The sequence below is a fragment of the Scophthalmus maximus genome, chromosome 17 (genome assembly GCF_022379125.1).
Source record: "Scophthalmus maximus strain ysfricsl-2021 chromosome 17, ASM2237912v1, whole genome shotgun sequence".
Classification (NCBI taxonomy): Eukaryota; Metazoa; Chordata; class Actinopteri; order Pleuronectiformes; family Scophthalmidae; genus Scophthalmus; species Scophthalmus maximus.
In genome coordinates, this window is record NC_061531.1 from 9,654,026 (window position 1) to 9,775,921 (window position 121,896).

The 121,896-nt window shown below is 43.0% G+C and overlaps 6 protein-coding genes and 1 long non-coding RNA gene across 16 annotated transcripts; 5 read left to right on the forward strand and 2 right to left on the reverse strand.

The window, feature by feature from the left end:
• Window positions 1-34,533: 34,533 nt before the first annotated feature.
• spag9a (sperm associated antigen 9a) lies at window positions 34,534-59,354 on the reverse strand. 10 transcript variants are annotated; one of them, XM_035614295.2, is made up of 32 exons: window positions 58,866-59,354; window positions 55,327-55,447; window positions 52,895-52,965; window positions 52,694-52,782; window positions 52,371-52,521; window positions 49,660-49,746; window positions 48,428-48,563; window positions 48,128-48,221; window positions 47,916-48,037; window positions 47,387-47,398; window positions 46,850-46,864; window positions 46,559-46,616; window positions 46,297-46,449; window positions 46,159-46,210; window positions 45,919-46,049; window positions 45,725-45,781; window positions 44,029-44,193; window positions 43,253-43,382; window positions 42,193-42,282; window positions 41,932-42,045; window positions 41,635-41,821; window positions 41,272-41,487; window positions 40,919-41,129; window positions 40,362-40,478; window positions 39,982-40,062; window positions 39,820-39,887; window positions 39,427-39,575; window positions 38,622-38,793; window positions 38,399-38,512; window positions 37,783-37,959; window positions 37,029-37,166; window positions 34,534-36,542 (listed from the first exon to the last, which is right to left on the reverse strand). In XM_035614295.2, the coding sequence occupies exons 1-32, from the start codon at window positions 59,163-59,165 to the stop codon at window positions 36,424-36,426; spliced, it is 3,897 nt and encodes a 1,298-aa protein (XP_035470188.1). In that variant the 5' UTR covers window positions 59,166-59,354; the 3' UTR covers window positions 34,534-36,423. The 10 variants fall into 10 exon arrangements, with proteins under 10 accessions (XP_035470188.1, XP_035470191.1, XP_035470189.1 ...); XM_035614298.2 differs by having other exon boundaries at window positions 41,635-41,815; window positions 41,938-42,045; window positions 49,660-49,749; XM_035614296.2 differs by having other exon boundaries at window positions 41,938-42,045; window positions 49,660-49,749.
• Window positions 59,355-60,667: 1,313 nt separating this feature from the next.
• LOC118288325 lies at window positions 60,668-71,470 on the reverse strand. Its single transcript, XM_035614307.2, has 9 exons — window positions 71,195-71,470; window positions 69,809-69,959; window positions 68,458-68,602; window positions 68,189-68,267; window positions 64,295-64,429; window positions 62,514-62,670; window positions 62,348-62,362; window positions 61,413-61,557; window positions 60,668-61,206 (listed from the first exon to the last, which is right to left on the reverse strand). The coding sequence occupies exons 2-9, from the start codon at window positions 69,942-69,944 to the stop codon at window positions 61,101-61,103; spliced, it is 918 nt and encodes a 305-aa protein (XP_035470200.2). The 5' UTR covers window positions 69,945-69,959; window positions 71,195-71,470; the 3' UTR covers window positions 60,668-61,100.
• Window positions 71,471-74,456: 2,986 nt separating this feature from the next.
• On the forward strand, window positions 74,457-76,508 carry LOC118289221 (myeloid-associated differentiation marker homolog). Its single transcript, XM_035616030.2, has 2 exons — window positions 74,457-74,913; window positions 75,603-76,508. The coding sequence occupies exons 1-2, from the start codon at window positions 74,656-74,658 to the stop codon at window positions 76,185-76,187; spliced, it is 843 nt and encodes a 280-aa protein (XP_035471923.2). The 5' UTR covers window positions 74,457-74,655; the 3' UTR covers window positions 76,188-76,508.
• A 1,397-nt stretch (window positions 76,509-77,905) lies between these two features.
• Window positions 77,906-81,230, forward strand: LOC118289220 (myeloid-associated differentiation marker homolog). Its single transcript, XM_035616029.2, has one exon. The coding sequence runs from the start codon at window positions 78,113-78,115 to the stop codon at window positions 78,965-78,967; it is 855 nt and encodes a 284-aa protein (XP_035471922.2). The 5' UTR covers window positions 77,906-78,112; the 3' UTR covers window positions 78,968-81,230.
• Window positions 81,231-84,142: 2,912 nt separating this feature from the next.
• LOC118289356 (somatostatin receptor type 5) lies at window positions 84,143-89,884 on the forward strand. Its single transcript, XM_035616308.2, has 4 exons — window positions 84,143-84,511; window positions 86,029-86,761; window positions 86,872-87,216; window positions 87,792-89,884. Exons 2-4 carry the CDS (start codon window positions 86,081-86,083, stop codon window positions 87,864-87,866), a joined length of 1,101 nt encoding a protein of 366 aa, XP_035472201.1. The 5' UTR covers window positions 84,143-84,511; window positions 86,029-86,080; the 3' UTR covers window positions 87,867-89,884.
• A 5,766-nt stretch (window positions 89,885-95,650) lies between these two features.
• Window positions 95,651-121,469, forward strand: LOC118288481 (Na(+)/H(+) exchange regulatory cofactor NHE-RF2). The gene is made up of 6 exons (XM_035614630.2): window positions 95,651-96,314; window positions 97,001-97,288; window positions 113,091-113,318; window positions 118,389-118,542; window positions 118,795-118,913; window positions 119,018-121,469. The coding sequence occupies exons 1-6, from the start codon at window positions 96,108-96,110 to the stop codon at window positions 119,180-119,182; spliced, it is 1,161 nt and encodes a 386-aa protein (XP_035470523.1). The 5' UTR covers window positions 95,651-96,107; the 3' UTR covers window positions 119,183-121,469.
• Window positions 103,325-109,625, forward strand: LOC124849446. Its single transcript, XR_007029880.1, has 2 exons — window positions 103,325-103,996; window positions 108,591-109,625. It is a non-coding gene; the product is annotated as an uncharacterized LOC124849446 (long non-coding RNA).
• Window positions 121,470-121,896: the final 427 nt, after the last annotated feature.

Consider the following 121,896-nt stretch of genomic DNA (forward strand, 5'->3'; position numbering starts at 1 on the left):
CTGAATGAACAACGCTGCTGACAAATCTCGCTGGTGTCACCCCAAGAGTCCCCTGGAAGCCCTATTACACAATTGTCATCTCACATCAACATCCCAGCTCAGGACACATAAAAGCAACTCCAAACTACATCTGCCAGGTAATTGGGCCCCCAGTGAAGAGAAAAATGGCTGCAATTACTGCCTGCGGGAAAAAAGGGGCCAAAATGAATAGAATCAAGGAGGTAAATCATCACAGGTATTGAGTGAGGAAGTCTATTGTGTGTTTTTCTTTTTTTGATTTTATGATTTGCTCGTGTGCAGGTATATATGCATGTGTCTGTTGCTTCGCCTGCTTCTGCCCGAACCTTTACGGGGTATTTTGCTAGCTCAAAAATTACAGTCAACAGCAGATGTGAAAAACGCTCTGACAAAAGCCGAGTGACTGTTGTTTCCTGTCGAATTTTTATCAATCCAACTTCAGGCTTGCTTTGATTTCAATGACACATGTTCACTCTTTCCACCTGTATCCATAGTTACCGCTTTATTAGGTTCACACAGGCCCCGTTTCAGACCTGGTATTGACATCTGTCTCAGGTGATCCGGTCACAAGCGGACAGCTCTGAGTACAGGTGTGAACGCGCCAAAGAAATTGTCAACCCGGAATCGTCACATGTCTTGGCCCCTATTTTAGTTTATGACAATGTCATTGCTTTTGACATGTACTTTTTATTTTCCATAAATCAAGTTATTCATTGCTTTTAATGAGTGCTCTTTTTTTGCCATTGTATGTTTGCTTCAGTCTGTTTGCTGTATTTTAGTGTTTTTTTTGTTACTGCATCTTTTCTTGTTTGTTTTTGTATGTTGAATTTTTTTTTATTGCATTGGTGCCAGATTTGAATGGATTAAGCTGACATGGATGTTAATACCAGGTCTGAACAGGCCCTATAGCTGAAACTCACCTTACCATTTTACCATCCTGGCCATTTTAGTTTGTGGTTTGTTGAATTATATCATATTACAATGAGATGTAATTCCACTATTTTCCCCACTTTCTGTTATATAAATCGAGTGGCTAGAATCACAGAACTGCCCATGTAATGCAATACAATAATGCCAGCAGTGCTCTCCTGTCTGCGTCCCTCAAAGTAATAACTCAATTAAAAATGACCGAGCTGACTGGAACATGCAGTTCACCTCCACACGGCCACACTGTGTTATAAGCCTGTTGACGTAACTGATCTGTCGGAGCAGCCACCCACGACAGCGAGATGCAGAGGGGAAGGGAGGGACAGGAGCGGAGGAGAGAGAGAGAAATAAAGAAGGCCCCATTTTCCTGATTGTCCTCAGTATGCAGGAACTCTGAGAGAGCCCCATCTCTGTCACTTACATTTCACAAAGTGCCTCCTTCTGTCGTCTGGAGAACATTGTTTACCTTCACCTCCACACAAACAAAACTCCCATTGAGGCAGAGCGCGCAAGCCTGCGGTGATGTCACCGTCGCCATGGTAACTATTCTCACGGTCCCCCCTCCGCCCCTCCCCTTTCCTTTCACCCTCTTTGATCCTTTAAATCTCCTCTGAGTGAGAGTGCCATTCCATCTGTCCGTCGTGCTGATGCGCTCCCCTGCAAACATACAGGCTTGCATTGTGTCGCCAGAGTCAAAGCGGCAACATTTCTAGGACACGGAAAAGGCAGCGAGCTCTGGGGTCATTGCGATGTTTCCCCTCCTCTCCTGCCTTTACATCAAGGACAAACGGCTCACACAGCTGGGGGTCACTCTACATACATACTTACATCTCTTGAAGAGGAATTCATTAAAAGGCTTACACGAGGGAGGAGGTTCAGATAAAGAGAAGTGGCTGCTGTTTGATACGCGTTTGTCTGTTGATTTATGAGGGAGCGATGTGGAAGGGGACACTGGACTCAGAGATGGATGAGATAGATGGGTGGTGGTGATTGATGAGGGACTCAACAGTGATGAACACCGCACAAAGGCAATGACAGAGAGAGAAAGAAGGGAGGGGGCTTATGCACAGACATAAAATCCAAACTCATAATTTTTTCCCCCTCACGTTTAGCATCTGAAACTCCCAGTCCACATCACCATCACCCATCCCCTCCGGCCTGCTGTGGAGGACAGTGACAGTGCAATCTGAGGGTGTAAAAAACCAGAAGAAACTGGAGGAAAGGTAGAAATATTTCATGGTCTATTACTCACCATTCTCCCCTGCTACCTTATATGAATAATGCATGATAACTTTAAAAGTTTTCACTTCATACAAATCATAAAGCTCGACTGCGATGTAGTATTTTTCTGCATAACAGGAACTTCAGTACACTCAGAAGCACAATTTATTCCCTTTAAAAGAAAAGTTCAACATGCAGGAAAAGATACCTAGTCGCGTTCTGGCCAGTCAAGTCGAGTTTATTTATATGGCACATTTCATATGACAAGCATAGACTTAATGTGCTCAAACAGTAAAGTAAACAGCATTTATTATCTAAAAAGTCAGCCTGGGCTCTGAGGCTTCCTGTGCGTGTCACGTCCCACCGTGGCTGATAGTAGTGTGGACCTGCTGGCACTGACCACTCTTTCTCTCACAGAGATCTGGTAGTTATGTAAAGACGCTGATTTATTTTTAGAGAGCGCTATCAGGGGAAACGCCCACTCCCTCCCACCCCAGCCTCGGGCCCAGTTGTGCTGGTTCCACCATGAGAACATATGGATTGCATGTTGTCTTGGATTATGCACTTTGAATTGCGGGGCAGTGAGGACACATGTTACCATGTTTGGTTGCCATGTTATCGTGTGTATATGTGTATTGCCTTGATTGTACAGCACTTTGGCTAAACTCCTGTTTTTGTGCTATATAAATAAATTGGACTTGACTACATTCTGGCGCAGGTCCGGACAAAAGGGGCGGATCCAGGATTTGTTTTTTTGTATCTCTTTCTGTAAAACCGTTATTTTTTTTTGCACTATTTACCAATTTTCTTTTTGGTTAAAAGAAATCAAGCTTAATCAGGGGACTGGTATCTGAGTGTGTCCAATTTGGTGCGGCCTGTTGGTATTTGAGGAGACTGTTGGGCCTTGGATGTATGTGCCATTGTAGGGTTTGTTTTTTTCTCGTGTGTGTGTGTGTGTGTGTGTTTTTTTATTTTGCTTTAATCGAAGCCTGGGTCGTGACGACTGCAGAGCGGTCATTCAGAGGCCAGGTCTCAGTCGCTGCGGTCAAATCCTGCTCACTTTGTTATGTAACAGGGATATACACTGACCTGGTAAACGCTGTTGTGCTACAGCAACAACAATTTTCTCGACTGCGTGTGTACTGTCCATGAGGCATGTAAATTAAAACGGCTACGGGCAGATCAGAAGATATGAAATGATGATTACTTTTAAGGGACAAAGTGATCGCATGACAGACAATAGGGGAGGCACAGAACAGATGGCAAAATGCAGCATGAAGAGACAAAGCAGTGAAAAAGAGGGCACACGGGAGAAATAAAGCATGACGTAAACAGAATGAGTGGGAGGGGATCTGAGCACACACAGGCAGAAAATTGGGGTGGAGGTCAGCAAAGGTTCATGTGAACAGACTTTAGAATCTATGTATTTGCATAGAATATAAACGTTAATTCTTCACTAGTATTTGATAACTAATGGCTTTGAACCTGTCAAGGTATGATGCCTTTGGATTAAGGGACAGAGCTCAGAATTAAGTAGTATGTTGAAGGAACTGCTGCACTGCAGCCATTATACACCCATTATACAATTATGACCACATTAGAAAACTAGTGATGAGAACAAACTCCTGATAGTACACATGCCCATTTGAGTTCCACCATCAGCCCATTCAGCAGCCAGTGTTTCAGAAAAAAAGTCTCACGGGCTTTGATGAGTCCAATGTCAAATGTGAGACCTGATGCCAGGGCGGCCAAGCCGCCCCTCCTCTCGCCACACTGCTCAATGGTCTCCTTGTTCGGAGCCAGTGCCCTAGAAGTGAGGCTTCATGGAGGCAGCAGTTAAATTTGTTCCTTTGTGCAGAAGAAAAAAACATGGCTGGATGGGTGTAGAGGGGCGAGGGGGTGATGAAAGGTAGCGAGAAAGCAAACCAATCGAGGAGAGGCCACTGGTGTGTGTAGGTCCTCGTGAATAAACGGCGTGCATACAAACACTGTGGAGCCCGAGCGGCCGCCACCGGAGATGGGACGAGGAAGAGGAGAAGGGGGGAGCAAGTGGAAAAATCATTATCTGAGCACTGAGGGCTGTTTCAGGTCAGATTGTTACTGGCAGGGACAAGTGAAAATTGCAGCATGGGAAAAGAAGAAAAGTGGAATCGTGCAGAAGTAAAGGTTGACCTTATTAGTGCTAAATATTTTGTATTCATTTTTAGTATTATTTATTGTGAAATACAGCCGTCAACAACAACAACAACAACAACAACGATAAAGTAAAAAGTAAAACGAGGGAATAGATAAAACAAATACAATAATAAAGGAAGTAAGGTCAGTGATTGGTTTAGATTCGTTTGTCGTAATACGTTTGTATGTGTGTGTGTGTGTGTGTGTGTGTGTTGTGTTGTGTGTGTGTGTGTGTGAGTGTTGTGTGTGATTGATTGTGTGTGTATGCGGATGAGCGCGTCGGTTTCCTGTCTAGGAGACGTAGAGGGAAGAATGTTTGTTTAACAGGGTTTCAGTGGAACGGGGGAATAGTCAAGGTTTCAGGCCGTGGCGGCCTAGAACATGAGGAGCATACAATGACAGAGCAACCCTCAAGGACGATGGGGAACATGTGGCGTACCTCCAAGTTGCCCACGCGAAAGACGGAGAGCAGATACAATCAATATAAAATGGAACTTGGAGCTCAAAATATGTGCAGCCAAGCAGCTGCGCGGTGAAATATGAGCGTTGGATATTAGAAAAGGGACAACAATGAAGGTTGCATTTAGTGATCAGACAGCACAATCTCACATTACTGATGAACTGGGGGCTCGATTTACATCTTGACATGCAGTGCATGAAAGCGCCTGATGCACCATTGAAATAAGTATTCCTGGTGATGTCAGATGAACTGGTGTATGGACTGATGCCATCATCAGTCTGCTGTCAATTGCCAGGTTTCAGGTAGACTTTGAAATGTGTCTCTATTTCTGAAACAAACATGCAGAGAGCAAAAGAGCCACGACTCTAAAAGAAAATGAAAACCTACCTATTTTAATGTAGTAAAAATAGCTCTTCCAAGATTTAATAAAAAATCTTCCTTGTTAATGTGGCACCACCTCTTGTATTTAATATGGTCTCTAATGTCATGTTTATTGCTGGAATTCTCTCACTGCTGAGAGAAAACGGTATGATATTGGAGCATGCAGATTCAATTTTAATATCTTATTAAGCCTTCACAAACAGATAGAATAATAACAGCAGCTGATGTATATTGGACCAAAATCTTTGTTCTACAGCTCTATTTGTCATCGTATCAATATTGGATTGACAATAAGCAGGAAAGGGGTTTTTTTCTACACATAATTTCCATGTAAATGACACATGCATCAATCAAAAGATAGTTGTCACTGACAGTATTTGCAATCTGTCTATGGTGAATAAACATCTGCTCTAGTTCCATAAATAAACAAACTGAGAGACATTGTATCGCTACAGGACATTTGAGTTAATCCTCCAATCCTGCAAGTTTGAACTTAACTTTACGCAGTACTCAAAACCCAACTCTGTTTTCCATCAGCGACTCTGCTCTCTGCCTTGTCCCACTTCTTTTATTTCCCTGGCATCTCCGGAGTATTTCCTCCAGCCCCCACAGCTCAGCCAGGATGCTGCATCCAGCATGACCCTCAAGTGTGCAGGATGGAAGTGGGACCCCCTGGACTTCATCCCCTGGCTGCTCTGTGGGGGCTGAATGCTGGTGCACACAGCTCTCAAGTGAGTTTTTATATGTTCCTCTGCAACACAGTCCAACCTTTCAACCCCAGTACTTGATCTCAGGCATTTATTTCATCCTCCCTGGTGCTGACCCCGTGAACTCTAACTCCACATACATTTAACAATCCTCTAAATTTGTGTTTTTTTTCTTTCTGCAAAAAAAACCTATTAACCTGATTCGTAAAATAAACTTGAAATTGAAAAAAAAACCTTAAAGTCTGCTCAAAAAAAGCCTTGGCTTTATTTTGAAAGGGAAATTAGGGAGCTTTTCATCCATCATTATATCATCAATACATTGATAACTTGTGTGCACCTCTGGAGGCGGTTTTCTGTTGCACAACACAATCATGAACCACATAAGCAGCACTATCATATATTATATCATACAATTAACCATAGAAAGATGATTTACCTCTTCATTTGTAAAAAAAAAAATGCTCTTCTCTGGGTGACATTATTTTTTTATGGTCACACCTATTCTGAAAAACACCACACTGTGATGAAGGATACACTTGTTCACTCTGGTGAAAGGAGGAGAGTGATAACAACAACACATGAGGTAGCCTTGGTTACAGTGACAGGTCTTATGTTACCTTAAGAAGAGTCAAATCAAACATACGTCGTCGTTTTTTTTTCACAGGGCTTACATACTCAACAGCGAATGGTTCGGATGAACGTCACAGATGTCGAACTGAAAAGACATATTCTCTCAGCAACAGGCTCAAGGAGAAATAATTCATGCAGAAAGAAAAAAAAAGTGGTCCTGTCAAATCCATTCATTCTTTCCACTTCTGCAGCGTGTCTTCATGTTTTTTCTCACGGGGAGAGAAAATCTACATATGAATATATTTCACGCTGATGATTTCAGGGGTGTAAAACAACAGATAACATGGTGCTGTCTCCGAGGAACAGCATCCAACCAGAGTTATTTTGTTTTAAAAAAAACCTTAACCTACACACCTTTCCAACATGTGCATTGAGCCAATTTAATGCATCTCTTTACACAAACACACACTCAGTAGCTCACGCTAAATAACACAAGTCTGAGCTGGTGAAAGCCATGTTTGATGATATTACCAACATCCCACTGTCCTGGCAGGGAGGATACTTGAAGTCCAAGCAATCTGCTCTGCTTTGTAGCATCATGGGTCCTCTATTTCATTCATTCTGGAGACAATTTCATTTATCGCCCCAGCCCAGATACATCACCTATTACATCACAGTCCACCTCGTCTCCAAGGACACACTAACGACCCCATTAAATAAGGATGAGGAAGCCTGCAGTGTGTCGCTGCTGCCTCCCAAGTGTGCTTCATTACCCCGTGTGCGCGTGTGCCCCTGCATCTGTGTTTGCACGTGGCACAAGATGGCTCCCACAGCAGCGCTTAAATCTTTGCCGACATAATTACACTTTTTTTTGTCATCCCTTCTTGACACAAGGTGCCTTCTATTTACTTTGTCCCCACAGTGAACGGCAGCGCATTCAACAGCCCGCGCACAGTGCGACGACGCTCCCCTGCTGTGTGCGGTGACGAGGCCTGCGTCATCGAGACAGCAAATTGGGGAAAAAAAGAAAGCCCCGGTAAGTGTATGAAAAGCAAAGAGGAAAGCATCTCAAGATTTGATACAGAATAATTATTGACTATCACGCGCACACAGGGATGATAGAGCTAGAGATGGAGCATGGCCAGCGGATGTGCGGGAAAAACGCTGAGTCATTTGCTGTCCTCCAGAACATTCTGAACATATAATCAATTCCTCGGGGCATCAGACAGCACACTGCAATTGGAGGCCATTTTCTTGCTCTGTGAAAGTGCCAACAAGGCACCTGAGGAGCGGCCCCAATTCTGACACCACCGTGCCAGGGCTTCTCAAGCAGCCACTGCAAAACACTTCTTCTTCTGGCCGGTGTGAAAGAGGAAAGGGAGGGCTCTGTTTACCAGGACGTAAACTCATTAGCATTGTGGCGCCATTGCAGTTATCCAGCTCTATCCAGCTATTCTGACAAATTCACACATTACATTCGACCGGCATGCTGCCATTTGTGGCACATAACAGAAGATTTCATCAACACGTCGGGTAACGTCAGAGACGTACTGAATAGTACATGAGGCTGTGCGGGCATAAATAGCCAAAACTCCTCTCTTCGTTCCCTGCAACAAAGACGGGCATTCACCGTCTTTGGTGACACTGGTTCTTTCAGACCGGTTCACGGTCATGTTGCCATTCTTCTACTGAAAGAAAAATGCATTGTAAAATAAAAAGAAGACTCAAATGAGCCGAGACTGTGCAAGCTGTGTTCTCCACTGTGGGGAAATGTTCCCGGCACAGCGGAAGCAGTAGCAACAGATGTCTCAAACCAAATAGATACACGACGTACAAATACAGTTCTTTATTGAGCTTAAACCCTGAGGTGTCATTACTGCATTAACTTACTTGCACAATGAAGCATCTTGCGCCACAGCTTATTTTATTTCTCCTCCTGCAGACATGCTGCAGCTACAGCAGGATTCTTCATTGTCCTTCAATCATTTCTGGCGTACACTGTCAGCTGTATACACTCTTGCCATGGGGCAACGCAAAGTACTGGCCTCACTACATACTATGCTGATAACACATCAGTGAGCATGCCCAGACTTTGCCTTGCCTCTTTTGGGCGTTGGCCAGCAGAGAACTGCGCTTTCAATAATGGAGTCTTTCTGGTGAGTCTGATATTCTCCCGTTGTAATCTACAAATGCTCAGCATTGACAGATTATAAAGAAGATGAGACATGTTGAAGGAAGCCCCAAATACATTAGACCTCATTTTTCATAGCATCATATTCCTCTGCGGTCTTCTCCTTACATTTTTGTAACTGACCTGACGCAGGCTCAAATCAAGGACACATCTGCGTCTGTACTTGGAGGCATTTTAGGAAGTGACCCTCTACCACACATCCTGTCTACAGAAATATTCTCCGTGCGGAGGATTGGGCTCAAGCTCGGGCCTATGCTGTGTTTGGATAAGGAGGAAAAAGCCTCTGGCCTCGCCATTCACACAATAGAGTCTTTGAAATCATGCAACACCTTAGACGGGGCGGGGCCTGTTTTTTTTAATTCCCCACGTCCTGATTAAAATAAACTCCGCAACTGTTTATATCTGAGAGTCAAACTGACTTCTTTGTCCAAAATAAATAATTGGATGGCACAAATGTTCTCATTTCCATAAATTAAGGCACAAAGCCTTGCAAGTTTGGCAAAGACTCCCCACCACTCAGGCAGCGTTTGTGCATTTGAAGCAATGTTGTGATCCAATTAATTTTGGGCTGCACATAGTGCTGCTACTGGAAACTCTGAGCCCTGAGGTGGCAATTTGTCTGATATCTTCTTCTATTTCTCACACACAGTCCGTCTGTCTGAGTTTCTTTTTGAGCATCCAGACTACCGCCTGCAGCTGCTCTGCTCTTCTATATTTTCCAGTTGACGACTCCTTGTAATGCTCGTATCTGGACAATTGACGGATTAATCAAAGGCTACAGCACTGTGTCTGAGAGTGTTGGTGAGGATGGGGTTCCTCTGTGGAGGGGGCCGCGTGTTATTCTAGAACAACGTCATCTGCATAGAGAAGAGGTCGCTGTGAGTGGATTGTTCAGCAAAACTTTGGTGCCGTTTGTTTCTCATTTCCATCCAATTAGCGGTGTCTGTTTTCTTAAACACCAAGGTCATTCCCGAACCTTGACCACAATGTTTCCCCAAATCTAACCACATGGTTTTTTGGGCCTAAACCAAACCGGAGCTTAACCATAGGATTGACAAAGCAGTTGACTGCTCCCTCGGATCCTTGTATTGTTTGTAGCTACTCCAGCAGTGTGTGTCTAAATACCACTGACTTTTTTAATAGTTACTAACTGTGTGAGGGTACTGACATTTTGCTGAGACAACAAAGTGGAAAGTAATAACCTTGTGAAAACATCAAAAGAAATCTGAGCACTGCCTTGACGGAAAAAAAAGCAGTTTCTATTCAGACTAATGCAACTCCTTTGAAAAAAATCCAGTTGCCGATGAAAGTGTGATTGCCTTGCTTAGCATTGTGGAATAGCATGAAAAGTAGGGGGGGGGGAAACATTTGCAAAAAAAGTACAGTGTGTAGAGTGAATATTCTTAGTGTGTGTGCTCAGCAATCTCCGTAATTGCATGATTGGTAATGTCACCGCTGTCCCCCGCGCTCGGTGATTTACGGTTTCAGCATTAAGAAAAGTGTCAACACCAAAAACAAATGGTCCAGAAGTTAATACGCTGTCGTGCACAACGTACAGGCCTTAAATTCGAGAACAAAGTGTCCGGCATGAATTAAAACTCTCATTAATTTGAGAGTATCTCTCCGAAAGGGAGCCCGGTGGAAAAGTTCAGCATTCTAATCGAAACCCTGAAACAATGATAAGATTATACCAATGGGTGAATTGGGCTGCTCCAAGCCCGAGAGTGGATGTGCGGGAGGACAGGGTGAACTGGCGGTGGGTGAAAGCAAATAGGAAGACAGTAATTTCTAGATTTCAGCACTTTCATTTGTGCATACATGGGCAGTAGTTGGGCAGCCAGGGACACACACGAACACACACCCACATTGTACTTGAGACTACGAAGCGCTCTTCTTGTCTTGGCTCCAGCTGTAGTTCGTTTGGCAGTAACAAAGGTTGAGGAGTGTTAATGTTTCACTCACTCTGCCAGTCTATCTGCCAAGATCCTAAAAATGCACTGTAGGGCCTCCTGGAGAGAGAGAGAGAGAGAGAGAGAGAGGGGAAAAAACTGCTTGTGCAAACACAACCCCCCTGTCCCTCCTTTCACTCTTTCCTTCCTGACATTTTGGATATCTGTCCGTCATGCACAGCGATATGCACTTTTGCTGCCTCACTTTCTCCTCTCCCTCTTTGCTGTGTCAACACGGCAAACACAAAACACACACTGGCTTGAATGAAACGGTTGAAGCCGAATTCAGCGACTACTTCCATTCACTGCTGCTGCTCCAAAGCCTGAAAGATTTTTTTTTTTGAAGAGATTCAGTGGAGTGATTTTCTAAATGAGCCGAGTTGTTTTTTTATGCCACATGTCTAACGTCAGAGTATTCAACATGTTCAATGACTGATGTGGTCGCACGGGGCCAAACGGAGTTCTTCTCGGGCCCAAGGCTGTTCTGTCAGCCCACCTGAGTCCAACTGAGCAATGGGAGACCCTCTGGGTCTGTTGCCGGGTAGAAGCACATCTCCACCCCTCGCTGTGATTGGGTGATTCAGTCTTGACGGCCCAACCTCTTGGATCGCTGGTGTCTTCTCTGAGCACAGCCGGCTGTCACAAACAGGCAGTGGAAAAACAACCCTAACAACTGCTCTGGGGCCAGGTATTTGTGATCGGTTGGCTGCTAAAGATAGAGGACGGTGGGTTAGGGTAATCCGATCCAACATCTGTCAGTAGACTGACTAAGTTTCAAACTCTAACCCAACTTTACTTTTGCCAAACTAAAAAGTTCCCCCCTTCTTATCTCTGTACAAGTTCACATATCATTTAGATAGTTTCTCCCGTGAAGACAAACACATGACAGACTCACACTTGACCGCTGTTAGATGCTTTAATTATCCATGGCCTTTTTTATATCTATATAATATACTTTATTGCTGTGGTGATATGTCAAGAGTGACAAAATGTGGGAGACAAACAGTTAACAGGAGTGGCACAATCATGTATGATATATTGTTTGCAGTGTGTTCGTGTGTGCATGGTATGATGTTGTAATAGGAATTTGTGGTGTATTATTACTATAATGTTGACTTATTATTATTATTGTTATAATAACTGTCTTTCAGTATGTTTGTTTTTCTCTCTCTAAGAATGACAAAGTTAAAATGGATAAAGGTTGCAGTGACTCACACACACTCGTTTCACAATGAATGTGAAACTCGGAGATGGTATTGTGTGGGCAGCAGTACATTTTGTCACACATGTTACAGGGTGGCTTAGCTATTGAGGAGTCAACGACAGTGGTCACAAACTTGGATAATGTTTATATAACATATTCTGGTATTCTATTTTCTCAAATGTAGTGATTTAAGAAATATTCACAAGTAAAAGTAGGAATACCATATTAATTATTAATTAATGTATTCATTTATTATTAATTTACACTCCTTTCAGAATGTATGATAAAACGTAAATTAATAAGTATTATTATTAATTTCATGTAAATTGTCCGTGTGCAATGAATGCTTGGTACTTTGTTGGTTAGTTTAAAAAAATAAAGCACTGCATTATATTCTATAGACACAAGATGTTTTGCATGTAAACGATAAATCTGAAAATTAACTAAAGCTCACAGTCAGTCACAGCTGGAAAGGTGTAACCAATAACATCAGTGGTGGCTTTCATCCGTTCAGGTGTGTCATTGAGTTCGCCCATTACCCAGCATGCACGGCAGGGCTCCGTCTCTGGCGCCGCTAATTGGAATGCAGTCATCATTCATGCTATTAGCTACAGCGTGTTTTTGACTGATCAAGAATATGTTTTACTTGACAAAAAAGTGAGAAGTGGGTGTCTGACACCGGGCCACCCAACTGCTCCGACGCTCCCCACCAGCAGCGTGTGATTACATAACGTAATCCTCCGTCACACTGCGGCTACTCCTGGACTTCCAGGACTTCCAGAGAGACTTGTTTTCTGTGAAAGAGATGTTCCCGATGCAAATCGCGTACTCTCCGCAGCTCATGCCATCTGCAGCACCGTCACGATATGCAGCCTCCCGTTTTTGCCTCAAATACTCTTTCCCTTGGTCCTAATCCCTCGTGTTCTCATTCGCAAATTAGTTGGCATGGGTATCCCAACAATCTGTGTTGTGTCGCAGATGGACATGGAGGCTGTGTGTTGACGTGCTGTATTCTAATCTCTCAAAATCGTGATTCAAAGGACTGATAATCATGTTACATCATGCAGTAAATGGGTGGAACTCTTTTTTTTCCCCCATTCCACATACATCTTCTTTGCACAAACAGAAATTTCATTTTGGGAACAAATCTGCTTTTTCACATTTATTTTCTCTGTCGGCATTTCCCTCCAGGATGCAAAATGTTTTGTTGCTTGGTTGTTTAATTTGTTTAGTTCGGAGCATGCAGGCTCAGGTGGGCACATGGATTTGTCTACAAGTAATAGAGGAAACCTTAAATTTAGTAACTTGTGTTTGTGTCCTCAAGGAGTTTCTGTATCAGGAGACAGAGACACCGGCACAGGCCCTACGCACTCCCAATGGGAACCTCGTCATTTGCAACAAGTATATTCTGATGCAGTTCTTTGGCTCATTCCTCAAACAAACAGTTACAAAGTCCCGAAAAAAAACCCAACCTGTGCCATTGTACATGTAAACTTAAACAACCATAACAGTGCAGCAGCTCCGCAAATACTGAATCTGAAAATCTGAGAGACATTAGTAATGCTGGGAGTAATGGCTGATCTGCGAAACACACAGTGAGGCTGTTTCGAACAAATGTCACAAAGCATAAATTAGAAGAAGAATTAGAAAAGTCATTCCTCATATTTTGCACAGTGCCATGTTCACTTGTTGCGGAGTCTTGCCCGGAGGACAACGATTCTACCCCCTAAACAATTGATTGTGTGAGGCCGTATCACTTTCCAACAGTTAACATATGCCAAACCCATAACAATGTTCATACGGATCAGTATGCTCATCCTCAGGTAAATAACAGAAGAACAGTTGGCAAAACCGGTCCATGCTGTTCCCATGCTGATCCACCCCCCCCCCCCAATCCAATGGGCCTGTTTCCAAAGGACGCTGCATCGCTCAGCCTGCCACTGGCATGGTCTTCCCCCTAAACTAACATACACACCCACACAGAAATGGTTACGCTTGCACACGCTCACACACAGAACGAGGCCGCAGGAGCCTCGAGCGAGTGTTGAAGGTACGAAAGAGGGGAGGAGCTGCATGGCCAGGTTGTGGACCGCCTCTGGCTCCAAGTTATCCGCCTGACTCCCTCACCTCCCTGCACGAGAACAGGGTAAACCAACTGCCCAGGGAGATTACTCCTCATTTACACGTTAAGTTAAGTAAAGCAGCCACTGTAACCTGAAGGAGAGCCCGGGCGAGAAAGGTCTAATAATGCGAATGGGAGTGCCAGTTTCGACAGATATTGTGTGTTTGTGTTTGTGTGCTCAGGCTGTCTGCTTGGCTATCTGATGTCCTTCCAGATACATCAGTTGATCCCAGAAAAAGAAAAAAAAAGCAGAGGAAAAGGGCAGGGGGAGGAGCAGGCAGAGGAGGTGGGCAGTGGAAAATTTCCCCTCTAACATTGTCAGTAAAGACAAAACACCGTCATGTTTAATGTAAAGCCGATGCTTTAAGCCGAGCAGTGTAATGCAGAGTAAAGCGTTTGATCTTTGCTTCACAGGGAGATAAAGCCAGCAGTCAGAATTAGCTATGAAATTGCGCTCATGTTTTATTCATCACGGTGTGTTGCTTTATAAAGATGAGACAAGGGAGGCTGTTGTAAAATAAACTCTTTCATTTTAGCACTCGCTATGAGAAGCAGCTGCCCTTTCTTTTAATTGGTAGCCCTGTGAGATTAGGAAAACCTCAAATCTAAGAGTCTAATGAGAAAAGGAGCACAGGCGAAGAAAAACATCAGGTGATTTCTCAGCCGTCCACTGCGAGCAAGGTCAAAGATCTGGAAAAATCCACATCATTTTTCCAGGGGCAGCTCAGGGGAAGGGTCACCGCTGTCTTATCGCAGGTCGGAGCGGACTGCGCCGCTGTGCCGTGACCGCAGGAGTATACTTTGGCTTTCTCCTCTTTCACTGGACCCACCATTCATCCCCACTTGTTCCCATACTTTGTCCATCGCTTGACGACCTGGCGTCAGGCAGCATCTGCCCCTGTTCTCAAGCTGAGGACACGCCGAGGGACAGATGGGTGGATGGAGGGGTCGGAAAAACATGGGGAAGGAAAAGTAAACAGCCACGTCAGCCTGGAAAGCAGCTGATTGCCTTTTTATCAACTTTAGATTAACAGAAAGCCGGAGTACTATGTGAAAGCACATGTGATAAAAATCTACAATTATTAACTAATGTGTTATGAGTGGGGGGGGGGGGTCATCTAAGGTCCTGTTTGAGAGGGAAGCCTGACATTTGTTCATCAACAGCAATGCTCTTTATGTCCAAATGAAAGTGGAGTGAAAACCTTTTAATCATTATTTTTAGAGACGTCCTATTTGTGCTGCACGGAAATGTCAGGAGAACATGTTGACGTGGTTTGATACCAACATGGCGATCGACCGTGGCTTGTCTTATTGATTCGGATCAAAGCACCTTTCGTATTGGACGTACATCTGTCATTTATTTTTTACGACTCAATTTAAGAAAGTGGCTTTTCATTTTAAAAATGTCGAGGTCTGGAACCAGCGTGTCTGCGCCGTGTGGGCCTAATGAAGTGGCCCTGACGGAGCCTGTTGATGGGGCTGCACCGCTGTTATTGGACATTACATAGAAATTGAACATAAGGCGTGCGATCAATGTGTGTTTGTGTGTTTGCTGTTATGTTGTCAGACATATGGCGCTTAATTGATGTGTGCATGATGAATGGGCAACGGATGGTGGAGTACATGGGGCTTATGTAACGACGTGTTCCAAGGGCACAGCGTGTACTGACAATTGTTTACCATAATCATTCAGTTTGTGTGTGTGTGTGTGTGTGTGTGTGTGTGTGTCCATGTCTGTGTGTCAGGGTTGCGGCCCGTCTCTGATGTCAGAGACACAACCTGGCAGTTTAATGTTTCAATTAAAATGTGCAGCATAAGTGATCTGTGCAGGAGTACTGTGCCACGGCGTTTCGTTGCCCCCTTCACTTTCACACTCCCCAGCAGCCATAGAAATGCAAATCAGTGTGAACACATACGCAGGCCCCTACATCAAGGGATTTCAAAACTCACATCTTTGAATGGAGCGTCAGAGGTTCAATTTGCCACTCTGTGCGACGATCAAAAGATAACAAGATCCGTGGAGGGGTAAAAGGAGGCTTTCAAACTTTGTTTTTTTTGCATAGTGAATTAATTTAGTGCCGCGTGTTGTGGCAGCATAACACTGTAAGTGAGTGCAGAGGGCAGAAGGCCAGGTCAGGCCATCTAAGGTCAAACATAATTTCCTCACGGAGGACACACAAACATGCGGTTACGATGCAGATGAGGCTCGTGTCTTTCCCTCAAAGTCTCAAAATCTCCATGCCACAGTCTCTTCAATAATCCCAAGGCTTAATCATGCAAATGTTTGAAATGTGATGTTGGAATAACTCCGCCCATCACAGTTAAGAGCTTCTGTTAAGAATAATTCAAATGTGATATATACTGTATTTCAATGCTCTCACCCAAATTGAGGCTGAAACCTCACTAAGTTGTTGTATATACAGTACAGTATACAAACTTAAAGCATGTACCTAATGTCTTTTTTCCTTCATTTTAAAGTTGAAGAGACTGAGACAAATGTGATGTTTTAATGTGTGCCAAATCCATGTGTGCGTGTGTATGTGTACGTGTGTGTGCCAGTGTGTGTGTTTGTGTGTGTGTGCCAATGTTTGTGTGTGTGTGTGTGTGTGTGCCATTGTGTGTGTGCGTGTGTGTGCCAGTGTGTGTGTGTGTGTGTGTGTGTGTGAGTGTGTGCTGGTTCTGTTTTGTTTTATTGCTCTGTTTGTTGTAGTTTTGTGAAATCGTTGGTTGATATGCGATCACTGGGCAGCATTTCCCGGTGATCACTTGGCAACAGTGTTACCACCAGTGTTGCCGTGATTCACTGGGCTGTCTGCAGCTCCCCGAAACCCCAAACAAACACACAGCAGGCACTTACTGAGACTGGTAAGGCCACGATAAATAATGGAACACCAAAGCACTGCAAAATAAAGTAACGCCTACACCGTACAAATATATATCCTGCCTAGCAACATTATTACTACCTATCTGTTAAAGTTAGTGGCCGACAACAAATCCTACATCAACTGATAACGGCATTATACTGGCATTCTGCAATGATTTCCATTACTGGAATGTGCGGCCAAGGGTATATGGAAGTTCATAACATAAACTGTCCACCACTAAGAGTAAGGACCGGGTGAGAGACACCGATCAGCCACAACGTTAAAAACCACCTGCCGAAAACTGTATTCAAACTGTATTCTGGAGCTTTGGGCCCTTTGTCGTGTTGTCGTCGCGGCATATTGTCCTGCTTGGTGAGGCTGCTGCCGACAGGGAGCGCCACAAATGGGGTCCTTATGGGCGTCTCGGCTGCAACAATGTTTAAGTGGGGAGTTTATTTCAAAGACTTCACACTGAGTGGGAGGCCACCCAAGGATTCCCCGCAGAACAACGCATTGTCACGAAAATGATCGGTGTTAACCTCTTCACCTGTAAGTGGTTTTAATGTGGGTCCCATTTGTGGGTGATTGGTGCAATTAGCTTGTAGCAAAAATGTAATTGTTAGTGAAATATACTGGATAGCAGTGTGCACGAATAAAGGTGACAAAGGTAATGCTTGCAGTAATGGAGATATGACAGTTGCTAAATAAGAAGTTGAAAATTTAAATGTAAGTACGTAAGCTATGGTCGAAACATCCAGCTCCTGCCACTGTACGGATACAAATTGAAAATCAACCAACAACGACATTTTAATTAAATTTTAAAAATATATAATATAAATAATTGATATAATTATTAGTGTTGAATAAAACCCTGTTTTTAGTCCCTTCATCAAAGCATAGTTGGAACATAAAACAAGGGATTACCAGAGGTAATTTAGTTGAACTGCGCTGGTTCTTCAGATAGCAAAGGTTGGGAACCACTGGCATGCAGCCGCCTTGCTCTGATCCAGAGTAGGAATGAGAATGAATAACTATTACTCAAGTAGACTCACTGTTTGATTTAACTGGAGCAAACTATCTCAGAGTATGCTCCCTTCGGAGCAACACCGTGGATCACAGTGGGATTTTCACCATCAATCGAATCTAACATCCACATGAGCCTGTGTTGGGTGGTTTCCCCCCGCAGTTAGATCCAGACAGCCATGTCTGATTGTGTGCTGGATCAGTATTGGACTGTTTCCACCCTTTCCTGAATAGCCCTCGACACGATTGATCCGGGTGTTGACTCACGACCGGCGGACACCGGAGATGCGGCGGCTCCTCGGCACAGAGCACAGAGACCAAAGCTGGCAGAGCATTTACATAGAGGTGATCAGAACGGCTGGATCAGAGGCAAGATAGTCATATGAGTTTACTGTGACCTTTAGCATTGAAGTCACTGTGACATAGCACAATATGACCATCTACTTAAACATAGAGACTCATGTACGGTAAGAAAGATGCATCACATATTGTAAAAGAAACATTTGTTTTTATAAAAACATTTTCTTTTGAAGTTTTCAAGATTAAAATCTGAGCACAAAATAAATACGACATGGAAAACTAATTGGCTTTGCAAGATGCGTGATGTAAACACATTACAGTAACACGCCCTTTAGATCAAATTAAACGTGTTATTTGCTGCATTCCTAAAAAATGTCACGGAAAGATATAGGGAACATAAAATGACATGGCATACGTGAGGACTCTAAAATTCAACATATGTTCATGAGTGTAAAAACAATTCAAATTGGAAATTATGCATTGGGCTATATCAATTGAATAAAGATTTTTACTTCATACATCCCTGTAGTGAATTAAAATTCTCTGAGGTATGACATTATATGTTGAGCCCTTGCATTTTTTTTACCATCCATAACACGCTGAACTCCAACAGAAGGGGCAGAGTGATGGGCTTGCTAGAGGTGAAGCGGGACACATTACACATTGGCGCTCTCTGCACTCCGGCTCTGATTGATATTAGTTCCATAAAGCACAGGGCGAGGGCACTTTTTGACAGGTGTGGCATGAATCCCACAGTATTGAGCTGATGGAAAAAGAAGAAGAAGAAAAAGACACCATCCACTTCTCAACACTGACAACAGGCTCTTTCCTGTTGTGGTTGTTTGTATTCTCTTGAGCTACTGCACGGCTACAGGCAATTGATTCTGAGTTTTGTTTTTGTATGTTCTCCTCTTTTACAGTAGATGTAGAGCACTGTATATATATCGAGGTAGATCCGGATGGCCGTTTCACAGCGACACAGCGAGGCAACGCGGTGACCTTCAAGGTATTAGGGCGTGTCCGTCCAATGTTTCTCCGTCTCTCCTGAAAAGTCATAAAGCGCTGCTCTGACGCCTCAGGGTGAAATGTGTAGGGGCGGGAGTTATTGTGCTGTAAAAAATCTAAACATGACTGACTGTGCCATGAGCACAGTGTGTATGTTTATGTTCTGTTTCATGCAGGCTTCACGCTCGATGCTCCGCAGTCGTCCGATACAAACGTCATCGCATCTGCGTGCACAGAAGAATTGCAATCAATCTGAACCCATACGTCGCAGTATATCGCTGTGAGGCATTCGATATTGGATTCGAAAATAACAGACTCAGACCCTTCGCGTCTCCCTCTCTCCTTATTATTATTGAATCCTAGCTCCCCCTCCACGTTCATTGTTGCATGAGAGTGTACTCTGTTGAACGCGGGTCCTTCAAGTGAGACAGGTGCCGGTGTATCTCCTGCTTTGGCCAGCAATAACGATAAAACAAGCCATTTCTGTGGTCAAACATGTTGATTGAAGGCGTGCAAGATGGGAGCTGCTTCCTCCGTCAAGATGTCTCACAATGTTTACCCAGTGAAGTCAGTCAAATTCTAATCCATTTTGCCAATGTTTGGACTGCGGTGCGCCTCATTCTGAATACATGAAACGATCTGCGTTCATATTCGGAGAGAAGTGGTGAAACCTGCTATTGAATATGCTCTTTGAAAAAAAAAAAAAAAAGAAATCACCGGACATGTCTGGGCTAAAGCTTCTACTGTGTGTCAGAAATATGAACACACAAAAAGCTGGGACTGGCTGAATATCAATAATGCACATAGTGGGCCCAAGCTACGAACCCTTATTTCCAAAAGACATGATTTTTTTCTAAAAATCCTAATGTTTTTCAGCTTAATTAACATGGTTGTATTCTGGATGTGGATTTACTCATGAGCAGGATGGTTCAGCCTTATTTTCTATCAGCGCTGGGTTTCGGAGCAGACACAACCGCAGCTAATACGGACAGAATCAAGAGTGCAACCTGGTCACGACGTTTTCTGATGTGGCGGCCGGCCTCCCTCTCATGTTTACCTTGTCAACACGGCACGCGACTGCGGACTGTCTGCAGGAGCGTAAAAATACCGTTAAGTACACAGTGCTCCAGAAGGAAATGTTCTTGATGGTGATTAATCAAAAGTCATGTCACTGAAAATACTGTTCAGACGCACGGTGGTGATTTTGATGCATTTTGTATTTCCTGTTTGTACAGTGTTTTACAAATGTGTCCATTGCTGATAAAATGACCCTCACAGTCCAATTTATTCGCAGACCTGCTGCCTGTGGAAAGTGAATGATGTGCATCCAGTAAGCATAGCTGTGATGAAGAGGAAAAGAGAGAATGAGAGAAAGAGAGAGGGAGAGAGTGTTTCTCAGTCAAAGTGTGTCCCATTCTCCTCTGCATTCCTCGGGTTCACTTCGCCGGGGTGAATATTTGCCTTTTTGGGGAGGCAGGGCAGCCTGCAGCTCGCTCCTAAAAGGTTCACAGTGTCCGAGAAGGAAATGAGAAGAGTATGGAGAGAGACGGAGGGAGGGGGGGAAGGAAAACAGTAACAGAGATTTATTTAAACAGTTTTTTTTTTTTGGAGTAAAGAGAAATAGAGAAGGAATTCAGAAAGGTAGAATGCTTGAGAGAGAGAGAGAGAGAGAGAGAGAGAGAGAGGAAACGATAATGGGAATTGAGAGAGGAAGAAGCCAAGAGGAGAAAGAGAAAGAAAAAGGAATGAATGTGATGCAGCTGTCGGAGAGAGAGCCACCACTCTCCCTGCTGTTGATGATTTGTCAAGCAGCCTGGCATTCTGCTAAACCGATGGCGGATGGAGCTTAGTTAGACGTTAATAGCTCTGCTGACGCCGTCGAGTGTGCAGTGACCTGGCACATTCACAGGTCAAACTGGCGCAGTCCAGAGCAGCATCGCTATCCTTATTGAACGTGTGTGCGTCCAAGTCTTCCACAGCAGAGCAAAGAAGTCATTTGTATTGCCTTTTTGCTATTTTTCATTTGTTTGCTCACGCTGCATTGCTTGAATATAAATCATAGAAAGTGAATGAATTAGAGGCAGTGCAGAGTGAAACTGGCAGAAGAGCCAACAAGTTTCCACTGTTAACTTGGCTCCTTTTTCTCTCCTTCTGTTTTTTTTTGCTCCTCCACTTTCTGTCATTTCAATTCAGGTCAGTTCTCAGATCCATGCACAGCCTGGGAAGAAGAGGCGGCCGGAATTCTTTTTTCTCTTTTTTTTTTGGGCAAACATTAATACTTCACCAACATTTCGTGCTTTGCCAAATTTACTGGACATGCAGGTGAGGTGAAATAAGCTTGAGGTGCCGAATATTGTGGGGCTGGGTCGATATGCGCGGAAGAAGCCCACCTCTGATGTCAGGTCATTTCAGGCTTGCGAGGCCGGTGCTCATTTCGGGTGCTCTATGACCTACACACCCGTATCCTTCATGAATTTTAACAGCCCCCTTTATCTATCAGAAATATTGACAGGGCGAGTCAATACAGAATGAAATATTCATGGACAGTGGGTAGATGGGTTGAGATGCAGTGCCCTCGTATCGGGTGCAGACTGACAGGATTCAATTAGAGCCAACATGTTTCTCCAGTTGGGAGGTGATCATTGAAGGTCACATGCTGTTAGGATTCCTTCGATCCTGAAGGAACCGAGCACCGCTGGGTAATGATTTCCTTACTGCGGCTATTGATATTTAGTGCAGGTTCATCACGAGAGGGACTAATCACTTTGTGGGCCTTCGAGGATCGTGTTTTCTATCTGGGGTTTGGCCTGAAACGAAAGCTGCACGTTGACACAAGAGCCAACCAGTCTCATGACAGGATGCTCTCGGTGAAGCCGGGTTTAAATCTTTGAACTGTGAACCATTGGGCATAAACGATCGGGAATCTAACCTGCCACAATAACCTTTGGAAATGAAAGGCGATATGACTTCACAGGATACTGTCATTCATTTGAACGAGCATGTTCTAAACACAACGCAGCATTATTAATAAATATAGCACTGCTGTGTGTCTCTGAATGCGGAGGCACAGGAAACAATTACAGCACGGTAGTGTCGTACTAATACTAATCCAGGCAATGCTACACATGGTTCCTTGTCTCCGGCCTTTTGACTGTTCAGGCAGTTTGACCATTATACAAAGTTACACTTTCTGCAAGCTCACAAAAGGATATGCCTGTCACTGAAACAGCTTCCAATGCTCCTTATTCCCCTTGTATAAGCTTGAGGTGGCTTTGGTGGCACAAAGTGTCAAGCTGACCTCAATCCCCTCCCACTGTGGGTCACCGTCTTGCCTGGCAGAGCGGCTCACTGGCTGTCACAGGGCAGCAGCAATCCGGCATATTCTTAGCTCTGCAGCTAGCTGGTTCCCATGGCCTGGGGCGATTAGCCTTGCAATACATGCCCCCGGCCAAAGCTGCTCTGCAAAGCTCTCAGCCTCCCTCCGCGGCTCTCCTCGACGATGTGACTGGACAAATATTTAGGACTGCAAATGGAGCTAAGCAGCTGATTAGTACGCGTCTGTCAGAGGGGGAGTATGTATGTTAGTATATTAGCTTCCCATGAACCCTGTGATGTCACCCATTGGTTTTGTGAACTCCCCTTTTTTATACCTCGGGCATTTTGACCATCGCCATCTTGGTTTTATGGAACCAGATGGTGTGGGTGTGACTAAGATCTGCACTGCGCGCCCACCTTCACCTGGAACCATGCACCGATTGGACGGTATTTTGCCCCAGGCCATGATTTGTCAATTTAACTCTAAATGAGAGCCCAATTCTATCCTCTCATTGTTTTAGTTTTAAATATTTCACGAAAACAAATACTTCAGATGTTTGAAAAATCAACTGAAATTCGATTTTTTTCTTTTTTCCAAATTCTCCATTATTCATCTAATTACTTTTTAGATGTAGTTAGGGCCTAATCCCTGGGTTGGGAACCACTGCACTGCACCGGACTGTATCTTAAATAGATGAGCTGCTCCACCTCAACATTAAAATGTTGCTTACTTACACACTGTTGCATCATTATTACAATCTCATGGATTAGTGTAATTAGTACACTAATACTTATTTGCTTTTACTTAAGTAGAATTCCGAATACAGAGCCCTTACTTATAGTAGTAGTATTATTCACATTGTTGTTTGGGAGCTGTATAAGTTAAGCCTATATCCACCACCGTTATGGACATTTTTGGTTGTGCGGATTGAGAAAAGCATCGTCCGCCATTTGGATCAGGCCTTAAAATTCTAAATAGCTGGAGAGAAAAAGAATAATCACAGGAGAGCTTTGCTACATGTCAAAACAAGTTTACACAACCAGATACTGATAAGGCTTACAGCTGTGGGAGGACAGGCATAATGACACAACAAGCCTGCGGCGAAACAGATCTTAGCACACACAAACATACACACAGGTTTCAACACAGAGGCCACGCCTATTCTTTTGATTGATAAGGTGACATTGGTATATATTTGGTCGAAGTGGCATCTTTGAGAGAGATCAGGATACTGTTGCACAAACTGTCTGGAACCACCCAGACACAGGTTAATTAGAGTGTCAGTGCCCTATGGATTGGAAGTGTTTCCTACACCTCAATACACAAAAACTAGCATTTTCACACCAAAAGAGCTCTCCTTCTCTGAAAGAGCATTTTGCAATATGCCAACAGGGCCCAGGATATATCATATAATTTGACTGCCTATCTTCAACCAATTATTCCGTTTTTCAAAATGACACCACACGAAATGGACACCAGACCAATTATCAGCCCCAAACAGCCTAACACCAGATCTGACACCTTGGCGTATTGATTTCCAATCTATCATCAGTCTGTTCCTATATGACATAAAAAAAGGAATGCTTGTGCCCTGAGAAATTCAATCCTCCCCTTTCAGCTAAGATGTACTAGTTCTCCACCTCCTCTTGTCATGAAAGAGATCAATGCTCCTGCGAGGTATCCCAGAGGTCAGGCAGCCATGTTCCAACCACTGCATCCCAACCTTGGCAGATAAATTAGTAAATTTAATTCCCCTCCGCCCTGCTGTATGTCTTTTAGTCGTGCAGTGTGTGCGTGCGTGCGTGTGTGTGTGTGTGTGTGTGTGTGTGTGCGTGTGTGTGGTTGCGTGTGTGTCCAGTAAAAACTAAAAAGCGATTATTCTTCCTGCTGTATTTCTTGTGTCGGAGAGAGGCAGACACAGAAGAGGAACGAGCGAGCAGAGATTAATTTAGTATGACATGTATGATATAGAGGTTCACATCCCTGAAGGGAAGGTTTATAAATTGTTTGAGTTTTGGCAAGATTGTATCTCAAAATCGCAACTATGAAGATGTGCCTGGTCTCGCAAGAGCTGCGTGTCGAAGAAGGAGAAGAAAAAATTCACCTTGAAAGAAAACGTTCAAGGTGTTTTTGAGGGATGAATGTCAATGAATATCAACAACAGATATCGGAAGAGATTTTGTGCCTCAATGTTACTGAGATATGCGGACTGATATTGAAAGCAACCCGCACAGTGAAGAAGAACATGACAATGAAAAGATAGGTACTGTAGATCGGTGGGAGGTGGAGGAGTGAGTGAGTACCTCCAGAGACATGTCACAACAGGATCCATTTCACAAGAAGACTCATTGTCACTGACTAACTATGACTCAAGATAATGATGTCATTGAAGCAAAAAGACATGTCAGTTTTTTGCACCATTGTTTGTTTAAAATGCAAATCATATTTACAATAATGAACTCTCATAATGGTTTCAAAGAGGAAATTCTTGTAGCATAGCAACACTTACAGGTACAGGTCCTTGAAATAAGTTGGGCGGGGTTCATTTGGAGGGGCGGTGTTGACGGGGAAATCTGGTACTTGTGCTGCAATGCATATGAACACGGAAAATACCCATGAAGACACATCATTATGTGTTTGCATGCATTCACTTCTGTTGGATAACTGCCATAAACCTCTACAGTGGCCAAATCAGCTGTCACCTCTTACCCACACGAGGTCTTCACATTTACGTCCGACTTTCAAATGAAATTGCTTCCACCCACGTCGACTATGTTACTCTCTTTCTATCTCTCTCTTTCACACAAACACACACCCTTGGACATTCCCTGACACTTCAAGCAGTTAATGCCGGAGGGAGGTTGTCATGGGAACACATCTTTGACAGTTTTCTCAGGTCACCCGCAGCAAAGACACAGAAGTTCACTCAGGAGGCCGAGAAGGTGCAGGCATCGGAAAGAGGGGCGGGGTGGTGGTGGTGGTGGTGGGGGGGAGCAGAATAGGGCTGAGTGTGACGCTGCAATGAGGATCGCCGGGAGCCAGAGCAGAACAGATGTAATCCTCTGTGGCTGAGTGGTTTACCTATAAGTTTTGGACTGTTATTAGTTAATACTAGTTTGGATTTAGCTGACTTCACAGGTCCTAGATTTAGCATTTTGACCAGCGCCATCTTGTTGTTTGGGGGGAACCGGATGTGGGGGTGGGGGTGGGGGGATCGAGAGCTCATCCACTGATTGGATGGTACTAACTGTCAACCACACTGTATCTCAATGCTCCAACACATACAGTGCTTTATCGTCTAAATGAGACCGTAATTGACAACGTGGACATCGTGCTGTATTGCAGAAGACTTGAAACTGAAACCGGACATATACTTATATTGTAAAGAACATTAGTGTTTAAACAAAAAATAAGATAGACACTCTTACAGTAAACGTACTGCAGGTTCACTCTCCCTGCTCCCATCTGTTTGGATGTCTATCTGTCTGTCGCCCTCTCAGAGATTTATGTCTCTGTCTCACCACACGCCGGCTGCTGCAACCCAAAGACGCTCAGTAATCACATCAGGGTGCAAGACAGCCAAACATTTTCTTATGCATGCGCGCGTCAGAGCAATGTGTACATTTCCCTCCACATCCCACAGATGCAAGAGGATACATGTTATTAATGAAATCCATAACGGAGCTACCTGTGGGAAGATTTTTATTTTTCTGGTCTTGCTTCATCTCTCACAGCATGTTGAATTATTTTTTCGATGAAATATGATACCATCTTCATTTCTTTCTCTAAAGCATCTAGTCAGCAATATGGGTTATAGGCCGGCAGTTAGTATAGAAATAAAATATAGAAATGCAATATAGCAAACAATTTTTTTTTTACACTATCTCAACATTATTTTTGTCTCCTTTTTTATTCCATTTGGTCCCGAGGCGTCTGAGGCACAAACCTCCGTAATCTAGATTTCACAGCCGTCCCCGAGTTCATGCAGACCAGCATCGGCGGAGCAGAGTATCTGTGCCTGTGGCCTTCAGGTAAAGACAAACCATAATACAAAGGCGGTTGCTATAAATAAGTTAAGAGGGAGATAGTGGGAGACAGCTTTGTATTACTGTGTGTGATACTACAGAGAGCTGAGACCGGCTGGAGGAAGGCGAATGCAGAGATATGTTTGAGTTTGACACAATATGCTTCTAAACGACACATTCAAAGGAATCACATCTTTCAGCGACCATGCACACCGTGAGCGTGCTTTACCGTAGGTCCATTACACAGAACGAGAGAACCTAGAGGAGATTCCAGAAAGATGCTGGTCCCAGCCAACAAATAGTCCGCAAAAATGTCGGGCACACAACCTCCTGTAAAATGGCAAATAGTTTTTTCTCACGTTGGTTTTCAGTGCAGATTAAACATGGATTAAACAAGATCGTTGCTAGGCTGATGTCAAAAAACTAAACACATCAGGTCCACTTTGTGTGCCCACGAAGGGAGCTGCACAAGACGACACCTGGAAACTAAGTCCACAATGACAATAATGATACCAATGCATTTTTTTACTGTGGAAACAGATGCTATGAAACATATCGGGCACCGTGACAAGTGCTCACTCATCTTTGTATGCCTTTACGTTACCTTGACATTATAATTACAACTAACCCTGCAACATCGGTCCTCAGGTTCGCTTATCTCTGTGGTCTGGCAAGGACACGGGGGCATATTCCGGGGGCACACGGGATTTACAAAGGGTTGAACACAAGATGATGGACTGTTCTCTTCGTCGCTCAGACATCAACGTGACCCCTCTTGATTGAACAAGACGGTTGAACAGAAAGACAGTTCTGTAAATCTGTGAGTCTTTATTGCTATTATTACTAAAGGTGCAGAGCGTGACACGCAGCGGCTCAATGTTTTGCTCATGCACACGTTTGCATTGGAAAAAAAAAACGAAACGGCAGCCACAAAAAGCTACCGACGTGAAAGTATCCACGGCAGAAGTCACAGTCAAGGACGGACATCATATTAGTTGTTCTTATAAATGAACACATTTGCATTTTAATGAGCCATCCCATAACTGTAACTCATGAAATTGATCTCGTGGAAGAATATAGACCATCCATCACATTTCATTTCTCGTGTGGCCCGCAAAAAAGACATGTGGGCCATGTTATGCATTTGTGAGTGGTGTAATTGTAAAAGATTGTTCAATGGGCAGCGCTTGATAATATTCGGTAAACAGAGTGCCATCTTTAATCTGTTAATGTTCACTGCGGACCTATCGATCTGGGCCTTCATCTATACATAGATACACTGCACAACTGTGTCTGTCTCCACTAATATGTTTTGCAGGTGCTCAGCTGGAAAGGTGAGGGACACCATATTATAGCCACAGTTTTTGTTGACACTAGATTTTAATTGACACTTTTTGCACTTATTTGTTAATAATATCCTGTAGCTCTCCTCTGCGTAGGACCAATATGACCTGACTTTGCACGTTGCATCCTTATGAGTAAGTGGACTTAAGCCTACAACATGTGCCAGAAATAATAAATTCTATCTCTCTAATTTAGAAATTTTAGTCCTACAAAGGTTCGTCACATTAATCTGTATGCCTCTCACTCGGTGAGATGTTTGACCCTCCAGAGTCGAGAGCTTTAGGACCCAGGAGGATAACACCTCAACGAGAGCTAGACTAATCAGTATTAATCAGCTATGCTGAAGAAAAATGGCAGTATAATCAAAGACACACACACACACACACACTGCACAGCGAGGGATGTACAGCTTGTCGCTGCTTCTGATGATGGAGGAGTTCAATATTTCCACCAGGCTGTCTCCGGAGGGCTTTCAGATGAATGTGACACGGGAGGAACCCCGGGAAAGGTCAGCACAGCACAGCGGCCCAGTGGGGCCTCATCAGATAAAACACTGAGGGATCAGGCGGCTATATGTTGGCGACCAGTGAGACTTTGCAGTGGTGCTTCAAGGAGGACTGGGCCCCGTAAAGAGGTGGAGGAGACGGAGGACGGGGAGAGATGACAAGTGAAGACAAGAGGTTGAAAGGGAAGGGAAGCATGTGAGTGTGAGGGAGGATAGGCGATAGCAGGATGAGGTTGCAATGGTAGGAGCACTGTGAGTCACCTCTTCATATACCTCCTCTGTAGGCTAATTGTGTGTCTAACGTGTGTTGATTTTTCAGTGCACATTGTTCGGAGTCGACAATTGCCGGATAGAAAACTGCGTCTCCACTAAAACAGACCCGGTGCAGCGGCAAGTGTGAAAACTGACTCTGAGGGCTGTGAACTCAGCTGTCACACCATTACATCCAAAAAGCACTGACACAAGTGACTGGAGCTCGTGACGCTACGGACATGTGCGCAGTAACTCACACACACTCACTCACACACACACACACACACACACACACACAGACACACACACACACACCAGGACAGGTGATAAGGAAAGGAAAGAGTGTTTGGGTGTAATTCTGAGGAAAGAACTTGTTTGTTTTTGTGAGCTTTGACTTGAGCAGCTGCCCTGCAGGGGAAGTCGTGGCCGTAAAGCCAAATACTGAAAGCTGGAGGTGATAAAGTTGTGAAACACAGGGAAAGACAAAGAGCATGTGCTCCAGGTAAGATTTATTTTCTCCATTGCTTTCTATTAGTGTTGACGGATGTCAGACAGTATTCTATCACATAATAGCTTTGCATTCATTGCATAAAAAATCGCTTGATTTAAAAAATTAACGTTGCCAGTAGACTGTGAACAACTGCTTAAGGTGATATATAATATAATCCAGTTGGAAACATGAATCACATATTTTCCAGTTTACTCTCACTTAAGAAAAAAATGATTTCAACTCTTTCTGTGGGCTCAGGTCGTCTGTATATCACATTGAGGAATATAAATCTCTTCTTTCTTTCTTTTTTATCCATGCTGTACACAAGATTTCCTCAGTAAGCAGCTGCCCAGCTCTCTTGTTAACATGTGTCCATGACTACAGAAGTTCTGGAGTTCAATCACAGAAGCAGAATGATTGTCAGAAAGAGTGCAGAGCGCCCGCAAGCCTAAAGTGCCTCTTAAGAGAGAAAACAACTGCCGGCACCATGAATCATAAAATTCAAAAAGGCTGAGAGAGAGAGTGACTCATGAGGCTAAAACCATCCAGTATCTGCATGCATGCAACACACACAATAATAGTGCAAAAGAAAAAGACAGAGAGGAAGAGGGAGGAGGAGGAGGGCGATAAAAGCATTATGTCTACGTCATCGGTGAAAGAGTAACCGGACCCTCGGGGGGGGAGAGGGGATAAATAAAGGAGCGACGAGTGTGGGTAATATTACCCACGTTTCCCTGCTGCTTGTGGCCTTGCTGCCTGTCATGCTCTGCTGGACAGTGATGTCACTCTGCGGAGAGACTCACTCGGCCCGCCCCTCGCTGACATACACAAACACAAAAGGAGAATGTAAAGAACAGCACACACACACACACACACACGCCCACGCTGCAGATGCTTAACTATTAATCGCGGCGACTATAAATACATGCAAACACAAACGCACATGCACACGATTCCTCATCGATATCTTTTCACTCAATTATTCATGGTCCACTGTCGATGCAGCGACCGTCGACAACTGCCTTTCGCACACACACACACACACACACACACACACACACACACACACACACCAGAAAACCCAAGGTACACTCTTGCTCTGCTTCACATACAGATTGTGTTTTTCTTCTCCTGCATCTTTGGCTGCGCTGTCACCCACTGGAGTGTGGACAAAAAGATTTTTGTCTAACATTTTGCACTTGCAGAAGGAGACAGGCGCCAGCAGGGAGGATAGGTAAAAGATTCTGGTCTCTTCCTATTCCACAAACAAGGTTAAACCGCACACTCGTGTACTTCGGAGGCTCTCCCTAAATATAGGAGGAGGAGGAGCAAGAAAGAGGATGAGGAACCAACTGGTTTGCACCCATATATAACCTCTGCCTCACTGCCAGCCAGCACATGGTGTCACACTAAACTCTGCCGCCGCTTTCAAGCCCAGTGCACTCCCCTCAGCGTTTTTAGTCATTTGTTATAAATAGGCATGCGTACAGAGACAAGCACCACAGCCACCAATTCGTAATGACTACTTTTAGTTTTTCCGGCAAATATATATTTCAGCCGTTTCACCTGCAGGCTTGCGTTTTGCTTCCTGGCGTGCTTCTCTTACGCGTTGCTGCGTGGGCTCAGAAAATGCTTATCCCATCACGGTGAAATACTGCGCACCTCCATGGGAGGCCAAGGGCACTCTCACCACCACCGAGGCAGGCTTTTAAATCACATTTGATCACATGCACGCACAAAAACACACACGCGCAAAGCATATCTCTGCGCGTGTGTGTGTGTGTTTGGGCAGGAACGGACCGAAGCAAATACTGACTACACAACCCTTCAGTCAGCGGAACACAACATTTAGTATAGGCCTGCTCTCCTCTCTGTGTTTAAAATGATTCACGTCTTGACGCATGACTTTACCTTTCTGCTCAACTTCTCTCCTCGTACTGAAAAACGTACGGCCTGATACGATGTCCTGAATTAAAAAAAGCATCAGTGGAACAATGATGTGACTGTGTGGTGCTTTACTTGCTCCCTTTGCTATAAACAGCAGAGGGCTGCCTCTGAATGCACATGCATAGATATGTGTGGGGTTGAATACCCTCAAGTGCTGACTTTTGCAGATCGGGCAGCGCTCGGGATTCGCTTCTGCGCCTCTCGGATCATTTGTCGTCACAATACGTCCACCAGTAATTCTCTGGCACGGAGCAGGTGATTGATTTCACATGTGTGGCAGGTAACAGCCTCAGGAGGTGTTTGAAATGAGGAGAAGAAACCCAACTGACAAATGAGTCAGGGTGGTTTAACAGCCCCCCAAAAAAATAGGTGCCAACACGCATTCAAACGCAAGATCCAGCTAGTTGTCACAACAGAAATATAACGTTTGATCCTCAAAGAATTGACGGGTTCAAATCAAAGATTTGATTATTTTTTTGGTGTGTCTTCTCTTTCCATCAAGGGAAGCAGAACCACAGTTCTGCGGAGAACGAAGGTTTGAGGAAAACACACACACGCGCACACACACACACCTCTTCTCGTTTCAGCTGAGCTACTGACAGAGGAGGGGGCTCCTGATAGTGTGACGAGGATGCATCTCTTCCTCTGTCTCCTCAACACTGCCACGTGTTTCTAGGGAGCCTCTCCTCTTTCCTTTATCTCTGTTGTTCGGATTTCTCTTCTTCCTACTGTTGACGTAGGATTTACTTCTATCTCTGTTGGCTCTTTCATTTTCTCTGCGGGGAAGCTTTCCTCGTTTACTACCTGGCAAAGCGAGCATTATAATAGCCGACTATTAGCGAATAAGAGAGGGCACTCTGATTGGTTAATTATATGTCACACCCAAAACACACACGAGTGATAAGGAGACAACCTTTTTGTACCATGCGGCTGAAAAAAAGTCCTAAATGACATTGCTCCATCCTCTTCAGAACAAACACTTGGATCAGTACGTCAGAGTGCCACGGGTCTTTCACTGAACGGGCCCGCTCTCACAACGGGATCACACCACTGATAGTGCAGCCTGTGCGTGGCGTGTTGTGAGCACACAGACTTTCACGTACAAAAACAAGCACATCAGCTCTATTGAAAACAAAATAAAAGAAAGGGACCCTCTAGCTTTAAGTGAAGAATTGATTCTCTGTGATCGATAATAAATAACAGAACAAAGCACACAATTGTTGACCCTTGACCTGTGGGACGACTTTCATGAGACAGAAAAGAACCAGAACAAGAGGCAGCTGCGCATGTTGCATAAGAGAGGAATCCTGCATCAAAAAACTACAACAAGTGGTTGCAACACAGCAACCAAGCCGTAGTCAAGGACACTTAGAATTGCGGGTGTGCAACATTTCTTTACTCCGTAGCTGTAACGTACGTCGAAAGAACATCTGTCCCGACCCCCATACATAGGATAAAGCTCTGACCTTCCTATTTATAGTCGACGGCTCTGACAGCGGAAGTTGTGACCATTCAGAATTCCCTGTCTGGGCTACAGCACACACTGTGACGTCAGAAACCTCTTTGTATGTGTGTGCAGGCCTCGCTGTCGCACCCCCGCATGGCTTAAGAGGAGGAGGAGGAGAGGGGTGGATGAGGTGGGATGGAGGGAGAGTGCGAGAGACAGAGACACACGGAGGCGGGAGGTGGGCTCTCCGCTGTGATGTAATTTCATGGAAATTATTATGTGCGCTGATGATGCATTCGACAGAGGCTTTGAACGGCAACAGCCTCCTACTGGCCGAGGAAGATAGCACATGAACTCATGAGCCTCACGGTGAGTCAGAGTTTCTGCCTATAAGCATAATGATCCTTATGTTGCCGTCTCACATGCAGCAGCTCCACTTCCCCATCTCGAGCATCAACATGCCTCCGTTCCATGTTCCACAAACATGTCACACTGAAACCATTCAGTGGCCTGAGAATATATTCATAGGTTTTCGTCATAATAATTCTTTGGTTTGTTTTGCAAATCACCAGCAGAGTTTGCACGAGAAGCAGGACGGATGATGGGAAAAAGGTAAAAAAAAATATGTAATAACAGCTTGGCCTCTGATCAATTAAACCTCTTCTGTGTAATGCTGTTTTTAATACAGATTGTTATGCACAAAGATTCATGTCTTTTTAAACTATGGATAATAATCCTTTTTGAATATGTGACTGTGGAACTGAACATGCAGCACCATCTGGTGGCAACATGGTAAGGAGCCAGTAGTTTCATGTCTTGCTCAATACTTAATAAACTTGAAATATCTTCAAATCTGAACCAGTTCATCATTTTTCAGTCTTACTAAATACTGCCAGCATTGCATTTTAGCTACTGCGTCATAGAAACATTTCTGCAGACAAGCACGTGTGATATTAAGTTACAGTTCACAGAGGATGAAATGGTGGAAGTTTCGGTTCTAAAGCAAATGCCAGTATTTGCATGTCAACTCTCTTGTCACTTAAGGTATATTCTATATAGGGTTAAATATTCGCAACTAAATAAGTAGGAATTATTTATTTATTTAACACTAAAGAATTGAGTTTATCTGCAGCTTCATCAGGACTATGTGGGTATGTTTTGGGTTTCTAAAAAAAATCAGATTTGATTGACAGTGACAACAATCCAACGACTGTCATCAGATTCAGTTTCAAATGTTGCTGAATCCTGATTGGTGCACAGATGTACTGTAATGTAACGGAGCCCCGCCCACTTCAACCCAATGAGAATAGCGCAGAAAAAAACAAAAATACAAAAACAAAAACCACAAATACACATAACTCTCACACAGAGTAACCAAAACTTTTCATACTTTGGCAGAAAGTAGGGAGTTCATGCAGGACCCCAATTCCTCAAAGTAAGAGGCTGATTGAGAGTTTTCGTCTTCAGGGCCTTTAACCTACTTGGCCACAATTTTCAGTTGAAAAACAAAGTGCACGATTAAATGCAATGAGACACATGATAACAGCAACTTCTCCATGAAACTGATTTAATATATTGTTAAAAATAAGGCTATGATGCTGTTTTAGCAAACACTGACCAGATGAACCACTGTTATGGTGTCTATGGGGTATTACAGATGAACGTACAGGGAGCACACACACACACACACACACACACACACACACACACACACACACACACACACACACACACACACACACACACACACACACACACACACACACACACACACACACACACACACACACACACACACACACACACACACACACACACACACACACACAGTACATTTGCAAAGTCAAACACACACTGACAAATGTCTTGCATTCAAACTTTTACATGTACACATACAGACAAACACACACTTTCAGACATCCACCCAAAACGGTGGCAATAAACAGGTTACGCTGATAACATAGCAGTGGTCTCTTAAAAAAACTAAAAAAAACATGCATAGTTTAGTTTATGAACATGTCATTTGAAAACCACAAAGTTATTGTTCGCACACTTTCAACTTATGGTTTTGTCACAAATTTCCAACAGGATTCCATTGATTTCTTTTATTTAACCATTATTAACAATCATGTAAACTCACTGGACTATTCTGTTTACAATGGCCTCCCATCATATTTTGCTCATGTAGAAAGTTACATTCTGAACCAAGACTGGCTCCATAACAAAAGGAAATAAATACTGGAATGGCAGAAGAAAAGAAGAAAAAACACAATATAACGTTATTATTTTGAAATGGACTGAAGACCAAGCTTGGCCCAAATGTTCAGATATAAAAACAAATTAAAACACCTGCTCAATATTGGAATTCCTTCTAGCAAGTTACTGTCATCAATAAAATACACATTACTTCATGAAAGTGTTCCACAGATTAATACAAAATAAGCACAATGCCCAAAGCAACAAAACAAAACAACATTTGCCTTCCAGGCCTCCGAATGCATTTGTAACAACAAAACAAGGAATGATGAGGCAATCAGGAGATACTCTCTTTAGTGCTGCGCACATGTCCATTAAAAGGTGCCACAAACATTTTTAGTCTGATTCCCTTATTCAAGCCTATTTCTCCATAAGACATACATGTAAAACCTTCAAATTATTAGACTCAAGACTCTTAAACGTGGAAAAGATTTTCTAAAAAGTTTCACGGTGCTTCTTCCATCGTCTTTTGGTTAATGGAGCGTCGACTCGCTACGAATACTTGTTAGTTTTGTTCCCTTTAGCACACAGGACGGGAGTGCAGCGTACGTCACCGTTCTTCAAAAACGTCAAGCGACTAACATCTTAAAGTGCCAATGAAGCTGAAGCAAATGGGAAGAACCAGACTGGTGGCACAGGCAGATTCTCCTCACAAAGACGAGGGAGGGTTTAGGTTTAAAATGGCAGAGCAGGGACACACACACACACACACACACACACACACACACACACACACACACACACACACACACACACACACACACACACACACACACACACACACACACACACACACACACACACACACACACACACACACACACACACACACACACACACACACACACACTAGTGCTAACCTAAAGTACAGTTAGGTGGGTCTTCTATTCATAGGAAACCCTTAAGTACCCAAACTGCTTTGATATTATTCATAACACAAAACATAATCCTGTGGCAAATAAGGCCTGGTGTCATTGAATATTAATACGACCTTCACGATTATGTTTTATCCTTCCACCTTTGGAAGGAGCACATTTAATTTGAGTAAATGTTTTCTGTGTGTGTGTGTGTGTGTGTGGACCACTCGTACGTGCAGGCTGCTTTTCTACTCAGCTGAAAGAACAGTAGAATCGTTCTGTGTATCATATTTTGAGAAACAGTCCTAATGGTAAAGATAATAAAGATGTTCAACACAGGTAAGACGCCAGTGAATCCATTCACACACCTGATGTTCACACATGTTCACACGTGTGGTTTACAAATGTAAAAGTCTTATGTGTGTTATAAAAAATATTACTTTGTTCAAAACTTCCTGCTCGCTGCTCAATTCCTCCCAAATCCTTCGAGTGCTTTTCCCTTTTTGTTTTTCACATCTAACCCACTATAACATTTCTGAGCGAAACGACCACACGAACAGTTTCAGATGAAGTGACTCTGTCTTTTCCTATTTGCACCTGCTTTTCCAACATGCAAACCCAGCAGAAGGAAACACTTGGACCATGGACGTATTCTTTGAGTTGACATAAACCTCACCTATTTCAAAATCATAAAGAATAAACTGTACAAAACATGGGCTAAAAATATTGTTGTTTTTTTTACAAAGTAGTCAACTACTCAGGCATTAAGAACAATCAGTTATATCAAATTAAAAACTTAAAGGAGGACATGCGGTGATTGGAGGGCGGCCCTGGCACTGACACAACAGTGTGTCTTTTTTTTTTCGTTTAATCATTAGAAGCTGTGACCTGCCAGACGATGAGGTGGCTCCGCTCAGCCTTGGTGGGCGCTGACTGCTGATTGGCTGTCGGCTCTGATAAACCGTCCAACACACCGCCTTCATCACCTGAGGAGGAAGACGAGTTCAATAAACAAGGGGGTCACAATGGAGATAATGGTTTTACACCAATTGACCAGATTTAACCATAGACTGTACATAAAGATGGACGACACAACAGATCCTTTACAGTGAAGCAAAATCGTATTTATCGCCCCCTTCTGTCTGGCTGCAGTACAGGTCAGCAGATGGGACATGGACACAAAAACAGTCAAAATATACGTTGAATAGATATTTCTCAAAGATGTTTCTGTCTCATTCAGTTCAGTTAGTCATGATTGACAGCTGAGATGGACTTGCGACCAGTCAAGTGCATTAATAGGCGGGACCTGGATACCATGATCACTACCGACTCTCGCTCCAAATAATGTCAAAAGCGTAAAAAAAACTTAATTTTTGGAAAACGCTGGAGAAGTGTCGTCGATCTTTGAATACAGTCTGTGGTTTTAACAGTCAGCCTGTACAGAATCAACAAGGGAAGCATGGTGCTCTCACCCATTCTGAAGTCAATGTAGCCTTCGCCTCCACTCATGACCAGGTATGTTTTGGGCTCGGAGGTCACCGTGTCAGAGGACTCAGATGGAGGGTCATCAGAGCCTGAGTCTGCACCACCTGGAGGAGGCATTGCCTGTCCTGTGACAAAAACAAACAAAAAAAACAACTTGAGTTTAAATTTTCAATATTTTGTAAAGGTGTGATCAGGAAGCAGCTTATACTCTTTTTGATATGACTCAAGCAATGGCTTGATTCTCGATTGCAAAAAAAGTTGGCTGTAACAAAACAATTATTTTCAATATCAATCGATCTGCTTTTCCCAACCGATCATTTTGTCTGTGATATGTCAAAAAGCCTTGTTTTGTCTCAGCCACACCCCAAAATCCAAAAATATTTACTTTAATATGATATTAAAAGAGATGAAAGCAGCTAGACCTCAAATATGAGACATTTTACTTGAAAAATAACTGAAAACGTTTATTGATTATCAATATGTGCAGTTTTAGACCAATCGAGTCGTTGTTGCAGCTCTACCTAAATGTCACAAATATGAATGGCGGTCACGCCTGTTTGTTGATATCAGATATAATATAGTTAATTCCTAATTACTCACTGCTTCCTTACAGTAATAATTACAATTTGACCCCAAAATATGGCTTTTTATTGACTGGTGGCTGTTAATGTTGCAGACTCTTTCTGTTCTTGCCACTTGCCACACGTACCATAGTTTCATGGCGTTGCTGTTGCTGCTTACCTGGCACGGTCACAAAAAACTTTACAGCATCTCGATGTCCATGGAAACACAGCTGGGCGTGTGCCATGGAGCAGTATGGCACAAAGCTGCCTGGCATGGCACAGTCGGAACCGTCATCACCGTAAACACGTACAGCACTGCCGGGCCGATTTGGCACAATTCCCGTTGTCTTGTTGGCTGCAGAATGAGAAAGAATAATGTAGTTGATAAAAGTTGGCGGGTGAGGTATGGTGCAGTATGAAGCTGTATCTTCGGGCCCGCTAAAGTCTAAAGAGGAGATGGGATACGAAAGACAAAGTGAAGCAGGGCGTTTCATTTCACAACACCCGTCACAAAGGATCTTTATTCTAAAGATGTGTCATTTTAGAGATGAACTTCCCAACAATATTAAAGATAGGACATTATTATTATTACAAAAATATTCCAAACTTACTTAACTTTAATCAGCATGGATACCAGACCTGAACCTTCTGAACTGATCTTTTCAGTTAATACTGAAGTGCCGGTCATAACATTGATCGACAGGTAAAGCACCACAGCGTTCCAGGCCAAACGTAACACGTAAGACATATGAAAACACGAGTGAATGTCAGTGGGGTGTTGAGGAGTGTGATACCTTCCGACAACGGGATGGAGATGATGACACCGTTTCCTGTCCCCACCCACAGACGGCTGCAGGACACCACGAGAGCTGTGATTCTCACAAATGAGAAGCCCAGTTTGCCCGTACCTGCAACACACACGCACAGTGCACATTTGTTTGCCATGTCAATACATGCCATAAAGTTACTGTTTCTACCAACAATACACATATGCTATGGATGGAACCGTTTGCATACCGAGCATCTTGCTGACGTAGGGCTCGATGTCCACGTCCTGGAGGTGCTGGAAGGTGTGGGCGTGAAACAAGCGTAGCGTTGAGTCCAGGCGGATGGACACCCAGATACCGTCTCCGACCCAGGCCAGCTGCCGCACCTGGCTCTCCTTGCGAGGATGAGCGTCGAATGACTTCTGCTCAGACACGGCAGATACAGATGATGTGATGTTAGAATACTGTGGACACCTTTTCAATGTCATTATAAGAAATGCTTTAGATAAAGGCAAGCTTATGTGTGTCAAAGCTGACAAACTTCCAAGCAGAGGGAGAAACACTAACTCTACGCTCCTAAAACGTGAACTCTTTTGGATACACACACTGAACACTATCCCATTAAGGAAGACTTTGATATTAGACCCTTCATGTGTTTTATATTACAGTTTTTTTAATGTTTTTTTCTAATGTTCCTTTGTGAATTGTGTTTTTTAATCTTGATCTGTGGTGTTACCCTGACTTTCCTCAGATAAACAGACAATTAGAGGCGCCTTGATGTTTGTATATGTATTGGGTCTACGTAACGTAGGTTGATTTGCCTTGTACAATTTTTTTTGTACATACTTATTATAATATTTGCTATGATAGTTTTATTGCTTATTTATCACGTGTGTCGGTTAACATGAATTCTGGGTATTTAAGATGGCGACTCATGTATTCATTAGAAGCGTGAGGAAGGGCCGTGTGCTCGAAAATGTCACCACGGCAAATGAAATCCTTTAATGGGAGCTTTTTGGTTGCGCACATCTTCTCTGTTTTCAAACCAGTCGTACCTCTATCCTCATAGCCGTGGGCTGGATGACGTAGATCTTGTTCCTGTAGCCGCACCACACCTTGTCATGGACTACGGTCATACAGCGGATGGAGTGGTGGGGCCGGCCCAGGTCCAACAGGTGGTAGTTGGTGAGGTCCCACTGACCGTCTGCTCGAGGAAACAAGGGGACTTGACAACTGAGGGTCTTTGAGGCATGAAATGGGCATTAGGAGGTTCTTATCTCCAACAGTATGTATATGAAGGTAGGAAATAATTTTCAATTACATTATTTATGAACAACAAAATAGTGTAGCAGTGTGTAGATCCACACCTTAAACAGAATAAAATGGGAAAAAAACAACCAACAACAACAACATGTCTTACTACAAGGAGTGCTATGCCGCAGACTTACCAATGCTTCTGTGGAAAATTGCTAATGTCCCATCGGCCAGCGCGACCAGGACTCTCCCTTTCACATGTCTGTAAAACGTGAAGAAGACTCTTTTTTTTAGACATTATTTTTCTGTAGTTCAATTCAAAGTTTTAAGTACTGAACAACCATCTGTGTACTCACACTATGCCGAGGATGGAGTCCTTCAGCTTGATGGCGTGGAGACATTTCCTCCATCGTGCCACAGACGAGTGGACATACAGACTTGAAAATGAAGAGACAGAGAGATAAGGGCAGGCTGGAACAAGGACACTGCAATACTGGCTGGGAGAGGGATTCCACCTGAATGAAGCTGGCGAATGGATTTGCTCACGACGACAAAAACAGAACTACTATTAGGTAAAAACGTTATGTTGTACGCTACTAATAAATCATTTAGTCCACATTTTGAAAATTGCAGCAAGTGTGAATTACAGTTTCATCATCACTGTATTCACTCTGAGTGCCACTCCTTATTTTCTGCTGTACTAATAGCTCCCTCTAGTGGTCAGTCTCATGCTCACCATCCATTCTGAGCTCCCAGCCACATGGTGGGGAGGGCGCTGCTCATCCTCAGGGCTTCCCCCTCTGGCGGCTCCGAGTCTTTTGGGAAGGAAGTCACTCCATCCTGCCCGGAGCCACTGGATCACAGAAGACATAAGTTTCACCAGGCGGCAGTCTTTCAGATACATAATGTTCCATATTGTTGCATTTTGATTTTGTAAGGCCTAACAGGGGAGGAAATTATTTTAGACTGATATAGTGAAATAAATATAGAAATGTTGTCTATATTTAATTTCTGTGGCACAGGCAGGGGTGTGAGATGTGATTGCTGCAGAAGGCATTGTTGTTGTTGTTTTTGTTGTTGTTGTTGAGGGTGTGTGTACTGTAGAACTGCTAAAGTTTCCAAATTCAAGATGGGACAAGTAAGAAAAAATTGTTCTCCACACACTGTGGATCTCTTTCACTGACTTTATAAACTAAGTGTATGTCCTCAAACATAAAAGTCTTAATTTAGCATTTGTTAAACACTGCACAATTTCCTAGATACCAGTTGCTGATAGAGAAAACCATTCCTTACCTCCGTGTGTCAGTAGGCAAGGAGTCAGTGGGTCCCACCCCCAGTGGGTCGGTGAACACATGCTCCGTGTAGATTCCAGGCTGGTTTTGTTCTGCTCCCTGGTCGTCCTCTCCTTCCTCACCCACACCAGCATTCGCTTCTGTTGCCTCTGTCGCTTCTTCCGCCGTAGGAACCCCATCTTCTGCCGGACTAGTCTCTCTGGACAACTCAACTGTGGGTGGTTTGAGACCAAACGGAGAAGGAATGATGAAATAATGGTTTTGGGTGGGGAACCAAACACACTGGGAAAAGTGAATCTGGGTTTAACATGGGCAACATTGGAAGAAACAACAATTTAACCAGCAGAAACTTACCTGAGCCAGAGATGGCGCTGTGCTCAGCCGGCTGGTCTGTGAAACCTGAGCTGGCCGTCTGGGGGATGGCAGTGGTCCCCTCTGCTGCCATGGCACCATCGCTGCCGGTAGAGCCTACACTGGCCACGCTGCCGGCCAGTGACACCCTGTCACCTTGGCTCGCATCCAGATCATGCGGTACCTCTTCACCTGCCGGATAATCAGTCTCCAACACCCCTGAAAAAAACCAACACACAGAACAACCTCACCATCAACATTCAGTGCTGATTGAATCAGAAAGGAAATGTATTGTTACGGATGACAAAGAGAAGGAAACCAACTAAAGCAGCACCCATAAACAGACAACTTGCCCAATCAGCCTACCTGGCACACTTGCGATGCAGACGACGTGGGTGTTGCAGGCGTAGAAGCTGTCGAGTAGGTCAGAGGGCTGACTGGCATCCAGCACCATGACCTTGGTGGAGGAGTGGGTGCTTGTGCACACCCACACCCTACCGGACACCTCATCCTGAAGCATCAGCTCTTTCTCCTGCTCCACTTTCTCCTGATCCTTACAGACAGAATTTAAAGTCTGAAGAACTCGTCGGGCCTCAGAAGCGTATCTCCGGTTCAAACATTTTGATAATACAAAAACCAGACTCTTCCTTAAAGAGTACTTACTCTCACCTTATTCTCTTGTTCCAGCTGGTCCAGGCTAATCTGAGAGCCCTTCGTCTGCTTAGGAAGGTCCGATATCCTCCCGCCAGACAGGTTGACCCCTGCAGCACACCAGAGCTGGGAAAGACAGAGGGAATACATTATAATTACATTACCATTATAAATAAATCACATTATGATGATCTCATTGCCTCAGAATTCAAGGACACGTACCAAAAGCCACATATAGCGAGGTGAACATGATTTTTTTCATGAATAAAGTACCTTCATAGAAGCATCCGTCTGATCCAGTGGTCTCAAGTACACTGGTACAGGTAAGTTGATTTTGTTCTCCATCTGTCCACCATTTGCCACCTGTTGGGGTAGAAGCAGCACATGTGGAGACTTCAGGCTTTGAGAACAGATTTCTCACACACATGTTGACAAAAAACAGGTGAGATAACCAACACTGTTTAAAGCAGTTTGGAAATGTAGAGAAGGTTTTTTTGAATGAGCAAAACATAAGAGTGGAACTGCTGGGCTTATGCTTCATTCTGTGTTTACAACCATCTTAAATGTTCTGCTTTGTATATTTCTTACTAACTACAACATTAACATGGACTTTAATTTAGTTTTGCAACATTTTGCAAATTACTGCCAATATGAGCCTTTCACACACATTGGTATCGAGTTGCCCCGACATAAGATTTTTTTTATAGAATAAACAATGTAGTGTATATGTTTACATTTTACATTGAAAAAATATTTACTATCTATATTTAAATTCTATTGATGGTTGTGTTTGTGTTTTCTTCATATTTATAATTATCCAATATAAAGTTTATGGTTAACCTGTAAAACATCAAGCCTCAATTACATTTCTTGTTTAACAAAGACATCTTAGCAAATCATTGCCATTACATATACACACATATATATATATATAGATATATATATATATGGCTCTACTGTTTTAGAGAAACAGCTCTCATAGCTTTCACTTGGTGCAGCTTTCGTGTATGTTTAATGCAGTAGTAAATAAAGTTTTCCTTTTTCCCCCAAATTAATTAAAAATAATTCTTCAGCCAGTATGCCAGAATGTGGAAAACTGCACCTAAACCTTTATCGTGTTCACTGCCACCTCAGTGTGTGTGTGTGTGTGTGTGTGTGTGTTTCTAGCTCTATCTGCTGGATAATTTAAATACAAGTCTTCTTCAACAGTAAGGCATATTATTATTTATTATTTATTTATTATTTTGAGGCAACAAGCAAAGTAAAAAATGTACTGATCTAATGGGGAAACAGAACCATTTCCTTCGACTAAAGAAGGACCTTCCCTTCCCACCTTGCATTTGCTGGGCAGGCTCCAGCCATGTGCGGTCAATCGTCCATCCTCCTTCTGCATGTGGGCCTTGACTTGTCGGTACTGGGCTCTCTTCTGTTCCTTACGCGACGGTGAGCTGCACTGGTCCTTTCTGCAAGAATAGCAGAACATTGTTCTGTAAACCTGTTCAGTATCACGGGGTAATTGGGTGAAAATGTTTGTTAGTGAGCTTTCCCATTCACAATGTATAACATTCTCTCATCTTGGTCATGTCCACATATGTTACTAAAGATATGCCTCACTTCATGCAAGATGAGTTAAGTGTACAGGCCAAGGTTACTGGACATGTAAAGCCTTTTCTTACAGAACCTAATTATTTCCCTGCATTCTATGTTTATGTCTATGTAAGGAAAGAAAATAAGTCATAATGCCTCATGAGTTGCAGTTCACCTCATGTGTCATTTGTGTTACTCCATTAAGTGCGATATTAACTCAAGCATTTCCTTGTCTGGGTGATTTCTTCTTGATGCATGCCGAGAATGAACATTGCTGTATCAAAGTGCCTCAACTGAGAATCACAGTCTCTCCTGTCTCAATTCAAATTTCCTCACAGATAAGAACCTCCTCAATCATTTCAAGAATTCACTTTGACCATCAATATTCAAACAATTATAGGGGGAATGAGTCCTGACAGTCATGAGGTTATGCAAGTTTGAGGTTTTTTCTGAATTCCGCTTAAACATGTCCACCTTGAGAAAAATGCACCAAACTCACAGTGACTTGACTCATTTACTTACTCTTCATTGAGGAAGTCAAAGGTCTTGGACTTCTCTGTGGGGAACTGGGAGAAGGTGCTACTCCTCTTCACCATGCCGCACGGGGTGTTGTATTTCACGTTGGACTGGGACTCCACCTTCTTCACGGCAGGGGCACTGGAGGAGGAGCTAAACAGTCTGCTGAAGCTGTGGGTGGTGAAGTCACAGAAAGCCAAGAAGGGAAACAGAAGCAAGAAAGGGAGTGCAGGGAAAGAGCAAGGTAGGGGGGTCACCAACCAACCAGACACCTGAGGAACTACCACCGACATTTACTACTGTACAGTGACGTAAAGCATGCTGGGAGTTGTGGTGTAGCGGAGCACATTCTTTCATCTCCTGTTTGTGTCCTCAGCATTTAAGTGTGAAAATATCTAACTTAACGGTTAGATATTTTCACACTTTTACAAGGTAGTATTGCACATGGGCAGTGAGACCTACTGTAGACGCCCATAATAAAAAAAAGTATTCCCAGGCCTAAGGCTCTAAAAAGCAGCATATATTACCTATATAACTCCTCCCCCTTCTGCACAATAGACAACTGAAACATCAGGTGCTGAAAAAAATAATGCCCTGTGCAATATTACCTTTCATCAAATCACTTCAGTTACTTTAGTTTAGTTTTTTTATTATTATTTTATTCATTTAATTTAATTTATTTATTTTACCTGTATTTTTTTTTCTATTTAGAAACTGAAACTCTTGTGTTTACCTCTTACATTTGATATTTTTACACTCACAAATTTTTGTACACCATTGGTTTTTTTCTTTATTCTACTGTAACTGTGAAGCTACATCTGGCCCAAGAATTTCCTTCAAGATCAATAAAGTTTTATCTTATCTTATGTACAGTTTGTACATAAGTAATCTAGTGAGCATGTGTATATACACACTGATAAAAAACACAACAGTTCAAGCAATAAAACATAAGTAACACATCTTATAGTCCATTATTGCTGCTCTGTACAATTTGGTTTCGATACCGTTCCATACATTTGATTGTTTCTATCAAACAGAAACTGCTGTGCAGAAAAGATTGGAGAGAAATAGTTTAGTACTATACGTTAACACATTTGATTAAAAAAATATCAGACTGAAAACTCACGTGTCTCCACCAATTTACTGTATATGATATAATTTCCCATCACTGATCATTTGTGCTAAAACTGAAATCAAATAACATATGAAATAAATTTGATCTACAGGTACAATCTGACTTTACCGACAGAACATGAACATTTGACATTAAGGCCGCTGGGGAAGCTCTGTCCCTCTTTAGCTCCCTTTGAGCAGACAGAGCAGAAAAAACATCAGAAGGCACAGCAGGCAGGAGACAGGAAAGCCCAAGGGCACAGGGAGAGTCACGTCTGAGCGGTTTGTGATAACAACAACTGATACACTGCATGGAGAGCAAAGATTATGGATAACGACATATCAAAGCTTGATCCATTTCTAATGGACGAGCACTTCTGTGTCAGTGGAGGACACGATATAGGTTTGGCAGGGAGAAGGTTTATTAAACCAGCTTTACCTAATGCTGCCAATTCAATAGCACGTCATGGAAGAGATGAGGGAAAAAAAAATGTATTTGAATAATTTGAGAGAGAGTTCAATCGGAACGCTGTCAAAAGCCCTGATGAAAAAAGGCAGATAATGTTGTAGTGAACTTGAAAGGACTCACAACTGCCAGATGCTGGACTTCTTTTTTTCTGTCAGTGTTGGATTTTCCCTCGAGGCCCTGAAAAGAAGAAGAAGAAAGAAAATAATTTTAACTGCCAGTTAACACACAAGCTCAGGTTGAAAATAGCAACTTCCTGTTTAAACAAAGACTGGATTATAAACGTGTTGTAAATCTGCATCCCTTTTGTCCTGCACCTGATCATCTCTGTCCACCGCACAGCTTCCTGCAGCTCCATCAGCCTCTCCTTGTACTGGTTTCTCTCCATCAGCACCCTGGCCATTTCCACTCTGGTGAAGCGCTTCCTCTGGGCTGTGGGTACATCGCTCTGTGGCAGCACACGATTGAACCCCAGGTGTGACCACACAGATGTAAATTTAGTATTTTTGTACACGAGCTTGACGGCAAGTGAAAAAAACTAGTTGCAGACGACTCACATCCTCCTCTTCTTTTGTTTTCTGTTTTACTTCCTCCATCTCCAGTCGCACTCTGGAAGAGAGCGTTTATCATCACATATCTAAGATATGTAGGAAATGTTCTTTTGTTATCAGCTACCCGTCGTCACTGTCACTTACTTTTTGAGTTCCTCCTCCACCTCTCGGCTCTTGTCCTCCAGCTTGGCCTTGGCCTGCAGCACGGCCTCCAGCTCTCCCTGCAACATCTCCTTCTCACAGGTCAACTCATCCAGCTTCAATATCAGGTCTTTATTCACCACGTTCAGGGCATTCCTGGAGAGACAGGGGAACAAGGACATTTTAGTATAATTATTCAGTATTTTTATCTCATCCGAGACTGAGAACTGGTTGATATCCAATATAAAGACGTTACACTTCTTACTTTGTCTCAAGCAGCTGTGAATTCTCTTGGATTAGATTTTCAACTTCCCGGCCCATACCTGGACAAAAATGACGATGAGGTTTTTTCTATAATTTCATTACATTAAAAATCAACAATTTGACAACAAACTGGAGCAGTGACTACACATACGCACTACCACTGTGGATTATTCGTACTAAGATCAAGTCCAACAAGACACCACGTAAATACACGAAACTACCACAAAACACAAACCCACAGCACAACACATGACGGACAGGAGAAGGATGGATAGAGTGGGTGAGGTCTTACCAATCAAACTAAGGTCTGACATAACCATGCAATCCGAGTCAGGCCGAAAGAATAAGGGAGAGGGAGAGAGAGAGAGAGAGAGATGCAGAATAGTTTGAGACAATGTAATGACCAAAAATGATGGAGGAGCAAGAGCTGAACAGTGTAGCTGTTGACTCCGCAAGCAAAAAGGAAGAGATGCTGCCACATATATAAGGCTAGTTACATTCGATTCAATCTCAGGAGCAGAGAGAGGGAAAAGAGGAAGACACAAGGGCAAAAAATATTTCAAGCTGTAAAAAGAACTGTTAGGCCAAGAAAGAAAGCATTAAACCCCCATCACGCATGCACAGAACTTTGTCAAAAGTCTAAATTAATCAGTTGAAAAACTGTAAACTGTACTGTAAACCACTACTGACAACCATTATGAAACACAATGAAGGAGAAGCTGTGAGCTGCATCGATGGCGGGTAATGGCAGAAAGTGACAAATGAGTTGGGGTCAAAGGGACTTTACACAAGACTGTTAAACTAAGGAAAGGTTGGAGGTCATACACACCAGAGTACTCCACTGGGATTATGGACAAAAGGCCAGAGGATGAGACACAGGGAGAGAGAGAGGTGATGTTACCATGAGGGAGATGGTTAACACTCAAACAGCTGGACCAAAAGCAAGTGGAGTAGCACTGGAGCAAACAGCAGGTGTTGAGAGAGACAGTTTGAAACTAGTACGATCGGCAGACGACAGCGATTAGCTCAACAAGGTGGCAGAGTTTCAGTGTAACAGACACGTTGACAAACCCAGAAAAGCACAGATTACATAGATTCATCTTCAAAACATTGCAAACTGAGCTTTTGCAGAATTTATCATGTATTGTTCATATGCACGTGCACAGGAAAGACAAGTGCTATGTGACAATCATTTAGTCGATTCATAATTGAATTGCAAGCTTGAGAGACATTTCATTTTAATAAAAGATAATAACAGACTATGATACAACAACGCAGATGAAATCCGTTCACATTGAATATCCATTACTCCATTTCAGTGCTACATTGTTCCAACTGAAGACAGACTTTTTACTCACCCAGCAGGTCGGCCCCTTCATCCACATCCCCTATGAGCCCAGTGCCTGCAGATGACAGCTCCTCGAACAGAGATTCTGTGTTGCGGTCAAACGCCATGTTCTCGATGCCTTTGGTAGGGGTACTGGAAGAGTGATGAGAACAGGAGGTGATCTTTTGCTACCATTTCAAAACTTTGCTTGAATCCAGTCCTGGAGAAGGTTCTCTTTAGTACCTGCATAGCTTGTATCCAGCGAGATCCATGTCCAGCTCAGGGGTGGACTCAATAATGTCCTGCATGTCCGAGCTGTCCTCGTTTTCAGGCAAACCTTCAGGAGACACCGAACGTGCCAGATAACCAAAGAGAATGAGGCACATTCAAGCAAAAAATTAGCAAAGGGTGACATATCTGAGGTATTTCTAGATAACACTACAAAAATAACAATCATATTTGTTAAATTACAAAAAAAGAGAAAACAGAAACTAACTAGTGACAGATAAGGATTGTGATTCTTTTCATGATGTTTGATCTTACCCACTGATATGGATCTAGTCCCTGGTGCAGCCTGCACCTCAGCACTCTTACTGTTCCCACCTTCCCTCTCCGCGTCTGAGGCGGCCGTGGACATCGGTGTGGCCGACTTGGAGCCGGGGAGGTCCGACAACTCATCCTGCAAAGCGCAGGGGACTGGTTTATGGCAACATTTACAGATGGCTGCTCAAAGTCAAGGGTCAAGACGACGCTTTGAATGAACCAGAGACACAATGAAGAAATAATGGCATATTGAACATATTTGGACCACAAACATAACGAAAAACATAACAACACAGTTTATGATCTAACAGATGAACTCTGGCACTTGTTGGAACAGAGAAGGTGCTAATAATAAAATCAAAAAAGGCTGGAGATTCACTAAATACGCTACTATTAATATACTCAGAATGACAGAAGACACAAGAGTCCAATTTCCCTCAGCTCTTAGTGTACACTGAAGAGTAAGAGCATCATAATGATGTCAAACTGAAAGTCTAGCTCTAAAAAGGTTTTCTAATTCTAAAATACTGAGCTACAGGCCAATTCCAAGAAATTGGAGCTCAAGAAAACATCAGGGATCCGAAAAGAAACACGAGCAACACAAACACACACAAAGTCAATAGGGAGCCACACAGATTGCGGGGGGAGGGGGGTCCACACAACATCAACTGAACATAAATCATGACCACAACGAAAGCCCTCATTCTACTTCTAGTACACAACACAAAACAGACACAGGATGCTAAAAAACTGTTTATGAGAAACTAAAATTATTAATCAGACTAAGTCTAATGTTTCAGAACTACAGCAAACTATTTTAATGTATAATGTCATGTTATTGTACAATGAGTGATCTGAAGCAAAGATCTGAAGCAAAGAGTGAAGCGCAAAAAAAAAAACAGAGAGGCACGTGAAATATAAAACGTGCATTTGAACTGATATGAAGAGGCCAGATGCAACCACGCCGTTATTGAATTTGACAAGATGAATAAATAACCCGTTCCATCTGTGACACAGCTGATTAGTTGTGTGCACTTATTTTGAAATAGCCCGATGTAGCCAACAGACATGGTTGCATGTAGCACGCTCTAGCGCGGGTGGTCTGTGAAGTGAGGGTCGATAAATGCACAGAGTGAGAGGCGAAGCGTTTGAAAAGATGAAACAGCAGAGTGAAAGGAGGGGGGGTCTACTGACGCGAGGCAGCGCCCGCAAGCCGCCGCTCATCCAACTACCTTGCAGTCGTCTGCCAGTGAATTCCCCCAAGTAGAATCCTGTGCACTCTTACCCTCCCTTTCCTTTGGGGGGTCGACAAAGTCCAACTGCTTGGGGGGGAAGAGTCAGAATGAAGCTCACATGTGCAGAAGCAGGTCAGGAAAAATGTATACACCTCAACGTGTGCGTGTCTGTGCAGTGAATGTACTGTTGTGTTTGGCAAAATGTGTGTATTTGGCACTTGGTAAGCTCATAGTCTTGGCTACTTTTTTTTTGTCAATCATTGTCTGTATATATTGTAAGTAGAAGGTTTTATTTTTAGAAATGTTACTAATGCTATCAACTCATTAACTGCACATAGAGATGGACGACATGAAAGCTCCCAAAAGTCAAGCCAAAACATCTCGATTGCCCCCTGGTGGCTGGCTGCAGTATAGGTCATATACCCCGCCTCCTACTTGTTAACAGATCTAAAGTCAGTCAAAGTACAAGCCAAATAAAGTGATAATTTTTCACATAAGTTTGGTTTATTTGCTGCTGTACAGATGGGGTGAAACATCATGATTGACAGCAGAGACTGATTTGCTATTTGTTGAGCTTGTGTATCTGCGGGAGCTTGATACAGCCGCTCCCGCAGATACACAAGCTCAACTCCAAGTGCAAGATGGCACCACCAGGATCCCGTATATTTTGCCTTCATTTTTATACAGCACGTCATCCATCTTTATTTGCAGTCTATGCACCAACTGTTGAGCTGAAACGATCAGTTCATTCAGTTAAATCAATGAGTCAGTTGAAAAAATAATCTGCAACTATTCCTCAGCAGACATCTCCAGCTCTAGCTTCTAAGTTGGAAATATTTTCTGCTTTTCTTTGCCTTATCTGATAGAAATTTGAATATTTGGGGATTTTTGATTGTTGGTCAGACAAAACATTTTATGATGTATTCAGCCTTTGCCAGTGCACTTAAATAAGTGAAACTATTAATCAAAAATGATATCTCACATTTCAACTCTCATTTGTTTAAAAGGATAGGTTCACAGTTTTGAAGTCTATTTTAAAACTATACTGACCTGCCCATGTGTATAATGAAAGTGATTTTACTGTAAGCAATGGCAAACTAAATCCACAGTCCTCTTGCTATGTGAAAATGCCTCCCAACTCCAATCCCAGTGTTTCAAGTTTAAATTTCAGCTTTGTGTTTAGCAGATGGACAGAAACACCAAGATGGAGCAAACAAACATTCGGTTGCCCTTCCCTTTATCGGACAATCTCTGCTGAAGCTTCAGCCTTTACTTCAGAATCTAATTTTTACACAGCAAGATGAGCCAGGAGTCAACTCGTCACTTACACTGAAGTGGTTTTTAGTGGGGACCTCTTTGTGGCCAGTGTAAACAGGAGGATTGATTACAGCAACCAGAAAATATTAAATACACAAGGGCATGTCAGTATTGGTTTAAAATAGAACTCAAAAAACCAAATGAAACTAAATGTAATGATATATAATTTGTCTGTAATAATAAATCAAATTATGCCAGTTTCAAAGGCAATGAAATGGTTTTGCTTTCTGACTCATATTGTGGATGGAAATCAGATCATGGATGGCATGCGAGCATAAGCACGTCATCAACCCGACGTTCAACAATAACAAGCCGCTCCCAAAAAAATGAATATGACATCTCTGCTCAAGTCTGACAGTCCTGTCAGCATATCAAAGCCACTCGTGCTCAAAAGGCCATGGCTCAACAATAAACGTCCTGTGGCACCGATTACATAAGAACCAATCGCATTCCAGCCGGTCTTTTTTCTCCCTCAGTGACTGGCTGAGAGCCAAACAGCGGCATCACTCCCACAATGCACTTGTGTCGCAGAGCTGATGTCCCAGTTTAAACAAAAAAACGCAGCAGTGAGTTGAAATAAAACTGTCACACCCCAGGTCATAACTGCTACGGATACAAATATAACCCACATACCAGAAATATTTTGCAGAGTGACAGTCATTGTTTTGCATAAAACAGCTTAATTGTAGCCGACAGAAATATAATGTGCAGGATGATCAACATGAGATGAAATCATCAAATCAATAGGAGAAATTGTCACAATTTTGAATATTTATGAGATACATTTGATGATCTCTTTTGACCGCTGCACTAAGGGGAAGTTTGCATATTCATCAATGGCTAATGTGGAGGACGAGGCGGATGTCTGAAAACAGAGATCGTCTTGTCTGATACCTACTAAAATACGCTTCAGGCACGCCGAGCCCTATCAAAGGCTCTCTATTTTTAAACAGACCCACGGCCAAAACTGCAAAACTCGTCTTGCACGGGAAAGAGGGCTGAAAACACTCAGCCAGTCAACGCAGTTACAGGGATCATATCATTCTCCAGATTTTATTTGATTTTTGTTAACTGCTGCGGGAAAGAAAACACGTTTTTGGTCAGACAGATAAAACAGTTAGTGTGTTGAGGTAGTATCAAACTATTTTTTAATACTGAGAGCAAACACACAAGGTTTTTTTATCATTTACTATCATTAGAAGTCAGACAAGACTACACACTAATGAAGAAAAATATGGGCAAAAGAATTCTCTTCAAACTCTCAGTGAGACTCGTCAGGCTGATATCATGTAAACTGACCCTGACGTGAGTTTATTGTCTGCAAAAAAAAAGGAGTCACAGTGGTTTTCAGTTTCCACCAGCTGAAAAAAAATGTCCACAAACACACCCACCTTGAGGCTAGTGTTGGACCGTGGCTGCGTTGTGTCTGTCAACCTCCAGCCCTCTGTGCCCGGTGTCTCTGCTCTGGCCTGGGGGTCCGGGATGAGTAGAGATGCCCCGCCAGATGAGGGGAAAATCCCCAAAGAGAGAGGCCTTTCTCTCCTGGAGTGGTAAGAGGGATTTAGAATGATGTCTCAGTTGAGTCCTTCTTAACCACTTAAAAGTGTTTGTGCAGAAGCAGCACTTTCATTTGCAACATAAATTTGTTCACAGCGTTATTTGAAATAACTTCAACACTTGTTCCATAACACAAACGTATCCGCTCTGATCTTACCTGACTCTGCCGGCCGCGCTGGACTCTGAAGTCTCATTAATCTGCTGCAGTTTGATCCTCTCTACATGCTCCATATAGTTATGGATCATCTGCAAAATGTCAAAGCAAAAAAAGACCCAGAGGAAACAACAAGTCATGAATGTCATCAATGATCACATCTCCACGACATTTTCTTCCTTCCCGCCATCCTCGCCCACTTACCTCTGTGTGTCTCTGATGGAGGGAGTTGTATTCCTTCTTGAGCTCCAGCTCTCGCTCTTCTAACCTGCCGACTGAAACAGTACTGCGTATGAAGTATTTTCGAATTGAGAATGAAAAATAGATTGAAAATTTTTTTTTTTAAAAAAGAACCAGGGATGAAAACTTGTAGGGTATGGACCGTGATGTAGTGTTACTAAACAATACTTCTGTAGAGAAGCTATATAGTATAGATCGTATATTATCAGACACTTTATCATTTATTTTACTTCATGAGAAAAGAACAGCACCATTATTTCAAATCTTGTTTTGCCATTTTGGGGATTAAAGTCACTCAAAGAGGGTTTCAGTGTTGGGCCAATTTAGGGAAGTGATAAAAACATCTAATCCCCTATTAGTGTGTCAGGTTTAGCCTAAACCACACAGAGCTGCTGCTGCTGCAGAAAGATACATGCCTGGATATTATCAAACACAGCAGCTTAAGCATCTGCATGTTGTGTGACGATGTCTAGCCCATGTGTGTATTTTGACACTACTTGGAGATTGCATTTTGCCATCGCGAGTCATCACATTCACGAAAGGGCGCGTAATGAAGTGAAGGGGCTGAGAAAATATTGCTGAATACTAAAGCTGTGGTATTGATTGCATTCACAATTTACCACCACAGAAATCTTCTCAGCACGGGTCAATAAAGTTACTTTGCTTGGATATTATTCCCTTTAATTGTGTGTGTGTAAAACAAAAAACAAACGACAGAAATGAAAACGGTGTCCGCTCCCTGATCGGAGTGGGAGCTGCATAATCATCCACTAAGGTCAATTGAATATGATGTCATAACTGCTGGGTGAGATGTGTGTCTCTGTATACATCTTCCATCATCAGATTGTTGGATGTCTTCGCTTGACGGATAACGTTCTGAGGCCATATATTAATACAATACATAACAAGTACAATCTGCATGTTTTATTTCTCTATTAATAACATCAATATTATAATTGCACCCAGTATAGCATGTCAAGCAGTATAGCATGTAAAACAGCTGGTATATAGTGGGCATGGCTAAAATCCACTGTGGGCCCTTAAGCAAGCCCTTAATGCTACGGACCTACCCCTGATATTTTACGCCTCTCGCTTACCTCTGTCAAGGCCCAACAGCCGTCTTACATTCAGTCGCACCAAATAGCTCGCACTCATTGATATCCATCCCCTTAATTTGCCATTTTTTCCCCTCAAGATCCATGCGTTATTTGGGAAATTGTCCCTTGGACAAAATCTTGTTAAAATCTTTTTTAAGCGTAAAAGTAGTTTTTGCGTAATACCACTGGGCAATTGACCGACCGACCGATCAGGGACAAAAACACCTCCTAGGTGGAGGTTTAAATAGCAGCATATCTCAAAATCACTCCACGCCTGGATCTCAATGTGTTGGTGCACATGACAGTTTCAAATGTCCCTGCTGGGACAGAGAGAAATAAAACTACACAACTACAAAACAAAATGATTAAAATGACTTAATTTTCAGTGGCAGGCAAGTGAAATTAAAGCCAAGGCAAAAGCCCGGGATGCAGCTGAACTATACTGTCATTACCTGCTACTGGCCTTGTTAACTCGACAGCATAGCTGTGGACTCTGAACTAGATGCCTCAGGGTGCAATCATCTCATGTGCTGCCACATGCAGTAATGAAGGATAAATGATTTACCATTCAGTGGCAGTGGCAGACGAATGGTCGGACACACTGACTACGTACAGGGAAGGTGAACACTCTAGGATTTCCATTATCCCCAAAGAGGGGAAAAATAATTAATGATTGACAATGGGACAAATCAATCACAAATCAATCAATCAGATTTGATTTCCCCAGAATATGACGTTGTGCTGTCTTCCCTGTCACAGCTTTGGGTGAATGACTCACTTCAACCAGCTGTGTTGCTTTCATTTTGATACTGGACCAGTGTCATGACAGAACATCTCAACCAATGGCTTTGCATCCATTCCTTAATCCCCCAATGTGATGGGCGGAGGAGCCCTGCCGCATTAGGAGTGTCGGAATAACAGAAATCCCATAATCCCATTACTGTTACCCCCACAAAGAGGGAGAAAGAGATTGTGTGTGGATGTGGAAATGTGTGTAATAAGCCATGAGAGAGAGATCAAAATAGTGTGGAAGACGACGTGAAGGGAGTTAACAAAAAAAAGTCAGAATGGAGGACAGATTAACCTAAAAATAGAAATTGTGCCGTTATTGAATTTAGACGTCGATTAATGGATGTTTCTCCGCTACACAACAGAGAGCAGTGCCGAGGAAGAAGAATAGATTATCAAGAATAATCAAGTATCAAATGTTCGCAAATGTGTGCATGAATATCAGTGTGTATGTGTGTGTGTGTGTGTGTGTGTGTGTGTGTGTGTGTGTGTGTATGCATTTATGCTTACTCTGGTCTGCATGGTTCTTGATCTTGAGCTCCAGTTGCCGAGAGTGAGACTCCATTCGGTCCACATGGTTCTGCAGGTCCTTCTTCTCCTGTTCATGAGTGTCCTCAAACTCAATGAACTTCTACTCTCACACACAAACACACACACACACACACACACACACACACACACACACACACACACACACACACACACACACACACACACACACACACACACACACACACACACACACACACACACACACACACACACACACACACACACACACACACACACACACACACACACACACACACACACACACACACAGAGATTGGTCAGACTCCTTGAGACTGAATCTAAAATCTAAAAATAAAACCATTGATAATCTGATGATGTTTGAAGTGATGATCTGAGGTCTTTTTTTATCATTTTCTAACATGAAAACAATTAGAACATAAGCTATATATGTACAGTGTTGTTTTTTTTCATGATTACATAATTGATTAATCGTTTCAGTTATTTCTTTGTGAAAATGTTGGGAAAATATCAACTATTCTCTGGTTACAGCTTCTCATTTGAGAGAATGGACTGTTGGTCAGACAAAAAAAAGCACAGGCCACGTCGATGGATATACATTATAAATACATCTGAATCAAGACGAGAGGGACAGGGTCTTAAACTTCTTGACTCATGAGGGACTTCCGGTTTCCTCCCAGCCTGACCTCTGAGTCCTCGAGTGTGTGTTTGTGTGTGTCAGCGTCCACATCCTGTCCAGCTGAGCAGGCCAAGGCCCTAATGTGGCCGCCCTCCTTCCTCTGGCCACATGAGGAAGTTACTGTGCTTTGACAACCAAGATGCATGTTACAGACTGCTTGGCACTAAATGACTGCAAAGTAAAAAAGTATTCCGTCACGGCTCGATGACAAGGTCACAGTGAGAAGTTGAATCAGTGCAGATTGGAAGTGGTCACTACAGGGTTTTCATCCAGGTTAACCCAATATACATATGTTCAACATTTTCTTTTGCACAAAGGTGATTAAAATGTGTTATTGCATTATGTAGAGCTGAAACAATTAACCCATTAGTAGATCAACAGTAAACTAATCAGCACCAATGGATTAATATTTTCGGACAAAACAAGACAGCTGAAGATGTCACCGGTGATGAGTTATGCAAGGCATTAACAAAAAAACAGCAACCAATGAAAAACTGGAGAGAAGCTGCGAATCAGTGTTAATGGCCTGCACAGCTCAATCAATTTCAATGACTTCCACACGGACATCAATATCATAAATTATCTGTACAGTTTCATTTTAGAGATTATATAAAAACAGCGCATCAAAAATATTGGCTTTAAGATTTAACCCAGCCACAATGTTGTTGAATCTATAATCAGTTGGAAAGCAACGAACGGGCAAGCCTGGGAATAACAAAAAAAATGTCAATACATGTGAAAGCTTGAACCAATCATGTCATCTGGAAGCAGCCTCCCAAATGGAAATGAGACACCCTTTGCTGTTCTTGTAAAGTGGGACGGGGGTCAGTCTGAGATGCCAGAATTTGACAGTAAAATCAAAGACTACTACTACAGGAGGGAACCCTCCCTTCCTGCTATAGTTTCTGACAAAGGAGCACATGACCTGGAAGTAACACCTCGCCTCTCCAATAGGCTCAGCCTCACTCCTGCGGCGCTCAGGACTGTGGACAAAGACTCTTTGCCAGGACGATCTCGTAAAACACTAGTTTAAAGAATATATGTGTGTCTTTATTTGACAGGGTGTGATATACTACGACCGGGCAGGGTGCTCCTGTCAGTGTGTGCTATCATAAGGGTGTGTGTGTTTGTCACGTTGCCTCAGTGTCAATGTGTACAGACAGAGGTGTTTACAGCGCCCCTGCTGTCCCGAAGCCCCCCCGAGTCAAAAGACACAATCTGGGACAGACGGTCTGCGTCGCGTCACATCACATCGCCCCTCGTACAGAGGCTGAGGGGCGAGCGGGCAGGAGATCCGAGACACTACCGCGGCGTTCAGACATGCACTGAAGTCCAGACATTTTCCCGAACTTTTCCGAAGGGGCGTGAATGTGAGAGGGCAAATGTCGGCAAATGTTGCTCAGCTCTGGGCCTTTTCCGGAAACTTTTCCTGCCAGCTCCTGAGAAAACTTGAGAAAAGATCCGGAAAATCTCCGAAAGAAGATTCTTGTAAGAGGTAGAACAGTGGTAAATAACTGGAGTACTCCTTTAAGTGGGAGACACCGACTTAAAAACATAGTTTGTGGTCACTGGATGAACTGTGGTGACGTGTTTTTGCTCTGCCTACCAACTCAACATCCCTCTACTCTTGGCAATGATTTTAGGTTTGCACATTGAAAGGTTCTGCACATATCGTATATAAATGATTATCTCCATATGCGGTTCCCTTATGCGTCTGCGAGGGAAATGTGGCACTTTGGACGCCACAATTATTTGGCAGCTGCATTTTCTGGCATTCAGATCAATATTTTACATGAATCTAAAAAGCGTCAACTTATAAATCACAGCACATGTTCAGATTTAACCTATGGTTCAAGTTATTATCACTTCCCTTAGAGACGTTATCCCCCTAAACTTCAGCGATGGTTTCATCTTCAACCTTCAGAGTCTTAAACACTGACGCATCAGTACTGATAATCTATAGATCGATTTCCCAGGGATCATTTTAATTTCATTTCATTTTTCTATGGAACAAGTGCTTTTACTTGTAATACTTTAGGTGCATCTTATTACCAATACCTTACTTTTAATTAAGCAGAGTCTTGAATGGAGGGATTTTACAGTATTTCTACAGGGTCTTATTGGTACGTTTTACTTGCATGGAGGATCTGATGATCCATCCCTAACTTGTTTTGTGGGTAATGTTGGATTGATGACCTGCTGTGTGTCGATAGCAGTGGTGGACTCTACACATGTAATATGCGGATCATAATGCTGTGGTGGGATGTTTGGAGACATGTATCCTTGGGGCAGTTATTGGACGAGCAGAGCTGCATCCCCTCTTCCTACCTGTCTGTCTCCATCTTCTTGACACACTGTGTTTCTTTCTTTTAAACCTAAGTTCCCGTGATGGCCCAGACTGCTGAGTCACTTCACCGGCCGTCTCCTCCTCGGTCCGGGTCGCACAGGGCTCAGCCGTGACTCCGCTGTCTGACGCAATAGGCGAGCTGATAATATATCGGGGGTGTTTTGGTGTGTCGCTTGTTTTAAGGGGGAGGGGGAGGGGGGGGCAGTGAGGAGGACGTCCCATCCTTGGCAGGTTCACTATGACACCGGTCGTCCTGCAGGAACACACAGAGAAGGGGGCCTCTGGGTCCGACGTGGGCCCTGACACTGACTTGTTTACATCCCCGCTGAACACCGAGGATGCTGCTCGGCCACGTGTGTCCATCGCTCAGGGATGCAAGGGAGGAGCAGGCACCTGAAGCAGCCTCCCCTCATCCCACCACAATCACAACCCCCCAAAACACGTTGCCCATCAGAGTGTGTGTGGATCGTGGTCCAGCCCCACTGGACTCACCTCCTCCGCGTGTTTCCTCAGCGCCTTCTCCCGCTCGTACTGGGTGATGAGCTGCTCGTTGTCCTCCTTCAGCAGCTCCAGCTCCACCTCGTGCTCCTGGTTCTCCGCGAACACCGAGTCCAGGTTCTCCAGCACGGCCACGACCAGCGGCATCAGCTCCTTCACCACGTCCTCGTCGTATTGGCCGATGAGCCTCTCGAACTCGCGGTAGATGGAGTTGGCCAGGCCCGACACCCGCTCCGACATCATCGCTGATGTCCCCGGGTCGTCCTGGTACACAACTCCGTCCTCCAGCTCCATTTTTTTTGTCGGGACCGGTGTGGGTGTCCCCCGCGCTACCCCGCCACTGTGACCACCGTCGTCCTCGGACTGGGAAAGCAGTGGTTTCTTTACACAGACGACCACATTGAGGACGACGAGACGCGACAGGACTGTTTCGATGCGAGACAGGCTACGTGGATTTCCTCCTCTTCTTTTTCCTCTTTCCCTGGTGCGTTCAAGTGCTCTTATGAAAGCGTGTATTCCACACTTTCGCCCAAGAACCATGGTGAAATCAAACGGTCGAGTGACAAGCCCAGAGAGTTAGCCTATACAGTACTGGTATTTATTTTATTTTGTGGGAATTAAATATATTCACATCTCATCCCCACGGGTCAAAAATAGATTTTGATTTTATTTTTTCCACACATACCAATTTGTTTGGTGGCTGTTTGGTTGCCTGCCCCCACCGTTACAAAACGAATCAGTCTACACAATACACAGGCAATACAAACGTATTTAAGTAATATGTTGCATCTAGGAACGTATTAATACTTTTACACACTGCGACAATCGCATAATTTGAGCTTTTGAGAGCGATTGGTCATTGTGTGATTTTTTTTTTCCACCCCTAAATTTCCGACAGCACCTGAAGGCACCATCACAACAGCTGAGCTGTTCACCAGATCAAAATCACGTGATGACGTCACATCAAACAAACGACGTAAGAATATTTACAATGACAGAGCGACGTCCAGATATTGTGCACACAGTCTTATTGAAATACTTACAATTTTTACGATATTGTGATAAAAACATTAACCACAAGAGTTACATAGAGTAACAATTGTTTCAATGTGGTGATTATTAATTTCGAATCAAAATAATACTATTTAAATAGTTCAGCTAAAGATTTGGTGTTTTCATCTCTGTTGTCTATTTGATGGTCTCATCAATTTTACTGTAAGGTTTCGGCAGGAAACACAACCCACACTGCAAATGGTGGTCTAACCATGATTTCATATATGCCAGAAGCAGAAGTAGCAATGCTAAAAATGTTTATTTATTCAACTCCAACTTGATGGTTTTCTTTCTCTGTATCTTTGAAAGACCAATGAACATGAATGAGCCAACACAATATAAGTCTTTACTTATCCAATGTCCGTAAATTATCAGTAAACAAACACATGGACTGTGGTTTGGCGAATTGGCTATAGTTAACATGGATATTAGATGATAGCATTTCTGTGTTAACGTGCCACTGTGAATAAGTATGGCCTCACAGACCTGCTAGTATGTGGTAATCTCCCAATTTTGTTTATCCTCTTCTGAGCATAGACTGTATATAAACAGCTTCTGAGTCAAAAAGTAAACCTTTTAACATTCCTCTAAATATTACAGAATACATGCCCTTAAACTCAAAGTGAGTAACTTATTTTCATGTTGGATACTTCAGCATTACCTTATACATTATTACTGCATGAAACTGTCAAATGATGTGGCATTTGTACAATACTGCTATAGACTGAACACAGGAGTCACTCTGATGGTTATGTTTAGTCTGGCAAAAAGGACCTTTTATTTTTCACAGCGTTACGCCAAAAGTTAAAAACTATAAAACCATAACAAAAATCTAACGTTTTTTCAGTCAGGACCACTATAGTCAAAATTATTTGATTTCAATATTCGCAATTATATTTGGCAGTATGGCTCTGTGCTGGGACCTCACTGCCCTTCCACATGAATTTGTAGAGAGCCCGAGGTAGGGAGAGCACATCCCCCTACCCTTCGATGAGCTTTCATGGAATGTGAGGCTAAGAGAGTAGCAGCAGCTAAAGACCCCAGCACAGATCAGGGCAGGTATCAATGACAACACGTGACATTGATTAGGTCAGATACAGCATGAAAAGGAGGCGGCTTGCGAAATTTGCTAGAAGTGAAAGCAGGCAAAGTAGGCAGGCTTAAGTCAGGATAGTCTCATAATCGCTTATATAAGTAGACAACTTTGTGGCAGGAGGAACAGCGGTGCTCCACATCTTTGCAGGAATCAATGCAGAACGGGATACAGCAGCAAAGAAAACACCTGGGTGAATAAAACAAGGAGAGTTACGACTTCACAGTTTTATTCCTAAAGTAATAAAAACAGGGTCTCTTGGGAGAGGTATGGAGAAATTGAGTGTTTGAGCACAATTATAGTTTCAGATGTTTAGTTCAAGAAGGCTCTATTTCTATCAAACGAATGAAAAAAATTGCCGTGCAGCAAGTTTCTATCCAAAACATTGTTTTTACCCAAAGATGGCGAGGCCACCGCAAATGGCCCAGGTCATCAGGCCTGTTTTGTGCTCCGCGTTGGTGATCCCAGTCTGATGGCAGTGGGGACACACCGTTTGTCCTGGGACGTCCTGTAGCGAAGGTGTCACTACCACGTGAGCGACTGAGGATGAGAAATGAACAACACACAAAATTTTGAATCTGTCTTCACATTTACACACTAGTACACTTGAAGGTAGTGCAGCGTCCCTTTTCAGGACCCGTCTCTTACTGCTGTATATGATCACTGATTACTGGAAGCTACTAAGAACTAACTACACACTGCACACATTGTAGAAGGCTTTTTGTTTTTTGTCTTGTTTTCAACACGCGGTTTTGTGATATGTGTTACTGTTGTGGTCTCCTCTTTTGTTACTGCACACTACCCACTGCACTGACTCAATAAGACCAGCAGAGGCTGCACAATAGCTGTAAAAGTGCACTTTCCATCAGCCTTTCTATGATCACTGTATTGTGAAGACACTAGACGATGAGACAGCTGGACCGTCCATAGTATTTTATGCTGTGTGATTCCGATCGGAATAGTGTTCAAGTAAAACACCTGTGATAGGAAGGTGTTTACTCATCTTTTACAAAGAGGAACAATCGAAATGCGAGTATACAAAAAAAAACTGAACCATCTCTTTTTGCTGAGGACAGAGGCTACAAATGGGATGTTCTTCATATCAGTTTGTTTGGAAGCCAAGGACTACAACCTTTGACTTTGCCTCACTAGTCTATTTGCTCACAGATGTGAGTTCACAGATGTGTGCATTCACTGTGTTGATGAACAGAATGTATATGTAGATATGCGTGTGGGTGCGCATGTTTTGGGAATTGGTAAGACATGTGCGTGCAACTCTATTGGGTTTTACGTGACACAGTGTTGTCTTAGATCTAATCCATCTCCTCACCTATGGTAGGTGCAGCCGGGACAGGAGCAAAAGGAGCACATTGTGGACGACAGCCACGGTTTACATAAACAGGAAGGGAAGGTACAGAACAGATATTGCCACAAATCACCTACCAAACCATAAGGGCATGTTCATTTTAACTAAAGCAAAAACTTCAAACACAGACCTGCTTGATATGCACCAGACGGTGCGGCAGGTGAGAAGCAAGGCTGAGGGTACACTTCTGGCGGAGGTACTGCATAACCGTAGTTCACAGGAGGTCCAGGGTACGGCGGAGCCAATTCATTTGGTGGGTATCCTTTTTCCATCTTCAGATGTCCTGGCTGGATGAGAGGAAATATGAACATTCATTCTTAAATTGTTCCACTGGTTTTACAAGTTAACAAGTATAAACCTAACAGCAATGTATTGGATTCAATTCAAACTTTACGGTCACATGTACAGGAAACAGTCCATCACACAGCTCAATAAAATTCTTAATCTGTGAAACCTACCAACAACATTGGACATCAGAAAATATGTTTGACACAATAGGTTGTTAATGGGTTTAAAGAAATGATAAACTCTGCATTTTTTGCTTGCATATTCATTTTGATTTCCAAAATCAAATGTATTACTGCCCCACAAATACATAAAGTACGTTAGCACTCCATGCATTCATTTTTATCACATAATAACAGCTATGTGGAAAATGCTGTGAAACCCAACTGGAGCCAAACAACCGGGGGGCCAATGTTGCATATGTATTCACATTGAAACTTGGTTTCATAGATGTTTTTATCTTAGAACACACTCACAGAAAGTGGGTTTGCAGTAACACATCACTCACATTTCAAGTAAGCAGAACCAGTTCCCAGATTCACTTCTGTAGAAGAACTTAATTCACATTTCAAGGGGATGTGAACTCTCTAACCACATTGCTCTTGTCCTTTTTCTAATCCACAAAATTGTGAACATTCATTTGCTACAGACATTTCATGTGGAAAAAACCTTGGTGGAAGAATTAGAGGGAGAAGAATTCAGGTCATTAAGTTAATACTGAATGCTGTAAAAATGTTCCTTTGTAAATGAAAGTGTTGCACTCATTAAAATCAAAAGACAAAGTCAAAAGTAGAAGTATTAAATGTATGAAAAGGGTTCTAGTGGAAATCATACCATTATATGCATTATTTGATTAATATTGATTAAGCAGCGTTTTAATTGCTGAGATGAGGTTCATTTCAAATGAGGACCCAAAACAATGTAGGTGGTTAAATACCTCTAAAATATAGTGATGTATAAGTGGCATGAAATGGAAATAAGTAAATACCACATCTACCTTTACCTTAAACAGCTGCAATTTATCATATTGTCATTTGCCAAGTGGGAGAGGTATGGCTCAATAGGCCCCTGTCTAGAGCACTTTGCTCTCCTACCCAGTACCCGCCCAGATCCTGTTTCAATGTTGAACCCAACATTTATTAGTACAACCATGTTGGACTTAGTTTGGTCTAAATCAACATTAGTGGATGGCTGCTTCCTTAATCTGCATTTTGATAAAATAGAAGAGAAGCTAGAAGTATGTATTGTGCTCAGTCTGTTGCTCACAGTGAATAGGCCCAGTCTCTACAATCCTCCCTGTGTCTCGACATAAATCAGTCCTAAATCAATTAGAACCTCATGAGCCACATGCGTTTTCTTTCACCTTAGCATTTATTACACTTGTGCCCCACCCTGCTTTGCTAGGATGGTGCGGCTGGATAAGGCATGAAACGCCATGGCTTGAATACTTAAATAAAAATGCTTTCGACATTTAAAAGCATATATTTAGACAATCCCCCACAGTGGTTCAACATTAGGCACACTTCGACATTCCTACCTTACACAAACTCATAATTGACAACTTTAACGCAACAGCAACAGGTCACCATTACATAACTGCAAATGTGTGCAATAAGAGTTACCCACCTGTGACCTTTCATCAACAAAAAGGTCTTTCCTAGAGCTGCCTGGTCCTGAGCAGGGAGACGGACGGTAAAACCAAGAGATTACCGGCAGAAGAAAGATATTGCGGACAGTACAGGGTACAATTTGAGCACGATGCTACAGAAATTGTAAAACACGACCAAGCTATACAACCGTGTGATGCCTCCTCCCCTTTTTTTCCCCTCCCACCTTCTACACAACTGGGCGGGCCAGAGGAAAATTTATAAAATGAATCGCAAATGTTTTTGTTGTTGAAATGTTGTTCAAATAATGGCCAGTATTGGAAAAAAGAGGAATAAAGCCAGAGCTCAGTGGGAGAGGGATGTGGGTTTGCCAAGAACAAAAGCTCCTTTGTTGACCAACCATGACTCCTCCTAACAATGATCAGCCAGAGTTTCGGTCAGCGATCCTGGAGAAATCACTGTCAAGAACTCAAATTACTCTGACTCAAGTTTTACAACAGCATATTAACCAATAGCTGCCATAATATCTGTTCATATTTGTGACCATGCCTATATCCCTGGCATTTCCTGTTGTCTAAGCTTCTCTCAGTTTGTCACTTACTGTAAGTGTCTTGCCCAAGGAGACGTCGGCATGCTTACGAAGGGGAGCGGGGATTGTACCAACGACCTTCCGATTTTTGCTCCAATAGAAGAACAAAAAAAATAGATGCTATATTCTGTTTACATCTTTCAGTCACTTTGCGCGACATCCCATGTTTGATGCTATTGGCTGTAGATGATGCCTGCTGAAAATCGAAAATCAAATGCGAGGTTCCAGACCCATTGGGAGCAAATGCCTGGCAGTGCCAGGCAAACTGAAGTTGAATTGTTTGTTTTACACACTTCAAGTAAATGTGTGAAAGGTTCGATTTTGTTGGTTTTTCCCATTAGCATGAAGGTGGTTGAAACGCCTTACTCTGCATATTCAGATCCTTCAAAACAGCATGAATCAATTTACAGGAAAAAGGTATCAAGCAGAAGTAGTAGAAGAAAATCAGAAGACTTTGTAGTGGATGGTTCTGTTTGGGGTTCTTGAATCAAGTCTCTCATTGTACCGTGATTTTTCTTTCAATGAACCACACCGCACTCTCACACCACTTAACTGTTTATAATACCTTTTTTTAACAATTGTAACTGCAGCACAGCCATTCATTTTTCTCCCACACACTGAGTGAGCGTGAAAGATCCACCTCAAACACATGACTTTGACACATGAAGGCCTGATGACTGTGAGGAAATGCTGAGGATACCGAGAGGTCACAGGACTATCACAAGAACATTGCCTATCACATCTGGAATGCACCGCACAACAGCCGCACTCATGACACACGCAGGAAGGTGCTGTTCTGAGCACAAATCCAGAGAAAACAGTTGTCTATAGGTCTATAACTTTTCATATGCGGCCACAAAAGGTCAGAATAATTCCAAAATTATGATGTTTGACACTATTTAGTTAGTTCACATTTCGTGTCAATGGAAAACGTTCAACGTGTATAATGTTTTCAATTTCTATCAGTGCATCAATGACCATGGAAATATTTTAACAAAAATTTGAAATGCTTAAGCACATTTTCATCAACAGTGTTCAATCTATAACGTTTGAAAATGAATGAAATGTTCACTGCAGACCTTTTTATCACCATTGATCTAGCTGTCGTAATTCAGTGTTGCAATGTAGCGTGGGATTATTACTCAAGGTTTAATGAGTTACAATTACTGTGCCGCCGTCTTTATTGATGTACTTTTATCGACGACTGTGAAGCACGTACAAGGGAACACTTTATACACTACAGTGGAAAGTAGTGACCTACATCAACAGGCATGGGCAAGTCCAGTCTGACTCTCTGAAAGTTAGTGTTGAATTAGTTAAGGAAAATTGTGAAATACACGAACAGGACACAAAGAAGAAACTAGACCAAACTTTCATAAAACAATAACTGTGACTAAATGCCTACACAATATTAATGAGGAAAAAGAGAATTTAAAAATGTAACATCTCACTACAATGGGAAAATTGCTAATGAGGGAAAATGGGTGTTAAGCCTGAATGAAAAGTTTTAATTTCAGTCAGCTATGCTGGCTAAACCTTTGATATGACCTGAAGATAAGTTTGGGGAACAGAGGTTGAGAATTCCCATCACATTTCTATAAAGGTACCTGCAGTGGAGATCTGGAAATGGCAACTGTAGTTTACACAATGGACTCCATCATGATAGAAGTGAAATGCTACTGTTGATGATGAATTCATCTGTGTCATTTACAGTGTGTCCCTATATGTTGACGTTGCAGCTACTCGGTCTTTGGGTGAGGCCAGGTAGCTGCTGAGGAGAAGGTGCTGAATTTTCTCTTCTTTGGTGTTGGAAAGCGACAAGAAAGTGGGTCTGGGATCTGACAGAAAACAGAGTTGATAATTGTGACGGAATTTTTATTCACGTAATATTTGGGCAGCGCTTCCACACTCTTGAGCCCTTCAAGTTCATTGTCTGTCACTGGAACAGCTGTGGAATCCATCTGGTCCAATTCCCAATGGCAGTTGGCCCAACAACCAAGGTCTTAAATGTATCATGGACCGAGACTGTAGTCTAAGATTGCCTTCCCATGAGATTCCTTCTACAGCGTGACTTGGTTCCTGATATAATCTCCACACATGGGTGTAGTGGTCCATGACTTTAGTCAGGGTTTAAAAAGACATGCAAGAAGGTCAACCTTCATAATCTGGTGGCATTACACAGTGTTAACTTGTAGTACTCACCGGTGCATCAAAACTCAATAAATGCTTCAGCTGAAGACATATATGGATCTCCTAATTTTTTTTCCCCCGCAGCTCCAACATTTCCATCACAGTAAAGTAAAAAGTAAAAAATCATGTCAGACAGACGGATATCCTCCCAAGGGAACATCAAATAGATATAATTATAGACATTAATAAGATTTACAAAAAAAAACAATAAGGTCATGATGTCAAATTGTGTGTTTGATCAAATCATCAGAGTCTCTTTTTTCTGTTTTCAATCAAGATGAGTAAATTGAGCTAGACGTTTTAAAGTGCTGCTTTAAAAGCTAAAATCCTTTTCTGTGAAATTAAAGGATTTTTTTTTTTGCTATTCTGATGGAAAAAAACAAAAGCATTGCATGTTGTCAATATATCAGAGATTGGAGGAAATCAACATTAATGCAGACCCGCTGTTGGAGGGTTTTAATACCCGTCTCCACTCCCTGCTAATTGATTGATTGCACTAAATGTAGCGGACCCTCCCTGCAATCACACAAATGGAGTGGAAGTGGGTAGGGAGAGAGTGGAGGGGGTGTTTTGAGCATGGGCCAATATCTATCATCTTGCCACTGCATTCCGCTCCTGGCTGAGAGGAGGCGAGACTGGGTTTCTAAGTGACTTCACCAGAGCAAATCATGCAAAGTGCAAGTCCGAGAAAGCCTTAAGTGCTGCCACAGAAATATGACACGTACCCCTCCACTACATGCATGAAAATACAAGACATCAAGCTACTAACTAGATTCACCACTGGACAAAACAGTAAGAACTCGTAACCTCAGCAGCCTTTGTTTTGTTTTTATTGGCATATTTATTGGTTTATATCGTTTTCCTTCCTTATAGATTACCACTGTTCCACTGTTTGCTAAATAGAACTCCCTCATTAGTAGCATGTCTTATCACACATATCATATCACTACATATTAGCAAGTACATTCAGTAAGTATAGATTAAGTGATAAGTGCATTTCATATTATATGAATCGCTATTAAAATGATGAAGAGCACGTAACATGACTAATAAGCTGCTGCTCCTTAAAGTACTGAGTTTTCTGCCCCTTTCACAGTCAGGATGGTGTCATAGGCGTTTGTATATGTAGACAACATTCTGGCAGGAGGGGCAGCGGTGCTCCACATCTTTGCAGGAATCGACGCAGAACGGGATACAGCAGCAAAAACAACACCTGCAGGAATAAAACAAAGGGAGTCACGACTTCACAGTGTTATTCCTAAAGTAATGCCTCAAAAAAAAAAGGATCTCTTGGTAGAGGTGTGGAGCAATTGAGAGTTCAATAGCACGTTTAGGTCGATAGAGTACTGTAATTTTCAACCAATCGACAAAACAAAACTTGACGCGCAGCAACATGTCTTTACCCAAAGATGGTGAGACCGCCGCAAATGGCCCAGGTCATCAGGCCTGTTTTGTACTCCGTGTTGGTGGTCACAGTCTGATGGCAGTGGGGACACACCGCTTGTCCCGGGATGCCCTGTAGTGCAGGTGTCACTACCACGTGAGCGACTGAGGATGAGAAATGGACAAAGCATAGAATGAAGACTTTGTCTCCATACTTACACTTCTACGAGCTTAAAATGAGAGCAGCGTCCCCCTTCGGGACCGTTCTCTCTGCCGTGTACATGCTCACAGATAACTAGAAGCTAGTTTGCATGAAGAGGGATAAATACTGACCTCTGGGGGAATCGTGCGGACACATTCATTATCCTTTTACCACTTATCCTTTCTTCACAGCACACGTCATAGTAGGAAAATCCCGTGTTACTAATAACACTAACAATCGCACTGATTGGTTCAAGTGTCTCATCGAGACTTGACCACGTGACAGTGAGCTGGCATGCAAAATAACATGAACCCTGAAAGGGAAGCACCTTAATGGAAGTCAGCCTTTGGTCATTTTATTATGTACTTGCCAACTGTGACGTGTGAAAACATTGCGAAAGCACTGACTGTACAGATGCAAATCAGGGGTAGAAGACACATGACATAAGGACGGGTTGTTCACATTTTTAGGTACAAAAAAAATGTTCAAAAATTTTCTTTGGAGCTTATTTTGTATTATGTGTCTCTTCCTGTTGTGGTCACTTTCGTTGTGACTGCACACTGTCGACTGCATTGACTCCTCCAAAGACCAACAGAGTCTGCAGAACAACTGAAATTTGATAAGGGGATAGCCGTCTGGTTTTTAATGAGTGCTGTCTTTTTCCATCAGCCATTTCAATGCTGACTGTATTGTGCAGACACTGAGTCATCCAGCTTGGCCATCCATAGTGTTTTATGCTGGATTCAAATCAGAATAATGTTTATTTCACTCACGTGGAAAAGGGTAGTGGGCAGGGATTCTGGCTCATCTGTCGCAAGAAAAACTCAAAATGTGACTTGGAGGACTTCACATTTTCTCTGACTGTTCACCCATATGGTAAAAACAGGAAAATAAAGTTCACAACAGATAATTACATAAGTGACGTACCTACGCAAAATAAACAATATGGCCTTTGCATAAAAAACATAAATATATACTATATGTCAATACATAGCATAACTATACATAACCGTGGTACAGTAGTGGTAATCTTTTTTGTCTTTTCCTGAACTTTGATAGAATATTGTATGTAATGTGTATATTGGTTGCTAAGAGACTACAAACATATGCCCTCGTTAAAACGATGTCTAAAGAGCAACAGCATCTCCTCAGTGAGCTCTGACACAGACCTCCCTGGAGTCCAGCAGGTGGAGGTGCGGCAGGTGAGAAGCCAGGCTGAGGGTACATTTCTGGCGGAGGTACACCACCGTAGTTCATTGGAGGTCCCGGGTACGGTGGAGCTGTTTCAATTGGTCCTTTTTGCATCTTCAGATTTCCTGACTGGTCAAACACATGAACACATGTATCAATTTCCATCACATAGAAATAGCTATGTTGTAAAGGAAGTGAAAGTACATGTATACAAACTGATGCCAACTAGACAAAGAAGAAGTTAACAGTAAGACATGACATGCATTAAGCAGAACCAGCTCCCAGATTATCTTTTGTCGTGGAACATAATTCACATTTTTGGGGATGTAAACTCTCTAACCACATATCTCATGTCCTCTTTCTAATCAGCACAACTGTGGGCATTCATTAGCTACAGACAATTTGTGTGAGGTGAGGGGGGGTGGAAAAAATTATTTCACTCTTGTTTTCAATACTGTGAAACTTTTCAAAAGTGTTCCATTAAAAAAAAAGCAAAAGCCACTTGAGTATTAGATGAAACATCATTAAAATATAAAAAAATATATACATAAAAAAAAGAAATGTAATAAAAAATGGTTCTAGTGGGATTTATAACCTAATGTTCGATTATCATTGCTGTAAACGTTATTTCATCTGGTGACGATGAGGTTAAATTTGAATGAGGTGTCAAATAAATGTAGGTTTTTAAATGACTCGAAATATGGCACGAAATAGAAAGAAGTAAGTAAACTACAACTACCTTTCCCTTCAATTTGTTCTATTACTACAGTACAGTAACTCTTGCTCAATTCGGATGTTGGTCGTGAACTGCAGCAATTTATCATATGTCATTGCCTAAGTGGGAGGGGTATGGAGCAATAGCGCCCCTTTTGTAAGCACTTTGCACTGATAGTGCTGTACCCGCCCAGCTCCTCTTTCTAGTATGAAACCAATATGTATTAGTCCAACCATGTCAGACTTAGTTGTATTTAATGCTTTTTGATAATATAGAAGAACATTCTGCTCAGTCTGTTGCTCACAGTGAAAAGACCCACTCAGTGTCTGCAAATCTCCCTGTGTCTCTTCATAAATCCATCCTAAATCAATTAGAGCAACATGAGCCACATGCATTTCCAGTCACCAGTGCCACGCCCTGCTTTGTGAGGACGGGGTGCCTGGATCAGTCATAAAATGCCATAAATATTGAAATGAAAACGGTTGACATTAAAAAATATACATATTTAAACGGCATCGGTCCCAGAGTGGTGGAATATATCAGCTAAATTAATTGTATAAATATTCCGACCTTACACAAGCTGATAATTGACAACTTTAACACAATAGCAACAGGTCATCATTACATGTGTACAATAAGATTTACCCACCTGTGATTTTTCATCAAATAAAAGGTCTCTCCTAGAGCTGCCTGGTCCTGAGCGGTGCAGGGAGATGGACGGTAAAACCAAGAGAGTATCGGCAGAAGAAAGAGATTGAGGACAGCACAGGGTACAATTGGAGCACGATTGCTGACGTGATTGTTAAACTAAAAACAGAACAGACAATCTAAAATTTTTCTCTATATGACCAAGCTCGGATGCCTCTTCCCTCATTCTCCTCCCACTCGACTCGACTGGGTGGGTCAGAGGAAAATTAAGTGCATCGGATCACAGTGCTCGTTGAAAAGTGATTCGAGTGAAGACCCGTGGTGGAACATAAGAAGACAGAACTCAACAAAAGGGGGGGAAGATGTGGGTTTTTCAAAAACAAAATGTTCCTTGATCACATCACATGATTCCTCCTGACACAGTCAGTTGGTTTGGTCAGAAAAATCCCTCTAAAGGACTCTACACTACAGTACATGCATGAAGTACAAAAGTATTGCTAAATACTGTGACTCAAAGTTGTCTCTTTACAACAGAATATTGACCAGCCGTTTGTCTCCCTCAAGCCATGTGAGATGTGTGAGGCCCCACATACAGTCCAGCTGTCACAGGTTAAGAGTGTGGAAGATTCATTAGAACGTAGTGAAATGGTGGCATGTGTCATCAGCAGTGGTGTCATTGGGTCATCTGGTCTCCGACCGCCTTGGAAGCATGTCCTGTAGGATGCTGTTACTTCATAACCCATTCTGTGATGTTTTTAAAGATTTATACACTCTCAGTAAACACGAATCAGCTGTCACTTTTTTTGTGCACTTGACATTTGCTAATGGGATTTCCAACCCTTCCAGACACATTGACAAATACAAACCGTCTGGCTGTGCCAGGCTGACGGAGAGGGATGTATAATGACACAGGTTGCATTGTTTGTTATACACGTTACAAGTATATTGTGAGCACAAGTGTAAAAGTACAAAGCCTCAATTTTTTACTAAATGTAGTCATTGTTTTCCATTAGTAGGAAGCTAATTAAAACGCAGCATAGTGCACGAAACAGAACATTTAATTTTAAACAGACGTGTTGCGATAAAAGCAGAACTCTATATAAATTGAAACAAGCAGATTACACAATGTAGGGAATAGTTCTCACCGAGCAGCATCGAGAGCTTATTGCTTCTCAGTTTTCATTTCAAATCTCGGGTGTAGGGGCAGACGTTGGAAGGTATTGTTTTGACTTCAAATCCAGAGGATTTAATTTTCTCTTTTTCATACATGGCCACAAGAGGTCAGAAGAATTCCAGCATTATAGTGTTTGACACTATCTTACTCCCCCTTAAACACAAAGAGCAAAAACTTATAGGGTCACAGTTTTATGAGATTCTGCACATTCAACATGTGTTTGTTTTTTCAGAGCTGTGAATTATGACTTTATTGTGATGAAACATATTATTGGTGGTTTTGACATCAGATTTCTTACAAACCTTTACAAAATTCATCATTTCATCAATTGAACATGGCCCACAACACCACCCAGTGTTTCAAACCATCTCAACCGTTTAGGACCTCTCTACATCACGAGATTCATATTAAAGTTAACGCCCTTTAATAAAATGTGGGTGGGTTAATAATCAGACTGGGGAGATAATCACCAGCTCAGTTCATCGTACTCCAGTTTAATTTACTATTTTCAGACAAAGGTAGAAAAACAATCAAACATCAAAACCATCAATAAAATAGTCATCAGACTCACCACAGCGGTATCATCGGAGGTATGATACACGCAACTTTTAACTGGATGCATGCAAATTGCAATTCCTGCAAATTGTGCAGGACAGGAAGGAGAAGACTTTTGTTTAGGTGATATTAGGAAATCTGTGTAATCCATCTGATTGAATTTCCAAGGGCAGTTGGCACAACGATAAAGGTCGTAAAGATATCATGGACCGAGACTCTGGTCTGAGATTGTCATCCCCTGAGATGCCTTCCACAACGTGACATAGGTGACCGCAATTCATTGCTCAGGATTTGGTACCTGATAGAATCTCTGCACATGTATAGGTGGTGTGGCCCACGAAGAATATCTTCTTCATTTGGACATGTAGTAAGTGTGACTTTAAATAGGCCTGCAAGAAGGTCAACCTTCAGAATCAAGTGGCCTTACAAGGTGTTAACCGCTCACGTGTGAGCTGTTTGGATTCCTCTCTTATGTGACAAGAGGTGTTTCTATTAGCTGCAGGAAAAAACAGGGGAAAACAACTCTTCTGGAGAGCTCAGCCGTTGACTCTTCCTTCCACTGTACTGGGAATGAGGGGACAGGGTCCAGTTATCCTGATGCAGTTTCAGCCCACTGATTACAGTAGTTCTCTAAAAGTAGTAAAAAATCTTATTATGGGGGCCCTTGGTTGCTTGAGGCTGGGCAAATGTCGACTTGGATAACGGTCAAGTCTCTAGTTCCTCATTCAATAAAGGGATGGATCAAACCTCGGATATATACGAAAAATGTTGTGTGCTCAAGCACAAAGTTTAGTCCAGCCATGCTTTATTTGAGGTAATACTGTATATGTCATACAGTACAGGACCAACATAGCCAAGACACATACTGTACATGCATTAATTCATTTATCAAAAAAATAAAAGCCTTTTTAAAGTCATGCTCTCTTTCTCCAGTTTTATTGTCTGTCTTAATTTCATATTTTTCACACAAGCCAATTACTCTCTATTCCATTTACTTCACATTTTGCACTTTGCAAATAAAGTTTACAGTTGGCCCTTACCCTGATGCCTTAAAATCCAAGACCTAAATACTGAGTTTTGTTACCTTGTCTCACACCTGTATTATTCAGTGAAGGACAAAAAATTCCTTCCATTCCCTTCTTTCACTTTCTTCTTCACACTGCATTACTGAAGCCGAACTCCTCTCAACCCCTTTGTTACACATTTACAAGCTTTAACTGTTGATGAGTGGGTGAGCCGCTACGTAAGCAAACATAGGTGACTAACAGGGTGAATTGACAGTCCTGAGTCCTGTGTCAAAAGGCGAGTTCCTATTATACACGTCTGTTGTACGTATCGCAGTTTTTATTATTAACCAAGGCTCGTCAGAATGAGAATCGGTTTTATTGCCAGGGCAACTGATAAGTGCACGGAAGCAAAGTGCAAACAACTGCATCCCTCCGCAAACTTTCCATACAACTCAAATGTTCATTTTTTTATATGGTTGCTGGTCAATTGAGGAAGAAGGTCTGATAAGGCGGTGTCAAGGGAGCGGCCAAAGCCTTTAGAGCCACCTAACTCTCTGTGTCCGTCACAACCAGGAAGAACTCACAAGATGAGGAGCTAGCAAGGAGGAGTTATTGAAAAAAAAAACAAGGAAAATATTAAATCAGCGAGGACACGCAAGTGAAGAGGTGAGGGATTAATGAAAAATCCAGCACCACAGTAAACTGACACAGAGGATTACAGTCACCATGGACTTCACAAGACTGACGGCGCCCGTGGGCATTGTGCGGATATTCCAGGTGATCCTCACCTGTATCTCCTTCAGCCTGGTGGCGTCCGAGGGCCACAGCACCAACTCCCTCTGGACGTGGTGCATGTTCACCTGGTGCTTCTGCTTCTGTGTCACCCTCCTCATACTCCTCCTGGAATTCACCACTCTCAGCGCAAAGGTGCCCATCTCCTGGGACGACTTCACTACCGCTTTTGCCATGTTGGCCACCTTAATGGTGTGTGTCATTTTTCGCCTTTGTTATTTGTCTTTCTCTTTGGATATAGGTTTGTGGGGAAGTGCAAGCCTCGATTATGCAGAAGAAATTTGATTTACAGTTAGCCAAATTAAAATATATTGTATTCTTTATGTTATTATAGTCAGTGAGCTTTGATAAACAGTACCGAAGGAACAATGGTAGTTGTTATTAAAAATGCTGGTTATTTGTCTACAGTGCTTGAAATTTTAAGAGCAAAGAGTTTTCTGTAGAATGTTTTTCACACCCATTCAATTGGATGAATGAAATTGAGCAAGAAAATCTATTTTTCACCATTGACATTTCAATTTCATTTGGAACAACTTATTGACAAATTATCACGATTAAACAACTTCACAAATAGTTTTAAAATAGGCATGTGGGACTTGCTTGTAGCCACAGCTGTTACAGACACACCTCCCGAAAACACATGATGATAATCCCATTTGACTGATTTTGATATTCGGAAATTATAAAAATGCATATTGTCTATTTATTGGTGCCAGAAGGTTAACACTACATGGTTTTCAAATGTGGCCATCGTCCACAATGAATTTGTCAGCACAGCTCAAGAAATAAGTAAAATTAAGTTTTCGACAAATCTTTAAGGAAGGATTCATTTCTGTTTAGTTCACTGATTAATTCTTAATCAATTGTGATGTTTCTCTCAGGTGCTGGCTGCGTCCATCATCTTTCCCGTCATCTGCTATTGCAGTGGTAAGCAGATCGGTGCCACTGTCACATCCGGCCTGGCATCCATCTTGTATGCCATCGAGGTCGTGCTGACCCGGGCCAAACCTGGTGAGATCAGTGGATTTCTGTCCACAGTCCCAGGCCTCCTCAAGGTTCTGGAGGCCTTCGTGGCCTGCATCATCTTCGTCTGCTTGGACTACACCGCGTTCACTAGGTTTCCAGGACTCCAGTGGTGCGTCGCTGTCTACTCCATCTGCTTCATTTTCGCCCTCCTTGTCATCATATTTACCATCTTCTGCCTTTTGTCCCTCTTCCCTGCACCATTTGACAAACTTCTGACAGTCTGCAATGTGTTGGCGGTGTTGATGTACATCACAGCTGTGGTCATCTGGCCGTTGTACAGCTTCCAGAACAATGCCAGACCCAGCTACTGCTCGAAAGTTAAGACGTGCCCATGGAATAATTTAGTTGTTGTCTCATTCATGACCTGCGTCAACCTTGTTGCTTATATTGTGGACACAGTTTATTCATTTAGACTGGTGTTCTTCTCCAGTAGAACATAGGTTGCAAATACAAACCGTAATCTCAAACACTGAAGCAGCTTATTTTTATGAGATATTTTTCTTATTTCAGGTTCGTTTTCATAATGAATCCACATGCCAACAGGAGGGTGACTGAAAAGGAAACAATGACTCACTCTAGTTTGTAACTTCGGGGAGATATGATCCTAATCTCTTTTCTTCCACAGTCATTTTTATTTTATCCCTGTAGATTTGATAATTTTACAGCATTGATATCACAGAGTCAGTCTCAGTGGCAAACTTGTTTGGTCCGTGCTCTTGTCGATTTCATCGTGTGAAATTTGAATAAAATGTACGAGTGAAGTTATTGTGTTTCGCTTTCACCGCCAAGGAAAACGAGATTAGTTTATTGTTTCAGCAGCTCAAAAACCAATTCAAATGAATGAATGAATGTGTTTAACGGTTATACAGGTACAAATATGTCCCTCCCAAAGAATGTTTGTATAGGTGTGTCATGGTGTGCATACCCTGACATGCATTTCAGCTATATAGGTTTTAGCCCCCACTCCCATTTGATATAATGGACAACAAGAGAAAGAAAAAGACAACGAGGGAGAGAAACACACCTTCCACTTACATTTTATATCACTAGCCACTGCAAACTCACATTGAAAACATGTGCACACAGAGCTGAAATGATTAGTGCATCACTTTAATTGTCCATAGAATAAACATAATAATGGAAATTAACAATCACATTATAATTTTTTTCAAGTATTTTTTTATGAAAGGATTTATTACCTTAATTTGTCATTTGTCACCATTTACTGAATACCCCTGGATTTTGGACTTTGGGGTCAAAATATTATCTTGGGCTCTGGGAGGTTTTGATGGGCACTTTTTTAATACTTGTTTTTAACAATTCATGGCAAAAATTATGACTAAGACTATGTTGGAAAAACCTACTTTAGTTACAGTCTTAGCATGAAAAAACATTAGCTCTAATATTTTTTTACTACAAATTAAAAAAAACCTCAAATTATCACAAAATGTATAAACCCCTCTATGTTACATAACCTTTGACTAGACCATGACCATTACCATTCTTTCCACAATGACAAGAAACAATAACTCAGGAGTGTACAGTATATTAGAACAAATCTGCAAATACAAATATAGATATTGAAAAAGAACTAGAGGAAAAGGTGAGAAAAGAAAGTGAGGGATGGGGAGGAAAAGACTGGAAAGCCAACTAAAAATATTTTCAAATTCTCCTTTATTCCTTTTTAATACTCAAGCTTTGCATGAAACGGGCCACTTCATTATACCTACATTTTGCTTTTGGTTAAGTGCAATGTAAACACTTCTTTAATGACATATGATCACAATGCTCAAACTGCACTGAAACATCTAAATCTGTCTGTTTTCTACGAGGCGGTTTATTAAAGATTTAAATGTTCTCTATTAACCTTTTCTTTTCTTGAAGTTACCTTAAATCTATAAAATGCAGAAAAAACGGTCCCTCCTTCAAACGCTGGCATTTGTCCTGCCCAGAATAACGTGAATCTAGTGAAGTCAAGGACAGCGAGAACGGGATCCTTAGTATGTGACCCACTCCCTTTCCGTGTTGGAGATGCTTTTGAACTGGGCTCACACTGAGGATCAGAGTCCAGTGTGTGAACCATGAGGTGAACGTAACATAAAACCGTTGTCCAATCAGTAGAAGGACACAGGGGCCATAAAACTGCACAGATAAGCCCAGGATACTCTCTTTGCATTACACCACCCCACTTGAGTTTCGTTTTCAGAGAATGCAACTCCTCGGGCTTTTGCCTGAATGGATTTCTTCAACAGGATCTGGTTAAGAAACCAAGGCCCTGCTGTACTGAGGGATGCACTGCGCGGAATCAACTAACATTGGAAACAGAACAAAACATTTTTTTTGAAGAGGCTCATCCTGTCCCGCCATGATGCCAGTGGATTTGCGGTCACTCATCCAGCCTGTGGGCATCATGCGAACACTGGCAGCAATCCTCACTTTTATCTCGTTTGTCCTGGTGGCAACCGTGGGACCTGTGCCATCGCCCTACTGGGCATGGTGCATGTTCAGCTGGTGCTTCTGCTTCTTCTTCACCCTTCTCATTCTGATCCTGGAGTTCACGACTATTAGCAGCAAGTTGCCATTCGCCTGGGATGACTTCACCACTGCCTTTGCTATGCTGGCAAGCCTCATGTGCATGGCCACCTCCATCATCTACCCGACCTTTTTCACCTGCACGATCTGCCACCGTGAGATCGGTGCGTCCGTGGTGTCCTGGGTGAGTTTCGGCGTGTATGCAGGTGAGGTGGTCCTAACACGTCTTCGCCCGACGGGAGAGAACAGTGGGTTTCTCTCCTCTTTGCCCGGCATATTGAAGATGCTGGAGACCTTCTTCGCCTGTCTCATCTTCACGTCCCTGGAGAAAGGCCAGTACAGCGGCTCCTCGGCACTGCAGTGGTGCGTGGCCGTGTACTCCTTGTGTTTCATCTTTTCCATCGTCATAATCCTGCTCACCATTGGACAGCTGACCTCTTCTTTCCCAATCTCCTTCGACAAGCTTGTGGTCGTCTATAACATTTTGGCAGCATTGATGTATACGACAGCTATGGTGATCTGGCCACTGTATAGTTTCCGCAGCAGTAAGAGACCCGATACCTGTGGCCACCTTTGTGATTGGGATAAACTGGTGTTGGTCACCTTCATGACGATCTTCAACTTTATCGTTTACACCCTGGACACAGTCTACTCTATACGCCTTGTGTTCTTTACCAGCTATCAGTGAAGCTATGATGGACTGAAAACAAAATGTGTTTGAATCAAAGTGAACAAACAGGTTTTGGACAAGGTTTCTGTTTATAGTTTGCCTATACAGGTAATTTTATATACATTAAGCGTTTTCTTTAAAACTATTTTGTTGTTGTTATAGACATAATGGAAATGTTTACTCCAATAAATATTCTGCAAATGCTGTTCATTAAAAAAAAACATGGTACTTAAAAATAATTAAATGTTGGGTGCCCAGTATCTTTACATAGAAGTAGACTGAGTTAATGATTAAAACTCCAGTATCAGTGTCATAAAAGTGAAAAGTATCCTGGTAGAACTTTGGATCCTGATTAACATGGAGGTCGAATAGTTGAGGTAATAATGCCGAGCACTTATTTTTAGTTTTAGTTTTAGTGACATAGACAGATAGTCAGTTTTTCTAGATTAATGATATTTTTCAGTCATGGGTGCTGTAAATTGCTGATTAAAGGAATAGTTCGCATTTCGGGAAATATATCTTTTCTGCTTAATTGCTGAGAGGTTTGAGAAGACCGATGCCTCTCTCATGTTTGTACTAGAAATATGTAGCTGAAGCCAGCAGGTGGTTAGCTTAGCATAGCACAGGGTCAGAGGGCAAGCTAGCTCAGTCCAAAAAATACCAAAATATGTCTAAACCTGCATCTCCACGTCTCACTGCTACTCACAATATTCGAAATGTAAATATTTCCAAGTCTAAAAAATAAAAGTGTTTATTTGGGGGGCTGGGCCTCGTGAGCATGAGATGTGCTGGTATGTGGATTCAGTTACCTTAGGACTGAGCCAGGCTAGCGGTTTCCTGTCTTTATGCTAAGCTAGGCTATGTTGCATGTGTTTAGATACAGACATTATACAATGTCATCTATCTCTCTCTCAGTAAACAGAATGCCTTAAATCCTAACGGGGTCTTGTCCCCCACAATACTGAGAATTTACAGAATTCCCAATTTACAGACAGAAAATATGTATATGTTTAATATGCATCCTTTAATAACCTGTTATAAAACAAAACTGGTCTAGGAGGAGAGTATTTGATGTCAGAAATGTGCTTGTTTAAGTTTATTTCTCTTATTTCATGTTTCAGGGAAAATACAACCCCAGTGTTTTAAGATCAGTGCATTGCAGCCCATGTAGCACCGTCATTGATTCGTGAAGGGAATTTTCAATTTGTGAATATCCTCCCATGTCTATACAATGCTTGCACCCATGCTGACAATGACAGTCAAACAATGAAGCCAATCAAAGATGAAATGGGAAAAGAAGGAACCAGGGAGAGAGAAAGAAAAAAACAGGGGAAATTGATGATATCGAGGCAGAGACAGAGAGCGACACATCCTTCCTTCCAGACTTAGGAAGCAAGGATGTGTGGGAAAAGTGAAAAAGCCAATCCTTTATATACAGCTGCAACATTTGGAGTTGGATTGGTTTGAAGGTGTTACGTTTCTTTTTTCCCCCCTTATTACCGCTTCTTTCTTGTGTGGTGGGCATTAATTGCTTTCTTTTTTGAGTCAATTGGAAATGTAAAAGTACGTCACCCAAGTCTCCCCTGTAATCCTACAGCCATTGTGCCACCGGGTAAACCAATCTATGTGAGTGAACTCAGGTGAAAGAGAGTAACTGAAGCGTGGAAATGTTGCTATTCTTCTCATGTCAGCCTGGCAGAAAGAATAGGCCACGTCTGAAGTCTATATATGTCAGACAAGGCAGCAAATTGCAGAGGCTAGGGTCTACTTGGATTCGAATTCGTGCCGGGGACAAAAAATGTGCGATTTCACATTGTCTCCTCCACTTTGGGTGAAAATTTCGACATAAAACTAAATTATGCAGTCCAGAGAAGTCGTCTCGTTCAAAACTGATTCGCTTTGCATACAGTATGCATCCGCCACAGGCACTGTTGTGTTCACAATTTAAAACCGCTGGAGGCATCTGCATTTGCTATTTTTCTCTACTAACTTATTCAGCCATAGAGTCATTTTAAAATGTGAACTAAAGCGCAGTATTTGTCTCTCAGCTCTCAGGGCCACCGTAGGATGAAGGTAACATAACATTACATACACTTGAGCAAAATGAAATTAGTTTTCAAGGTTTGCCCTCATCTCATCTCAATCACAAACACTGTATTGATGCCCCAGCTTGGAGAGATTGCAAGACAAATGCAGAACAGAGAAAAATGATATCATGTAAAAAATATTCTTCTTTGTTGTGTCAAACATGTAAAAATAAAAAACAGAACATCTTGCTTTACATCCGATACATTTTTAACAAATGCTCTGACTCATTCTAAGAGTCACCCCAGGTTTCTGTAAGAAGAAAAAATTGAGCGCTTCATCCTCATCCCCCAAAAATAATGCAGGTGCCCTTTGGGACAATTTGTGCCAGGATGCATCACCCCTCAGGTCCCAGCGAAATCAGGCGTGTGGTGTTGTACTCGTGGTATTTAAAGTTATAAAATCTGACCTTCAATTTTTAAATCCCAATCAGGCAAATCTGTGTAGGTGTTTAAGCACCAGAGCTCAGTGTTTAAGAGCATTCATCACTGACACTGATAGACCACTCTGAAAGACATACATGTCCACAACGTCCTTGTCCAGCGACCTGCTGTGATCCACTGAGGTCTAGCGACTGTAGTCGTAAGGGTAACAATGTATGAGTCATTCATTTCCACACCTACTCTGTTTCCTTTTAGTGGTCATTATCTTCTATTAAACTTCCCCTCTGATTAGTGGCCTTTGACTCAACTGTGCAGCAGAGTCTCAAGTAACCCCCTCTGGGGCTGGACAAAGACATTGTGAAAATGAATCACCGCAAATAAGATGGGACGACTTCAAAAGTTTCAAAGGGGAACAAATCGGTTTCCTTGCAGCAGGTAAATGACTGCAATGATATTTTACAAAATAAGACAAACCTTCGTGGCCGTAGCTTCTCACGACAGATTTGAGAACAGAAAGTTTTATCACACAGTTCCATTGTACTCTATTCCCTGGCTACGCCACTGATTTTTTTTTCTGTCACATACACACACTTGACTCAAGGAGCGGTTATTTTGAGCTCATTTTACTCTGTGCACATCCTCCCTTTCTGCAGGCAGGAGGTTTAAATACAGGCTGAGGCTGTCACTTCTGTAAAAGCTAAATGTTGCCTTGATGCTTAATGTTTTATCCTATTTTGGAAAATGCTTGCCTCATTCACCCACATAGTGTCCTGACAAGTTATAATTATGATTTCTTGCATTGGTTTACCTTGATTTGGTCCTAGGGGAAAAGTACAGAGGGGTTTGTGAGATAGAATATTACGGTTTACCAGCATTATGAAAAGGAAATCATGCTTGTGCACTCAAATGCCTTCAAACAGGAAGTCAGTATAAAAAAAAATGATAGCCTTTATTAGCCTATAGAACTTTGTCCGGTTTAATTCACTATAAATTAAGTTCAATGATAATTAAACACTATACAAGGCTTTATCTCTGAAAGTATCTTCCCTTTACGTTTAGTGCTTAAAGCTTTTGCACATGAAAAAAAAAAAGCAATGAAAATAATTCATTGAAGTAGCATTTATTTTGATTGGTGCTGGAGTTCTTTGTCTTTTATATTCGTTCACACAAGACCAATATATGCAATTATATTAGATCACAGTATCAAGTGTAATAAGAATGAGCTGCTGTATCTGGCAATTTGAAAAAAGGGAGCCTGAAGACAATTTACCATCTTGGCTGCCCTGTGGTAGGTCCATGGCTTATTAAATATTCTTATGCAATCAGCCCGTGGTTCTTCCATTCATTTGATATACCTAATGCAGTTTAACACTGAAGTACTGAATATGATTTTATGGCGTTGCGATCTATGAGTTTGTATAATTTGATGCAGATTATGCAGATTTTTCTTTTCTTTTCAATGATGGGAGTTTCTAAAGAACTGCTTGGCCTCTTGCTTAGCTCAACTGAGTGCCATTGTGGGTTTTTACCTTTTAATGTATTGTGTTATTGTTTTAAGTATATGAGAGTGTTTGATCTTGTGTTATTACTGATGCACAACCGAGATGTCGCGACTACTTGACGTTTACGTGCAGCATAATTTTTCTGTAATGCCAACCGACTCTGTTGACATCTCCAGTTACCAAACACATGGGGGGAGGGGGGGGGGGGGGGGGGGGGGGGGGTCACAATTATTGACAAATTGCTTCATCTGTCACCTGACAGAACATTTTATCTGATAGTATGTTGAGTGTGTTGATATAGTCATTGTCACCTTGAAAATGAAGGGATTACCCACACTGGATAAAAGACGGTGCAAATGAGCCACATCATTATGTTGGCCTCTATACACAACTGTGGTAGTTGTGTGTTTTTACTCATGAGTGTCATAAATATGTCCAGTTGGTCTAGTTACAACCCGTCAAGCAGGATCCATATAGTATAAGACGTCATCAACTTCCTGCTTTTTTTCCCTCTCCACCGCTTTCATGCTTTAGTCTGGTGGGAAAATGCAGAAAGGAATATGTTCTGTATACATGCACACACTGGTAAATTCTGTTGGGGAATGGATTGCACAGGCACACACAAACATACTCAGATTCCTAGTACCTGTTCCATAGACAGGCTAGAGTGTGTGCGTGTGTGTGTGTGTGTGTGTGTGTGTGTGTGTGTGTGTGTGTGTGTGTGTGTGTCTGTGTGTGTGTGTGTCCGTGTGTGCGTGCGTGTGTGTCTGTGTGTGTGTGTGTGCGACAGCCTGTTGTTAACGCTGCAATGACCTGGATGACAACAACATGAAGCTAATTGTGTAAAAGCAGCTTTCCCAGCCAATTACCATCAAATCCTTCCCTCCGTGTGCAATCTCATCCTCTCACCAACGTTTTTTTTCCGATTCACCCTAATTCCTCAGGTGCCCCCAAGGCCACCATCAAGGTGATTTGTTCCTCAGGTTGGTTCTGGGCATTGCTCCACATCCTCTGTCTGTCTCACACACAGCATGCAAACAAAAGTTAGCATCTCTTTATGATTGCCTGGGAGGTTATATAATGTCTCTGCCTGCACAAAATTTGAAATGGTTTCGAGGTAAGGTTTTTCTTAGTAAAGAGGTTTAGGCTGTGGGCTGAATACCAGGAGTGGGTGGGACATCCACAGGCTGGCTGACGCTCTCCACATAAATAGTGGCAGTGCGCGGAGGCACTTGATGACTCCTGTGGGTGACTTGTGAGGAACTGAGGCGGCCATTCCACCGTGCAGAGGATTTCTTGACGAATTTAACTGCGAGGACACCATGGGGCATTGAGGGGGCACCGTTCGTTTTTGGCGCCTCGGGTCACGGAGATTCCACCGTGCCGACATTAGGGGAAAATGCGTCAACATGAAAAGTCCAGCTTGAGGCGGTTTCTCTTCCAAGCGACGTGGGGACACATCGAAAGGGGTGATTGTCTGCTCGGATGAAGTGCGCCTTTCCAAAGACCGCATGAACGCTCCAGGAGACGCGCACCACGCCACCGGATAGTGGAGAGGACGCGGCGCACAGGGGCGCACAAGGGGCGCACAGGTAGGGTTGATGCCATCGCGGGGAACTGCAAGAACAGATGTGTTTTTTATGAAAATGACATTCAAAACACTGTTGCTGTGTGCACGTATGACATATTTCTCCTCATAGTTCATCATTTGTGTCCCGGCTGAGGATGCGTGGGTTTACAACCCCTTAAAGTTGTGTGTTATTGCACCCACATTTAACGAGCGAGGCGCCACGACTGTGGGCTATAGCTGTTATAGTTCGGAAGACACAAATGTCAAGCCCGATGCCTTCTGAAGGGGACTCGCAGTGTTTGTGTTCCCAACAGCCTGCTGCGGGCTGCGCGTCACTCCCGTGTTTTGGAGCGCGGTTCAGTGAACCTGCACGTCACACCATTTATTTGTGCAACACATTTCCACAGCCCCGGGTCGCAGTGTCTGACGATTTTGCAATAATAACTTTATCATTTGTAATTTTAGGTCAACCACAAGGCACCAGGTGAGACTATAGTCGCACTGTGGCAGCATGCCCAATGAGATCATAGGACGGTATATGGACATTGATTTCATTTCAGACTTGACGTTAATCCATCACATGCTAAATGCCAAATTACACCAAATGCATTCATACTAATTATGGATAGAGACGAAACCATGAGGTTTCAATACAACATTTAAATAAAGGGATCTCAATTTCATCCACTAAAGATATTTAACAAACAAAAAAGATTCACTGAAGATATGATATGTTTTAGGTTTCTCATAGATGTGACTGCAGAATGCAACCTGTAAACTAGTCATTCAATTGACAAATTATCCTTACAGTCAACATGAAATAAAATAACATGAAAGGCAAAACATTCTCCATGAACACTGGGCATGTTAATGTGCTGAATGCTCCTCTGTATTTGCTTTACAGTTCAAAAAAAAAGTGACGAGACGATTTGAATTAAGCAAAAAACATGTGCATGGGACACAGGGGCTCACATATGGTCACATCGACTATTGAAGTCTTTTCAGTTTGAGTTCAAATTTGTTGTTGCAAGGTGTGTGCACTTCACTTCCTGCTGAGCCGTAATGCACAGTGCGATGGAGCTTCGTCGTAGCCCGTCTTCCAACAGAAGCTGCTCCACGGGTCTCCACTCCAACTCTGCACGACTCATACTCACAATGACTTACTGAATTCACAGATTCATTTACAATATCATTAACTTTTACAAATTATGTTCGGCCCAAAGACCCTACTCCATCAGAGTTAATGTGAAAATCAGGTATATTTGTCAGGAGAAAATATTCCAAAAATACTGAGGAAATATTTAATCAAGTTCACTAATATCTTGTGCTAAAGTGCAAACTTCCCATTAAGAGAAATTACATGTTGGCCACTTGCCCAGGCAATTCAGTGGAAGAATTCTCCTCTATATATGTATATATGTTAGTGTATAATGAAATTTGAATTATATAAAGCAGAAATTTACATAACTTTTGTTTCACATGAGTTGCCATTAGGTATCCCACATACTTATTATACATTTGTGTCTTTTCTCTCATGAGCTACCTCCTTCGGTTATCCAAGCGGACATCAGCCAGCACTCCTCCCGATAGCATGGATGGTTTCAACTGGACGTCGGCATCTGAGAATGTCACCGAGTCTTCCTCCCAGCTCTTCCCCAGCTACACCACGAACAGCTTCTCCGAGATGCCTGCGTCATTGCCCTTCAGCGTGGTGACCGCAGTCATCTACACCATCGTCTTCGTCGTGGGTTTTCTGGGTAACACGCTGGTCATCTATGTGGTGGTCCGCTATGCCAAGATGAAAACAGTAACAAACATGTACATCCTCAATTTAGCCTTGGCGGATGAACTCTACATCTTGGGCATTCCCTTCCTTGGCACTAATAGTGTGCTTTCCTATTGGCCGTATGGGGATTTCTTCTGCAAGGTGTACATGACAGCTGACACCATGAGCCAGTTCAGCTCCACCTTTTGCCTAACGGTAATGAGCATTGATCGCTACCTGGCTGTGGTTTATCCAATTCGCAGTTCCAAATGGCGGAAGCCCCAGGTGGCCAAGGTTTTTAATGGCATGGTGTGGGTTGTTTCCTTCCTGATTGTGCTGCCAGTCACCATTTACGCGCATGTGCAGGATGAGTTCAACGCCTGCAATATAAGCTGGCCTGATCCAAATGATTTGTGGTCCATTGTCTTCATCCTCTACACATCCATCCTGGGCTTCTTTGGTCCCCTGGTTGTCATCAGCCTCTGCTACCTGCTCATTGTCATTAAGGTAATGGCTCGAATAAACATGGCCTCTGGCATCGAATGGTGTCAAATTCCATTTTCAAATCTTTCTGTGAGGTTCTGCTCTCATGGTCTCATGAAGCCTTTTCCTTTCAGGTGAGGTCTGCAGGTGTGCGCGCGGGCCTGACTAAGCGACGGAGGTCGGAGCGTAAGGTGACGCGGATGGTGGTGATCATCGTGTTGGTCTTTGTACTCTGTTGGCTGCCCTTCTTCACTACCAACATCGTCAACCTGATTTACATAATCCCCGAGAACAATGCCACGGCCACAGTCTACTTCTCCCTGGTCATCCTTACCTATGTCAACTCCTGCGCCAACCCGATCCTCTACGGCTTCCTCTCGGACAACTTTAAGCAGAGCTTCCAGAAAGTGCTCTGCCTCTACAAACCAAATGGTGTTGGCACTACAGACCAGACGAGAGGCAGACAGGGTGCACCCACGGTAAATACCAATGCCGTTTTCTCACATCAACCACAGAATGTAACTTATACTCCAATCTAACTGATACTCCATAATGAACAGTTCAAACAATTTGAATTGAGTCTGACCCAGATTCAGTGATATTAGCCCAGCCTGGATAATTAACAAAAAAAAAATCCCGCCCAAACAATCCTGAACCTAGAGGGGGATATTTTAACGATGATGCTTAACGGTGGTAACTGGGAGAGACCTTATTTTCCTGGCATTTCACAGAAATGTTATTATGTAAATTCATAGTAACACGTTTCATAGTTATATTAATACCCCAGGACCATACCCTAACAAAGTAACGAGTGCCGTGAGCAACCTCCGCTGTCAGAGATGTCTTCTTTTTTACAGTGTGAAAATGTGACCTCCAGTGATGATGATGATGATGATGATGATGATCGCTTTAGATAACCCCAGGTTATAACCCTCAACTACAACGTTGAGGGTTTTTCTGCACTGAAAATGAGAGCAAACAGCAGCATATGTCAACAAATTGTTTTGTTGTGTGCGTGTGTGTGTGTGTGTGTGTGTGTGTGTTTTCTTCACAGTCTCTCCAGATGGAGGTTGTTCCGAATGCTGACAGGGAGCCTTTCACATCGAAAACAGCAGTGAATGGCCAGTGAACGCTCTGACCCACCATGCACCAGTGTGGCAGCTACCACATGGAACTTGGAACAGTTTACCCGTGGACATTTTATTGATCATAAATCCTGTTCCTTCCCTCTGACTGGGACATTTCTTAAAAGGACCAGAGGAGTAATGCTGGAGAGCAAACAAAATACGGCATTCGTCACAAAGCTCTGTCTGCATTTTTGTTTCTACTTTACGACTTTGTACTGTCACCGTACTGACTGCATTATAGGCCTAGTAGTTTATGTAATGACGTATGATCTCACTACAGTTAAAGGCGCGACAGTTTGAAAAGCTGTACATTCTCAACTAGCCTTTGAGAGAACCAAACTTTTATTGATTATATTTTTGCAAGAATTGTGCTTCCCTGATGTCGATTTTGTTTTGTTTTCCTGCTGTTGCTATAAATGCATAGTCACCATTCCCTTTGTGTTTGTCTGTTGCCTCGATGAACTCATTATGTGCACATTTCAAAGCACTGTGAGACGTCTGTGTGGGAAGTGTTGAGGTAACAGGGCGAATGACTGGAGTTGTGAGATTTTTGTTCCTGTGACAGCATCAGTGTAATATTTTGGGAAATAGTATTATTATCATTCGGTCAAATGATTAGATGATAGCACTTTCGAGTCTGTCCGCTAAACATAAGGCGACGACCACCGGGAGCCAATAGATTATGGCCTAGAAAACTGGCTTTGTCCAACAGTAACATCTAAAACTCACTAATTAACAAGTTGTATCTCACGTTTTTTTTACAAAAAACAGAAGAAAAAAAATTATGGTGGGTTATGGGCCTGACTGTAACTTGGCTTTAACCAGTAAGTTTTATAGTTGAAGACAGAATGCGTTACAAAAAAAAAGCCTTAAACATGTGTCCCCGTGATAATTTATATCTTTTTACGTGTTCTCTAACCTCGGTTTCTCTTTTTCTTCTTTACTTTTCCTTCAGTTCTGTTGAAATTGACCCATAATAGTAGCATACAGGTAATTTCACCCACCATGCTCAGTGTTGGTCTGTTATTTCAGCAGATCTTAATCGGGCATCGGGTTTATATATTCACAAAAGCGAGACCCCAGCTATTGTTTTAAACTCCATCATTGTTCTTTCTTTATCATTTTAAGAATTTACAGTATTCATTTTGACCTGCTGTTCTGCTGGTTACTGTAAAGCTGGATGAAATATCTTGATTGTTTTCCAACCCCAGCAACAAATCCCATCCTTACTTACCATTCAGCTCGGCCTCTGCTTGACTGTGAGCGTTGACATTTGACACCGACATCATCGGGAAGGTGCTGGACAACACCGAAGCATCTCTGCAGTTGTAACGTGAGCCAAGCGAAGACTGTGTTGACAATGTTTATGGTGAATCTGAGCTCATTTGAAAAGCTACCTTGCGTCATGGAGCTGTGGTGGCATGCATACCAACAGGAGACAAGGGATTTATTTGTCTTAGAAACACTGTGAATTTTTGAATAATAGGTCACTTTGAACAGCCTGTGGGTCTTTGAGCAGCACGACGTCCTTACACACGTAACAAAAATGCAAACACAGTTATGTTATTAGGAATATTAATCAAATCTCAAGTCTGTCATGTTCGCTCACCATGCATCAATCCAACACAGTATAATGTGGGGCTGCTGGCAGGCGCCTACATGAAGCAAAGCTCTTTTATGTGTACCCTTATCCCATGAACAGATGTTTATTGTCGCTGTGATTTATGAATATAATGGCAGGTTTATGCACTTTATCATTACTTCCAGATGAAACAGAGAAGTGGCAGCTTTACACTTGAATGTCAGTGTCTCTCAACATAAACCAGCTTTGTTTCATTTTTTGGGGGATTTCTGTAAATGTTTTGGTTGTATTTTGCAACAAATGTTTTTCAGAATCAGACAGAGTGAGATGAAGAAGTATATTATTTTTCCAAGGTGAAGGTCATTGGAACAAATTTGGAGGGATAGTTGTGTTATGGCTCTGGGACATAGGCTTGCCACAGAAATAAAACACATAAATCAGATAAAGTTGTTTTCCAGCAAAGTATAGTGAGACAGTTCAAAGTTTCCATGTGACCTTACTTTTATGTGTTGTTGGTGTTGGGGTTTTGTTTGTTTGTTCTTTCTCCAGCTTAATGACCTTGACGACACTTTCCCTGTTAATAAATGTTTCAATGTCATGAAACAGTGTGGAGTGCAAATTATTTAAAGGATAGTATAAATATACTTACATTCCTTGTTAGAAAGCTCCCATCTTTAAACTTGTAGGTATAAAAACTGAGAAAAAAAAAGAAAAAGAAATCCAGTTATTATAAAAACTTATTGATAAAACAAATGTGCAGAGTTGCCCAAAGCCCGGGGGGGGGACATGGGCAACATTGATGTGCAAACCATAAATATACAGGTCAAATTCAAGGTCTATTTCATATAAATGTGGTCATCGTGACTCGTGCTAACTTTTCACCAGCCGTGTGCGGTGCAGTTGGTATGATCTGGTGAGAGTACGCACTCCATTATTGTTAACTTGAGGCAGAAATGTGTCATGTTGCATATATATTTCACCTTATTTCATTCAGTCATAATTCAATGCAACAAATTCAACCACATAATATCCATCCCCTTGGCCCCTGCACAGTTCCCTGCAACTTGTTGTCTTCTTCATTGCTCCTCGTGAACTCACTGCGTCTCCTCTCTTAGCCCTTATTCCACGTGTATTTACAGACAACCTGTTTCTGTGGCAGGGTGTGGGGGTGGAAACACACTATGTGTTTGTGTTCTGGGGCTCAGTATCACTCCAAGGAAATAGGTCTGACTCCCTTTGAATGGCAGATAGCAGTGAGTGTCATCACTATTCTAGTGCTCTCTGAAAAGACATACATCAGACACAAGGAAACACCTAACAAGTTTTGAACTCCCGTGAAATTTCCATAGTGCGATGTCTCGCTCTTTCTGAAAGTAAAGCATGGAACACAAAGATTCAAAAGATAAATCAATCATAAATTCTAGATTTAATCTACTTCTTTTGTTTTACTCATGCAGAAGTCGAACACTTGTGACATTCTTTCACGGAATTGGAAAATTAAACATAGCTCGACCCTGCAGCGTTACTTCTTTCACCTTCTGTCCAGTTCCTCACCAAACCAGTTCCACGGGGTTCAAGTGTGGCGACTGCGCTGCTCTTCCATCATGTGAGGCCACCGGCTGGTTTGTTTTCTTTGAACGTATTGGGTCATTATCGTTCTGAAGGATGATCAAATGAACGACCAGTCTGTCCGCCTTTGTTTGAGATACCTCAAGCATGGTCAGCAACGCAGCCAGTTCCAACACTGCCTTTGTACGGACAGAGGGTTCGTACGTCATCAACAACAGTTGGGACACCAACAGGATTTGTTTGTATTCACTTTCAAAGCGTGATTTACTTTATTTGCAACAGGAAACATGCATTATGCACTGTTTTCTATGAATTATTTAGTTTTGTTTTGGGGTGGTTATACTCTCGGAAGTTTACTGTTTACCCTTGAACCAGATAAGGTTATTCACTGGACTCGAGCTCCTCAGATTGAAATAAAACAAAGGGGGGGGGGGGGTTCTAAAGCATTGGCCTGATCTCATATTTGACACACAAGATGTGTTTGTTGACACTGTGAAGTCAGAGAGATCGATGTGAAGTCAGAGAGACGCACAAGCGGAGGAGAGTGAGGATTTCTGTCTCACTAAATAAACAAGACGTCATGTGGTGAGGCGGCGGTGAGGACAGGAATTTCAGCTTTTATTTTGGTGGAGGTGAAAGAGGTGTTAGAGGTCGCTGACACCTGAGCAGCAGCAAGTAAATAGTATTTCTGTAAATACTGGGTCCATGTGTTGGGAAACAAAACTGCTGTTTGGGCTAAGTTATGTTCATAAGAACATCACTTTCTACTGAGCGTTACAGTAGAAAGTGATTTTGGATGAACCCCGGTTGTGGGATGTATTGTAAGTCTGATACTTGTATTGGATTTGTCTCGAGAAAGACAAGATGTGATCAAAATGTCTGTAATAAATTCACTGGGTCTTGGTGTGCAGCCATCTTCTCTTTCAACGAGACTTGGGGAAAGATTGTAGCTTATTAATGAGTTAAACTGCATATGTATTATGTCTTCTTTATTGTTTTTAGATATACGTTCAAATGGACACAGTCTTGCCTAATAACTGCCATGGGCAATGGGCAAAATCATTTGTGGGAAATCCAAAGAAATATAGAGAGTGGATAAAATCCCCTTGGACTCGCCTTTGAATTATTAAGTATGAGTGTGTTGCTGTACTCCACGGATGATTGACAGGCCCCTTATTATCCCAATGCCTGTCCTTATCCCTCCTATCACAGAGGAGATAGTAGAACAGATATGGTGCTGTATAGTACAACACAACAACACAGTTGACTGGTTTGAATGAAATTGACTGAAACACAGTGGACGTGAAAAAGTAATATTGCAAACTGAAGAGAATATGGGGTTAAAAATGTAAATATGCTAGAAAAATTGCATCAACCTACTGTATATCTTATTAACACTGAATCAAATGATGATGTGACGTCTGTTTTTAATTCCTGCGAAACAATTTGCTAAAAGGGATATGTGACAAAATCCACACAGGACTGAAGAACCACAGAGAGGAAATTAACAATGAGCGGATTATTGTACAATTTGCAGACATTCCACGAGTCATTAATCAATCAATTAATAAGTGCTGATATCAAAAATACCCTGCGTGGCCCACAGCCTCGTGCAGCAGCTCAGTCGACTTGAGCTCCGTTGCTACACGCCGCTGAAGAGCAATACATTTAAAAATTCGAATCGAAGTCGGGAAACATGAATTCTCTTTGTCGCTATTGGCAGTGTGTTTTAGCTGCAGCTGTCTCGTCTCGGGAGCGAGGAGCACTCAAAGGGTTCCCCTGTGTGGTTAATGAAAGCTGAGAGCCGTGCCCTTCTCCACCCCACAGTGTGTTTTCCTCCCTCTGCAAGGAGGGAGAGGCAGGACGTCTCTGTCCTTTTCTAATAATGTGTCTAGCAGAATGAAACCGAGATGTGTGTATGTTGCCACTCAGTATGTCACAACAATACCGCAACTAAGATGAATTTACAGTCCAGATAGATAGACAGATTAGGGAGTGTGTGAGTGGGCCAATAGCAATCAAACAAGGCCGTAAGTGCGTTTGTGCTTTTGAATGAATAAAACTCTGGAGTCTACATCAGTGATCAGCTAAATTGAGCAGCCGGAGACTGCAGAGCTTTGACTGCAATTTGTTTGTCATCAGCCCCGCCCATCTTGCACATGACATTGTCTGCTGCGGACGCTGTGTGTGTCCTGTGTGTTTGCTGACTTTTGAAGCCGTGCAGGTGAAGTTGAGACCGATTTGACAAAGACTAAACTCTGACTTTCTCCTGGGGATACTCCCCTGATGGCAGCCCCTATCTTCTCTGATATACATGTAAACACAGGGCAACTGAGACCAATACCTGGCCACTGTGCGTGCGTGCGTGCGTGTGGAAGAGTAAGATGCTGAAAGACAACTGACAAACACCATCCCTAACCCATGGCAGAAAAAGGGGGTCAAAGTAATCATCACAATTCATTTTGTTTGGTTTTTACATCTGCAGGCATTCGTAACCTTGCAAGGTTAAAGAGTTGTCCCCGGTAAGAGTCCGCCAGGTCCGGCCTGAGGGCTCACCAGAATGTCCTCGAGGTCAAACTAAAGGTTCCTCTTCTCGCACCTAGACATTTTGATGTCAGCGACAACTGCAGTGCTCCTTGCCTTCTGATACCTATGATGATATAGAAGTTAAAGGAAAACCAGCAAATATTCATATTCATATTTGAGAAACCAGAATCAGATATTTGTTTCTCTTTCCTGAGAGTGATTAATTTGCTATCAAAATCAAAATCATTGTCAGTAAACTTTTTATCGATCGTCTAATGGATTGAAGCTCCCCTGCTGGTGGTTCTTAACCACTTCACAAAAGCTATCAGCTTTGTTTGTCACATTATCAGCAGCAAAACTACAAAAAGGAAGTCAATATACAAAAAGGAACAACAACAACATAAAACACAGTTGCTGTGATTGTGTTGTCATTGTGAATTCACAAACTCAAGAAAAAGGAGGATCCTGCCTGTCTGACTGGAAACTGGTGGAAAACGAGTGGAACGGACAACAAGATGAGACCAATTATCAGAACACCAGAGCGGACAAACACTGATTTGCTTGTGTGAGTGTGTGTGTGTGTGTGTGTGTGTGTGTGTGCGTGCGTGCGTGTGTGTGTGGGGGGGGTTCCCCATAGAAGCTAATTGAGGAAATGATGCTGAGGAGCCAGTCCTGTGGACAGGAAGGTCTGGTGGATGGCACAATGAAAATAAATGATGATAAACTGAGATGTAATAAGCAGTTTGTTTTATGCAATAGGATCTAACCGAATATGTGGTTCATTAAAGATTAACGGACAGAGATGTGTGTGTGTGTGTGTGTGTGTGTGTGTGTGTGTGTGTGTGTATGTGTATGTATATGTGTAAAACAAAAATTCTTACAAAATAACTACTAAAATCGTTCTCTTGTCAGGACTAAAAAACAAAATTCATCCGTTAGCGAACAAAGATGCTGTTGCTTCTATCTAATTATTATTTTCACTACCATTCATTATATGATTAATTATGATCAATGAAGAGTATGATATAAAATATTTTATGCAATGTGTATTTTTTTATGAACCCATCCAAAGTCAACACAGACATTGAATATATTTGTGATACATATATAACGTTTAGTGTAAAAGACAACCATCTGGTAATGCCTTCTAATTGACTACTTTTTTTACTTGTCATAGACACAATATCAGATCGCAGTGTTTTGTTTTTAGTTTTTTAGTTTTTTCTTGGTTTGACTAGAAATCTAATATAATGTTATGTCCGCCATGACATCAGTGTTCACTGTCCTCCAGTGGTCGTAGTGAGGAACTACAGTGCATCAAAGTTGTTTGGTGAGATTATCACGAATCAACTGAAGTGACATCAGTGGTGAAACTGTAGTTCTTTTTTTCATAACTGAAAAGAGTGAAATCCATTGTTTAATAACTTAGTGGTTTAGTTCTTGTAAATTATTTAATGGATATCATACTAATGGATTCTTCAGTTTATAGTCAAATGATTTTCTTTTGTGTGTTTTTATAGCACATGAGCCTTGAACACTCTGTATTTATTTATTCACCACTCGCTTTTGATATTGTATTTTTGTCAAATATTAAAATTATACAAAACAACTCGTGCTGGATGTTTGGGAGCAACGATTGTCTGGAGAAGGTTTCCGTGATATTCGTCAAGTGTCTAATTCATATAAAAGACCTCTTCCCACGGTGTTCCTCTCCCTGGGGAAGTCTAAAGACAAGTTCATGACACATTTCATTTCACTTTAAATTCCCCCCAGTGTTGCCCCTGTTTAAAATATACATACACACACGTGTTAGAGTTCACCTCGACGGTGGAGTCGTTTAACAACGGTTACATGCACTTCTCTCATTACCCTGAATTTATTACACTAAAAAACTTTCTTTTTAATGTTTTCATAGATCTGCTTTATAAGAACATCGTTCGCCGTTTCCAACCCCCAGGGGGCAGTGTTGCATCATTTTGAATCTCCTGGTCTCTGCCCCCGAATATTTCATCCTCCCCGGAGGGACGAGCAGGTCGCCGGGTCGGAGGCAGGTGGCGCTGTTGGCGCACTCGGCCGCGCACTACGGCATCGGCTGGAAGCCCAACGCGTATTCTCTCTCCGCCAATTGTTATGACAGACGTCGAGGGGGAGGTCAACCCCTTCGACTGGAACGCGACGATGCCCCGCTGCAGGCTCCTCTGAAGTGTGCGTGCGCGCTGCGACGCAGCGGTTTTGGAGTCGCCCGCAGCAGCAGATGCGCTTCGGCTGCGACGCGAGACGCACGAGCTGGTGGACCGGGCTGCACGGTTCTCCAAAGTTCAACTTCGCTGCGTCGTTCCTCCCGGGGCAGTGGGATTTGTCCTCTTGCGGGACGTCCGGGGCTGCGACCTTCGGTGTGTTCGTGTCGCTCCACCATGGGGGAGAGCGTGCGTATCGGGCGCATGGGTTCTCGCTCGGTGGACGTTTAGCCGTGCGCCCGCGCAGCCTGAACTCCCGTCTCTGCATTGTGAGTGTGAGATACTGAAGCTGAACTCTGCAGGGGGTCGGTTCGGGACGACGGTGGGAAATGGCCAGCGAGCGGAAACCGCGGCTGTGCGTCATGGCCAAGGAGGAGAGCGGGTATGGATTTCACTTGCACGGCGAGAAGGGGAAGAGCGGCCAGTTCATCCGCAAAGTGGAGCTCGGCTCCCCCGCAGAGGCGTCGGGGCTGCGCGCCGGGGACCGAGTGGTCGCCGTGAACGGGGTTAACGTGGAGAAAGAGACACACCACCAGGTGAGCAGATGCATCCATGTGTACATTTACTTGTGCCGCAGGACACCTGTGCAGGGGAGCACCAACCGGGGCTGCTGTGCGCATCCTCACAGTGTGGCACTAACCTCCTCCTGGCGTCAGTCTAAAAACTTTGCCCACACACACACACACACACACACACACACACACAGCCACGTGTTGATATGACATTAAATCATTTCCAATCTCATGTTTTAATTCCGTGACTGTAACTCACCTGCACATTGCCTTTGTTTGGACTGAAGGTATGTAGGCTACTGACAAAAGGGCTTCGAGTACACTCACAAGACTGTATACTTCTGGATCTTATCAGCCAAATGCTGCACTGTTCCAGATATTCACTTGGCTGGTGAATGTTTTCATTTTAAATCCTGCAAACGCCTTGAAATAACTGTAAATATGACTGAAAAGGTTCCCCTCAACATTATATGGTGGACAAAATGTTTCTCTGGGCTGCTGGTCAGGCAGCTATGGACAACAGCTCTATATAATCTTTTACCCATGCTCATAGAGAAAGAGGAGCAGCAATATGTCCTGCAGACAGGTTTCTCTATTGTGTGTGATTGAAGCTGTCACAACAGTTCTGCTTCACTGGTGCTTTTAATTGAGGTGAAAAGATGAACTGAGGATGATGGAGCATCATATACCTTGTCACACGTATTCCTCAGGTGGTACAGCGGATCAAAGCCATAGACCACGAGACCCGGTTGCTGGTGGTGGACAATGAGACACACGAAAGTCTGCGGAGTCTGCGACTCACGGCTACCGAGGAGATGGCCGTACTTGTGACAGGCGCTCCCTCCTCATCCTCCCCCCCGGCGTCGCCCCCCGCGCCCTCGGTCCCGTCCTCCCCCAGCAAGAAGCGGGAGAACGGCTCGGTGTCCAAGCAGCCGGTCACGCTGAGCGGCCAGGTGCAGAAGCCCACCAGGAGGTCACCATCAAAGGCTGCGAAGAAGGTAAGCTGGCCCCCCACCAAGGCAAGACATGCGGGATTAAGATTAATAAGAGTAAGCTTGTTGTTGAACTTTTATCTCATTACCAGGAATAGCTAACAGACTACGAATTGAAACTGAGGTGAGGTGCAGGGCAGCGGAAGCTCTTTGCAGTTGGTGTAAACAAGATGGTAAAACACGTCTCCGCCTTAGGACATCAACAAATAACGATAAGCTTTGGCCTTAAAATGCAAGGTTTCCCTGACACTCAAACAAAGCATGCCAAGAGATTTGTCTCCTCCCAAACACGAGAGTTAAAAATACTAAACAGGTTAGCGAACATGTTGCCGATAGCTCACACAAGCTTTCACCGCAGACTTGTTTTACTTGCTGTGCGGCCAGTTTGAGATTAGATTAAGCAGATGTCATATGAGTTTCCGTCCTGTTCCGTGGCCTTCCATGCACATGTGGCGTGTGTCTGTTTACGAATGTGTGTGTGTGTGTGTGTGTGTGTGTGTGTCCTGAGGGGAGATCATGGCCGGCTGAAAGTGCTGCAGATGTTGTGTTGGAGGTCAGAGAGGGCAGGAAAGGTCAAAGGTCAGAGCCTGTCAGAAGTTAGGAACCTGGTAATGGACAACGGAGTGACTTTGCAGAACAGGAAATCCACAGATTTGATACACTTTTGTTTTCTTTCTTTCTTTTTTTTTTCAAATTCACTGTTTGGTTATTCCTTGTTGACATGTGAAACAGGATGCGTTTCCTCCCACTGCGTCTCTCCTGGAACGCAACGATCCGATCGTCTTCAGTTTCACATGCGCCGCTTGCCAGCGAGATGCTTACTGCATCAGCTTCTGCTTACTGCATTTACACAACATGTGTTCTCACTTAGGTTTACCCTGCCGATATGTGAGTGGCCCTGCTCCTACAAGAGCAGTGACAGTGCCAATCAGTTCAATCTTAAAACATGCATTGGTTTGTTCTCTGGCTTTTTTGACCTGTGGAGAGGATTCCCAGGGCTTGGTGAGGTCAGAGTGGCCCAGCCAAAGCTCAGGAAATGCTTAGAGGTCTCTTGTTTCTCTCTCTCTCAGACTTTAATGACTCTAATGAAAGAATGGAAAGAAAGTGCAGCAGGATGAGCCCAAAAAGCATTAGCAGTGCAAAATGAAAAGGGGGAGGAAAAAAACAACATAAATTGCCACTTGTTTAAAGCATCGATTCCTCCGGTACCTTCTGAACCTTTAAAGGTTCGAGATATGTCCTGTCGCATCTCAAAGGAAGCTGTTCCACTATTGACTCAGGATTCAGACGGTGCGATGACACAGCGTATTACGTCTCGTGTGTAGTCGTCATTTGTCCATGTGGCTGCTGAGGAGCTTTGGCAATCAATGCAGAATAACAACCACAACTAACGGAGAGGGGAATACAGACTGATCAGGGATCAAATAATGCATCAACAAGTGAGTGTAGCTAAGAAAAAAAAGAAGCAAAAAAGGACACAGATGGTCTTTCACAGCTGCAAAGCGAGGTCTGCTGGTTTTGCTGTGAGATGTTTCGTTTTTCGTTTTTCCGAATTTTTAAGGAAAGTGCTGAGAGCGGCACATTTCTTCTCATGATTTATTTGTTTAAAGGAATGGTGGGAGAGAAAGAATAAAGGAAAGAGAGACACAGAGCAGGCCCTTGGACCGAAAGAACCCAAGACTGAGAGCGGCCAACAACAACCTTGAGGATTTGCTGGGAGGTTTGCAGCGCGCTGGAGTGACACAGTGAGGGCTGACGGATGACGGCTGCTTGGCACTTGCCTGTTCAACAGGGTTCCCCTCCGTTTCCTTTGTGTTGTGCTTTCGTTTCACTTTGAGGAAATTGCATTTGAATATTGAGCGTCACTGAAGACGGCTGCGGAGGGAGAGATGCGAGACAAAGATGCTGAGGGGGACAGGGACCGGTGCACGCGGGTGCTCTAACAGTCAGTTGTGGGAGTTTGGCATCTGGTTTGGCCCTTGCCAACAGTCAGCAGCCGCAGCTGCAGCAGTGGCTGATACACAAATCATGGAGACAGTTAAGGTACTTTTCGCAGCTGGGTTCATTTTGCATTTTTGAACTACCTCTCAGACTTGTAACTGCGTTATAACGCACAGACATGATACACATATTTTTAGATGCTTAGGGCCTGGCAGGTATCACTGACGCTGATGTCCGTCATGGGTACATGTTCATAAGGGGGGAAAGACACTCTATAACTGCAGAAGTTGCCTGAGAATGATTGTGTTGCAAGTTTTCTTCTGCATCAACGTAATGGAACACTAGTTGTCTGTACATCCATGCGTACATTGCAAACAATAACTTCCAATGGCTGGTTTCACATGAATTTAGTTAACACTTGTTGACAGGGGAAAAAAACCTGGGTCTCAACTTGGAGCCCACAGATAACAACGAACAAACTCCACAGCTAACAAACTCCATGGAAACATCATACTCACTGTTCCCCTTAAAAGACCAAAACTATGGCAACTGTTTTTTCCTAAAGCTCTGACCAAGATTATCCCCTCAAATAAAAGAAAGTAGACAGCGGGGTCTTTGTTTTGTCAGAGGAGGGGCCCACCGTGTCAGACGAATGAAAATCCCTGCTACAACAGCAAAATTAGATTTGTGATTTAATGTTCTGAGTATGGCAATAGAATCGAGATGCCCAAATTTTACGCCGTATTCATCCACTCCTTTTTTCTCTCCGCCCATGCAACAGGAATGTTTTGCAGCTACAGTCTAAGGCCTCAAAGGACACACAACACCGACTCTACACACATATACAGGCATGTACATGGACATAGCAGAAATCCTTTCTCCAGCTATAATCACTTGCACATTTGACCAATAAATATCCCCACTTCAGGTTTTCTCTCTCTCTCTTTCTCCGTGTGTGTGTGTGTGTGTGTGTGTGTGTGTGTGCGTGCGTGCGCGTGCGTGTGCGTGTGTGTGCGTGTGTTCCCCAGGTTACATGACTCCGCCTGTATTTTCCCTCTTGTTTTATGACCACTCATACGCCAGGTCTCTTTTTCGGTGCATTCCTTCCTCTAGACTTGTGACACAGCAGAACGAGTCGAGGCGGAGACGTGCCGACCCACGGACACGGTGCTTCTGCATCCTCGGGTGTGCGCATGCCTATGTCCTCATGCATTTTGTAGACATACAGCACGTTGGGTTTTGACCCCCCTTCATCCTCCATTTTCATTTGACCGAATTTCTGGCCCTGCATCACAAACTATAAACCATGAACAAAAAACTGGATTTTCTCCACCAAATCTCTCCAGCACAACAGGATTTCATGTGAGTCATTGAGTCTGTTGGAAAATCCAATGTTCAGGCCTTAATAAGCCATTGCTGTCGACCTGGACCAGCTGTGAATAACCTTGTTTAAGCCTGGTAAGCACAGGAGGCTGCCCTGCTGTTGGAGTTGGGTGAGATGACACGGGGGCCAACGTTGACGATAGATGCTGCTGTCGGTCATTTATTGAACTACTTTTTTAGACCCTTGCCCTATTATTAAGTCAGCCTTTTGCACTGTACTTCTAAGTCAGCACACCAAAACCCGGAGCTTAAAGTTACGTCAAATACTGATGGGAAAAAAAAAATTGCAATTAAATCAATCAAAAAAATAACTGTGTGGGTTTCAAACCATTTATCAGGTTTGATGCTCAAACGTTCAGGGAGAAAGAAGGGGCATTGCAAGGATATCAACATTATGAAACAGGTGAGCTGTATCATCTTACCTTAACACACGCACCTGAGGTCTTTCACAACCACTCACACACACACACACACACGCACGCACACAGATGCACCGAGGTGTGTCAAGCGGGTGTGCCATTAACACTCCAGTCCCAGATAAAGTGTCAGGTGGCACTTTCTCGCCACGATCTTTTTTTAACTTGCACACACATGCTCCTACACCCACATCCACCTACAGGTAGAACGGACAGCAGAGATGTTTTTTACTTCAGATCTGGTGCGCAACAGATTTAAAAAGAACAAAAGGGCCTGACAAAGTGTGTGAGTGACATGCAGAGATGGAGACATACGAGAGGTCACCGTTATTCCACAGCCACAAAGAGGCATGTTCGTGGCTCGTTCATGGAAGTTCTGGGAGTGATATAGTTTCTCGTATTCTCCCTGGTCTGAATTTTTCCCTCTGTCGGTGGCGAGGCCTCCACCACACGCACAGACATACAGCATTGTGGTCTTTTGTTGTTGTTCTTTCCAGTGCTGCTGCACTCCTGGCTTGTCACACCAGGCCAGTTACGGAGAACACCAGGAGTGGTTGCTATGGTGACGGTCCACAGCAGAATTAGCATGCGGGGGGGGGGGGAATTATAAAGCGTCTGAGAGATAGATACAATGAGAAATGTTAAGAGATGTGGAAATGCGCATAGAGATGTCTACGCAATGTAATTTGTTTACTCTTTAACATGTACAAAATGTTTTGGCATTTGAAAAGGTTCCTTCTTTGGAGCTTAAAGCATTATATAATACTCAATCAATATTCAAATGAAACTGTTGTAGCATCTAGGTGACAGACATAACTGCTTACATACAGACTAACATGCAGAGATCATCTGCCCCCTGTGCAGTGTGCACAGACACACAAACACACACACACACACACACACACACACACATCTGTTAAAACAGTTTTACAGAGTGGAGGGATGTGTGTTTGTGCGTCTTGGTCGAGGATGAAAGTTTATGTGCACATTTGTGAGACAGGACACAAACTGTATGGTCTTAAATCAGGGTCAGAAAGATTTTGACATTGTTGTGTGAGAGTGTCTTTGTGTAACTTCACCACTGGTATAATTCGTTCACAGTCTCTATTTGCCCCCGAGCCCGTGGAAGCTGTAGCTGGAGGCATGATGTTATCTACAAATTCAAATATATATATATATATGCACGTGTGCCGCAGTTGGTGAAACCTTAACAAACCCTGATTTCCGACACAACAGTGGAGACTAAACAAACCAAAAGCTGGAGAAAAAGTTCACAAGAGTCCCAACAGTTGTCACAAAGTCTTCCTACAGACAACTGTCGATACTTTAACTGTTATATCTCGTGTCTTGATTCATTTTGAAAGATGCAGACTGTTTTGTTCAAGTTGGAAAAGATCTGCGTGAGAAAACCATGGACAGAGAGGACATGCGTGTCAGGGTGAGGGCCTGAGGTCAGGAGGTCAGGACTGAATAAACACAAATACTAACTCTCGTGGATCTCTGGGCAACAGACGAGACGTCTGTGCATGTTGGAAAGGCTGCCATGAAGAGGAAAATTGCTTTCATTTCATGCTCATCACATTTTCCTTAAAACGTATCAGGCTTTTGTGTCACTGCAGCAGAAAACGGGATAATCTTCTCCAACCATTTGTTAGTAACAATACAAAATGAGATGATGGCTCCCCAACTCCGGGAGAGTCACACCCCCTCCTTTCCCTGCTCCGTGGCTCAGTTTCTCATTTTGCCCGGGATAATAGGAAAAAGATGTTGCCTGTCAGCTCTAATGAAACAGCGTATAACACAGGAGTTGTCTGGAGGTAGTCAGCACTTGGGCCCGTGTGAACTATACGTGCATTGTTTCCCCCGGCCACCCGCGCAAATGCGAGGTTGTTTCTTGTAGCTTTGTCAAAATGAGGCATTTGAGGTTATGTTTGTTACACAAAGGGGCTGAACGGGAGCGGTGCAGTTAAATTGGGAGCATGGACGCTTTGTCTCGTTTTTGGCAAAGAAAAGGGGGATTTGTTTAGAACCATTATTTAACCAGACACGACAACTAGACATGCGTTCCTACTTACTTATGGTGAACATTTCAGTTTTCTTCTTAGAATAAAACTTGTCAGTATAAGATCTTGATGAAATATAAATTTGGCTTTGAGTGATCTTACATTGGCAAGAGTGAGCGATTCTGGTTCAGCATACTAACATCTGGAGCTGGTGTTCAAGAACCCCCCCCCCCCCCCTCCCGCTTGGAATACCAACTGAATTACATCAAGGGGTCCAGATTCAGTGTGTGTGTGTGTGTGTGTGTGTGTGTGTGTGTGAGAGAGAGAGAGAGAGAGAGAGCAACTCAACTTAATTGTGTGTGTTAAGAAAAAGTGGAATTTGGTCAAGGTGAGTAATGTCCGAGAGAACAAGCACAGCTGAGTGTATTGTGTCAGTGTGTGGGCGTGAGAGTGACCACAGCTGTGTGTCTGCAGCAGTTATCTCCCCATGCAGAGCTGATGATATATTCAAATATTGCCCTCATTAATCCAAAAGACGCTGTCCTAGCTGTCCCTCTGCAGGTGTAGTTTAAATCAGTTTGCCAGCAAATATAGCTATTTGACCGCTAGAAAAAAACTATTGGATTAAGTTACAGTGTTTATATGCTTTAATATTGAATAATAAAGAATCCTCTTTTCAAGTTTCAAGCAAAGGATATCATTGAGGCTCTTCTACAATCTGCTCCTTGCCAGTGGTGCTGGTGTCAGGCGCTGATGTCACTTCAGTTATCTGCATTCACAGCGATCCCATCCACTTTCATTCGTTGACTGTGAGACATTGTCGGATTTGCAGACACTGCTCTTCATTACCTGCCTCTCAGTTTACTGACCCTCTGAACCCTGGAGTACCTCAGGACTCCGTCCTGGGTTTGTTTAGTTCCTCCTCAGAATGGGTCAGAATGTGTTGAATTATATCTGCCATCTGGAATTTGGTGAGTTTGTTGCAAATAATATTATTTATTAGTCGTTGGATGTCGGAATATCAGCGGAGCGTAGGTCAACTGTAGCCTGGCTGAGGATCGATCCATGTGCTGCCCACACAACAGCTCCGGCAGCAAATATAAGAGCGAGAGAGAAAAAGAGAAACATTCACTGTAAGAAACAGAGAAATTGAGAGGCAGGCAAACAAGAAATTCTTCATTTGCTACACCTCCTTGACCTTGACCTTGTGTGTGTCTATTGTTACATTGTCTGTTATTTGTTTGGGGAGGAGAGGCCAACACACTCTCGATTCCAGTCTGGAAACCCTGACCACTCATCATGGTCATTTCCTTCACATACTCTGTTGGTATCTGCTGCCTGCTGCACTCACAGCTGTGAGCCAGCACACATTCCCACACAATCGATCCATGAACACAGTGTTCACACACTCTTTTAAAAACACACACTCAGGCGATTGTTTCTGATGTCCCTCTGGCCCCGCTCTGTTTCACTCAGCTCACACGTTGACATCTTGGAGCAGCTCAATTGCAGGCCTCCTTTGCTCTGTCTGTGGGAGTGGAGTGGATGTGATGGGGGAGAGGCTTTGTATCCTTATGGATCATCTGGGAATCCCATAGATGCTTGAGTAACACTTGACAAATGAGAAAAGAAGGTTTTAGTTTATGTGAGTGAGGTGAGGTTGGTGTGTGTTTAGGTCTGAGAGAGGATGTGTGCGGGGGAGCAGCAGACAGGAATCCCCTCTAATTGATTCATTATGCCTAGAAAATGTGCTATCTCTTGCAGGCACACACACACAGAAGTACTTAAATCTTATGCCTGGTGTCACCTATCAGACCCCCACAGAGCTTGTACACATGTTATATAGTTCATCCTCCTTCTAATGGTTTAAAATGACACATAAAGGGCTGCAACCACGTAACAAAGGTTATATTTATATTCACATTTTATCAATCAACTTTATATTAATGTTGTTTAGTCTACAAAATTTACATAAGAAATTGAGTTTACAAATGTGCAAATAATTCCATTTGTGATGCTTCACTGTTTTGCTTTTCTGCAAAATGTTGCTGATCATTTTTCTGACTAGTCAGTTAAATCAGCTACTGTTTAGGCTCCACTATCATCTTTCACACACATGTTTTGCACACTCAGACACCCGGCGCCAACCAACCGCCAGAGAGGGACGAGGGATATCTGCAACACACTGATAACAAGGGCGTGGACATACCCACACACAGAAATACAGACTCGCACACGTTAAATCACCAACATCAACTGCGCATGAAAAAAAAGATGAAACTAACCAGTGAAAACACACACACACACACACACACACACACACACACACACACACACACACATAGCAGCACCTAGCTGCTGAGTGTATCAGCATCGCCAGCAGCCCACACAATTTAAATTGACATTAAAATGCAAATAGGCAGAAACGTTGTTCTCAGCAACCTCTTCTCTTCTGAAAACTACACGTGCATGTGTTGCGAGGTTGCAACACGAGGCGCTCGGAGATAAGAGAGGAGAGGAGAGGAGGCAAGGCAGAGAGTGGAAGGGTTAAAGAAGTTGGGGCTGAAGGAAGAGATGGAGTACATTGGCACGGGGGGTGGATGGCTGAATCACAGAACCAGTGGGAGCTTAGGGGAGAATGAGGTGTAGAAAGCTAGTGAGAGACGGATGTAGAACATGTCTGATGGGTTCAAACCACCTGTTGATTGGCCTTCTGTCCTCCCATAGTTTCACCAACATCCTCATGATATGCTCTGACCATGAAAAGGAAACAGACACACATTGTGGAGTTTATGAATGAGAGGGATTGTATTGTTTTCAATGCAATTGAGTATTATTTGGGCAGGTTATTTGTCTACTCTACATTAATGCTTTTAAAGCTTTATCTCCTGCAGTATTCACAAAATACTGAAGCATGAAAAAGGTCCATGGCGCAGGTTCCCATGGGGATTAAAGCTGTGCTCATCCTCACAAACATTTGAACTTCAGCTCACACAAATCAAGACATCTGAAGACGCCATCCTCTGCTCTAGGAAGTTGTCGTTGTAGTTTGACATTTCTACGACAAAATGATTTAAATGATGATTGAAGTAATAAAAAAAATATATAATTCTTAGTTGCAGTTCAAGCTCCTCATAAAAATACAGAATTTACAAACACATAAAATACTGTACATTCACTTCAGTGGTAGAAAAGTTAACATCAGGTTCTCTCAGTTGGAAAAAACAAAGTAATAGAGAAAATATTGCAAGCTAGACTGAAAAATAGCTTATCCGTGGTCCTAATAAATCTCAAATAATGCGCTGTCGGCTAAGGCTATGAATTCTTATTTTTTTCCAAACAGGAAAATTCCCCAGATATGTGATTTATAGAAAAGCTAAGACTCATTTTGTCGACTTATTTTGATGTGGTAGATCCTCAGTAACACTTTTCACACAGCCTAAACTGACCTGAGAACAACCAGAGTGAAGAAATGACAACAACACAGGGACATATTTGTTTCAGTTTGATGCCATTAACAAAGGACCATACTATAGATATACTACTATACTATACTATATATAATATATGCGTCTGCACATATTCTTCACGTTACTATTTTGCAAAGCGGAGCATTGAATTCATGTGGGCTAAAACAACGTCTGTTCTTCAAAGGGAAGCATAAGACCTGCAGCAGCAAGTTTGTGTTTGGGTAATTGAGTTTTCGGATTTTTTAAAAAAGATTTTTTTTTCTCCCAGCAGTGATGTTGGGCTTCATAAGGAATTTAAACCTTTGAAACCCTCAAGAGACAGACAAGCGTTGACACTTGGATGTGTTGGGTATGAGTGGTGCAGTGTCCGTTGCGACAAAGGATAAAAAAGCGTGTTTAGTGAAATATTATTTTTGGCATCAACGAGACTCATTGTTTTAAGATCACAAATGTTGGGCAATTGGGGGGGAAAGTATTTCTTTCCCCTGACACAGACTAATCTACCAGTCATAACAAAGACTCATCTACAGCATGACCCTGAATCTCTGGGGGGGGGGGGGGGGGACTATCACCTTGCTCTGTGCTTGTTGCTCATACAATCAACAGGTATTCAACAGGTATTAAATGACAACAAATATCAATATGCCTGCCTTGCTTCATCAGATATTTAGGACAGTCTGACGAGTATGAAACATTCACGAGCAATATAACGGCTAAAGGCTAATGAATGGCTTTTTCTGCTTGCTTGCTAGTCATAATCATAGATTGCGTCGTGGGTGAAAGGCCATATGACACAATCACAGAGACAAAACTCCTTCCACAGACATTTGAACACATGGTTAAGTATTCAAAACCCCTCCTGCAGTAGTTCCCACTACAGTAGTTGTGTCCAGGATCATGAACTGACACACAGGACGTGGAATCACAAGGTGGAAACTGCTGTCACATCCGTGAAAAGTCATGTTGCTCTTCATCTCCTGGTTTCATGTACATTCACTCTTCTATTTCAAATTACAAGTTTAAAATCCACTTTCTCTCTTTCACTTGCTCCTGAGGTATGATCTGAGAAAAAACACACACTCTCTCTCCCTCACATGTACCTGGAGCAAAGTTAATCAAATCACATTGGAGCTATGGTTGCAGCCGCGTTGTAGGGCCACGATACGATAAGAGGTAGGAGCGTGATTGGTTGGACAGCAGCTTCGGAAAAGTGAGGTTGTAAAGATTGATAGGCAATTAAAACGAACCCTAATCCTGACAATGACCTTAACCCGATTGGAGTTAAACGCACAATTAATATGAGTGTAAAATCATATCACATATATTGATTGTACACCATCATAACAATTCCAGGAGATGCTTGCGCATGCGCAAGCGGTGAACCAATGAACAAATGATTCTCATCGTGTTGTCCGACCCTTTCTGTCGGCTGTACAAAATTACACTCACACACACATACACACAGCTTGGTTTTGTGTCACTGAGCTGTTACGCAACACACCACAACACCAGTGGGAAAAACTGTTGGTTATCGAGATCCCTGGCCGCTTCTCCGGTTTCTCTCTGGCGCTCTTCCTGTCCTACACATGCCGTGCATCATCTCCTCCTCGGCCTGCCCTTTCTCTTCATCTCGACGAGTCCTTCTCTCTGTACGAGCTCCCTTGCACTGTTCTGTCCTATCCCCCTTTCCTTCATACAAGACCCCAAACCCTCTCTGCTTTTCTCCAGCTGCCTGTCATTTCCTCTCTCCTCTCATTCCCCTCTCGCTCCTCTCATTTTCTCGCCCACTGTGCACTAGCCAGGTCGGCTCTTTTGCTCTCCGATTGAGCAACACTTGAAGCAGCTGCATGTCGGGCACATGCACACACACACACACACACACACACACACACATATACACTAACCAGAGTGTCTGAGATGCAGCATTTTGGTAAAGCCCAGTCAAATGGTCCCCATCTGGGCTTTGCCAGCGCTGTTTGAGAAGCGGTTGTCTTTGCCTTCATGTGTCACGTGTCAGTACACAGAAAAGATTCACATCTACACTTATTCTAAGGTTCACTCCTCTTGTTTAAGCTTAACTTCTTCTCTCTGACAGATAGAACTGGTTCTACTGGTTTCACCGCTGTCTCCGTGGCAACTGGATTGTCAACCACGACATCAGCATAGGTCCCATGTGCTATAGTTGTTTGTACTTGTACACACAATGCAACATCAGAAATGTTTCCATTCAGAGCTCCATTTTCAATTAGCGGTGGGGGAGGTAGATGAAGTCGGGCCTTAAGCGGACACCCATCCGGAATCCCAGCTGCTTCCAGGAGACGTCCACGTGTGGTCACTTCAGTCAGGTTCTCAATCTAAATGCAAAGATGTCTATTTTTCTTTCCATCAATCCTGCGTGTAAATCAAGATGCTTGAGGTCCCCTCAAAAATTGAAAAGTGCTTGTGTTAGAAAATTGACTGTTTTCTATCCCTGTCCCCTAAAGTGTAACTCGAAGAGTTACCCGCAAGGCAAATAGTGCAACAAATAATAAAATAGTATAATAAGTTAGAATGGTAAAAACAGTAAAAAAAAGTATAAAGCACATCTTTGGGAAAAAGTCGGCGGCCTCACCAGCTGGGGGTGTGAAGGGAGAAACATCATTTTTTCATGTGTTGCAGGGTAGAGCTGATTAACCCTAATATGATAGTTCGTTGTTGTTTTATTCATAAAAATGTTATTTTAAAAATAATTTTCTTTGTTCTTTGTTACAGGAGCATACGCTCAAATGTGTCATTTCATTGCATTTGAAATGTTTTCCTCTGATTGGAACTCTAAGCTCGTGGTAATTTCCGGATGGCACTCGCAGCTGGAAAACAGAACTCCTGTAGATTTCTTTTTCCAAGCAGTGAAATAACCTTTTTTAAACTGGCATACAAAAATTTTAGGTAATGGGTGAAGGCACAATGACACAAAAACTGATGAATGTGATTTTAGCTAAACTGTAGAATGGATTCTCTCTGCAATGCTCTCTGGATTTGTTTATACTTTTAATGCTTGTTATTATGCTTTCTCTTACATTAGCCATTTCTCGCATCGAGTACCTGTTAACATAACTGCCGTGTTTTGGTCAATAAACAGGTGATTTATCTACAGTGACGGGAGTATTTGCAGTGAAGCTGCATACTTGACCTTAGACTCAAATGAAACTTGACTTTCTGTGTGAACTAGAATGGGTTGATTGAGTTTATGACAAACCCCTGTGGGAAGCATTCAAGTGAGAGCGACGTTGACAAAATGCCACACACACACACACACACACAGACACTCTTTGTCGTATAACAGCACACACAAGCAGACACACACATGCATAGCCAAACAAACATCATTGTGTAGTGAGCCAACAGTGGGCCAATGATCCTTGGCTGTGAAAGGGTTAATGGCGGTCATGATCCATCCATGGCAGTAGGCCACCACTCAATTATTCACCAACCTGCGATCCAGTTTCATCAACGCTACACTGGTCACATGCATAAGGAAATATGTGTGCGTGCGTGCGTGCTCATGCAAATACACAAATCAAACATGTAAACTAGTAGATCTTCATTCTTGGTTATACACTAACATAAACCACAGATTGGCCCAATCAAGTGTGACAATAAAAGAGAAAGATAGGGCGCGACAGTGGGACGAGGAGCGTTGCACACAGCTCTTCAATGAAGCACGGGCACAGAACGCTGAGTTTGAGAGCTTTTATGTTGTGTTAAAAAAAAAGAATTCTGTGTCATTATGAATCTCTGGCTGGACAATCACAGTATATATAGCAGCCTATATACAACATGTGCGCCCAGTATGCATCACACCTCCGATACTTTTCATTTCTAATGTACTGTAATCGAAAAAAAATTAGCAAACCTGAAAGAGTCTTCTCCCCCACATGTACTGACAGAGTGACAGAAACAGAGGCTCACATGTATTATGGCTTATGGCAGGAAACTAAAGGAATTCATGGGATGGCACGTGCTACTTTGCCTGCACATCCTCTCAAGTGTGCCACGGTCAGGACACCAAGGTCAGTACATGTGTGTGTTGTGTTGGGGCATCAAACTCCCAAATGTTCTGCAGTAGGCGGAAAATATTCCATATTATTCCTATCACAGACGAGCAGCCTGATTTATTGCAGATTCGACCATGTGAACTTGTTTGGAGCAGCGCTGCAGTTACACGCATGTGCACGGAAACATAACATGGATAACGTGTTCTTTTTTTAAAAAATTCCTGCTGCCTCTCTCCTCCCATGTGGGCCTCTTGTTTTGTTCCGTTTTGCTGATAACTGACAGATGACGCGTTAGTTTGCTGATGACGGGGGGGGGGGGGGGGGGGGGGGAGATTACATCTCGTTTTCTCTCCCATCAAAATATTTTTCACAAAAAAACCATGGAGTTCTCAACACCCACAGTTCAAACAAACACGTTGACCACATCTGCCTTTGATGGCCTCTTGGTTCGGCGAGTTTATGCGGTCACTTCAGGACATATACAGTACATACCTCTCTCAGGCTGACACATGGAAATCTGTCCAGCCTGAAGTCTCCGTCCTTCACACTTTTACAGACTAATGAGTTTTGACACCGAGCAGAGGACACATTCTGTCCCCCCCCCCCCCCCGCCTCCCCACGCTTAACGCCAACAGGCCAGAGGAGAAGAGAGGGCCCAGGCCCCGGGGGATGATTGGTGGGGTGCAGAAAGGCCGAGGTTGGACTGGCAGACACTCGCGTCTCCCCCACATAATGACTCCCAGCTGCACTACGCTGCCTGTTTACATTAGAGGAGTTCCACTGCAAACTATTTTCCTCCCCATCGTCTCTTACTGGAAAACGTCTGTCGTCCTCGATTTATCTGCGCTGCTCTGTTTATCTGTTTATCTCTCTGCTGTGTTTCTCCGCTCACTGCGCTTAGCTTTGCACCGTTTCTTTTTTCTTGAGCTCCTTCCTCAAGTCTCCTCCGCTGCGTCTAATTCTCTAACCCTCCCACGCACCCTCCCCCTCCTGGCTTATTCCCTTCCTCCCCTCCGCTACTTTTTTCTGTATATTTTGCCCAGATCCCAGAATGCTAATGCGTTTGATTTCATATTAATAAATCCTCTCTCCTTTGGAAGATCCACCCCTGCCCAGGCACTTCCTCTCCAGTCAGGAAAAGGAGGGTCTGGGGGGATTCGTGAGAGTTGAACTGCTCTGAATTATTCTGTCATTACTCTATCTCTCTCTCTCTCTCTCTCTCTCTCTCTCTCTCTCTCCCTCTCTCCCTCTCTCTCTCTCTCTCTCTCTCTCTCTCTCTCTCTCTCTCTCTCTCTCTCCCTCTCTCCCTCTCTCTCTCTCTCTCTCTCTCTCTCTCCCTCTCTCCCTCTCTCTCTCTCTCTCTCTCTCCCTCTCTCACTCAAGGCAAGCTGCCCAGGAATTTGGTGCCTCACATTAAATTACAGTATATGTTGCCATCTGTGTTATTCTTTTTTTAATGGTCGAGGGCTAAAGGGGGAGGCAGTACTGAGGTGATTGAGGCACGGTCATGGCTTATATGCAATAATAGTGCAGTGTGTTGTAGGTGAGATGGAGTTTTGTTCTGTCATTGTAAATCAAAATCCATCCTCTCCTCCCTAAACACTACACTATACCTCTGTATCTCTCTCTCTCCCTGCCCACATACTCAACATGTATTTTTAGCATGCAACATGCTGGACCGTGTTGCAAGCAGCACATATGCAGTGAAAAGAATAGACCTCTCATGTTGCATAATATAATAGCAGATCTGCTGAATTGTACACGACATGTGTATGATATGTTCCGGTGCCTTGCAGATCCCCCAGCAGCCACTTCACCCGTCTGTTCCCTCAAAGCGTATATCAGCCGGGGGGGGGGGGTGATAGTTTTTTTTAATAAAAACTATCATCTATCATTCCCCTGACAGCACTTTTCCTTTTTTTTCTGAGTAATGTAGGTGGAAAATCAGTGTGATGACATTGTGGAGCTCAAGGCTCCATTACAGGTTCTATAAATGTCTTCGCCGAGGCTGTCGGAGGCGTCGTTTCTTCGCCGCAAATAGTTTCACTCAGGAACGAAACACACTCAAATTAGAAAATGTGTCACCTGCTCTATGACTGAATGGCGCCACAAGATGAGAACAAATAGAGGATAATGAACCAACAAAGGGTGATTTACAGGAAGGACTATTTTATTACCTTCCACTATCACCTACCACCACTATTGTAATTTTTCTTTTTTAATGATTTGATGAAACTGTGTTTAGTTTTAGTATGAAAAACAAACCCTGTAGGATTGTAATAAATGACCAGTGACCCGACCATGTGTTGTAGTCACATCGCTCTTAAAATCGTCACATGCTCTGCAGAAAGCAGCATGTTGATGTGACAGGTAAACATTAGAATTATATATTCATACAGTATTTCACCTATTTTCAAGTTTAGAAGTGCAGCTGTCTAATTTTAGAGAGTAATTCCCTGCAGAACCAACTTTATAAATGGTAATCTATGACTTGAGTGTTGACAACACTGTGTGAACATGGCACCCATTAAAGGACAAATTCGTCTTTCACTCTCCTCCAGGAGGCTCTTGCTCAGGCGGAAGCTCACACCAAGGCACCATCCCAGTCACGGCTCCGGGTCAACCCGTCCGAGCTCGTTCCACGTCTGTGCCACCTGGTGCGGTCTGAGACGGGCTACGGCTTCAACCTCCACAGCGAACGCTCGCGCCCGGGACAGTACATCCGCTCCCTGGACCCGGGATCGCCCGCAGACTGCGCCGGCCTCCGGCCGCAGGACAGACTCATCGAGGTAGGAAGAAAGAGTGTGGATGGAGGGTCTGCGAGGTGTAATCCAATCCAGCAGTCCTGCAGTAAATTCACTTGAGGTTTTGTTGACAATTCTAGCGATGTGTTGTGGTGTGTGGCACAATGGGATTCCTCTCATTCTACTTCCTCTATTTACTTCCAAAGGAAGCATAACAAAGCTTTTATTTAGAGTCCGGTTAGATTTACATATTCCTAACTTGAAGTAAAGCCTCAAATAGAAATTAAATTTTAATAGATTTAGGTACATAGTTAAAATATGATGTTACTTTGTATGTTTTTTTGGGGCAGCTAAACTATATCCCAACAATATGTAATGACTTTTGGTTATTATCTCTGTATTGATGTTTTGGCTGCTCTTATCCAGAAGTCGCCTTTGCATAGTTTTTGCATAGGAACTGATTTATTTTTTCATTTTTACTAAATTGAATGGTGTCTGTGCCGAGTTTACAGCCACAGACCAGTTCTTAGGTTTTCTGATCAGAGTACAGATGTGACCCCATCTACTTGTACTGTTACAGCTGCAATTAAAATGGCAGAAATCACACTTGCGTCCGCTGTCAGGCCCCAGAATATAAGGAACATATATATACAGAACCGGAAGTCTGGACTCAGTCTTTTCTGTGTGTCAGACTGGAGAGTGGAGAGGCCGGTCACAGGGTAGAGTCGGTAATAAATCTGTATGATTGCAGGGGCTGTGGGTGTGTGTGTGTGTGTGTGTGTGTGTGTGTGTGGGTGTGTGGGTGTGTGGGTGAGGGGGGGTCTCTTCTGATAAAACATTGAGAGAAAGGCAGAGTGTGTTGGATGACAGTGAAAGAAAGCAGCAGAGAGTGAAGATGCAGGGCCAAAAGGAAAGAGAGCAACCTTCCCAAAAGGTAACAAAGGCAGCCTGTAAACTTCCCCAACAGTTTTTAAAAAAAGTCTCACATTGTACTAAGTTACATAAAAGTTAGGGGCCAGTGATTCAAATCTCTGAAATGGCTGAGAACAAGGGTGACAAAGAGCATGGGTGTTTAGTCAACTTTCCCCTGGTTTAAAATAAAATAAATGCTGTCCGCATCACTATCATCGTCATAAGTAGTTTTTCATCGTGAGTGTACAAACCCAGCATTCACCCTTCATTCCCATGACCTTTGCCCTTCCTGGCTGTACATGAGGGTCCTGACCGTGCTGCAGAGCTGGACAGAAAGGTTAGACAGAGTTGATTTAGAAACATACTGGAAGTTATGCATGTTTTAGACAATTTTCCATTTGACTTTTGGATGGATCTCTTACCTTTTGGGCAGCAAATGATTCCACTTGTGGACAAAATTGCCTGAAACATTCAAATCAAAAACAGTATATTTACTTTATTCTTAATAAATACATCAAACACGGAAAACATTCAAGTAATGTTTTGACATTTTGGCAATTTTGCTTATTGGCGTTCTTTGCCGAGGGTTAAATGAAAAGATGGATACTTTTGTAGCCTGGAGACTGGATACAGGGGGAAACCAGTAGCCTGACTTTCTCATAGGTAACGAAAAATTCCTACCATCGCCTCTAGAGCTCCCGAATTAACATGTTATATTTCCTTTTCTTCTATATCTACAATGATATATGCACTGTAGTGGATTATCTTTATCATGACCAACTATTTTAAATGTCCATGTCTGCCAGGACAGTAGGTAAATTTAAAAAAGGATTTGCAGTAATATAAACAATACTTCAATATGAAGTTCAGTTACCAAATTAAAACCAGGAGCATGGTCACATAACTAGGGCCAAACAGAGCTGCGTGATGTAAATCACACTTTAGCAGTGACACTGACAAACTGATGATGGAACATTGGATGGCTGGTGACTGGGTGTGGGAACATCCTGTAGCGGGTCACTGGTGGCAGGAACAGTCTGCCAGACACACCCAGTAACACAAACTCGTTCTGTAGAGTATACGGTTGCACACACAAACACACACACACACACACACACACACGATGAAGTTGGCATGATATACATGTGCACATTTTGCAAAGCTTAAAGCTGAGTCTTGGTCAACTGACAAAAAATAAATCAGCAGCAGTTTTGATAATCATTGTATTTTATGTAAAAACCTTTTCAGCTTCTCCAATGTGAGGATTTTCTGCGTTAATGTGTTTTATAGTCTTGAAAACTAAATGTCTTTTGATCTGGGATGGTTGGTCAGACAAAAAAAGATTTTATATGGGACTGTGGGAACATATGACAGACCAGTTGTCTAATCAATTCATCAAGAAAATAATGGGCCGATCAATCTATGATAAAATGATGGTTTAGTTCAGCTGTTCCTGACCAGCATAATATGACAGATTTCTATCTATGACTTAATTCACACATCTTTCCATGTGTTTTCCTTTTACTCTGTATCCATGTGAAAAGAAAACATGTTTCGTGGTTGTGCTCTGGACTTTGTTCTATGTTGTGTAATCATCTTTAATTTCCTGTGGGAAACTTTATTAGATTTAGAAAGGTTCTGGTAAATCTGTGGTTTTTCTTGTCGGATTAACAACCTTATCTCAGTGTTGCAGTTTTGCTTGGACCCAAAAATCTGATCCCCCATTGAGTTAGTTCGCCTAGTGTGTGTGTGTGTGTGTGTGTGTGTGTCTGTGTCTGTGTCTGTCTGTCTGTCTGTCTGTCTGTCTGTCTGTCTGTCTGTCTGTCTGTCTGTCTGTCTGTCTGTCTGTCTGTCTGTCTGTCTGTGTGTGTGTGTGTGTGTGTGTGTGTGTGTGTGTGTGTGTGTGTGTGTGTGTGTGTGTGTGTGTGTGACAACCACCTCTGACCATGCATCAAGACAGCGCTTGTGTCATCTGTCAGCAGCTTGTTAGGGAGGTGAACAACCATGACAGATCCCTCTCTCCCTCGCTGTCCCTCGCCGTCTTTTCCGCTCACCACGCCCCATTACTCTGGAGGTGTATCAGCGGCGTGCACTGTAACGGCTACGATGGGAGGGCTCAGCTTTCTGCCAATGTCTGGCACAAGTACTGACACCACCGAAACGCCTCATCAGTCGCCGCTGTGTTCTGCTCAACCGGGCGTACCCTGAACCCCTCGTAAACATCACAACAGTGTGACATTCGAAGACCTTACACACTTAGCTGCAGATACACCAAAGAGGTGAACCAAATCTGCTGCGCGTCTCTCGTTGACGCCGCAAAACAGCACACTGCTCGATCCTGCGCTGTTGTCTCACACAGAATTATTACCTCCGTGATTTTTTTATATTTCAGGCACGAGTTTCCCTCACAGTTTCAGTTTGCTCAGTGCGTTAATACTCATGAAGATTAAAAACCAAAAGTTCAACGAAAACCTGCTTAACATTTGCTGAGGCATCATTGGAGTAGAACCCGGGAACTTTCTGTTAATTTGTCCACCACAGTTAGTTTCCGTATCGATTCAAGGGAACAAATAGGCCACGCAGTTGCTGAATCACGCTTCGTTTTATCTGGAACTGTTTGCACAATATCCCGGACCTCCCAAGACGAAACAGTTCAGCTCGTCATGTAAAGCATTTCTCCTGGTCCCAACTTCCAGCGACGGAGCTCTCTGTGTTTCAGACAGAAATCTGCAAGTGACAGCTGAGCTTGTGAGATTGTTTCGCAGCAACAGGAAATCAAAGAGTTAAAAGTCACGCACGTCCCGTGCGTCATCTTCACAGATGTGCACGTGCATTTTGGCGCCGCCGGTTTGGATCAATCCAAGGTTCGTCTGTGGCTGCCACCTCACACACACAACAGACCACATGAAAAATGAGCCACTGGACTTCATGACTTTGATGACACACGCACGCACGCACGCACGCACGCACGCACGCACGCACGCACGCAGATTCTAGTATCAAGAGGTTTCCCAAAGGGATAAGTCCCATGAGAAATACGCTCCCGTACTGTTCCTACAGCATGTATTAATTAGTCCAGTGGGTAGAGAACAGAGTGTGTTGTCTTGTGTGGGATGGCCTGTTAATGAAGGGCTGTGAAACATGACACGACACCTGTTGTTTGGCTGAATACAAAGATGCTTGTTCTCGCGCTATCAAACTGCCTGTATGTGTTCCCGGCTGACTGATGATCTTGTCTGAGGTGAGGAGAGGAGAGGAGCCGTTCACATTTTCCATCTGTTGATCTCGCTTTTTGAATGTTCCCTGCCCTCACTCTCTCTCTCTCTCTCTGTGTGTGTGTGTGTGTGTGTGTGCGTCTTGCGTCCCCTTCCTTTCCTCCCTTTAAACCCTGTAAAGTCTGTCTCGGTGCACATTATATCACCCCCCCCCCCCCTCCTTCTCCTCTCTTCCTCTGCTCTACTCCTTGGACTTTTTGTGCATTTTTTTTTAAATATTTCGCCCTCAGGACTGGGTCACCTGACACCCCCACTATAGCCAGAGCCCAGGAGAGCCATCAATAATTGATTGTGTACCAACACTAACCTGGCCTGGTGCGAGCGGCCGGCCGCTGAGAAGCCGAGGTCGGGACAGAGCTGTTGAAACACAGGACTCCAAATGCACGTAGCATCTAGATAAGACCAGAAAGTAACGGGCTTTGGTGTTTTGAGACAAAGGCAATATTGTCAGATGGATGAAGCACATGCACACGTATTCATTACGTCCTTTTGCCAGGCCGTTTTTTGGTACGTCAGACGTCTTCTGTCGGTGTGCCACACGCAACTCCAGGTCTCGCCTACAGCTGCGTGTGCAGGTGGACTAAATGTCTTCCCGAGTCGCTGCTGCGAGAATGAATAATTCATAACAAGAGTTTGAGCAGCATTGTGTGGAGTGGATTGGGGGCTCTGAAAGACATGAGGAGGCCGATGGTCTGTAGTCAGTCTGTTGATGCATGGCTCCCCCTGCTGTGCAAATTAAGCAGCACAGCCTCTCTGCGTCGTGTACAGTATGTCGACAGTGAGAAAAACATTGACAGGAGGACAAAGGTTCCTTTCAGGTGTTGTATTCAAGATAAAAGTAAATAACCCTTTTTTGGGGGGTTTGAAAAAAGATAATTTGGCTGTTCAGTGAAAGAGACCCTTTTTTTTTGTATTTGTGTTCCTCCAGGTAAATGGCGTGAACATCGAGGGCATGCGGCATGCAGAGGTGGTGGCCTTCGTCAAGAAAGGGGGAGACGAGACCTGGCTGCTGGTGGTGGATCCAGAGACGGACGAGCACTTCAAGAGGAGGGGGGTCATCCCCACAGTCAGTCATGTCAAAGGTAGGACTGCCCTATGTTTGGCTGCACTGACTGAGAGATCGGAAGTTGCACAAATAATGAAATGGAAGTAAACCTGTTCGGGCCAGTTAAGAAATTGCAGGCCCGTAAAATAAAGTGTTACCAAATATTTGTTTACGCTGCATGCTTGACTATCCACTGCTTCTGGCCTTCCACGTGTGAACACATAAACTATATATGACGATCATGAAGACAAGAGTGTTCTTTGCATCAGTTGATTGATTGTTTTCACAGACTACGATGGTCCATCCATATCCAACGGCTCCCCCAGCCCTCAGATCAACGGCAGCTCCACCACTCAGTCCATCAGGTCCACACGCTCCGACCTCAGCAGCCAGGGCAACAGCACACAGGTGGGTGTGTGGGCGTTTAGGTGCGATGCTGTTGTGAAACGTGAATCTCCTAACGCTGCTCTCTGTGTTTCCCTTCTCGATAACATCTTGATCCGGCGGTCCAGCTGGCAGATGACGAGGGCGGCCGGCTGTTGGATCCGTTTGCTGAGATGGGCCTGAGTCTGAGCGCCACGGCAGCAGAGGAAAAGATGAAGGTGCATGCCAAAGAAAAGAAGAAGGCGCCGCAGATGGACTGGATGAAGAAATATGAGATCTTCAGTAATTTCTGAGACGTTTTTCCCCTCCAAGGACACTTACGAGACCGAAGCACAGCGCCGCCTGTAGCCCCCTGTGTGGATGAGTTTGTGCCGTGGGAGAACACCACTCTTGCTACACAGATCATGTTTATTTTTTCTTGAAGAAAGGACTGAGATGACTCAGTACAACAGAAAATCATTTGTTCCTGGAATTAAAAGTGACAAAGGGATACATTGTTTTCTTCTTCAGCCACGTCAGAGACTCGTCAGCTACGTTTCCCTCATCAATGTACAAGTACACGTGTTGACAGACCTAAGGAACTGGGTTCACACTGTCTAGAGGAAGGACCATCTGAAATAGCTTCACAGACGTGTACTTGTCAACAAGTTTTCACAAATTTGCCTAAATCCCCTTCGCTTTTTCTCTCCTTTAATCACCCTGCCTACTCCCGGAGACTTGTTTCAATCAAATGGGGGAGATAGTTATTTTTATATTATAGACAAACAGTATCCCAACAGCATGGACTGCATTTTAGAGAGTTTACTGGACACTGTGACATCAATGATTGTGGACATTGTGGGAGTTTTGGCCCATCATTCAGTGGAAGACCAAACTTGGCAGAAGATCACTGTGAACAAGCTAAGATTCCCCCCCCCCTCCAGCCCACTCGTAGGTTAGATAATAATCCACTGACTGCGTGTGCTGGTTATGTATAATGTACTCTACATGTATTTGTACTTTTACCTGTGATCATCAGCTTAAGCCCACATATGCACCAGCTGAACTGCTTCAGATCAGCCTGGCTTTGTTCAGGAAGAAGATGTTGCTTGTTACTCAGCGCTCAGTCTATCACCACTAACCTCTTTTACCAAATTGTGACTAATTGCATAACGAAGTTAAGCACCACTGACATTGAATATGTTGAATAGGTAAATAATAGAGGCTAGAGGTATCTCAGGGCACGTGGCTTGATGAGTGAGTTTGTTGTTTTTTTTATTGTCGAGAGCCTAACGTGTACAGCAGAGGGCAAACTAACACCACAAATAGACTTCGGTTTATCCAGCGGTCATTCATCATCTCATAATGTACCAGGAAAAAAATATGAATTCAAGTGAGGTCGAGGAAAGAAAGTCCAAATAGTTTGAGGAGTCATTCGCAGGTGTATTGAGGGTGGATATGAAGGAAATATTAATCATTCAAATGTGTAGGACACTTTTACTTATGGATTTATTGTGATATATTTACACTTGTAACTGTGATTTAAAAGCAAGTGGATAAATGTGAAGGCAGACAGTGGAAGGTTTGGTGCGACAGCCAACTGTTGATAAGTCAGTATTAGCGATTGTACAGACCCCAGCTAACCCGCCGTGATTTAATAACGCTAGAAGTTAAACTGAAAGCATTTTCTCTTTAAGGGGGGATTTTAGAATATATTAGTCAAGCAAGTGAAGTTCTGCTTAATTCATACTGATGAAATTTAAGTGGAAGGTTGAGTCTTAACGGTGTGGGAGCTTAGCATGTTTCAATTCAAAGGATTAGTTAAACGTTTTGGGAAAAACACTTTCAGGCAGAGAGTCCGGTATGAAAATTAAAACCAAAATGTCAGATCATTTCGTTGATTAAATAAGGAGGAGGGAAGAGAGCAAGATTAAGGCTCAAAAGTGCAAGTTGCATATTTTAGGACGGGAGGGATGTGATCAGGTACAACATGAGCAGTGTGTGTGTGTGTGTTATTGTGGGATGCATGGAGCACAGGAGACGCACAGAGTCAGGTCAGAGATGCTCTGGAGGATCAAGTGAAAGAGACTGCGGGAGCCACGGAGCTTACTGAGGATTACTACACATACAGGGACAGCTGTCACACACATGCTCACACACAGTCGAGGCACAATCTGTGTGTGTGTGTGTGTGTGTGTGTGTGTGTGTGAACATATGTGTTGAGAAGATATTCATGCCGAAACCCAAGCGACGTTGATATGATATATTACAACAAGTGGGACTGCGAGCTGACGAAATGTCAGCCATCTATGTGGGCTTTTTCTTTTTCTTTTTTGGTACGCATGCATTCACACCTTTGCTCTTACTTTACGTGGCACACACAAAGAGCAGCAGTGTCTCGCCTCATCTCTGGACATTGGTCTCTGTCTGTGTGCAGTAGTTTTCACTCGGTATGTCATGACAAGTCACAGGAAATCACTGTTACCATTGCTGATGCACATGTATATACAGTTAAAGCATATACAATATGGCAGGTTGCATTTTTTTTTCAATAAAGTGTGACAATTGCGTTTTTGAAGATATTAAATTGTGGTCATCGTCTCTCCTGCCTTCTCTGTCACTTCCTCTTGACTCTTGAGTTCGTCACTCTCGTCTCTCTCTCAGATGGAATTCAGCACTTTGTACTCTTTGTAAAACTGAAACGGCGACAGATCTCTGTCTCTCGCATTCCTTCGTTTTATTGGTACGGTGTCGCTCATTCCCGCCCGATTCCTCTCTCTCCCCCTTCAACCCTCGCTCCGTCTGTATCTCTCCCTTGCTGAGGATTATGCAGGCGTACAGTTTCAGCCCGTTCTCAGACTTCTCCACCAGCCAGCTGCTCTGAGCCCTCAGGCCACACAAAGGTTAAACATGGGTCAGAATAGGTGTGTTTGTGTGTGAGCTGTGTGTAAAGGAGGCTAGGAAAGAGTGTGTCTGTGCTCACTGTGTATATTTTATCTCCGTCGTCCGACTCCATGGCTGTATTCTT

Bases quoted from the DNA above. Each gene is read 5' to 3' on its own strand.
- spag9a (XM_035614294.2), bottom strand. From the start codon at position 59,165: ATGGAGCTGGAGGACGGAGTTGTGTACCAGGACGACCCGGGGACATCA. The intron at 55,448-58,865 runs GTGAGTCCAGTG...GTGTGAGAGTAG, and splicing joins TGAGGAAACACGCGGAGGAG to AAGTTCATTGAGTTTGAGGA. The intron at 41,130-41,271 runs GTAAGTTTCTGC...AACCACCCACAG, and splicing joins CAGCGCCATCTCTGGCTCAG to TTGAGTTGTCCAGAGAGACT.
- LOC118288325 (XM_035614307.2), bottom strand. From the start codon at position 69,944: ATGCAAAAAGGACCAATTGAAACAGCTCCACCGTACCCGGGACCTCCA. The intron at 68,268-68,457 runs GTAAAGACATGT...TTATTCCTGCAG, and splicing joins GGCGGTCTCACCATCTTTGG to GTGTTGTTTTTGCTGCTGTA. The intron at 64,430-68,188 runs GTTGTCTACATA...CAATTTCTGTAG, and splicing joins GCTGCCCCTCCTGCCAGAAT to CATCGTGCTCAAATTGTACC.
- LOC118289221 (XM_035616030.2), top strand. From the start codon at position 74,656: ATGGACTTCACAAGACTGACGGCGCCCGTGGGCATTGTGCGGATATTC. The intron at 74,914-75,602 runs GTGTGTGTCATT...TGTTTCTCTCAG, and splicing joins CCATGTTGGCCACCTTAATG to GTGCTGGCTGCGTCCATCAT.
- LOC118289220 (XM_035616029.2), top strand. From the start codon at position 78,113: ATGATGCCAGTGGATTTGCGGTCACTCATCCAGCCTGTGGGCATCATG.
- LOC118289356 (XM_035616308.2), top strand. From the start codon at position 86,081: ATGGATGGTTTCAACTGGACGTCGGCATCTGAGAATGTCACCGAGTCT. The intron at 86,762-86,871 runs GTAATGGCTCGA...TTTTCCTTTCAG, and splicing joins ACCTGCTCATTGTCATTAAG to GTGAGGTCTGCAGGTGTGCG. The intron at 87,217-87,791 runs GTAAATACCAAT...TTTTCTTCACAG, and splicing joins GCAGACAGGGTGCACCCACG to TCTCTCCAGATGGAGGTTGT.
- LOC118288481 (XM_035614630.2), top strand. From the start codon at position 96,108: ATGGCCAGCGAGCGGAAACCGCGGCTGTGCGTCATGGCCAAGGAGGAG. The intron at 118,543-118,794 runs GTAGGACTGCCC...TTGTTTTCACAG, and splicing joins CACAGTCAGTCATGTCAAAG to ACTACGATGGTCCATCCATA. The intron at 118,914-119,017 runs GTGGGTGTGTGG...CCGGCGGTCCAG, and splicing joins GCCAGGGCAACAGCACACAG to CTGGCAGATGACGAGGGCGG.